Genomic DNA, 144,179 nt, shown 5'->3' on the forward strand with positions numbered 1-144,179 from the left:
ACCCGCAGAAAATTACCAGTGACCTTGTACTCAATTTGCCGACCTCGGAAGGATGACAGGCTGAGTCAACGCTCCTGGTGTTAATTCAGCGATCAACCGGGATTCAAACCCAGGATCCTATGATCCCAAGCTGGCACCCTAACCGCTAAGCCAACACCAGGCTTCATATCATGATGTATATTGAAAGATATACATCTACTTGACCTCTGATTTTAATAGCACTCATTCCATTTGCTTGTTACAATGTTGCTTGTTTGTAAATACATAGATGCTAACTAGCCTTGTGATTCAAATAAATTAATTATCCAAGCTTGTGTTTTTCATAAGCAGATGACGTTTTATGGACTTCATGTTTGAATGCAGTAACCTCACTTTACCTGCCGGGGTCCATAATGTCACACGAGTAGCTGTCATTTACCGATACTCCATGGATCCAATATCCTGTTTATCAGTTTACATTGGACACAAGATGAAACAGCCTCTTTCGCATAACACAAGCATATTAGGAGAGAGCCACAACAGATCTGTCTGAGCCACAACAGCCACAAAATCACCAAAACAGACTCTTATCAGGACTGCCTTCAATTGGTAATATGTCATTAGAGGGTTTTTGGCTTTTGTCAACCCAAACATTGGGTGACTGGGATATTTTCACTGTTTTAAGTTTATTCTATTACTCAAATCCTGAGTATTTTTTAATGAAATATTCAATGGGTCATTATTTGTAAGGAACTGATATTGTATTTGACACCAGTAAAAAAACAATTAAGCTGACGGAAGTGAAAGATCTGCCAGCAACCCTCTTATGGTTAAACTGCCAAAATCTAGGCTCTCTGCTCACCTTCACTCCTTCATTCCCCTTTTCTCCCGTCTCTGGAACAAACTCCCCCACTCCCTGCAATCCCACTCCCCCCTCCAGGTCTTTAAATCAGCTGTTCACCACCATCTCTTATCTTCCCCCATCCAAAACCTTGATCTTTTCTACCCCCGCTAATTCACCCCAGATACACTTTTTTTGAAATTCCAACTTCTTTCCTGGAAGTCCTTGCAGTGTCCATATGTTTTATACCTCTACCCCCCCCCCCCAAGCCCTCTCCCTCCCACAGATCTCTCGATGTCCCTGCTCTCAAATGTTGTGTTTGTGTCCTTCCCCCTCTCTCCCCATCTTGTCTACTGCTCCCCTTATTTTGTGTTTTATGTGTCGGTTTGACTTTTTGTGTGATTAATGTTAGCTCTTTCACGAGCCTCGATCTTGTATACAAAAAAAACAAACAAAGGTGTACACTATGCTGTCCATTATAGGTACAGTGTGAAATACATCACAAGTTTTACACTTTAAACACTTTCGGCTGAAGAGCTTTGGGCCACTTGTACTATATGTAAGGAATTGTCATTTGCTTTATGTTACATGATGTCCAATTTTGTGTTGCTAAAACGACCTGAGTTGATAAATTCACAATAGTTGTCAGAGTTCAAGCCGAAGAGTCGATTCCTGGAAAATTGACCAAGAGTTTGAGTCTGATGTTAATGCAGGTGCCTTCTTCATACTAAAAGATGATATATAGGTACAGTACGTACAGTGGGGTGCAAAAGTATGAGTCCAGCAGGGAATTTATTAAGAGATGTGACAAGTAAACTAGAACGGCACTTGTTAGCGCGCATACCTCCACCAGGCTGAACAAATTGTTTTGTATGCCAGATCTGGATTCGGACCAGAACCAAAATCTAATCGGCTTGTTCTTGTCTCCGAACCAACTCATCCACGTAGTTTAGTCAAAAGTCATCCATAACTTTTTTTTAATATCGTGCTATATATCGCTTTTCGCCCGATCCCTCAATGGTGAAGAATCACTTTAAAAATTGAATCATTCTCGTATCCGAATCCATATTCAGATCTTCACCAAAATTAAATCGATTCGTCCTTGTCAGACACACACAACCTGTCCACCAAGTTTCGTCCAAATCCGTCCATAACTTTTTGAGATATCTTGTTCACAGACAGACAAACAAACAGACACAGATAGACAGGGGTGAAAAAATAACCTCCATCCACCTTCAATGATGGAGGTAAAAATGTGAATCACGGTAATATGAAATCAAAAGCACTTTGAAGGGATTTCCATGAACTCTTAACAACACTTATTATAAAAGAAAACATCAAATCTGTTTTTACGTATAATATATAATTACTCAGTTCCCCTCCCCCCCCCCCCCCCCCCATTTTGCCTTGATAACTGCCTGAATTCCATTTGGGATTGGTTTAATTAGTTTATGGATTATGTTTGAGTCAAGCGTTTCCCAACGGTGTTGTAATGCACTCCAGAGCATAATCAGACTGCTCACGTAATTTTTATCCTTCTTTCAAATGTATTCATCCTGGTGTTGGGCTAGCGGTTGGTTTCAATCGTTTCCCTGGTGTTGGGCTAGCGGTTAGGGTGCCAGCTTAGGATCCTAGAATCCTGGGTTCGAATCCCGGTCGATCGCTGAATTAACGCCAGGGGGGTTGACTCAGCCTGTCATCCTTCCGAGGTCGGCTAATTGAGTACCAGTTCACTGGTAATTCCCTGTTTGTCGTAAAAGGCGACAAAAAGGGTTGGCGGCAGGAAGGGCATCCGGCCGTAAAACATTGCTTCAAAAAGGGGACCGAAAAACAACAACAACCACGGTCCCCGAAAAAGGCCAACCCCCGCTTTGTGGGGAAAAATGGCCTCTAAAGGTGGTTTTTTTTTGGTTTTTTTTCAAATGTATTCACCCTTCATTTCTTCTGTTACGCCAAAGTGTCAGTCACTAATAACTGTAATAAATTATAGAGTATTATATCTTCAATATTATGACAAATTTGTGTTTTAAATCGTGATTTGAGAAAGCTTGGCATTGTTTGAAGTGCACTCATAGTTATACACACCACTGCATGTACATTATGCATGTTTGAACCTTATAGAATAACAAGTACAAAAAGTTTTAATTAAAACAAAAGCCGCGTCGATGTTACACAATGCCTAGATGCAGCTGTGCCTATAACGTCGATGTTATAGGCACAGGACATTCCTATTGATTCGATTACTTGATGTTATTTTTGTGCAAAGTGAAAATATATCTCGGCAATTTCCCGTGTGTGGCGACGAATTTTTAATATATCTCGGCATTTTCCCGTCTGTTATTTCAGGCGGTGTATGACTGACCATGCCGCGATGTAAAAAAAAAAAAATCTTGGCAATTTCCCGTATGTGGCGACACGTGAACGAAGCTATGCTCCTCTCTCCACATTATTGTGACGACGTATAAATTAAATATTTCATCGTGACGATTGTCATCAAATGGACGAATTTTTAATATATCTCGGCATTTTCCCGTCTGTTATTTCGGGCGGTGTATGACTGAGCATGCCGCGAATTAAACAAAATATATATATCTTGGCATTTTCCTGTCTCTTATTTCGGGCGGTGTATGACTGAGCATGCCGCGATTTAAAAAAAATATATGTCAATGGACTTGAAGTTACAGGCCTTTGAGAATTCATTTCGTTCTATAAAGGGCAACTTTCATCGCATTTTCTTCCCGTTTTTTTTCAACCGAGTCTAAAACTATGTTGGCGACTGTGAAAAATGAAATGATATATCGAATTTCATTTGAAAGAAAACCATGTGAGAGGAAGACACCACGGGCCTACAAAACAGGCCTCAAAGCTATGCGAGTTAATAAAATGGTGGATATTTGTTTATATGAAGGCTCTCCCAGAATGGGTGGAGCTATGGCTCCCATAATGGGTGGAGCTTTGAGGTTTTGTCTTCTCTGCAAGAACAACAAGAAGAAGAAGAAGAAGAAGACGTGGTAACAATAACAACAGCAGAGTGCACTCTATGAGCAGCGTCTGCGACGCGGCTAAAAAACGGCTTGGTCAATCTCCACCAAATTTTGCATTCAATCTGGGGGTACCTGTGAGCTGGTCATTGATGCAATTAAAATTTGGCCAAATCCCAAATAAATATGGCCAAATTCCAAATTCTGGCTGAACATCAGGCCTGGCCAGCAACGGTTTGTGAAAGACTTGGGCCAAAACTTCACCAGGCCAACCCCACAGGAATGTGGGAATAATTGGGCCATTAAAGAAGAAGAAAAAGTTGACTGGTTGAACTTTGGCCACTCAGATCCATTGACTGCACAGATCCATGACGTACCCTACTTTGTACTCGAGTCACCTTTAACAGTCACCATTGTGACCTCGATATTCTGTGCAGCTGAATTCAATTTCCTATGTTCAGAAACACTCATTGGGCCCGAATCATACCTGTTTCGTGTAAAATATTTGGACGGAATCTTACTTTCGAGAAACAAACTATCAGCTTTATTTGTGGGATTTGTCTTTGTAGAATGTGACAATTCCCATAATCACACTCTTCCTGCTTTAATGCATGTGTTTAAAATCAATATGGCAACATTTCAGATAATGAGTGTGAAACAAGGAATAATTGTGAAACTTTTGGTCCTCTGCGATTCAGAAGTGCCATCTTGGCCAGGTGCTGCATGGACAAAGTGTTTGATGTGCTCATAAACACTTCCCTGGTTTGATAACATTTGATTTAATTATTGATTAATTGTTAAGGAAGAATTAACAAAGAAGTTCTCATTCTTTCTGCCTTCAACTCTCTGCAAAGGTGTGTCACCCAGGTTAGGTCAGGTCACCCTTAAGACAGATGTAGAGGAATTTTTTTGGTGATACATAGACAAACATACTGTACATACACACACCCAAACACTGTCAATCGAAAAGGCATTCAACACCCTTTTCCAGTTGTGATAATTGCCCAATCACCCATTTGATTGCATCCCAATGGTTATAAACAAAGCCATTTTTATCCCGTCCCCCTGCACAGCAGGAGACGGGATTTTGTAATCACTTTTGTGTCTGTCTGTCTGTGTGTGTATGCGTGTGTGTGTGTGTGTGTGTGTGTGTATGTGTGTGTGTGTGTGTGTGTGTGTGTGTGTGTGTGTGTGTCTGTCCAAGACATAACTTTTTTTTTAAACCATTTGAGCTATTGTCATCAAATTTTCAACAGAGATTTATTATGAGAACATGGAGAAGGCAAATTAATAATTTGGTCAAAGGTCAAAAGGTCAAAGGTCAGCATCACATATAATACATTTTCATCTGATTGACCTGAAATTTGAAGAATTTGCATATTGGGTCACTGAATTGTTTCAACAATCAAAAGCTAGAAGCTGATTGATTTTTTTAATATCAAAAGGTCAAGGTTGCGTAAAACGACCAATTTTTACCTGATTGACCTGAAATTTAAAGAATTTGCACATCGGGTGACTGAATTGGTTCACTAATCCAAAGGTAGGAGTCGATTGTGTTTTTGAGATCAAAAGGTCAAGGGTCAAGGTTGCATAAAATCGCCAGTTTTCATCCAATTGACTTGAAATTTCAAGAATTTGCATATTATGTCACAGAATTGGTTCACCAATCAAAAGCTAGAAGCTGATTATTTTGGGGGATCGAAAGTTCAAAGGTCAAAGCTGCATAAAATTATTAATTTTCATTTTGTATTTTTTACCTCCACCACCAAAGGTGGATGGAGGTTATGTTTTCACCCCTGTCTGTCTATTTGTCCGTTTGTCTGTCTGTTTGTGAACAAAATATCTCAAAAAGTTGGAGACGGATTCGAATGAAATTTGGCAGAGATGCAGCGTATGTCACAAGGACAACATGATTAGATTTTGGTGAAGATCCGGATTGGCATCCGGCTACTAGAATTTTTAAGTGATTCTTCACCATTGGGAGATAGGGCCAAAATCGATACGTAGCAGGATATCTCAAAACGTTATGGACGGATTTGGAGGAAACTTGGTGGACCGGTTGGGTGTCGGACAAGGACGATTCGATTAGATTTTGGTGAAGATCTGAATATGGATTCAGATATGAGAGTTATTTAATTTTTTAAGTGATTCTTCACCATTGAGTGATCAGGCCAAAAACTATACATAGCAAGATATCTCAAAAAGTTATGGACGGATTTGGACGCAGCTTGTTGGACAGGTTGTGTGTGTGACGAGGAAGAATCGATTCAATTTTGGTGAAGATCTGGATCCATCTACTAGAATTTTAAAGTGATTCTTCACCTTGGATGTTGTGTGTGTGTGCTTCCCCTTTTCTCCCCATCTTGTCTTCCGCTCCCTCTTTTTGTGTATTTTGTTTGTCTGGTCGATTTGTTTGTGAAGTTAATGTTAGCTCTTTCACGAGCCTCGATTCAGTATACAAAAAAAATTAAAAAAAAAAAAAAAATTGAGCGATATGGTCAACCAGGTGGAGGTATGCTCTCTGCTGAGTGCCGTTCTAGTTTTAAAACTGTTTTCTTTATTTTGAGCATACAGAAGAAGAAGACGTCTGAATACAAACAGACGCGAGCGGGCCTAGCATTTTCCGATGCTTTCTAGTATTTTTTTTAAACCATTAAAAAAAAAAACAAGGTGGAAATCTCATTGCTCAGTTTCAGACCATGATGCTCCAAAGGGTTGAGTTCCTCCATCAAAACAGACCGCACAATTAGAATCCATCCCCATATCAACTGAAGGGAATGATGATGATATTTCAGAAGCCTGTTCTTGACTTCTGCTGCGTTGTGAGGAAGATTCAATTACCAAAATAGCATGGTTTATATGAATTATCTGTCAAGTCTAAATATTATTATTTCCCCCAGATTATTGATTCGATGCTGTTTTTTAAAGTGAATAATGCCTAGGAGACCACTGATTCATATTTGTAATTGTGCAGTCTGTTTTGGCCAAACAATGGGACAATTGAGATGCCATTACAGGCATGTTTTGCTGTACTCTTCCCAAGTGCCATTTTATAAGTAGCTCTTTAGCTCTTATAGTCAGGTTCACTATGTTTTTTCGTTCAAAATCATGGTAGATTAGCAAACCTATACATTTTTGGAAACGTTATTACATGGAAAATCTGAAAATCAATGTTTACATTTGCCAATTCCGACCAATTCGATTCGACCAATTCGACCATTCGACCAATCGCTTCGATCGACCATTCGACCAATTCGATCGATTCGATTCGATTCGATTCATCGAATTCGATTCGATCGACCATTCGACCAATTCGATTTGCCAATCAATTTGACCGACCTTTGCTTGTGTGGAACGGACTGTGAAAACGATGCGGACTATATTGTCGGATACGACACACAGGACAGTGATGACGAACTCTAAATGGCATATTCTGTAATCGTGTATGTTTGATGCCATTGACTGCCTGTGTATATTTTGTCATTGACTGCCTGTGTAGATGTGAAGTTATACTGACTGCATGTGTATATATGATTTTGCTGACTGCCTGTGTATGTTTGGTGATATGAATTATTGTGACACATTTTGATGTTATTAACTGCCTGTACAAAATGATAACATGTATTTGATTATGCAACTTATCGCGAATATAAAGAGTATTTTGCAATTCAAAACCTTTGATTCGTGTCTTACCATTCCCCATAGCACTAATTTGATACTTTCATTGGATTCCTTGCCCCTGAAAATATAGGTTTAGTATATTTTAAAAAGTTTTTAGGGTAATTAGAGGCAGAAATAGAACAAAATATGTATTTTACAGTGGCCATTTTGAAAATCCAAAATGGCCGCCATACAGGTATCTCTCCAAATGTAAACATTGATTTTTAGTTTCCTTATGCTATAACCTTTCCAAAAATGTATAGGTTTGCTAATCTACCATGATTTTGAACGAAATATAATTTAGTGACATAGTGAACCTGACAATTACAAGAGCCTCGATCTTGTATACGAAAAAAAAGAAAAAAAAGTACACTATGCATTAAGCATACTATATCGACACTGTGTGCATTGTTTAATGTGTGGTCTGCATGAATGGTGAAATTGACGTTTTCATTGGGATTTTGTCATAAACATCTTGCAAGTGAAGCAATTTTCGAATGTACAACCGGGCACTGGGCTTGAAAGGCAATTCAAAAATATATTCGGAGCTGTGAAACGTATATTTTAAGCGTGAAATGCACAAGAATCCTTTGCATGTTTGTTACAAGCTGCATTCATGATGCTGAATTGCCTCCGATGGATGCATATTTCGTGAATTGTTTATGTTGCAAAGCAGAAAGCCATTAGGTCGTTCACTGTGCATTAACAATGACAACTTCTATAGTTCAACCAGAACACCAATTACGCGTACCATATGATCACGACAGCATGATATCTCCACCCCGCTTCCTTCCCAACAACACCTCTCCCACGTGTCTTGTGCTTGAGACTCCTTCAATTGATAACCTAGAGCATTTTGAGTGGGCTTTTCAGCCTTCACATCAAGACTGTTATGCACATGATACATCTCATTGCAATAATTGAAAAAAAAATTTGAAATGATAAAATGGAATAATATGTGATCTTTTTATATAGGGTCTCGGCTCGTGGAAAAGCTAGGACAAAGAACAGACCAGGACATAACATAGCAAAGGAAACAGCAGGAGAAAGGGGAAACGTCAACTGCAGGGAGGAAGGAGAAGGTAGATGGATACGGACAAACAAGGAGTTGGAGGAGTGGTGGGTGGTTTAACGGGTGTGAAAAAGATCATGGTTTCGGATGGGGAATGAGTTGGAGTGGTGAACTCCAACTTGGAGTGGTTATAGTGGTGAACAGCTGTCTTGAAGACATGGAGGAAAGAATGAGATCGAAAGAGTTAGGCAGGTGGTTCCACAGGTGGGAAAAAGAGGCATAAATGAGTGTAGGTGAGCAGTGGTTCTGGATTTAGGCAGTTTCACTTGGTGGGGATAGTTGGTCGACCGATTGTGTCCTGCAGACGTTTGAGGGGAACAGAGCACAGAGAGGGCAGAAGGTGCAAGACTAGAAATGAGGCGGAAGAAGAAAGGGAGACCAGCGACCTGTCGGCGTTGGCGAAGGGATAGGCCCATAAACTCAGCTTCATCGCGAGAGATTCCAAAGATCTTGAAAGCCTTGGTTTCCACAGCATCAATGTGAGCAAGATGTGAAGCAGGGGTGCCGGCCCAGAGGGGAAAGCAGGACTCCATCAAGCTTCGGATGAAAATGTTGTAAGTGGATTGGAGCTAGGGTGTGCCGAAGAAGGACATTGCACAATGGAAGATGCCCGGTTGGCATGTTGGCGTCTGCCTTTGGAGGCCAATTTTGAAATGTGGCTCAGACCAGGAGAAGTCATTGGAGTCGGCCTCGTGTAAAAATTGCCCCTTTCAAAATTGGGTTATGCCAGCCAGCTGGGGGGGGGGGGGGGGGGGGGACTGTGCTGGTAATATTTGGACGTAGGGTCCGACCATGGGTGTCGTGGTATGGCCCGGGCTCCACGGGGGGTATGGTGGAGTGTGGCGTCCCTTGTCCATCGGGGAGCCGCCCGAGTGAGTGTCTCGGGCCGGCAGGGTCCCCGGACCTTGGTGGGGGGAAGACCTCCAGGGGTCCGAGGTGGTTTCTCACAGGCACCTGGTATGGTATATCATGAGGACCACTTGGGGGAGGTGTTGCGGGTCGTGCTTTGGTGGCGGCACCACGGACGGCCAACAAGGGCCTAATGTGCTGACCGCCAGGGCATGTGGCCTGACAGCCTCTCCTGAGACTCTGGGACAGCCAGCATGTGGTGACCTGCCATGCTGTGCTGGTCAATGGACGTGGGTCGAACCGCATGGACAGGGATGGATTATAGCCCACCGGACAACGATTGAGGCATCAAGATTGCGGCCAGACATTGTCCTCTGTTCAGGTGCAACAAGACAGGTCATCTTAGGGGAATTATCTGTACCTTGGGAAGAGAACATGGAGGAGGTGCACAAGAGGAACAGAGGAAAGTACAGTGAGCTGGAGGCAGAGTGTCGGGAGAAGGGTTGGGCGAGTTTCAGGTCAGCCATTTGAGATGGGGTGTAGAGGGTATATTGGCAATTCCTTTTCTGCATTTCTTGCTCGGCTTGGAGTGTGTGGGACAGAAATAAGGAGGATGTGTGACAGTGTGGCCCAGGTTGCCTTGAAAGGCTCACTTTGGATATGGAGGAAGTTTATAGAGGCACATCGATCGGTGTAGGTTGAGGTTGTGGGTGTTGGTTCATTTCAGCCTAAAGGGGTAGTGACTGAGCATGGAAGAGAACTGGAGATGTGTGTGTGTGTGTGTGCGTTTGTGTTGCAGGAGTGGGTGTCGTTTTGCATGAATGTGTTTTTGTTCGAGTGGTGCATGTTGTAAGGGTAGGTGGTCGGTTGGTCAGGTGGGGGTTTTTTTGGTGTTTGAGTGAGTGGGTGAGGGGCTGTGGATCCTGGGAGTGGAGGCGGTTTTGTTGTTGTCATATGTTCTCACTGGCTATGGGTGGGGGTATGTACACATCCATCCGCATTCATCCAGGAAAGAGAAGAGAGAAAATGCCAACAATAAGGCAGAGAGAGAGAGAGAGAGAGAGAGAGAGAGAGAGAGAGAGAAAGAGAAAGAGAAAGAGAAAGAGAAAGAGAAAGAGAAAGAAAAAGAAAAAGAGACAGAGACAAACAATGGACGGCAGGTGAGGTTGAGGGGTAGGAGAGAATGAGAAGAATGAGATCGAAGAGAATGTGGAAGTTTGTTCTGTATTGCATGGGATTAAACCGGAAGGCGGATATAAAGGAGGTGGGGCATACGGCTTGGCAGAGGAAGCTGGGCCTACGCTGGGCGCTTGTGGCTTTCCCGGCTGCGCAATAAACGACTGATGGTGCACTCAAACTGCCTTCCCAGCCTGATACATTACATGGCGACGAAGGTGGGATGTAAGCCTTCGGCATCGATATGATGGCCCAAATAGGTCACCGATGGAACCATGAACTCGCACTTGTCTCTCCGCAGGCGTAGTCTAGAGTCGGAAATAATACGTAGCACACGTTCGAGGTTGTCCAGATGATGAAGCTCTGAGCGGCCAGTGACTAGGATGTCGTCTTGGTAAACAACAACGTGTGGTTCAGCAGCGAACAGGCTGTCCATACAGCGTTGGTAGATTCCTGGTGCCGATTTGACACCAAAACTCAGGCGGTTGTATCTGTAGAGCCCCCGATGCGTGTTGATGGTGAGATATTCTTTGGAATCCTCATCCAGAACGACTTGTAGGTAGGCCGATCTCATGTCGAGCTTGGTAAAGGACTGTCCTCCACCCAGTTTTGCGTATAAGTCATCGATCCTTTGTGTGGGATATTTGTCCAAGGTGGAACATTTGTTGATTGACATTTTGTAATCCCCACAAAGGTGTATCGACCTGTCTGCCTTCACAACAGGAACAACTGGAGCAGCCCAATTTGAGTACTGAACTGACTCAATGATACCTAACTTTTCCAGTCTGGCTAATTCTGCGCTAACGTTTTCTTGCAATGCGAGAGGGACGGGGCGTGCTTTGCAGAAAATTGGCTTCACATCTTTCTCAACGTTGAGCTTGGCAGTGAAGCCCTTCAATGTCCCGAGTTCATCCTTGAAGATGTCCGGGTATCTCCCCGAGGAGGTGCTGCAGTAGTACAGTTGCTGGCTTGGAAGCCTGTAGTTGGTGGATGTGTTCCCAATTGAGTTTGACAACATTGAGCCAGTTTCGCCTGAGAAGTGTGGGTCCATCCCCAGGGACGACCAAGAGTTGTAATTGGTGAGTGTTGTTTCCGTAGGTTACTGTGACATCACACGACCCGTGGGCTTGTATTGACTCACCAGTATACGTGGTGAGTTGGATGGGGGACCAATGGAGGCTGGGATGTTCGAAATTCCCCCACAGGTTACGGAAAGCTGCTTCGCTCATGAGTGAGACGGCAGCACCTGTGTCTAAATCCATTTCCACATACCTTAGAATATATGCCAATGTATACATATACACAAAGAATATATATTAGGGGGTGCTTACCTTAATTCGTTGTGTAGGGGTGCTTAACTTAATTCTTTGTGTATATATCTACTATAACCAGTATTGGAGTAGACTGTCTGCCAGACTTTGTGTGGAGAAGGTCATACGACTGAACTCTGTGGCTAGGGCTGTCTCCATCAGTCACATCTTCTTGGTTAGGCTCTGAATCAAGGAGGTGGGTTTTGCATTCCTCTCTCCTTGCCCTCCGTTTTCGAGACAAGCACGCAGAGGCGATATGACCCACCTTGTGGCAGTAGTTGCAAGCAGCATTCTTGAAACGGCACGTAGTGGGAGAATGCTCCCCATTGCAGCGGAAATATTTTCCAGCACCAGCTGCCAAGCAGTTTCCAGGTGTTTTGGCGTCGGATTTTCGGGTCGGATGTTGTCCCACCCTCGGTTGACCCTCGGTTGACCCTCGGTTGACAGACCCTCGGTTGACAGATGACAGGTCAGCACGAGGCTGGTAAGTGATGGAGCGTGCAATATCTGCAGCATTTTTGTCTCCACACTCCATTGCGATAGCAATGTCCTTTGCACTGGAAAATGTCAGAGTCCGTTCAGCAAGTAGGCGTCGGCGAATTCGATCTTGCTCCACTCCCACTACGAGCAAGTCCCTTAGCATGTCGTCGAATGTAGCACCAAACTGGCAATGCTGGGCAAGGTGTTTCAGGTGAGCTATGAATGCCGAAATGGACTGCGTTGAGGTTTGGCGACACATGTAAAAATTGAATCGACTCACAATGACTGAGGGTGTAGGTTCGCAGTGCTCCTTCATTGCTGCCACAAGCTCGGCGTGTGTTAAATCCATCGTGGTCCTGGGCATGGCGAGATTCTTCAGAATAGTAAATGTCTCGCTGCCACATACCGACATCAGGATTGCTTTCTTCCTGGCATCATCCTCAATGCCGTTAGCTTGGTAGTAATACTGTAGATGCTCAATGTATGCCTCCCAGCTTCCTTCGCGCAGGTTGAACTCGTCAATCCGGCCGTAGGACATGGTGCTCAAGTAGCGTATGCCGTGAAATAACGAGTTGGTAGGCCAACAGCTAACTGCAATAGCTCAGCTTGCTTTGCACGCGCTCACCAGCATCGCATCCTCGTCGCCATGTAAAGTCCATCAAAGGCTACCTCAGAGGTCTTACCGCCTCGGATCATACGCTGGTCACTTTCACTCTCGGCTTATGATTACGATATTACGTACAGACCTGGCTCCACAATTTCAAATGCAGATGCCATGAGTCGCCTACCACTTCCGGACACAGTGTTTGACCCCCCTGTATCTGGCAGCGTGATATCTCTGATGGACTTTTTGAATGACAACCCAATTGATGCCAACCAGATACGGACCTACACCAGGCGTGACCCACTTCTTTCCAAGGTCATTCGTGCTACTGGGCATGGGTGGGGCCTTCTACGCGATGCTGACCCTGAATTGAATTCTTACAAGGTCAGGCAAAATGAACTAAGTGTCGAGAATGGCTGCTTGCTGTAGGGATGCCGAGTGGTCATTCCCCCAAACCTGCGCACAAAGATTTTGGACCAGCTTCACGATTGTCATCCAGGCATTGTAAGAATGAAATCGCTGGCACGGAACTATGTCTGGTGGCCTCACCTCGACTCTGACATCGAACAGTGTGTGAAACATTGTTATCCATGCCAAAGCAGTCGAAACGCCCCTGCTAAGGCACCATTACACCCCTGGGAATGGCCCACTGAACCATGGCAGATGATTCAGCTTGACTATGCTGGACCCATCGAAGGCCGTATGATCCTTGTTACGGACGCTCACACTAAATGGATCGACACCTATGTAACACATACAGCAACCTCACATGCTACCATAGAGAGGCTGCGCCAGTGCTTTGCCACTCATGGTTTGCCACGCTTGATAGTCACTGGCAATGGAACCTGTTTCTCAAGTTCTGAATTCACTGAATTCGCCCGCCTGAATGGTATCATTCACAAGTTTGTGAGCCCACACCATCAAGTTTCAAATGGACTATCTGAAAGCTCTGTGAGTTTTGTCAAGTCTGGTCTACGTAAGATACCCGGCGGAAGCCTTCAGACCAGACTGTCACGTGTGCTTTTCGCTCACCACATCACTCCCCACACAACGACAGGGGTGACACCAGCTGAGCTGCTGATGAAACGACGTTTGCGTACACGACTGGATTGTCTAAGACCAGACGTGGTGTCGGTTGTGCATCAAAATCAGTGGAAACAGAGACTTCACCATGACAAACATGCTGTACAGCGCTCTATAAAGGTCGGGGACCCGGTGTTTGTGAGAAACTTTGGTCGCGGAATGGTTTGGTTACCAGGGCGGGTTCACAAAAATGAGGGACCGTCGTCCTACATTATCAAACTAGAGGACAATCGAGTCGTCCGGAGGCACCTTGATCATGTCCGGTATCGGTCCTGTGATCCTGTCATTTTCACAAATGATATCTCGCCACTTCCTGAACCTGTGACCAGCGACATTGTTGCCGCAGATAGTACTGCACCACTCCCTGAGGCTGAACCCCATAACGCTGTTGCAGCACCACCAGTGGAGCCGTGTGGCGGCTTTGCACCACTCCCTGAGGCTGAACCCCATAATGCTGTTGCAGCACCACCAGTGGAGCCGTGTGGCGGCTTTGCACCCCGACGATAATCCAGAGTTCGAAAGGCGCCTCCTCGCCTTGACTTGTAGCTAATATTCTTGTATGCATTTTGCATTCGATTTTCAATTTCAATTCAATTTTCGCATTCAATTTTGCATTTGCAATTTCGCAATTTTGTATGTCTGTATTTTTGTATGCATTGGTATGCTTTTCACTGTTATTTTCACATTGGTATTTTCACTGCTAATGCGAGGGGGGGAGATGTTATGTATTACATGGGATTAAACCGGAAGGCGGATATAAAGGAGGCGGGGCATACGGCTTGGCACAGGAAGCTGGGCCTACGCTGGGCGCTTGTGGTTGTCCCGGCTGCGCAATAAACGACCGATGGTGCACTCAAACTGCCTTCCCAGCCTGATACATTACAAAGTTGGTTCCGCAGGTCAAAGAGGAACAAGGTAAAGGTGAGGTAAAGGTTGACACATCTTCCTCCCATCCCGACTCCAGCCTTTCTGTCATCCAAGTTTGATTTCCTTATGATGTACTCATTATACAGATTGAACAAGTAAGGGGAGAAGAATGAACCCCCATGTAACCCCTTTTCCTATTCCATACCATCCTTTCTCTCCATACTCAGTTCTTACTGAAGATTATCGTTTCGTGTACAGGCTTCCTATCATACATATCAGGTTCTCAAACATCCCCAATTCCCTCAGTATAATGCACATCAATTCATAATCAACACAATTGAAAACTTTGCTATAATTATATATTATTGATTGATTATAATCTATAAAACAGAGATGCCCAACACAACCCTCTTATTTCCTGATTTCAGTATTTCCTCCCTCTTTCTCTCTCTCTCCCTCTCCCCTTCTCCTTCTCCTTCTCCTTCTCCTTCTCTCTCTCTCTCCTTCTCTCTCTCTCGATCCCTTCCTTTCCTGTCTGTTTATCCCCTTTCCAGTTGAATCCAACTGTTGCCCCACTAACCCACCTTCAATTTAACATTGCTCTTTCATGATCCTCACTCTTCGAGAAAAAAATGCACACATAATCTTTAAATGAATCCAGCTCTCAACCTGCATGGGCATGTCTTTTTTCCTACAATGCAAAACAGGATTTCCTTTAACACCACAATGTATAAAAAAGCAGGGCAATTGGAATTGTGAGTCCTTTATACTTACGGTGCCATTTTATACAATGTAGCGCTTCCACCTGTGATGTATCACACTTGTTCTGGCTGTAAGGAATTGCACACTATTACATATGATATGTACCAACATTTGTTATGTGTTTTGACAGCGATATTATATTCAAAATAAAAACAGTTGTTACCAAGAAAGAGCAATCATAGATTACAGATCCCGTCAGGATGTGATTGTGTGGTGTATTTTGTGTGGTGTTTATTAGCTGCTGTGGTTGTGTGGTTTATTGAAAACGTGGATTTATGTTCAATGCAATAGGGCTGAGTTGTTAGGGTGACGTCATCGATTTAATTGACCGATGACGTCATCGATTTAATTTGCCCATACAATTTTTATTTTGTACATTTTGTACATCCCATACAATTTTGTACATTTTTTATGCTCAAGAAATTTCAAACTGATCGGATCAAGCGTTCTACTTGTCTAATGATGGGGGAGTACTTAACAATGAGCCATGTTTCAATTTTTTCCATTAAGTGGTTTCGGAGATATGGAGGTGCAATTTTTTATCGGTTTTTCCAAGATGGCACCCGTACACGTAACCTATGACGTCATCATTATCAATAAAAATTCTACAGGAGGAGGCACTCATGTGGTGAAAATTTGTTGGCAATCGGACCAACGGTTGCAGAGAAAAGCATACTCACATTCTGTGCGGAATGACAGACAGACAGACAGACAGACAATCGGACCCAAATGCAATGGCGAGGGTAATTATTCGATCATGAACCAGAATCTATACAGAGCATCGGTCGATGCTGCCGAAGCAGTTTCTATGGCTCGGGTTACATTCCTGGATGGGTCGCCACTCCAACACAGGAAGTCAGGGCAGGAATTAGTCATTTTTTCATGTTGCCGGTAACAGCTCGTCTACTCCATGCGAAGGACACCGTGAGATCTTTAACGTCCACCAACTGCTACACATGTTTACACGTGAATTGTAAGATTTACCAACAACTTGGAAAAAAACCTGTTGTTGCTTCCTTAGTTCATTCTTGGAAATTATCCTGACGAGTTATTTATAAATGGCTCAAACGATGTTTTCAACGGCTTGAGAATATGCCAATGTAAACTTGATGTAATGTTCACAACAGGAGCACCAGGATGGAAATTTTAACTAAGCACAGGTGAAAGTTTCTTCCAAAAGACAAATAGTTCTAATTCTTAAAATCTTTCAAAACCTTTAAAAGTCCCCAAAAAAAAAACCAAAAAAAAAAACTTGCATTCCATTTAAAGTAATAACTTAATATTAGACTCCCCATAATAACTTAATTGTGTGTTTTTCAGGTTGGTTTGAAAGTAGCAAGATAAAAATATGGAACATCGACAGAAAATAAAACACAAAGAGAAGAAAAGGAACATGAAGAAAAGAAAACAAAGTATAGAGGTGGAAGGTGTAGAGGAGTTGGAAGTAGTAGCAGGGACGATACAAGGAGTAGAGGATACAGAACGTGTAGAAGAAACTGAATGTGCAGAAGTAACAGAGAATGAGAGGAAGAAAGTGGAACCTGTTATTTCGGTGGGTCAGACGAGCCCAAGGTTGGCCACAGACTAAAACACATGTCAAATATGTCAGAGAGGAGAGGAGATGGCTGGACCCGATCAAAAATTGACTGAACAAGGCTATCCTGCATTGCATTGTGCTATTGCCAATAGAAGAGATGATGCGTCACAATGCTTTGAATTATTAAATTTAAAAAATAGAATTCAAAATGAAAGATTTCCTTCTAACCGGTCCAAGGTGTTATGCAAAGTGCATAAACAAAGAGGCTTTTCCATATGTAGGGCCATCTACAAGTGGTATGGGACACACAGTGAAAAGACGAAGTAGTTCAGCAGAAGCAAATCTAAGGTTTAAGAAAGAGTGTTTTATCTGTGGTAAAGCGAAAGATAAAAAGGGGAGTTCGAAGTTGCTTTTAGTTGCCTTATTTGGCAAACCGAAAGGTATCTGTGAAAAGGCCAAGGAACTCATGGATGAAGAAATGTTGCATAAAATCCAAGGGCATGGTGAAAAATGTATTGACGTGAGAGCGAACAATTTTAGGTTTCATCACAGCTGTTTATCCAAATACTTGGTTCGTACAGGTAATCAAACACTATCATCACCCAAAGGAAGATAGAGTCCATACAAAAACGCATTCAGAAAGTTAATTGATTGCACAGAAGAGCCACTGATTAATGATAACAGTGTGTTGTACTTGTCCACCCTCCACGACAAATACAGATATTTCCTTCAAGAGAAGGCAATAGAAAAGGCAGGTGCCTAGGCCGACAGATCCGTCAGCTTGAAGAAAAGGTTATCGTCATGCTATCAGACAGAAACGGGTTGTCGCATTCATGTTGTGCCACAGAAAGGAACATCGAGCCTGATATACTCAACAGAAATTAACATTGGCACCTTGCTGAAAGAAGTTGACAGACTAAAACAGAGTCTTGATGAATCGGACTTTTTTTTAAGAAAGTGAAGATGAATATGAAAAGAACTATCACGATCATGACTTCTACTTGCGACAATCCTCCTACAATTCTGCAAGCTCAGTTGCTTCGCCAAGGTCAGGAAGAAAAGGATGAAAGACTGGAGGAAAAACTTCAGATAAAAAGAGGCAAGCGACACCGAAGAGCTCGAGCTGACCCTGAAGAAGATGAAGAATTGAACGAGCTTGCTAGGATGGAAATCTCCGACGGAGAAGCTTGACATCGAATCGTTGAGGAGTTCTACAACCACACAGCTTGGTTACTGACAGATATGGGGCGAGAGTTTGGAGAAGACGGTAAAGTAAAGTTGTGCTGCTGTTGCTGCAATCCAAACACCCAAACATGTCGGAATTGCTCTCACAGTTCTGAAAGAAACAAGACATAAGGATGATCACAAAGCTAAATCGATATTAAAATTGTAGAAGTTATTCTGACGCCCATAGATATGCAGTGCATTCAGAAAGTATTTAGACCCCTTCACTTTTTCACATTTTGTTATGTTGCAGCCTTATGCTGAAATCGTTTAAATTCATGTTTTACCTCATCAATCTACACTCAATACCCTATAATGACAAAGACAAAACAGAATTTTAGAAAGTTTTGCAAATTTATTAAAAAGAAAAAACTGAAATATCACATTGACATAAGTATTCATACCCTTTGCTATGACACTTGAAATTTAGCTCAGGTGCCTCGCATTTCTCCTGATCATCTTTGAGATGTTTCTACACCTGGATTGGAGTCCACCTGTGGTAAATTCAATTGATTGGACATGATTTGGAAAGGCAGACACCTGTCTATATAAGGTCTCACAGCTGACAATGCATATCAGAGCAAAAACCAAGCCATGAGGTCGAAGGAACTACCTGCAGAGCTCAGAGACAGGATTGTGTCGAGGCACAGATCTGGGGAAGCCTACAAAAAATTTTCTGCTGCATTGAAGGTTCCCAAGAGCACAGTGGCCTCCATAATTCTTAAATGGAAGAAGTTTGGAATAACCAGGACTCTTCCTAGAGCTGGCCGCCCGGCCAAACTGAGAAATCGGGGGAGAAGGGCCTTGGTAAGAGAGGTGACCAAGAACCCGATGGTCACTCTGGCTGAGCTCCAGAGATCCTGTGTGGAGATGGGAGAAACTTCCAGAACGACAACCATCACTGCAACACTCCACTGATCTGGGCTTTATGGCAGAGTGGCCAGACGGAAGCCGCTCCTCAGTGAAAGACACAGGAAAGCCCGCTTGGAGTTTTCAAGAAAGCACCTAAAGGACTCTCAGACTGTGCGAAACAAGATTCTGTTGTCTGATGAAACCAAGATTGAACTGTCTGGCTTCTGTCTGGCCACTCTGCCATAAAGCCCAGATCTGCCATAAACCTTTGACCTTTTGACCTTGAGTTGACATTTGACCTTTTTACCTCAAAAATAGTTGGTTTCCCAATTCAGTGAGGCACTGCAATTTTAATATAATTTTCAAGTCAATCAGATGAAAATTGACAGTTTTTCAGATAAAAATTGATGATGTTGGAAGTTTGACCTCGAGTTGACCTTTGACCTTTTGACCTCAAAAATAGTTGGTTTACCAATTTAGTGACTATAGTGACAATGCTCTTTAATTTTCAATTCAACCGGATGAAAAATGGCGATTTTAGAAATTCGACCTCCAGATGACCCTTTGACCTCCAGAAGATTTTGACCTTTGACCTCAAAATCAATAGGCTTCTCAATTGTGACGACCTATACAACTTGGTGAAGTTTCATGACGATCGGTTTAGAATTGTGACCTGTAGGCGAGTGACAAACAGACAACAACAAACACAACCGACCAATATACTTGAAAAATCTTCGATTTGGCAAGAAATAAACGGTAATAATATTGAGCTTATGCATTTTATGGTACATGTTTATAAACTGAAAATAGGGTACTTTAGCAAGTTGGGCGGCAAAGCTGACCTCGGGATTCTAAAAGTAGAATATCGAAAAAGGAATAAAACAGAGGCCTGCAAAGTGTAGGCTTTCGAGACCACCTTGCTTTCAGATGTGGTCTGTAGCACCGAGAGTAAATAGCTGCTATCTGAGTGTTGCATCTTCATTCTGGTGCTGGGCCAGGTTTTGGCTTGACGGTTAACGTGGCTGCCTTAAGATCTCAGGGTGTTGAGTTTGAGCCCCTGTGGTGCCATTAAATAACACAAGGTGGGTTGACTCAGCTTTTCATCCTCCGTCAAAATGAGTACCGGCTTGCTGGAAACGGGGAACTGCATAAGATGCACAGCGGTGCTTCAAGCAATGACGCAACCAGCAGACACAATCTGCATACAAAAACAAAAAATCGCACTCATGTCCAAATCAAGTGGTTGGTTCAGTTTGGCATTTGTAAATATGAAATAGGCAAAGCCTCGAAATGAACGAAACCCTTTAGAATGACCCTTTAGAACACCCTCGAAGTACCCTTTAGAACCCTTAGAATTAAAGATAGTGGGTTCGAAAGGTTCTTATTCTTCATTTTTGATGGACGGATGGAAGAAAGGACATAGCCAAATATTGACGCGACTTCACCGCCTCGTAATTCTGGAGCTATTTTTACGGCGTAGCCCATAGGGCAAAGCCGTCTAGAACCGTGTTTGAACGTCATGTATGTATGTATGTATGTATGTCCCCTCAAACATATACCAATCAGAGCTGAGGATCTGGTCACATGACAGGGTGATGTGATTACGTCTGATGTCATTACGGCGGTATGGCGGCTGACTCTCCAAACACCGCCATTTTGATTTATATTCCGTTCATGCCAAACATATCGTCGAACCTGTCATATATCACAATCGCCATGCTCTACCTTTACGTTTTTCATTCTGTGTGAAACACAAACAAACCGATTGTTAAAATAACCATCAAATATCGAAAGCATCGGAGTTACGTCTCTTCCAACAAAACGGTACATACCCAACCCTTGTGGGGTATAATCTAGATTACAGTAGATCTTCCCTCAGTTCTGCAAGTAAAACTTACCTCACGGATGTCTGGATTCCTCCAAATTTCTTTGTTTAATGTTATAAACAGCATTAGCGACTGTTTAAAAAGCTAATCATGTGTGTTTGTGGTTTATACTATTTTACAAGCCCGGCTACGCCGCTGTTAGACTCTCGGTCTTATTCTTTAGTGAACAGTAAGTCAAGGGGTTAATAGTTCTCGGGAACTCTCAGATATGCGAAGAAAAACAAATTAATTTTTATTTTGTTTTCTTTGCAGGAAACACTGATTCATTTGAAATAGATAAAATGAAGATCGACACTGCATGGGCCAAAAAAACCCACCATTTTGCAATACAGACATCCTGATATTCAAGTTCACCCCTGACTTTTTTTTTTTTAAATAAACATATTTGTAAGCGTTAGTGGAAGTGCAGAATCCCACATTCATTGATGAGAGTTAATGGGGCTTTTCCTGGCTTCCATTATTGTGAACAAATGCACTTAGGATCAGATGCATTAATTAATAATGCACAAGTGTACATTATAGTATTGATTGTTTATTACCAAACTGTTCTTTGCACATTCGGTGGTTTCTCTGTAACGAATAAGGAAATTGTGATACTTTGTGGTTACATTTGTTTTGAGATAATTGGAAGCAGTTTTCACTTGTGCCATTCAATATTTTATTGCATTTGATTCGTGAAGTCAATTCCTTCTTTGGGCTCTAAGGAGTCTAAAGAATGAGCATGTGCATGTGTGCTCTTTGAAAAGGAATCAAACTAGTGGTTTCATCAAACATTGTTCTGAAAACTGAAAGATTATACGTGCTCACAGAGGCGAATCATATTACGAACATCACTGTTACTTTACTTACATGGCATGGTGCACTATATGTTCATGTGGAATATTTTAAAGTCCGACGTGAACACCCAGTCTTGCATCATTTGGACACAAGCCTTAATGAACACCATAAAATCATTGTTTACAGGATTTAAACAATTTGTGATATTGGGTCAAATGACCTGGGACAAGAAGAAACATGTACCATCGATTTGCAAAATGCACAAAATAAAGGAGAGACTATCCAGATGAGATTGGAGAGCTCCAATTGAAACCAAATGAGGCTTTGATAAAACAATATGGAGAGAGAAAAGGTAAGCGTATGAAAACAAATTGGACAGTCACAAAATGTCTTCAGGGGCATGGAGGTAAAAATGTGCAGAAGAGAGCTTAGTTATGTAATGGGAAGGAAATGCAGCAAGGCTACTGTGTGACCTCACGCTGTTGCTATGGTGACTAATGCATTTCTTCTGCTCTGACTGTGCTCAGAACAACCAAGATTCTGCCCATGCAAGTAGCCGGAGAGCCGTGCCTTCAGAGGCCATGCACTGTATGCTCTTTGAATACTCCTCTGCCCCCACCTCTCCCCTCCACCCACTTCTGCTCAACCTGCTCTCCATGCCACCACCCCCACTCCAAAACTCATTTCTTCCACTGTGCTTGAGACTAGGCTTATGTGTTGCTGCCTACACCACTTTAGCTTTGGTATCGGCATATACACATTTTCACGTGCTATTTATGAATCCATCACCAAATATTTTCCTCTCTTGCATGTTTCTTTTCAAAAATCCTTTGAGTAGCTAGTCTGTATGGCTGGTGACAGCTCAAACAAAAATTAAGGATAAATGAATGGTTTGTGTTTTGGAGTGTTCCACTGAAATGATGAATGGGGGATCATATCTCCAAAGTGAGAGCACTCAACCTCCACATGAAGGCAGTTAACCCCTTGCTTCCACGATAATGCTTGCGCCATATACCTGTATTGTGCCAACAGTTGCTCCACTTACCTATGCATTCCGCAGTAAGCAATCGAATAACTCTAGGGTAACATACTTTCCTGATGCTTCACATTCAGGGAATTGAATCATTATGCACACTGACATCCTGAAGATGAGATGTTAAACCAGCTAGGATTCGTATCTAGACCTTAATTTATTCTACAATATCTTCTGAAAAGAGTAGGCTATTGTGTGCTATTACCTTTTCCAAATTATAAATTCCTGCCCTGGTTGAAGTCTTCTTCAGCAGCACCTTGGAATAGAGATCTACAATGTAAATAGTTTACTACAGAGTCATGTGTGCTTGATGCCCACAGAGGTGGATATAATGCATTACTTGAAACAACAAACTAAAAGACCTAACTGTTTGCAAACTATACAGTGTGTTCCAAAAAGACCTGGACAAATTTGGTTGTTCATATATTTAGTAGCACAAATGATACAACGATACTCTTTATTTGATAGGATACAGAAACTCATAAGGTTTTCTTTACCTTCAGATCTGGTGGTCTAATGTAAAAGAAAATGGCGACTCCACAGGAGAAATCTCAGTGCATCGAATGGTTCATCGAGACGAGATCCGACACACAAGTTCAGCGTAATTTCTATACATGGTATGGAAGGAATCTGCCATTGCGGACGAGTATCAGAGAGTGGTACAAGAGATGTAAGGAGCCTGGTAGTTGTCAGAAACAGAAGATTACCGGTCGACCAGGCACAAGTGCAGCAGACGTGAACAAGTGCGTGAATCATTTCAACAAAGTCCCAGAAAATCAATCCGACGAGCATCCAGAGAACTGGGACTACCAACCAGCACTGCATACAGGATTTGCATAAAAGACTGAAGCTTTATGTCGAAAAGGTGCAGATTCTGCAGGAACTCAAACCAAATGAAGGACCCAAATGCAAGGCGTTTGCCTTGGATGACAAAGATTACCTGAAAAATGTCATGGTCATGCTTTTATGTATTGGGGAAGGCTTTCCGGCACAATATGAAGATCTGGGGCTCTGAAACCCCACCCCCCCCCCCCCCCGTGGTCATTGAGCACATACGCAACAGTACAAAGGTGAATGTGTTGTGTGGCCTTCTCCATGGCTGCTTGGTGGGCCCGTTTTTCTTTGCGGAGGATATAGTGACATCAACAATTTGCATGAACATGTTGGAAGGATTCACCTTCCGATAGATTGAAGACCTGCAACTCGATATCATTTTTCAACACTGTGTGTGTGTGTTGTACCGTCCACCAAACAGTGATGACTCCATCTACATCTCGCTGTCTGATAATATGGACCAACTTCTATCTACTCATCCCAACTCTCTCTTCCTCATATGTGGTGATTTCAACTGTCATCATGCCAGTTGGCTGGGTGTGGGTACCTCTCTCACCAGCCATGGCTCCTCAGCAAAGGACTTCTGCGACTCACTGGGACTGACACAATCTGTCAATTTCCCGACCCGGATCTCAGTCAACGGAACATCTTCTCTTCTGGACTTGGTTATGACTAACTTCCCTGAAAATGTCTGCTGCTCTTCTTCTGCTCCAATCGGATCATCTGATCATGTCCTTGTTAAAGTGGACATCTCTCTGACCATCCTCAGGGAGCCTGCTCAGCGTCGACGAGTCTGGCATTTCACTCAGGCCAACTGGCACGGTCTTCAAGCAGCCATCAATCATCTGGACTGGTCTCCCATCTCTACCACCTCTGACATCAACTCATCCTGGGAATTCTTCCAAAGTAAAATGCTCTCTCTCATGCACAGATTTATCCCATCTCGTCTTCAGTTGTCATACCCTTCCTCCCGTCCATGGTACACGGAATCTTGTGGTGAGGCTGTTAGCCAGAAACAACTTGCCTTCGTCTCCTGGAAAGCAAATCCAACGGAAGGAAATCTCATTTCTTTTCACAAAGCCCGAAACAAGTGTGTGTCCACCCTCAGGAGAGCCAGGAAACAATATCTCTCCGTTCTCAAGACCGAACTCTCTTATCTGTCTCCCTCTTCCAAATCCTGGTGGCGTCTGGTCAAATCCGTTTCTGGTGTTTGTTCCCCCTCCATCCCCTCCCTTACCTCAAACGGCTACACAGCTGACTCCGCACGTGAAAAAGCTGAATGCCTCAACTCTGTGTTTGCCTCGAAATCTTGTGTCCCAAACCCATCCCTCTCTGTACCCACCATACCAAGTTGTACCCTGCTGCTCCTGGACTCCGTGTCCTTTCCTCCTGACAAGGTGGAAAAGTTTCTGTCAACCCTCGACTCTGATTCTGAAACTGGACCCGACGGCATCAGCCCACGGGTCCTAAAATCCTGCTCTGCTGCTCTATCTCACCCTCTGTCTGTTCTCTTCACCCTCTCTTTTGCTCAAGGTCAACTGCCATCTGCTTGGAAATCAGCCAACATCACCGCTTTGCACAAAAAAGGTGCAAAAACAGATCCTAGCAACTACAGACCAATCAGCCTTCTCCCAATTATCAGCAAAGTCATGGAATCCATCATTGCTTCGGATATGAAATCTTTCCTCTTCTCCAATGGCTTGATCTCTGATCATCAATTTGGTTTCAGACCAGGTCACTCTACTTTGAACATGCTGCTTCTGCTGTCTCAACAATGGATGGAGGTCCTCAATGCCAAACAGGAAATTAGAGCTGTCTCCCTCGACATATCACGTGCCTTCGACACGGTCTGGCACCCCGCTCTGCTCACCAAACTCTCCTCCTTTGGTATCCATGGAAATCTCCACGCATGGCTGGCGGACTTCCTCTCTAGTCGTCGTCAACGTGTGGCCCTGAATGGGTTTCTCTCATCTCCTCTTCCTGTTCAGGCTGGAGTTCCCCAAGGCAGTGTTCTGGGCCCCGTGCTTTTTCTGGTCTTCATCAATGATCTCTCTGACTCTCTTGAAAATCCTCTCTATCTCTTTGCTGATGACTCCACTCTCTGCCGCTCCATTCCGCTTCCCTCAGATCGGCAGTCTGCAGCCTCCTCACTCTCTGAAGACTTGGACAAAATCACAGACTGGTCAAACAAGTGGAACATGTCTTTCAATCCTGACAAATCTCACACTCTTACTATGTCTCTCCGAAAAGATCGACTGGACAACCCTCCCATCTACTTTCTCAACAATCCTCTCCAAGAAGTTCTGTCGCTCAAGCTTTTGGGTCTCACTATCTGCCATGATCTTTCTTGGGAAAACCACATTTCCAAGCTGGCCTCCAAAGCCAGTCGCCGACTGGACATCCTTCGTCGTGCGAAGTCCTTCCTCGGCACACCTGAGCTCCTCACCACATACAAGGCTTTCATCCGCAGCTCAATGGAATACTGTTCTCCCCTATGGGCCGGTGCTCCTGCCTCACCCCTAGCTCGGCTTCACGCTGTTGAAACCAAAGCTTTCAGAATTATTGGAATCTCCCGCGATGAAGCTATCTCTGAGGGCCTTTCACTCACTCACCGCAGGCAGGTAGGTGGTCTTTCTGTCTTCTACCGACACCTCTCCGGCCTTGCACCCCCAGCTCTCTCTGTGCTCTGTCCCCCAAATATTCCTACAGGTCGCACAAGATCTGCCAGCAACCCTCTGATGGTTAAACTGCCAAAATCTCGGTTCTCTGCTCACCTTCACTCTTTCATTCCTCTTTTCTCCCGCCTCTGGAACAAACTCCCTCACTCCCTTCAATCCCACTCCTCCCTCCAGGTCTTTAAAACAGCTGTTCACCACCATCTCTTATCTTCCCCCATCCAAAACCTTGATCTTTTCTACCCCCGCTAATTCACCCCAGATCCACCTTGTTTGAAATTCCAACTTCTTTCCTGGAAGTCCTGGCAGTGTCCATATGTTTTATACCTCTCCCACCGCCCCCTTCCCATGCCCCCCCCCCCAAAGCCCTCGCCCTCTCTCAGATCTCTCGATGTCTCCATGTCTCTCGGTCCCTGCTCTCAAATGTTGTGTTTGTGTCCTTCCCCCTCTCTCTCCATCTTGTCTACCGCTCCCGATGTTTTATGTGTCGGTTTGTCTTTCTGTGTGATTAATGTTCGCTCTTTCACGAGCCTCGATCTTGTATACAAAAAAAAAAAAAAAAAGAAACAGGACGACGCTCCCCCTCATTGGGTCTTAGTCGTTCGAGCTGTCCTGAATGAATATTTTCCATGTCGTTGGATTAGCCGAGACAGAAAAACCACCTGGCCCCCACGATCACCAGACATAACCCCACCCCCCTTGATTTTTTTTCTGCTGGGGTGTGTCAAAGAAGTTGACTACTACACCAAGGTGGCACACTTGCAGGATCTTCGTTCTGGGATCACAGCTGCATGCGTACTCATGGACACAAACATGATGAGCTCAACATGGCAAGAAATCGTGGACCGCCTTGATGTCCTTCCTGCAAGCAACAAATGGAGCTCTCAGTGAAGTGAATTGATGGTGTGCACAAAACATTATGAGTCTCTGTATCATATAAACCAAAGGATATTGTTATATAGTTTGTGTTTCTATATATATTAACAACCAAAGTTGACCAGGTCGCACGGTCTAAAAGCGGCCATCAATCATCTAGATTGGTCTCCCATCTCTACTACCTCTGACAACAACTCATCCCTGGGAATTCTTCCAAAGTAAATTTATCTCTCTCTCATGCACAGATTAATCCCATCTCGTCTTCAGTTGTCATACCCTTCCTCCCGTCCATGGTACATGGAATCTTGTGGTGAGGCAGTTGCCCTGAAACAACTTGCCTTCGCCTCCTGGAAGACAAATCCAATGGAAGCCAATCTCATTTCATTTCACAAAGCTCGGAACAAGTGTGTGTCTAACCCGAGGAGAGCCAGGAAACACTATCTCTATAATTTCAATACTGAACTCTCAAACCTGTCTCCCTCTTCCAAATCCTGGTGGTGTCTGGTCAAATCTGTTTCTGGTGTTTGTTCCCCCTTCGTCCCCTCCCTTACCTCAAATGGCTACACAGCTGACTCAGAACGTGAAAAAGCTGAATTCCTCAACTCTGTGTTTGCATCAAAATCTTGTGTCCCAAACCCACCTCTCTCTGTACCCACCTCTCCCTGACAAGGTGGAGAAGTTTCTGTCAAATGTCAACTTTGATACTGCAACTGGACCAGACGGCATCAGCCCATGGGTCCAAAAATCCTGCTCTGCCGCTCTTTCACACCCTCTCTCTGTTCTCTACACCCTCTCTTTTGCTCAAGGTCATCTGCCATCAGCTTGGAAATCAGCCCACATTACCGCTTTACACAAAAAAAACAGATCCGTGCAACTACAGACCAATCAGCCTGCTCCCAATTATCAGTAAAGTCATGGAATCCATCATTGCTTCGGATATCAAATCCTTCCTCTTCTCCTTCCCTTCCTTCAAGGGTATTTTGGGTCTTCAGGGTCTTTGTGATCTTCAGGGTGCTTTGGGTCTTCGGGGTATTTTGGGTCTTTGTAGTCTTCGGGGCCATTTGGGTCTACAGAGTGTTTGGATCCTCAGGGCCTTTAAGGATCTTTTGGGCGTTTTGGGTGTTTTGAGTCTTCATGGTATTTTGGGTCTTCGAGGTGTTTTGGGTCTTCGGGATGTTTGGAGTTTTCCGGTCCATTTGGGTCGACAGAGTCTTTTGGATCCTCAGGGCTTTTAAGGGTGTTTTGGGTCTTCAGGGTCTTTTACGGGTGTTTTGGGTGTTTTGGGTCTTCAGCGTATTTTGGGTCATCAGGGTCTTTTGGGTCTTTAAGTGTGCTTTGGGTCTTCAGGGTCTTTTTGAGCCTCGGGGCCTTCAAGGGTATTTTGGGTTTTTGGGGTGTTTTGGGTCTTCGGGGTCTTCGGGTTCTTTGGGGTCTTTTGGTTTTTAAGGGTATTTTGGGTCTTCGGGGGTCTTTGTGGTCTTAAGGGGGACTTAAAAGGTCATCAAAGGTCTGAGGGGTCTCAGCAGTCTAAACGTAATTAAGCGGGTGTTAATTTTATTTGAAGAAAAAGAAGACATTTTGGTCGCATATAAACATACATACAAACCCACATAACGACATAACCACATACGTTTGCTCTATTACAATAAGATTAAGATATGTTCAAGTCAGGAGACGACGATGGTTCACGAGCGAGACGATGGTTCACGGGCGAGCGGTATTCAATGACAAAGGACGGACTATAACCGAAACAGGCCCGGACTGGGGGGTCGGGGGCCCACGTGGCAGGTGTCGGCCCCCGACATGCGGTGTACATGCCTATTTACAAAGGGCCCCAATGCGCTGCGTACGCAGGCGTTTAAGAGCCAGCTGTAAGTAAGTGTGTGGTGCTGGCCTGGAAATGTCAAAACGAAGGTTACTGACCTTGAAATGAGATAGAAAATAATGTATAATCAGTTATGAGGTTAGTTAGCTACACAATACCGACAATTCGGTTCGATTCCGACAACTTTGAAAATTTGACCTTTGTGACCTTCAAAGGTCAAAGGTCGAAGATTCTGAAATTTGTTAGAAAACTTGTATTTCATGATGTATGTGATAATATAAAAACATGTATGACATGTCACCCTATCAGGAAGCAAACAATGTAATAAAACCATCAAAAATCGACTTTTCTAAATTTCGTGACCTTGTGACCTTGACCTTGGGGCAAAAATGAAAAATCGAGCTCCGTGGGGCTAGACACATGACATTGGTCTAACCAAATATCGAAACCCCTGTCAGATTCCACTAACTCCCTCGGAGAAGATGTAGCCTGAACTCGATAACCCCTAAAAAGACATCTTTTCCGGGCGTGGCTCCGCCCACAATGGGCGCAATACGCCCACTCTAGGCAGGACACAACTAGATCATGATATCAACCTCCCACCCAAGTTTCAACAAGATCGGATGATATCATCGGGTAGTTATGCTGCGGACAGACAGACAAACAGACAGACAGACACACACCCATGACGAATATAGTGGTCACTGTTTGATAACTCGTGAACCAATATATAGATTATGAAAAGGATACTACTGAAACGATGCACTACTATATTAAGAAATCTGGGGTTAATTTGTCTGAAACGGCCCACAGGTGAGGCATGAAGCCGGTTGTGACCATGAAGCCGGTCACAGGTTGTGACCACAGTGTGGTCATTCTTGTATATTTATATGAGCCACAGACTTATTGATTAAGCTCATACCGCTATACTGTCTACTTTTCTTATTTAAAAAATATTGGTTCACGAGTTATCAAACAGAGTGACCACTATATTCGTCATGGGTGTGTGTCTGTCTGTGTGTCTGTCTGTCCGCAGCATAACTACCCGATGATATCATCCGAACTTGATGAAACTTGGGTGGAAGGTTGATATCATGATCTAGTTGTGTCCTGCCTAGAGTGGGCGTATTGCGCCAATTGTGGGCGGAGCCACGCTCGAAAAAGATCTTTTCAGGGGGTAATCGATTTCAAGCGACATCTTCTCCGAGGGGTTTGGTTGAATCTGACAGGGGTTTCGATATTTGGTTCGGCCAATGGCATGTGTCTAGCCCCACGGAGCTGGATTTTTTATTTATTTATTTATTTATTTATTATTATTTATTATTATTATTTTTTCATTTCATTTTTTTCACCGAATTTTCGGTATTGTGTAGCTAACTAACCTCATAACTGATTATACATTATTTTCTATCTCATTTCAAGGTCAGTAACCTTCGTTTTGACATTTCCGGGGCCTGGCCTGTCCGGGCCTGTTTCGGTTATAGTCCGTCCTTTGTCATTGAATACCGCTCGCTCGTGAACCATCGTCGTCTCCTGACTTGTACAAGTTAAACGTGACACATTTACAAAATGCTAGGAAAGAAGATTCTCACAGTTTCCATCAGATCAGGATTTCCCCTTTTCTTGAGTGAATCTTAAAACCCATTATTACAATCTATCAGATTTCACTTGTTCCTCGACCGATTTGTATTAAATAATAAAATTGCATTTCATCCTGGTTATTCAAGTTAAGGCATCACAATTTAAATCAACAATAATCTCCTTGGAAATTTGCCTTAACGAGAAATCTCAGCTCTCTTCTTATTTTCCTCTTCCACAACGTTTTATGTTTTACGTATTATGTAGCTATGGATAATCCATAATTAAGTCCATGTTTTCAACATTTAAATACTCCGTTGTGATTGTAGGTGGAACATTTATTTATTTATTTTGAAAGCTTGTTTATTGTCATTCATAACACTTTTTTACTTTCCTTTCAGATTGATCCATTATTGCTGAGAGTTTAACCGTTGATCAAACATTTTGAATTTCTGCTCGGTATGTCGTTTGGCAGTCTGAAATTGCAATATAATAATGGTGTCAGCAAGAAATGACATGCCACTTTGGATCCAAAAATGATTGCAACTGTCACCAGAAACATGTATCAACTGGTTCAGTCGAGGACGTAAGAATATCAGGAAGACACATTGACTGTTTAATATACCACAGTGAGATCATCAGAAAACATTGACTGTTCAATATTGAATATTGAAAGAAATTGACTGTTGAATTGATCATCAGAAAAGAAAAAAAGACAAGTACAGATACATTCAAAGTACATCGCCAACATGCCAAATAAATAAATATCTTCCAGTGCGGAGGAAGAGGTGTACAATAATTGATTGATTAATTGCATAATTAAAATCAATGCATAGTAATCATAAAATATTTCTTAATCAATTGGTTAATAGCATACCTAAACCACCAGTACTTCATCCGAAGCTGTAACCTTTTGGAATTTAATGAAATGACTCATTAATCGAAACAATTAAATAATTAATTAATTGATTAATCAATAAATAATTAATCGATTAATTGATTAATCAATAAATCAAAAATAGCCTTTGCAGCCAAATCACTTGGCCATTGTCATGTCCAAATATCAGCTTCCTAACTCACAAGGTGCCTGAGATAATGCTGCCCAGAAGAGAAAGGAAATGTATAAGTACTTAATTAATCGATAAGCAACTAATCAATTAATTGATTAATCACAAAAAAATACTGCTTTTCCCAAAGTGCGTGCTCACTATTGCGCTGAAATTTCAGCTAACTAGCTCAAACGATGGATTTAAGATTGACCATCCAGGAGTTCTGATTTAAGATTGATCATTTAGGAGTCCTGATTTAAGATTGGTCATCCAGGAGTCCTGATTTAAGATTGACCATCCAGGAGTCCTGATTTAAGATTGACCTTCCAGGAGTTCTGATTTAAGATTGACCATCCAGGAATCCTGATTTAAGATTGGTCATTTAGGAGTCCTGATTTAAGATTGGTCATCCAGGAGTCCTGATTTAAGATTGGTCATCCAGGAGTCCTGATTTAAGATTGACCATCCAGGAATCCTGATTTAAGATTGACCATCCAGGAGTCCTGATTTAAGATTGACCATCCAGGAGTTCTGATTTAAGATTGACCATCCAGGAGTCCTGATTTAAGATTGGTCATCCAGGAGTCCTGATTTAAGATTGACCATCCAGGAGTTCTGATTTAAGATTGGTCATTTAGGAGTCCTGATTTAAGATTGACCATCCAGGAATCCTGATTTAAGATTGACCATCCAGGAGTCCTGATTTAAGATTGGTCATCCAGGAGTCCTGATTTAAGATTGACCATCCAGGAGTCCTGATTTAAAATTGGTCATCCAGGAGTCCTGATTTAAGATTGACCATACAGGAGTCCTGATTTAAGATTGACCATACAGGAGTCCTGATTTAAGATTGGTCATCCAGGAGTCCTGATTTAAGATTGACCATACAGGAGTCCTGATTTAAGATTGGTCATCCAGGAGTCCTGATTTAAGATTGGTCATCCAGGAGTCCTGATTTAAGATTGACCATACAGGAGTCCTGATTTAAGATTGGTCATCCAGGAGCCCTGATTTAAAATTGGTCATCCAGGAGTCCTGATTTAAGATTGACCATACAGGAGTCCTGATTTAAGATTGACCATACAGGAGTCCTGATTTAAGATTGGTCATCCAGGAGTCCTGATTTAAGATTGACCATACAGGAGTCCTGATTTAAGATTGGTCATCCAGGAGTCCTGATTTAAGATTGACCATACAGGAGTCCTGATTTAAGATTGACCATACAGGAGTCCTGATTTAAGATTGACCATACAGGAGTCCTGATTTAAGATTGACCATCCAGGAGTTCTTTTTTTTTCATCTTTTTTTTTGTATACTGAATCGAGGCTCGTGAAAGAGCTAACATTTATTTCACAAACAAATCAACCAGACAAACAAAATATACAAAAAGAGGGAGCGGAAGACAAGATGGGGAGAGAAGGGGAAGCACACAACCACAGCATTTGAGAGCAGGGAGAAGTGTGGGAGGGAGAGGGCTTGGGGGCAGGAGGCGTGGGAAGGGGAGGGGGGGGGGGGGGGGGGGAGGTATAAAACACAAGGGGACCGAAATTAGCGGGGGTAGAAAAGATCAAGGTTTTGGATGGGGGAGGATAAGAGATGGTGGTGAACAGCTGTTTTAAAGACCTGAAGGGTGGAGTGGGATTGAAGAGAGTGAGGGAGTTTGTTCCAGAGGCGGGAGAAAAGAGGAATGAAGGAGTGAAGGTGAGCAGAATGTCTTGATTTTGGCAGTTTAACCATAAGAGGGTTGCAGGCAGATCTTGTGCGACCTGTAGGAATATTTGGTCGACAGAGCCCAGAGAGGGCTGGGGGGCAAGGCCAGAGAGGTTCAACCATGAGGAGAGGCAAGGCCAAGGCTGGGAGGGCAACTTCAACTGAAAACAAATACTTCAGCTAAAAACATAAATTTCAACCAAAAACATAAACTTCAACCAAAAACAAAAACTTAAACTAAAAACATAAATTTCAACTAAAAACAAAAACTTCAACTGAAGGCATAAACATCAACTAAAAAATATAAACTTCAACCAGAGACATGAACTTCAACTAAAAACATAAATTTCAACCAAAAACATGAATTTCAACCAAAAACATGAATTTCAACCAAAAACATAAATTTCAACCAAAAACATGAATTTCAACTAAAAACAAATTTCAACTAAAAACATAAATTTCAACCAAAAACATGAATTTCAACTAAAAACATAAATTTCAACCAAAAACATCAATTTCAACCAAAAACATGAATTTCAACCAAAAACATAAATTTCAACCAAAAACATGAAGTTCAACTTTTTTTTTTTTTTTTTTTTTTTTTTTTGTATACAAGATCGAGGCTCGTGAAAGAGCGAACATTAATCACACAGAAAGACAAACCGACACATAAAACATATAACATCGGGAGCGGTAGACAAGATGGGGAGAGAGGGGGAAGGACACAAACACAACATTTGAGAGCAGGGACCGAGAGACATGGAGACATCGAGAGATCTGAGAAAGGGTGAGGGCTTTGGGGGGGGGGGGCATGGGAAGGGGGCGGTGGGAGAGGTATAAAACATATGGACACTGCCAGGACTTCCAGGAAAGAAGTTGGAATTTCAAACAAGGTGGATCTGTGGTGAATTAGCGGGGGTAGAAAAGATCAAGGTTTTGGATGGGGGAAGATAAGAGATGGTGGTGAACAGCTGTTTTAAAGACCTGGAGGGGGGAGTGGGATTGAAGGGAGTGAGGGAGTTTGTTCCAGAGGCGGGAGAAAAGAGGAATGAAAGAGTGAAGGTGAGCAGAGAGCCGAGATTTCGGCAGTTTAACCATCAGAGGGTTGCTGGCAGATCTTGTGCGACCTGTAGGAATATTTGGGGGACAGAGCACAGAGAGAGCTGGGGGTGCAAGGCCGGAGAGGAGTCGGTAGAAGACAGAAAGACCACCTACCTGCCTGCAGTGAGTGAGTGAAAGGCCCTCAGAGATAGCTTCATCGTGGGAGATTCCAATAATTCTGAAAGCTTTGGTTTCAACAGCGTGAAGCCGAGCTAGGTGTGAGGCAGGAGCACCGGCAAAAAAAGGGGAGAACAGTATTCCATTGAGCTGCGGATGAAAGCCTTGTATGTGGTGAGGAGCTCAGGTGTGCCGAGGAAGGACTTCGCACGACGGAGGATGCCCAGTCGGCGACTGGCTTTGGAGGCCAGCTTGGAAATGTGGTTTTCCCAAGAAAGATCATGGCAGATAGTGAGACCCAAAATCTTGAGCGGCAGAACTTCTTGGAGAGGATTGTTGAGAAAGTAGATGGGAGGGTTGTCCAGTCGATCTTTTCGGAGAGACATAGTAAGAGTTTGAGATTTGTCAGGATTGAAAGACATGTTCACTTGTTTGACCAGTCTGTGATTTTGTCCAGGTCTTCAGAGAGTGAGGAGGCAGCAGACTGCCGATCTGAGGGAAGAGGAATGGAGCGGCAGAGAGTGGAGTCATCAGCAAAGAGATAGAGAGGATTTTCGAGAGAGTCAGAGAGATCATTGATGAAGACCAGAAAAAGCACGGGGCCCAGAACACTGCCTTGGGGAACTCCAGCCTGAACAGGAAGAGGAGATGAGAGAAACCCATTCAGGGCCACACGTTGACGACGACTAGAGAGGAAGTCCGCCAGCCATGCGTGGAGATTTCCATGGATACCAAAGGAGGAGAGTTTGGTGAGCAGAGCGGGGTGCCAGACCGTGTCGAAGGCACGTGATATGTCGAGGGAGACAGCTCTAATTTCCTGTTTGGCATTGAGGACCTCCATCCATTGTTGAGACAGCAGAAGCAGCATGTCCAGAGTAGAGTGACCTGGTCTGAAACCAAATTGATGATCAGAGATCAAGCCATTGGAGAAGCGGAACGATTTCATATCCGAAGCAATGATGGATTCCATGACTTTGCTGATAATTGGGAGAAGGCTGATTGGTCTGTAGTTGCTAGGATCTGTTTTTGCACCTTTTTTGTGCAAAGCGGTGATGTTGGCTGATTCTGATTTAAGATTGGTCATTTAGGAGTCCTGATTTAAGATTGGTCATCCAGGAGTCCTGATTTAAGATTGACCACCTAGGAGTCCTGATTTAAGATTGACCATCCAGGAGTCCTGATTTAAGATTGACCATCCAGGAGTCCTGATTTAAGATTGGTCATCCAGGAGTCCTGATTTAAGATTGGTCATTTAGGAGTCTTGATTTAAGATTGGTCATCCAGGAGTCCTGATTTAAGATTGGTCATTTAGGAGTCCTGATTTAAGATTGGTCATCCCAGAGTCCTGATTTAAGATTGACCATCCAGGAGTCCTGATTTAAGATTGGTCATCCAGGAGTCCTGATTTAAGATTGACCATCCAGGAGTTCTGATTTAGAATTGGTCATTTAGGAGTCCTGATTGAAGATTGACCACCCAGGAGTTCTGATTTAAGATTGACCATCCAGGAGTCCTGATTTAAGATTAGTCATCCAGGAGTCCTGATTTAAGATTGACCACCTAGGAGTCCTGATTTAAGATTGACCATCCAGGAGTTCTGATTTAAGACTGGTCATTTAGGAGTCCTGATTTAAGATTGGTCATCCAGGAGTCCTGATTTAAGATTGACCATCCAGGAGTCCTGATTTAAGATTGGTCATCCAGGAGTCCTGATTTAAGATTGGTCATTTAGGAGTCTTGATTTAAGATTGACCATCCAGGAGTTCTGATTTAAGATTGGTCATCCAGGAGTCCTGATTTAAGATTGGTCATCCAGGAGTCCTGATTTAAGATTGACCATCCAGGAGTCCTGATTTAAGATTGGTCATCCAGGAGTCCTGATTTAAGATTGGTCATTTAGGAGTCTTGATTTAAGATTGGTCATCCAGGAGTCCTGATTTAAGATTGGTCATTTAGGAGTCCTGATTTAAGATTGGTCATCCCAGAGTCCTGATTTAAGATTGACCATCCAGGAGTCCTGATTTAAGATTGGTCATCCAGGAGTCCTGATTTAAGATTGGTCATCCAGGAGTCCTGATTTAAGATTGGTCATCCAGGAGTCCTGATTTAAGAGTGGTCATCCAGGAGTCCTGATTTTAGATTGGTCATCCAGGAGTCGTGATTTAAGATTGGTCATCCAGGAGTCCTGATTTAAGATTGGTCATTTAGGAGTCCTGATTTAAGATTGACCATCCAGGAGTCCTGATTTAAGATTGGTCATCCAGGAGTCCTGATTTAAGATTGACCATCCAGGCATCCTGATTTAAGATTGGTCATCCAGGAGTCCTGATTTAAGATTGACCATCGAGGAGTCCTGATTTAAGATTGACCATCAAGGAGTCCTGATTTAAGATAGACCATCCAGGAATCCTGATTTAAGATTGACCATCTAGGAGTCCTGATTTAAGATTGACCATCGAGGAGTCCTGATTTAAGATTGACCATCCAGGAGTCCTGATTTAAGATTGGTCATCCAGGAGTCCTGATTTAAGATTGACCATCCAGGAGTCCTGATTTAAGATTGGTCATCCAGGAGTCCTGATTTAAGATTGGTCATCCAGGAGTCCTGATTTAAGATTGACCATCCAGGAGTCCTGATTTAAGATTGACCATCCAGGAGACCTGATTTAAGATTGACCATCCAGGAGTCCTGATTTAAGATTGACCATCCAGGAGTCCTGATTTAAGATTGACCATCCAGGAGTCTTGATTTAAGATTGACCATCCAGGAGTCCTGATTTAAGATTGACCATCGAGGAGTCCTGATTTAATATTGGTCATCCAGGAGTCCTGATTTAAGATTGACCATCCAGGAGTCCTGATTTAAGATTGACCATCCAGGAGTCTTGATTTAAGATTGACCATCCAGGAGTCCTGATTTAAGATTGGTCATCCAGGAGTCCTGATTTAAGATTGACCATCCAGGAGTCCTGATTTAAGATTGACCATCCAGGAGTCCTGATTTAAGATTGACCATACAGGAGTCCTGATTTAAGATTGACCATCCAGGAGTCCTGATTTAAGATTGACCATCCAGCAGTTCTGATTTAATATTGGTCATCCAGGAGTCCTGATTTAAGATTGGTCATTTAGGAGTCCTGATTTAAGATTGACCATCCAGGAGTCCTGATTTAATATTGGTCATCCAGGAGTCCTGATTTAAGATTGGTCATTTAGGAGTCCTGATTTAAGATTGGTCATCCAGGAGTCCTGATTTAAGATTGACCACCTAGGAGTCCTGATTTAAGATTGGTTATCCAGGAGTCCTGATTTAAGATTGAACACCTAGGAGTCCTGATTTAAGATTGACCATCTAGGAGTCCTGATTTAAGATTGACCATACAGGAGTCCTGATTTTCGATTGGTCATCCAGGAGTCCTGATTTAAGATTAACCATCCAGGAGTCCTGATTTAAGATTGGTCATCCAGGAGTCCTGATTTAAGATTGACCATCCAGGAGTCCTGATTTAAGATTGACCATCCAGGAGACCTGATTTAAGATTGACCATCCAGGAGTCCTGATTTAAGATTGACCATCCAGGAGTCCTGATTTAATATTGGTCATCCAGGAGTCCTGATTTAAGATTGACCATCCAGGAGTCCTGATTTAAGATTGACCATCCAGGAGTCCTGATTTAAGATTGACCATCCAGGAGTCTTGATTTAAGATTGACCATCCAGGAGTCCTGATTTAAGATTGGTCATCCAGGAGTCCTGATTTAAGATTGACCATCCAGGAGTCCTGATTTAAGATTGGTCATCCAGGAGTCCTGATTTAAGATTGACCATCCAGGAGTCCTGATTTAAGATTGACCATCCAGGAGTCCTGATTTAAGATTGACCATCCAGGAGTCCTGATTTAAGATTGACCATCCAGGAGTCCTGATTTAAGATTGACCATCTAGGAGTCCTGATTTAATATTGGTCATCCAGAAGTCCTGATTTAAGATTGACCATCCAGGAGTCCTGATTTAAGATTGACCATCCAGGAGTCCTGATTTAATATTGGTTATCCAGGAGTCCTGATTTAAGATTGACCATCCAGGAGTCCTGATTTAAGATTGACCATCCAGGAGTCCTGATTTAAGATTGGTCATCCAGGAGTCCTGATTTAAGATTGGTCATCCAGGAGTCCTGATTAAAGATTGGTCATCCAGGAGTCCTGATTTAAGATTGACCATCCAGGAGTCCTGATTTAATATTGGTCATCCAGGAGTCCTGATTTAAGATTGACCATCCAGGAGTCCTGATTTAAGATTGAACATGCAGGAGTCCTGATTTAATATTGGTCATCCAGGAGTCCTGATTTAAGATTGACCATCCAGGAGTCCTGATTTAAGATTGACCATCCAGGAGTCCTGATTTAAGATTGGTGATCTAGGAGTCCTGATTTAAGATTGGTCATCCTGGAGTCATGATTTAAGATTGACCATCCAGGAGTCCTCATTTAATATTGGTCATCCAGGAGTCCTGATTTAAGATTGACCATCCAGGAGTCCTGATTTAAGATTGGTCATCTAGGAGTCCTGATTTAAGATTGGTCATCCTGGAGTCATGATTTAAGATTGACCATCCAGGAGTCCTGATTTAAGATTGACCATCCAGGAGTCCTGATTTAAGATTGACCATCCAGGAGTCCTGATTTAAGATTGACCATCCAGGAGTCCTGATTTAAGATTGACCATCCAGGAGTCCTGATTTAATCCCGAGCGATTTATTTTTTGTGGAGATGCGCTAAAGAAGGAATGTGTGCCAGCAAACCCGCTAATTGTGATGCATTAGAAAGTTATATCTGCAATGTTTTGGTCGATTTCCCAGAAGAGTTTTTCTGTAAGGTGTTTCGTGAAAAACGTTATAGAACAATTGAAAAATGTGTTGAAATACAAGAGCTTATGTTGAAATTTGATATTCACAAATTAAAACGGCAATAAATGGCTTTTCAGGAAAAAAAAAAAAAATACACGTTTTATTTACATTAACATGTCAACTGGTATTTATATTTGAGTTTTTTTTTTTCAAGGAAATTATCTGTGTATATACAGACTTGGCATTTAATATGGAATTTTTTTTTTGGGGGGTGAACTTACTTTTCAAGATGACTTAAAACCAAAAGTTCATTGGAATTATGTTGAAATTATTCTAGATTTTGTTAATGTGACCTTTAAAAGAAACAAAAACCACATTTGACATTTCGAAACAAATAAATTGATCCTTGAAAGTGATGTAAACTGATATCGAACTCAATTCACGGACAGTACTGTGTTAAACTTCTGTGCGTTTTCCAGAAGTATCTCTTTATTTTGCACATTAGCCAAAATTTTTTTTAACAAAAACAAAAGTTAAATTACGACTGGGATTACGGACAATAAAATTACAGTTCAGTACTTCGTGTAACCTCCACGAGCATACAGGAGAGCACGTACACATTGAGGCATGCTGTTCACGAGATTTGCCAAGGTTTGGACAGGAATTGTCACCATGCAGTGACAATAGCCTGCTGCCGTTCACGCACAGAGGTCGGCTGCTGGTCCAAGTGGTCGATTTGATGCGTTAATTCTGCCCACAAGTTCTCGATCGGATTCATATCCGGGGACATGGCAGGCCACTCCATTTGCTCTACACCACGGTTAGCAAGAAAGTGTTGGATCATGTGAGCACGCTGAGGCCGTGCATTGTCATCTTGGAAGACAAAGTTTCCTCAAAAGGCTGCACGAGCAAATGGAAGCAATGTTTCTTCCAGAATGGTCCTGTACTTGAACTGGTTCAGGATTCCATTCAGAACAACCAGGTGGGTTTTTCCCCCTGCATGAAAAGCAGCCCAAACGGTCACCCCACCACCTCCAGCTTGGACACTTGGCACTATACAATCTTTGTTGTAGGCTTCATGCACTTGTCTGCACACTCGGACGCGTCTATCTTGACGATAGACCAAAAATCTAGACTCGTCACGAAAGATCACGTGATTCCAGTGTCCTGGCTGCCATTGACGGTGCTCTCTGGCCCACTGCAATCGGCGCTGGCGGTGTTGTCTGGTCAGGCGTGGCTTTCTCAAGGGACGCCTGGCACGATAGCCTGCTTGAACCAGTCGTTGGTTGACTAGCCTTCTGGATACAGGCACATTTGTCAGTTGCTGCCACTCAGCCCTAAGCCGATTAGCTGACTTGGTACGGCCATTGCGGACTAACCAGTGCAGCTGGCGATCATCCCTCCTTGTGGTTCTGCGGGGATGTCCTGGCCTCTGTATTCGAGTAGGGACACCCCTCTGAGCATTTCCTTTTCAGGATCTTTGACACCTGACCATACTTTGATAGTGATGCCATACTGCCGGGCAATAGCACGCTGTTTCATGCCGTAATTTCGTAAAGCCACCACTCCATGACAAACAGCATTGTCGAGTTGACGGACCATCTCCAGAGGAAGCGGCAATAACTTTTGGAGACGTGCAGCAGTTGTTTTCCACTAATACAGAACGCAACAGCCCTTGTATACCCGACTGTGAAGTCAATCATCAAATGCACCTGTCCGTACATTTTGACAAGCCACCTGTGATATAATCCTGTTGTTGACTTCTTGCTGCGACAGACAATCAGTGACATGGTTCTTTTAACAAAGAAATCACCGAAGTGTAAAAGAAACTCACCAGATTGATATACTGAGTTAAGAAAGTAAACCCATCAAGAAAAAAAAAATATTCCACATTAAATGCCAAGTCTGTATATGTATATATATATATATATATATAATATATATATACATATATAGGACCTGACCCTGTGTAACTCCAGCACAGATAATTTTCGGATAAAATAATTTTCAGACATATGCGCACCTACATATACAGGTGATTTCCTTGTGGGCTGGGGGAGGGGGGGATTTTTTTATGCCCTTGACCTGACAGGCTTCACACACACCGACACACACACCGACACACACACCGACACACACACCGACACACACATCGACACACACACACACACACACACACACACTGTTTGTCATAGTTTCTTATTTGGACGTGTTCTCAAAAGCACTACTCATTTTCTTCTGCTTTTACCAATGTTTTTGGGGTTATGTATGTATCGGCAAAGCATCGGCCATTGTTTTCTGTTACCTTGACAAGACAATAATTACCTGCCCTGGCTGTCTCTGGGATCTTTTTACACCAACTTAATACTTTCTAGGAGGAAGAAACCAAACCAACTCCTTCCTATCTCGTTAAATATTTTATCTAATTCACAACTGAATACACTATCGATCATTATTGAGGAATGAGGGGTTTTAATCCATCACATAATTTCGTTTCGGCAGCTATTTTATATAAGGCAGGGAAAGTTGGCTGGTTTATTTAGTCAGTCAATCTAGTTAATTAGGCTCGTTAATCGAGTTGGCAGGTTATTCTGCTAGCAATTCAGAGATCAAAGACCCACTGTAACTACCAATCAAATAAGAGATTCTCTGTAATCACCAATCAAATAAGAGATCCTCTGTAATCACCAATCAAATAAGAGATCCTCTGTTACCACCAATCAAATAAGAGATCCTCTGTAATCACCAATCAAATAAGAGATCCTCTGTAATCACCAATCAAATAAGAGATCCTCTGTAATCACCAATCAAATAAGAGATCCTCTGTAATCACCAATCAAATAAGAGATCCTCTGTAATCACCAATCAAATAAGAGATCCTCTGTAACTACCAATCAAATAAGAGATCCTCTATAACCACCAATCAAATATGTTCATGAGATACAGAATTAACTAGACTAGTGAGGTACCCATGCTACGCACGGGTGGGAAGCCATAGGCAAACAGACAATGCAGAAACGGTGAATGCTAAAGCACGAAACCAATAAATTTCACATTCCTGTAGCACCTTCAGTCGCAAGTCAGACATGGACAGCAAGTTCGTGAAGGACTTCCATTAAAAACGTACCCGTTCGCAAACAAACAGGTACGTGTGTTCCATTCCCAGTCAATGGCGAATCTGCATATGGCGATCCGCGAATTTCACGTTTAGAACATAAAACCGTCACTGCATTTCGTCATTCACTTGATTCATTCGTCATTCACTCTGCAGCCTCCTCACTCTATGAAGACCTGGACAAAATCACAGACTGGTCAAACAAGTGGAACATGTCTTTCAATCCTGACAAATCTCACACTCTTGCTATGTCTCTCCGAAAAGATCGACTGGACAACCCTCCCATCTACTTTCTCAACAATCCCCTCCAAGAAGTTCTGTCGCACAAGCTTTTGGGTCTCACTATCTGCCATGATCTTTCTTGGAAAAACCACATTTCCAAGCTGGCCTCCAAAGCCAGTCGCCGACTGGGCATCCTCCGTCGTGCGAAGGCCTTCCTTGGCACACCTGAGCTCCTCACCACATACAAGGCTTTCATCCGCAGCTCAATGGAATACTGTTCTCCCCTATGGGCCGGTGCTCCTGCCTCACACCTAGCTCGGCTTCACGCTGTTGAAACCAAAGCTTTAAGAATCATTGGAATCTCCCGCGATGAAGCTATCTCCGAGGGCCTTTCACTCCCTCACCACAGGCAGGTTGGTGGTCTTTCTGTCTTCTACCCACTCCTCTCCGGCCTTGCTCCCCCAGCTCTCTCTGTGCTCTGTGCCCCAAATATTCCTACAGGTCGCACAAGATCTGCCAGCAACCCTCTGATGGTTAAACTGCCGAAATCTCGGCTCTCTGCTCACCTTCACTCTTTCATTCCTCTTTTCTCCCGCCTCTGGAACAAACTTCCACACTCCCTTCAATCCCACTCCTCCCTCCAGGTCTTTAAAACAGCTGTTCACCACCATCTCTTATCTTCCCCCATCCAAAACCTTGATCTTTTCTACTCCCGCTAGTTCACCCCAGATCCACCTTGTTTGAAATTCCAACTTCTTTCCTGGAAGTCCTGGCAGTGTCCATATGTTTTATACCTCTCCCACCCCCCTTCCCATGCCCCCCCCCCAAAGCCCTCTCCCTCCCACAGATCTCTCGATGTCTCCATGTCTCTCGGTCCCTGCTCTCAAATGTTGTGTTTGTGTCCTTCCCCCTCTCTCCCCATCTTGTCTACCGCTCCCGATGTTATATGTTTCATGTGTCGGTTTGTCTTTCTGTGTGATTAATGTTCGCTCTTTCACCAGCCTCGATCTTGTGTACAAAAAAAAACAAAAAAACTCGATATCTCTTTTTTCATCCCAAACAGCATAACTCCAATCACAAATTAAATAACATTAATATAAAAAAAATAAACTTTTAACAACATTCGTGACATCAACAAATATTTAAATCTTGATGTGAAGTTCCGTACGGTTGGGTGAATACAATTACAAATTCAAAATCGTAATTGTATTCACTCAATTCCAATCATCCATTGATACTTTAACAAAATGAGTAACACGATTAAAGTTTAACGATTTAATATTACGATTGAATGACGGTTGTATTGGGATGTTATCAAACCGGTGCATTGCCGTCATCTGTCCACTTCCGCATTCGCGGCAGGTTCATAATTCTCATCAAAATCTAAACAGTATTTGTAGAATTTCAATAAAAGTCACATCACTGTTCATATCGGTAAATAGTATTCCATCGTGTTTGGAAAAACTGGAAAATTGGAAAACTTGGAAAAACAATATAGCCTATTTTACTCCCATGGGTCCCAGGAATACCCACCCAAAATATCGTTGCGATCGGTTCAGCCGTTTTTGCGGTACCTTCGAACGGACAGACGGACATTTGGTGAATTATTATAGTAAGATGGTATTCATAGAATACTTACCCTGTGCAGTCAACTTGGTGCGAGCCAACTTCTGTTTTTGATGGTTTCTTTTGATTTGATCCAATATGGCTTCCAGACCACATGAACGATGACATCATAAATTGGTATTCTCTAATATAATCGTTGCGTAGATCACGCTCAAGAAATTTCAAACTTATCAGACTAAGTGTTGTCCCTGTCGAATTATGACATCATAACGGAGGCAACAATGACATCATTATCAACACATCTTATTCTCCATGGGGAGTACTTGACAATGATCCATGTTTCAATTTTTTCCCCCATTGAGCGGTTTGGGAGATATAGAGGTGCAACTTTTTCCCAAGATGGCGTTCTTCTAACACAAGAGATTTGTCCATAATCGCAATCTATATAATAATAGCGTAAGGACTCGACTTTGTTATCCCTTTTACGCCGCACCCAGTGACCCGATGCCCACAGCACTAATGGATTTACGATCTACGAACCGCGCTCTTTGTTTATCACGTACAAGCCATACTCGAAAAATCTGAATTAGCCGACGTTGGGGCCAAAAAGCATCCGATTAATGGCCGATACGACGCCATCTTACGACGCCATCGTATTGACGTCTGCTGGGTGAAGGCGAAGCAAGCCCTCCGCTGATTGGACAGTCGAAGGCAACAGCAAGCCGTCCACTGAGTGGACAATCCAGAGCATGCATTTGTGCCGGTGTCGTCGATCGCGGTGTACGCTAACCTCATCAGGTGGGTTTACCATAATTTCTTCCATATACTGTGATTACAACGAAGTGAAACCGATGAGCAGCCAATCAGTATCATATAAAGCAATAAATACCAAGGCTTCAGCTTCTGAAAGCTTAAAACAAAGTTTACTTCGCCGAGTGACGAAACGTATGCGTAGGCCTAGGCCCTACCTATCCAGTTGTTGTGTTTCCGTTATGAGGTCATGATCAGCCCCCCCCCCCCCCCCCTTTCATTTCACCAACTCCTGCATCTGCCACCGTTCATGATTATCAAAGTAGGCTTTACCCTGTTCACGATAAGGTAGAAATCAGTGAGTTGTATACGAAGAGATAAAAGGATGGCATTGACTTCGAGACGGTACGTGATATTTTCAAAAGTATATCGTAGCGTTGTCATTTAAGTAGATTGCAATAAATACGTTGTTCATATACGCACTCTTCATTCTCATCTTTCTTCATAACTCTTACTCGGACAAGCAAATCCCCTATGCCATCCATAATGGTACACTCTATCCATACACAACATCCTCCCTTCCGTGGATGTTCCACGGGTTTCGGCTAGTTAAACAATATTCACCTTCCAAGAGTGATTGTGACATCGGCTTTGGTGAAATTTCTTCCACTTTTTGGACAAAAGAATCTCGGACCCAAAATGAATGACGAGTCGATGTTAAAGATAATTTCAAAAAGGTATTCCATTTTGTGCCAGTATCTGGTAAGTAACACTCGGAGACAACATGTACACCAAGTTACTCTGTCGATTGAAACCTCGTGATGATTGTTACCTGCGCCACCGAAGGTGGATGGAGGTTATGTTTTCACCCCTGTCTGTCTGTTTGTCTGTGAACAAGATATCTCAAAAAGTTGTGGACGGATTCGGACGAAACTTGGTGGACAGATTGGGTGTGTGACAAGGACGAAACGATTCGGTTTTGGAGAAGATTCGAATATGGATTCAGATACGAGAATTATTTAATTACTAATTGATTCTTCACCATTGAGAGATTGGGCTAAAACCGATACATAGCACGATATCTCAAAAGGTTATCGACGAATTCGGACGAAACTTGGTGGACATGTTGGGTGTCTGACAAGGACAAATAGATTCGATTTTGGTGAAGATTCGAATATGGATTCGGATACGAGAATTATTTAATTATTAAGTGATTCTTCACCATTGAGAGATCGGGTGAAAAGCGATATATAAAATGATATTTAAAAAAGTTATGGACGAGTTATGAATAAACTTGTCGGATGAGATGGATAGGTGACAAGAACAAGACGATTAGATTTTGGTTCAGGTCTGGATCCATATCCAGCCTTTCAGTGAGATAGAAACCATAAACTGTTCACCAGGTGGAGGTATGCGCTCTACCGAATGTCGTTCTAGTTTCCTTTGTGACAAACGAACAATCGTTATGATCAAGAAGGGATGTACAGACAAAGTTAAACTATTTAATTTACTGAGCAGGTATAAGTGCATGTAACACAGATATATACATGATTGCTCTGGGGGCCATGAATTGTTCCTTCCATGTCTTTATAATGACAGGTTACTTGCAACCAAATGATTTATGTCTTGGTGTGCGGAAATTACACTTGAAGGATTTTTACACATCTCTTTGTTAAACGTTATTCAATTCACACACACCGTGTCTTCTTCATTCTCATTAGCCTGTCTCCCACTGGGTGTTGTAAATCGTGTGTGTGTGTGTGTGTGTGTGTGTGTGTGTGTGTGTGTGTGTGTGTGTGTGTGTGTGTGTGTGTGTGTGTGTGTGTCCGTGCCGTAACTTTTTTACTACCTGAGTTTTGTCATCAAATTTTCACCAAAGCTTTATGATGATAATATGGAGAAGACAAATTAATAATTTTGTCAAAAGGTCAGTGTCACCTAAAATTATCAATTTTCATCCAATTGACCTGAAATTTCAATTCACCATTTGGATTTGGTCATTAAATTTTCAACAAAGCTTTATGATGATAATATGGAGAAGACAAAATAATAATTTGGTCAAAAAGTCAAAGGTCAACATCGCATAACATCACCAATTTTCATCCAATTGACCTGAAATTTTAATAATTTGCATATTGGGACACTGAATTTGCTCACCAATCAAAAACTAGAAGCCAATCGTTTTGTTTTTTTGGATCAAATGGTCAAAAGTCATGGCTGCATAAAATCGTCAAGTTTCATTTTGTATTTTTTGTATAAATTTTTTAATTTATGTCTTTTTTGTATTTTGTATTTATTTTGTATTTTTGTTTAAAAAAAATGAAGTCATGCTTGGCATTACGGGAAAAGAAAAAGTCGTCTGAATATAAACAGATGTGGACAGGCTTTGCATTTCCAGGTGCTTTCTCGTTTATTTTTGAAAGCTAACAATTTTCTCTAATCCATCCTTATGCACTTGCTTGTTTGCAGAGACATAAAGCAGTTATAGTGACATTTTTAGAATGTGTTAATGGTATTACACAATTCAATCTTTCTGATATTGTAGGTTTCTTTAGAACCAGTTTAAACGTCATTACTTGGGTTTCAAAGATCATTAAGCTGTGTTTCTTGTCTCAGTGCCACAATTATATCACGATTCAAAATTAACACCAAGTTCCACCTGCTGTCATTGCTGCACACTGCAAATTAAAACCTCTGTAATATACATCCCCGAATAACTATGATGTATTATTTGGCTGTATATCATAGTGTACTATTTGTGATTTGCATCATGAAACTACCGTAACCTGAATCTCAAACGCAACTCGTATAAATGACTCATTCACAAAGAGGTTTGTGGAGATGCAATTTCAAAAAAAGTAATTTTACTATACAGCACATAAAATGTAAAAACATAGTTGGGGAGAGATCTCCACTGACCATTACCATGGGCTACACACAAGCGTCGTGCGCAACAGTCACATCGATTTCATAGTTTGGAAATTCATTGCAACCACCTGTCCAACAAAGTAGTTAGCTGCCTCTAGACGAGGCCTGATCGAGTCTCGTTGATAAATGCAGTTTATGAATTGACTAGCAAAGGTACCCGTCAGTGATAGGGGTTCGTAGATGTCTCACCTGAAATGAGTAATTTATTTTGGAGTGTGTATTGGTAGAAACGGGAATTCAGTGTAAATATTCAATGAGCATATGTCGCAATGGGTGCAGCTGGTAACCTCAACAACCTCGTTCCATTCTACCAGCTAACATTTCCAATCCATGCTTGTTGTATCTCCGGAGGACTGCTCAGGAATTAAGGTGATATTATTAAAGATGAGCTGGGAAACAGGTTTAGGCATGTTTTGGGCCTACCGCCTGATGGAAGATCACCAAAGTTCTTTCCATTCCAATTGACCACCACCAGGCACCTATCCCTCTCCACATCATTTCTTCAGCTCCCGACCTTCCTGCCCCCCCCCCCCCCCTCTCTATACTACCCATAGCTTTGCTTTCAGCTATTTCCCACAGCATTTCATTCTGGTTTCCCATTCGATGATCCATAGATCAGTAGTTTCAGTTTCACTTTTCAACATCAGTTTCGCTTCGAGATATCAGTTTAGATTAGTCATTGCAACTTGTGATGCGACGCGAATAGTGTAAGGAAAAGGCCGTCAAAAACGATTTTTGTAGGAAATTTTTTCAAATTATCTAAGGGGTCTAAATAAAGTGTTTTTAGGGTCATAAAGGTGACGAAAGTGTTTAAACAATCAAGGCTCTGAAAAGGGCGTAATTGGGTCTAAAGGTGTCTAAGGACGAAACAAAAGAGCAAAAGGGGTCCAAATTGTTCAAATGGTCTTAAATTGTCCAAAGGGTCTTAAATTGTCCAAAGCGCCTTGAAAAGTCAATAGGTCTGAAAAGTGTCGAAGAAAGTGTATATATATATATATATCAGAGGCGTTTCCAGGGGGGGTGCAGGGGGTGCGCACCCCCCCCCCTTCGATCAGGGAGGAGGGTGCAGGGGGTGCACACCCCCACCCCCCTCTTCAATGGAACGGCATGGATGTGCTGGAGGCATACTCTATGATTGACGACAAGAAGGACGCGCTCACTCAACTACGGTCAAATGCAGAATCTGAATTCTCTCTGCAGAAACTGAATTCTTTCAGTGGTTCTATCACGCCAAGGCCATGATAGAATCTGTAGGAGGTGATGTCACAATGCCGAGAGTTGTAAAACGACAAATCCATCGTCCAAACACTGCCGCCAATACTCCCTTGCTCTTCTACCTCAGAAACATGTGGCATTCCATTTCTCGACCACCTCAGCCAGGAAATGGACACCCGATTCTGTGCTGAAAATCGGGAAGGTAGTGATCTGTTTCTGCTGATGCCATCTGCAATAAGCGCCGATACCTGCGACATTCCAGCCCTACATCAGAAGCTATTGCATTGGAAAAACGACATGGAACATCCCGCAGGACTGATAAATGAGCTTAGAGACTGGCAGATGTTTTGGAGAAGGAAGCCCAACAACACGCTTCCAAGCACATTCATGGATTGTTTCTGCGCAGTAGATGGAGACGAATTTCCATCCATCCATGTCCTACTCCATATTGGATGCACCCTCCCTGTCGGCTCCTGTGAGGCCGAACACTCATTTTCTTGCCTGCGTCGTCTGAAGACCTACCGAAGAAATTCCATGGGAGAAAGTCGGATGGCATCTCTGGCCCTCATGAACATACACCATGACTTCACCCTATCCCCACATGATGTGTGTGACATTTTCATTCAGAAACACAAGCGCCGTCTATTCCAAAATAGCATAATTTACGATTAATAAAATAATTCACATTCCGCTGTACTATCTGATCTCTTTAGTGGGGAGAACCCCCTGCCTTGAGCTTCCAAACCTCGGCGCATGGCGGTGCCGGGCTTTGACCAGCACCTATTAAACTACTCTATACACCTTAACATGGCGTGCGTTTAGAAACATGGGAATTCTTCTGGATTCTTTGTAGTTAATTAGCCTAATTAACTCAGGAGATCATACCATTCATTTCGCGAGAACTACACACATCAGAAATTCCATATCAGAAAGCTCCAGTAGAACTACACACAAAAAAGCCGCACGCACACAACACACACACACACACACACACACACACACACACACACACACACACACACACACACACACACACACACACACACACACTTCATCAATTTATAGCTGAAGGAACAGCTGGGCAAGTCGTTTCACCAGTTCCTCTATCTGACCATTCGTCATCGCGAATCTGTTGAACTGTTGGACCAGGGAAGAACGCAAGGAACTCCAGAAACTTCCAAGAACGCACGAAATGCCGTTTCTGACGATCAATTAAAAAAATTTAATTTTAGATTTAAAATTTTTTAAAAGTATATACAGACTTGGCATTTAATATGGAATATTTTTATTGTGGGGGTGAACTTACTTGTCAAGATGTCTTAGAACCAAAAGTTCATTGGAATTATGTTGAAATTATTCTAGATTTTGTTAATGTGACCTTGAAAAGAAACAAAAACCACATTTGACATTTCGAAACAAATAAATTGATCCTGGAAAGTGATGTAAACTGATATCGAACTCAATTCACGGACAGTACTGTGTTAAACTTCTGTACGTTTTCCAGAAGTATCTCTTTATTTTGCACATTAGCCAAAAAAAATTTCAACAAAAACAAAAGTTAAATTACGACTGGGATTACGGACAGTAAAGTTACAGTTCAGTACTTCGTGTAACACCCACGAGCATTCAGGAGAGCACGTACACGTTGAGGCATGCTATTCACGAGATTTGCCAAGGTTTGGGCAGGAATCGCTTGCCATGCAGTGACAATAACCTGCTGCAATTCACGCACAGAGGTCGGCTGCTGGTGCAAGTGGTCGATTTGACACGTTAATTCTGCCCACAAGTTCTCTATCGGATTCATATCCGGGGACATGGCAGGCCACTCCATATGCTCTACACCACGGTCAGCAAGAAAGTGTTGGATCATGCGAGCACGATGAGGCCGTGCATTGGCATCTTGGAAGACAAAGTTTCCTCGAAAGGCTGCACGAGCAAATGGAAGCAATGTTTCTTCTAGAATGGCCCTGTACTTGAGCTGGTTCAGGTTTCCATTCAGAACAACCAGGTCAGTTTTGCCCCCTGCATGAAAAGCAGCCCAAACGGTCACCCCACCACCTCCAGCTTCGACTGTTGGCACTATACAATCTTTGTTGTAGGCTTCATGCACTTGTCTGCGTGCACTCGGACGTGGCCATCTTGACGACAGACCAGAAATCTAGACGCGGCACTGAAGATCACGTGATTCCAGTGTCCTGGCTGCCATTGACGGTGCTCTCTGGCCCACTGCAATCGGCGCTGGCGGTGTTGTCTGGTCAGGCGTGGCTTTCTCAGGGGACGCCTGGCACGATAGCCTGCTTGAACCAGTCGTTGGTTGACTAGCCTTCTGGATACAGGCACATTTGTCAGTTGCTGCCACTCAGCCCTAAGCCGATTAGCTGACTTGGTACGGCCATTGCGGACTAACCGGTGCAGCTGGCGATCATCCCTCCTTGTGGTTCTGCGGGGACGTCCTGGCCTCGGTATTGGAGTAGGGACACCCCTCTGAGCATTTCATTTCAGGATCTTTGACCCCTGACCTTGAGTGATGCCATACTGCCGAGCAATAGCACGCTGTTTCATGCCGTAATTTCGTAAAGCCACCACTCCATGACAAACAGCATTGTCGAGTTGATGGACCATCTCCAGAGGAAGCGGCAATAACTTTTGGAGACGTGCAGCAGTTGTTTTCCATTAATACAGAACGCAACAACCCTTGTATACCCGACTGTGAAGTCAATCATCAAAGGCACCTGTCCGTACATTTTGCCACACCACCTGTGATATAATCCTGTTGTTGACTTCTTGCTGCGACAGACAATCAGTGACATGGTTCTTTTAACAAATAAATCACCGAAGTGTAAAAGAAACTCACCAGATTGATATACTGATTTTTTTTTTTTTTTTTTTTTTTTGTATACAAGGTCGAGGCTCGTGAAAGAGCGAACATTAATCACACAGAAAGACAAACCGACACATAAAACATATAACATAGGGAGCGGTAGACAAGATGGGGAGAGAGGGGGAAGGACACAAACACAACATTTGAGAGCAGGGACCGAGAGACATGGAGACATCGAGAGATCTGAGAGAGGGCGAGGGCTTGGGGGGGGGGGCGTGGGAAGGGGGCGGTGGGAGAGGTATGAAACATATGGACACTGCCAGGACTTCCAGGAAAGAAGTTGGAATTTCAAACAAGGTGGATCTGGGGTGAATTAGCGGGGGTAGAAAAGATCAAGGTTTTGGATGGGGGAAGATAAGAGATGGTGGTGAACAGCTGTTTTAAAGACCTGGAGGGAGGAGTGGGATTGAAGGGAGTGAGGGAGTTTGTTCCAGAGGCGGGAGAAAAGAGGAATGAAAGAGTGAAGGTGAGCAGAGAGCCGAGATTTCGGCAGTTTAACCATCAGAGGGTTGCTGGCAGATCTTGTGCGACCTGTAGGAATATTTGGGGGACAGAGCACAGAGAGAGCTGGGGGTGCAAGGCCGGAGAGGAGTCGGTAGAAGACAGAAAGACCACCTACCTGCCTGCGGTGAGTGAGTGAAAGGCCCTCAGAGATAGCTTCATCGCGGGAGATTCCAATAATTCTGAAAGCTTTGGTTTCAACAGCGTGAAGCCGAGCTAGGTGTGAGGCAGGAGCACCGGCCCATAGGGGAGAACAGTATTCCATTGAGCTGCGGATGAAAGCCTTGTATGTGGTGAGGAGCTCAGGTGTGCCGAGGAAGGACTTCGCACGACGGAGGATGCCCAGTCGGCGACTGGCTTTGGAGGCCAGCTTGGAAATGTGGTTTTCCCAAGAAAGATCATGGCAGATAGTGAGACCCAAAATCTTGAGCGACAGAACTTCTTGGAGAGGATTGTTGAGAAAGTAGATGGGAGGGTTGTCCAGTCGATCTTTTCGGAGAGACATAGTAAGAGTGTGAGATTTGTCAGGATTGAAAGACATGTTCCACTTGTTTGACCAGTCTGTGATTTTGTCCAGGTCTTCAGAGAGTGAGGAGGCAGCAGACTGCCGATCTGAGGGAAGAGGAATGGAGCGGCAGAGAGTGGAGTCATCAGCAAAGAGATAGAGAGGATTTTCGAGAGAGTCAGAGAGATCATTGATGAAGACCAGAAAAAGCACGGGGCCCAGAACACTGCCTTGGGGAACTCTAGCCTGAACAGGAAGAGGAGATGAGAGAAACCCATTCAGGGCCACACGTTGACGACGACTAGAGAGGAAGTCCGCCAGCCATGCGTGGAGATTTCCATGGATACCAAAGGAGGAGAGTTTGGTGAGCAGAGCGGGGTGCCAGACCGTGTCGAAGGCACGTGATATGTCGAGGGAGACAGCTCTAATTTCCTGTTTGGCATTGAGGACCTCCATCCATTGTTGAGACAGCAGAAGCAGCATGTCCAGAGTAGAGTGACCTGGTCTGAAACCAAATTGATGATCAGAGATCAAGCCATTGGAGAAGAGGAAAGATTTCATATCCGAAGCAATGATGGATTCCATGACTTTGCTGATAATTGGGAGAAGGCTGATTGGTCTGTAGTTGCTAGGATCTGTTTTTGCACCTTTTTTGTGCAAAGCGGTGATGTTGGCTGATTTCCAAGCAGATGGCAGTTGACCTTGAGCAAAAGAGAGGGTGAAGAGAACAGAGAGAGGGTGAGATAGAGCAGCAGAGCAGGATTTTAGGACCCGTGGGCTGATGCCGTCGGGTCCAGTTGCAGAATCAGAGTCGAGGGTTGACAGAAACTTTTCCACCTTGTCAGGAGGAAAGGACACGGAGTCCAGGAGCAGCAGGGTACGACTGGGTATGGTGGGTACAGAGAGGGATGGGTTTGGGACACAAGATTTAGAGGCAAACACAGAGTTGAGGCATTCAGCTTTTTCACGTGCGGAGTCAGCTGTGTAGCCGTTTGAGGTAAGGGAGGGGATGGAGGGGGAACAAACACCAGAAACGGATTTGACCAGACGCCACCAGGATTTGGAAGAGGGAGACAGATAAGAGAGTTCGGTCTTGAGAACGGAGAGATATTGTTTCCTGGCTCTCCTGAGGGTGGACACACACTTGTTTCGGGCTTTGTGAAAGGAAATGAGATTTCCTTCCGTTGGATTTGCTTTCCAGGAGACGAAGGCAAGTTGTTTCTGGGCAACAGCCTCACCACAAGATTCCGTGTACCATGGACGGGAGGAAGGGTATGACAACTGAAGACGAGATGGGATAAATCTGTGCATGAGAGAGAGCAATTTACTTTGGAAGAATTCCCAGGATGAGTTGATGTCAGAGGTGGTAGAGATGGGAGACCAGTCCAGATGATTGATGGCTGCTTGAAGACCGTGCCAGTTGGCCTGAGTGAAATGCCAGACTCGTCGACGCTGAGCAGGCTCCCTGAGGATGGTCAGAGAGATGTCCACTTTAACAAGGACATGATCAGATGATCCGATCGGAGCAGAAGAAGAGCAGCAGACATTTTCAGGGAAGTTAGTCATAACCAAGTCCAGAAGAGAAGATGTTCCGTTGACTGAGATCCGGGTCGGGAAATTGACAGATTGTGTCAGTCCCAGTGAGTCGCAGAAGTCCTTTGCTGAGGAGCCATGGCTGGTGAGAGAGGTACCCACACCCAGCCAACTGGCATGATGACAGTTGAAATCACCACATATGAGGAAGAGAGAGTTGGGATGAGTAGATAGAAGTTGGTCCATATCATCAGACAGCGAGATGTAGATAACTTGTATTCCCATATATATATATGTAGATAGATGAGTTAAGAAAATAAACCCAAGTCAAGAAAAAATATATATATTCCATATTAAATGCCAAGTCTGTATATATATATATATATATATATATATATATATATATATATATATATATATATATATATATATATATATATATATATATATATATATTATATATATATATATATATTGTTGTGGATATGAGGATTGTGTTTTTTTATTGTGTTTTTATTACTATTGCTTTATTCTGGACCCTCCTTACTCCAGTTATGTAAAAAGGTCAAAGGGCATTCCCGTAGTTAGTTCCATAAAGCATACATAAAGGACACTATAATATCCCTGTTCAGTAGTTTATTTCCTTATTCTGTGTATTAGGTTAAGGCTTTGTCTTCCATTAAAATGACACTCCATTGCACCAAGTGAAATAAGATAGAGTCCCTTCATTCCCCATTCCCACTCCCAAAACTTCCATTGCCAAGCCTCAATTTCCAGCTACATCCCCTCCAAGTCTCCATTGCCAACTGCACTGGGCAGTTTGCCAGTTTGTTACAGCTGCGGGTTGTTTTCGCCCCAAAACCGCCATTAAACATGTGCTCAGCTCGGGGAAGAAGGGCGTGCCCGCCCATCGTCATCAAGGGTGGCGTCAGAGGGCCTGTGCCCACCAATCAAGGCCGAAGCGAGCCCACTGAGGGGCGTGTCCTAAAGGCCGGCGGCTTGATCGCCGGAGGCGTTATAAAAGCGCGCGCGCAAGAAGCAACGGCGTGTGGTTGTCGATGGTGAGGAGTTGTTGGAGAGTGAGATCGTCCAGGGAAGCACAAAGCCTGCTATTCGTCGCCTTGCTCGCCAAAGTTGGACCAAGCAAAGGAGTTAAGCAAGAAGCCTGGAGAAAGCACGCGACGTCCACACAGCAACACAGCCACAGCCACAACAACAGCAGCTTCAGATACAGCAGCTTGGGGCCTGGACGGCAGTTTGGAGCAGGGCCGCGAAGGAACGGCGGCTGCCCAACGTGCCGATCGTGCTGCAGGACCCGTTGGACCTCCCTCTCCCTCCAGCCATCCACCTCCTGCCATTCCTATCATCATCCCCCGTGTAAGTGTGTTAGTAGTCTGTCTTTTGTCTTGTCCCTGGGAATAAGTTAAGCCTGTTAAATAAGCTAGTATTTTCACTGTGTCTCTAATATCTTCTGTAAATTATTTTCTTATCCTTCCTTCTTCCTTGGTTTCTTTCAATCCTGTACATAGTAATAAATTTAGTAGTATTTTCAACCTTTTGTTTCGTCCTCTTCTTCTTCTTCACAACCGTGTCGCTTTTGTCTTTTCCATATTGAATATCTGTGGCGCGATCCGGCCAACGTTCGGGAATTGGGTTAGTCGGGGTAACTGTACGTCCGCTGGGCCATCCGCTCGGCAAACACAACATCTTATCCTCGGTCCGTAACAATATATATATATAATATATATATACTAGCTTGGCTCGGCTCGCTTCGCTCGCCTCACCGAGCGTCGTTGCTGAGGAACGGGCTTATTTTAGCTGAGGATAATGACTGCACCTGAGTTGCTGTGTTGTCATGATTTACACCAATCAGAATACAAACAATTATTTTGCACAAATGTATTTGTTGTGTTTGTGATATTACATTTTTATAGGCAATTTAGGTTGAAGATTTAGGTTGAATGTTTTTTTTCAAGAAAGAACCCCTCAGCACATACATAGGGGAGGGGTAGGTGCAGACTGGAAGTTTGGGACGATTACACCTCACCACCACATAATTTAAAACACCTCACCACCACATAATTTAAAACACCTCACCACCACATAATTTGAAACACCTCACCCCCACCTAATTTAAATACCTCATCACCAAGTAATTTAAAACACGTCACCACCACGTAATTCAAAAAACCTCACCACCACATCATTCAAAACACCTCACCACCATGTAATTCAAAACACCTCACCCCCACGTCATTCAAAACACCTCACCACCACGTAATTCAAAACCCCTCACGACCACATAATTCAAAACACCTCACCACCACATAATTAAAAACACCTCATCCACATGTAATTCAAAACAGCTCATCACCACATAATTCAAAACGCCTCACGACCACGTAATTCAAAACACCTAACCACCACATAATTAAAAACACCTCATCCCCACGTAATTTAAAACATCTCACCCCCACCTAATTCAAAACCCTCACGACCACGTAATTCAAAACACCTCACCACCACATAATTAAAAACACCTCAATACCAAGTAATTCAAAACACCTCACCACCACGTAATTTAAAACACCTCACCACCAACTAATTCAAAACACCTCACCACCACATAATTAAACACACCTCACCACCAAGTAATTCAAAACACCTCACCAGTCAACACCACTTAATTCAAAATACCTCACCACCATTTAATTCAAAACACCTCACCACCACGTAATTCAAAACACCTCACCACCACATAATTCAAAACACCTCACCACCACATAATTCAAAACACCTCACCACCACGTAATTCAAAACACCTCACCACCACGTGATTTAAAAACACCTCACCACCACGTAATTCAAAAACACCTCACTACCACGTGATTTAAAAACACCTCACCACCACGTGATTCAAAACCACCACCACGTTATTAAAAACACTTCACAACCACGGAAACAAAAGTTTCAGGGAGTAGTTCAGTGACAACACAGATACTGCCCAGATATGTAGATATATAAATCGATGACTGAGTGTGCCTGAGTTGCTGTTTTGTCATGGTGGACACCAATCATAACACAAACAATTATTTTGCATAAATGTTTTTGTCATATACGTGATATTACATTTCATAAACAATTGAAGTTGAATACTTAAGTTGAAAAAATTAATCTTTTTCAAAAAAATTTGCAAAAAAAGTTGTTTTTTCAAAAAATTTCAAAACACAAACCCTTAAAGGCATATACACGGGAGAAATAGGTTCATACCAGAAGTTCCGTACGATTTTACAAATGTTTGAGGTAGTAATTCAGTGACAAGACAAGACAGACACTGCACAGATATACGTATTTATAGATACTAGGGCATGCCCGTACTATATATAAGCTAGGACGTGCCCGTACGTGGGTGCCCGTTCCTTGCCAAAAAAAAAAAAAAAAAAAAATTTGTGTAGGGGTGTGTGTGTGTAAACATCCTAGGGCGTGCCCGTACGTGGGTGCAAAAAATCATGCGTGCAAACAACAACAACAAAAAAAAACTTTGAAACCACGTGGCAGTAACGACCACAGAACCCCCCCCTCTATTTACATGAATGGTTTGGTCCATTCGCAACGACCACAGAACCCCCCCCTCTATTTACATGCAATGGTTTGGTCCATTCGCAACGCCAAAGCGAACGGCGAACGGCTAAATCGCCATAGCTCGGTAAGTACTTGTCCGATTAATTTCAAACCTTGAAAAGGCACATCCTCGGGTCCCCAGCAATATACCTGGCAAGTTTCAAGTATATCGGACCGGTAGTTGTCGAGAAATCGTTGTCGCATACATACACACACACATACACACAGAGATTACTGGAATTATAGATAGATGCTGTGTATATATACAGTCGCGTGAAAAAGTAAGTACACCCCATGAAAAGTTTGGACTTTTTCAACATATTTCAACATACAGCTATTTGATCTTCATCTATCTATAATTCCAGCAATCTCTGTGTGTATGTTTGTATGTTTGTATGTTTGTATGTTTGTATGTATGTTTGTCTGTGACCGCTGTTTCTCGACAACTACCGGTCCGATATACTTGAAACTTGCCAGGTATATTGCTGGGGACCCGAGGATGTGCCTTTTCAAGGTTTTAAATTAATCGCAGAAGTAGTTACCGAGCTATGTCCAAAAAACGATTCAACCAATCAGAGAGCAGCGAGCTATCACGTGTGCCGAACGTGGCGAACAGACTCTGCCTCGGATGGCACATTTGAGAGCGTATTCATTTATTTCCCGTCGGCAAACTATGTTGGCGTTAAACTATGTTTTAAAACTAATTAAAACTAATTTGCGATTCTTTCGCTTTGCGATGCGATTTGCGATTGCGATAAACTCGCTCGGGCGTTAAACTATGTTTTAAAACTAATTAAAACTAATTTGCGATTCTTTCGCTTTCCTGCGCATTTGTGCACGCGATGGCGATTTCTTTTATTCTTTACCAAACTCCGCAACCGCAAGCCGTTAGCTTTGGACCAAACCATTTCATGTAAATAGAGGGGGGGGGGTTGTCACCGTACTCGCAAGCCGTTCGCTTTGGACCAAACCATTTCATGTAAATAGAGGGGGGGGATTGTCACCGTACTCGCAAGCCGTTCGCTTTGGACCAAACCATTTCATGTAAAGAGAGGGGGGGGATTGTCACCGTACTCGCAAGCCGTTCGCTTTGGACCAAACCATTGCATGTAAATAGAGGGGGGGGGATATACTTTTAGATATATATATAGTACGGGCATGCCCTAGTTTCAACAATATTGATAGATAAAGGTGATATAATATAACAAATATCATGAAACATTTACATTTTGTAGTCCATTGTATAATTTAAATAAACATAAATGCAAATTTCGCATGTGGAAAAAGTAAGTACACCCCTACATTTATCACTACTTCAAATACCTAAAATTAGAATCAGGTGCACCAGCTCAGGTGCAAATGATTAGAACATCGTTAGAGAGGATCTTGGAGAAACCTGTCTTATTTAAACCTCAGACATTTAGTTTGGTTTGCTCTTTTTGTTGTTGAAGTGTGCGGTGTCACCATTCCTAGATCAAAAGAGCTCTCTGAGGCCTTCAGAAAGAAGGTTATAGATGCCTATGAGTCTGGGAAGGGATTTAAAAAGATCTCCAAACAATTTGAAATCGATCATTCGACTGTCCGGAAGATCATCTACAAGTGGAGAAGATTCCAAATAACTGCCAACTTGTTCAGGCCAGGCCGTCCCAGGAAGTTCAGCCCGAGAGCAGACCGCAAGATGCTGAAAGAAGTCTCTAAGAACCCCAGAATGTCATCACGGGACCTACAGGTAGCTCTTGCCACTGTTGATGTCAAAGTGCACGAGTCTACCATTAGAAAGAGGCTGCACAAATTTGTTCTACATGGGAGGTGTGCCAGGAGGAAACCTTTGCTGTCCAGAAAAAACATCAGGGCAAGACTAAAGTTTGCCAATGAACATCTAGGCAAAGACCAGAACTTCTGGAACAATGTGCTCTGGACAGATGAGTCAAAGGTAGAGCTATTTGGCCACAGTACCAGAAGACATGTTTGGCGAAAACCACAGACAGCATTTGACCACAAGAACCTGATACCAACTATAAAGCATGGTGGTGGAAATATTATGGTTTGGGGCAGCTTTGCTGCATCAGGGCCTGGGCAGCTCACCATCATAGAATCCACTATGAATTATTCATGGTACCAGAGGGTGCTTGAGGATAATGTGAGGACATCTGTCGGAAAGTTGAAGCTCAACCGAAGGTGGACCTTGCAACATGACAATGACCCTAAACATACCAGTAAATCTACCAAGGAATGGCTGAAAAGAAAGAAATGGAGGGTTCTGGAATGGCCAAGTCAAAGCCTGGATCTAAATCCCATCGAGATGTTGTGGGGGGATTTGAAACGAGTTGTGCATGCAAGAAACCCCTCAAACATCGCACAGCTGAAAGAATTCTGCAAGGAGGAGTGGGCAAAAATTTCTCCCAGTCGATGTCAGAGACTGGTAGACAGTTATAAGAAACCTACATGAGGTTGTTTCTGCCAAAGGGGCAATACCACCTATTAGAGCCAAGGGTGTACTTACTTTTTCCACATGTGAAATTTGCATTCATGTTTATTTAAATTATACAATGGACTACAAAATGTAAATGTTTCATGATATTTGTTATATTATATCACCTTTATCTGTCAATGTTATTGAAATGAAGATCAAATAGCTGTATGTTGAAATATGTTGAAAAAGTCAAAACTTTACATGGGGTGTACTTACTTTTTCACGTGACTGTATAAGATAGATAAAATATGTTGACATAAATCGATTAGCGTGGATCGGGATGCTGTGCTTGCCTCACTATACATCGCTGCAGAGGCACAAGTTTGTTTTAACTTAGGATAATGACTATATCCTAGCAACTACAGACCAATCAGCCTTCTCCCAATTATCAGCAAAGTCATGGAATCCATCATTGCTTCGGAAATGAAATCTTTCCTCTTCTCCAATGGCTTGATCTCTGATCATCAATTTGGTTTCAGACCAGGTCACTCTACTCTGGACATGCTGCTTCTGCTGTCTCAACAATGGATGGAGGTCCTCAATGCCAAACAGGAAATTAGAGCTGTCTCCCTCGACATATCACGTGCCTTCGATACGGTCTGGCACCCCGCTCTGCTCACCAAACTCTCCTCCTTTGGTATCCATGGAAATCTCCACGCATGGCTGGCGGACTTCCTCTCTCGTCGTAGTCAACGTGTGGCCCTGAATGGGTTTCTCTCATCTCCTCCTCCTGTTCAGGCTGGAGTTCCCCAAGGCAGTGTTCTGGGCCCTGTGCTTTTTCTGGTCTTCATCAATGATCTCTCTGACTCTCTTGAAAATCCTCTCTATCTCTTTGCTGATGACTCCACTCTCTGCCGCTCCATTCCTCATCCCTCAGATCGGCAGTCTGCAGCCTCCTCACTCTCTGCAGACCTGGACAAAATCACAGACTGGGCAAACAAGTGGAACATGTCTTTCAATCCTGACAAATCTCACACTCTTACGATGTCTCTCCGAAAAGACCGACTGGACAACCCTCCCATCTACTTTCTGAATAATCCTCTCCAAGAAGTTCTGTCACTCAAGCTTTTGGGTCTCACTATCTGCCATGATCTTTCTTGGGAAAACCACATTTCCAAGCTGGCCTCCAAAGCCAGTCGCCGACTGGGCATCCTCCGTCGTGCGAAGTCCTTCCTTGGCACACCTGAGCTCCTCACCACATACAAGGCTTTCATCCACAGCTCAATGGAATACTGCTCTCCCCTCTGGGCTGGTGCTCCTGCCTCACACCTAGCTCGTCTTCACGCTGTTGAAACCAAAGCGTTCAGAATCATTGGAATCTCCCGCGATGACGCTATCTCCGAGGGCCTTTCACTTACTCACCGCAGGCAGGTTGGTGGTCTTTCCGTCTTCTACCGACTCCTCTCCGGCCTTGCTCCCCCAGCTCTCTCTGGGCTCTGTCCCCCAAATATTCCTGCAGGTCGCACAAGATCTGCCTGCAACCCTCTTATGGTTAAACTGCCAAAATCAAGACTCTCTGCTCACCTTCACTCCTTCATTCCTCTTTTCTCCCGCCTCTGGAACAAACTCCCTCACTCTCTTCAATCCCACTCCTCCCTCCAGGTCTTTAAAACGGCTGTTCACCACCATCTCTTATCTTCCCCAATCCAAAACCTTGATCTTTTCTACCCCCGCTAATTTCACCCCAAAATCCACTTTTTTGAGGTGACTTTTGTCTTCTTTCCTGGAAGTCCTTGGTGTCCTTGCGTTTTATACCTATCCTGCCTCCCCCCAGGCCCTCTGCCTCCCACACATCTCCCAATGTCCCTGCCCTCAAATGTTGTGTTTGTGTGCTTCCTCCCCTTCTCTCCCCATCTTGTCAACCACTCCCATTTTTATATACTTTGTTTACTTGTTTGTTTGATTTGCTGGTTTGATAAATGTTAGCTCTTTCACGAACCTCGACTCTGTATACAAAAAAAAAAAAAAAAAAAATGAGTTGTTGTGTTGTCATGATTTAAGCCAATGATAATGCAAACATTTCTTCTGCTCAAATTTATTTGTAATATCTGTGATGTTACATCAACATCTTTATAAGCAATTTAAGTTCAAGATAGTGATAACACTTCACTGTAAACAATACAACATGTCGCAGTTCTTGGAAGGTGAAGCAACTGCTTGATAGCGAAACGAATATTGTCAGGGTGGCCAACGCGTGATGATACTACATACAGTTGACCATGTGTGAAGACCGGTTGTTCTAGCCACAAGCACACCCTAGACAAACTCTGCCCCTGACTCTTGTTTATGGTCATGGCAAAGGCAATTCTCACTGGGAACTGACGTCGTTGCCAATGGAATGGGAAAATCCCATCTGTAGGTTGAAGAGTGATGCGAGGGATAAACACACTGCGACCTGCATTGTCACCATTAGCAATAATAGCCTTTAGGAGGCGGCCACAGATAACTTCTTTCATGATTAACCGTGTCCCATTGCAGAGTCCTTGCTTCGGGTTGAGGTTGCGGAGCAAGATTAAAGGCATGCCATCCTTGAGTGAGAGTTGATGAGGTGGCATTCCAGCAATGTTAAGGGAATTGAGATATTCAGTTGGGAAACGTGTGGCATCGTCATCATTTACTGTCTTGTCTGCACTTTGACAAAGTGTTGGTGTTCCAGGAAATGTATCTGGCATGACCTCGTTGATGGTATCCACCAATGTGTTTTTTGGTGCTAATATTACACGATCTGCCATCCACTTATGATCTGTGTGGTGTCGGTGAAAGTCAGGAAAGACCCAGTCAATGACTTCACTCATGGATCTCTTGATTGTTTCACGTGAGGTGCTGTCAATTTGCATGCACATTTCCTCTGGTATTTCAATGCATGCCTCATTGTTGTAGGGTAGCTGTCCGTTGCCAAGTTGTAGTAGCCAACGATCAAACTCCCTCAATTTTTTATCATGTCCATTCATAAGCACACGCATATTCTCGGTAAGGTGGAATATCTTGAAATGTTGCCACAACACAGAATATTTCAGAGAGGCATTGGCAATCTGGGCACGTGATCCATGTTTAATAACAGGAAGCACCTGTCTAAAGTCTCCAGCAAGAACTATTACTTTTCCCCCAAAAGGTATGTCTTGGTTGGTGATGTCTCGTAATGTACGGTCAAGTGCCTCAAGTAGGTGCCTGTGACTCATTGGAGCCTCGTCCCATACATTAAGGTTTGCTCTACGAATTAGGTCAGCAAGAACACTTTGGTGAGATATAGATAATGTTGTTGAGTCAGTGACCATGATGGGGGCTTTGAACCTGGAATGAAATGTACGTCCACCCAGCAGAAGTGTAGCCGCAATACCACTTGAGGCAACAGCTAGAGAAACACTGATTTTATCACTGTGCAGGGTGCGTGCAGCAGCTAGCAGAGTGTTCAGTGTATAGGTTTTACCTGTCCCACCTCCTGCATTACATCCAGGAAGATAGCCAATGGTTCCTTTTTCTGTAAAGCAACTATAACAGTGTCATATACCTCACGTTGAGAGGGTAGAAGTGCATTTGGGCCATGCAAGCGTTGGTTTACAATGTTTCTCAAAGTTTTAAAATCATAAGCAAGTTCCTCCTGAATAATCATTGGCAGTTGTGGTTGTGCAATATTTCCATTGATTGCTTGCACTGTTGCACGCAAATCATTTGTGACATTTGGCAGATGAAACTCAGAAAGTTGTCTGTCGTGGTGTTGAAGGCGACGCTCAACGTCCAGCAATACCATTGCACGCAGGAGTTGATGATCAGCTTGTTGAGGAACCCGAGGAAGAAAGTCATCCCACCAGTGCATATGGTGATGGTCGAAGAGCATAACTGGGTTAGCAGGGTTTGAAAAGAGTAGGAGGGTCACAAAGAGCTCCCTGATTTGTGGGCACATTTGTGTTGCTTCTGCATCTGTCAATGCAAAATCCCATTCTCTATCATTTTGAAGGAGACCAAGCGTCTCACATGCACTTTGGAAAGTTTCATGGCACTGACCATTAATAGTCCTAAGATAGTCATATGATGTTGCACCTTTGCTGTGATCATGATTCAGTAGCATTCGAAGGTAGTAGACATATCCAGCTAATGGGTGGACATTGAGTACTCTACCGATTGTTTTGAATGCACCCTGGCGTGGAGTCCATGTCTTTGTATTGTTTTTCCAAACAAAATTTTCTGGAAAATCACAATATCTGACCTTGGTGCTGGGATTGATATGGTTGTAATTGAAGAATCCCACCAATTCAGTCGTTTGGCTTTGGTTTGTAGATTGACGCTCATGCCCCTCTTCAAAGTAGACCATTTGGTGGTCAGGAAGGTGTACACGTAAGGCATACACAGTTGGATGGCGCTCACTAATATTGAAACAGAAAAGCCGCCAGCATGCCTCCATAGAGCCAAGGGAACGTAAATCTTGATACCCTTTTATTTCATTCCGTGAGCTTGCAGTCGTTTCTCAATCTGCCTCAGCACATTGCACCTGCACCATAGCTCTGTCATTGCCCTTGTGAACATACTTGAATAGATATTTTGCTGCAAGGGCCGAGCAGCATACTTCACAATTTATGTGAGCCTTATATCTGATGCTGGAGTATGGATTATATGGGATAATCCAGCTGTTGTCCACAGTGCGGCGATTGTGTATGATTTGGCGACCACCTTGCAGTGAAGAGCGGCGACGATATGTGGGGTAGGTATGGTTGTCATCCCATTTTGTAACATTAGAGAATGCTTTGGGATAACCCTTGTCACACACCCCATTTTTCATGCAAGGGGAATTTGGCTTCTCTGGTCCACAAGGTCCATGTACCATGCACTGCAGGATAATGTCCTGGAGGCGTTGTGCTTGAACACGTTGTAAGGAACCCTCTTCAAATGTTGTCGGATCAGAAGGTAGTTCTGCACAAACTAAACTGTCCACATCATCAGCCGAGCACAGTCTGTTAGCTTGCTCGAGAATAATAAGAATGTGAGCATGTGGTAATCCTCTCTTCTGAAATTCCACTACATATTGGTGTGCAACTGCTTTCCCAAAGATGCTGTCCTTTTTTCATCTCATCAAGGTACTCCCTAAGCTTCTCCTTGAAGACTCTTGCCACAATGTCTGGCCTGTCTGAAGCATTTTGTTCAAGGAGAAGAATATCCTTGATTTCTTGCCAGTTAGGATTACATGTAAATGTTATAAACAGATCAGGTTTGTGATACTTTCTTACGATGGCCATCGCATCTTGAAGCCGATGGTGCATGTATCGTGGCCCTCCAGCAAAAGATGGTGGCAAGATGACACGTTTGCCGATGACAGGATTTCCAGGAGTACCAGCAATGTCATGAGCATGGACCATATCACAAAGGTTGTTGTACAGCTCAACACGTAGTGCTTTCTGGTTGTTCTGTAGGTAGTAGAGACGTTGGTTTTCTGCTGTTGCAAATGACATGCAATAGTATTCTTGGAAAAGACGTCTTGATCTGAACAGTGCATCTGATTGGTTCAATCTCTGCTGGATATGGTATGCATAGAACTCTCTTGCAACGATGCGCTTGTTCATAGTTTGTCCTGTTTGTGGGTTGACGTGCTTTAAACCAAGGTGCCAGCCATCTGTACCTCCAGGGAAAAGAAGAACAAAGTGAAGGGGGTCTGCCGAACGATGTGTGTCAGATATTGTGTGCAATCCACCACCCCTCAGCTGCAGTATCAAGTCATGCCGACCAGGTTCATCACCCATTAAAACTGATACTTCCTTGAAACTTCGATTGTGACGTCGCACATGTTCACCTTGGGGCCGACTGTTTTCATTGATTACAAATCGAGCCTGACCAATTTCTGTTGAAGGGATTTCACATACCTGCTTGAAATCATGTATATAAGGGTTGCATTTATGAAGTTCTGTTTGTAGGTCTTGCAGCAGAGTCAACAGCATATTTTGTTGACGAGTGCTTGTGGTTGCGGGAAGTTGAATGTTACCCAGGCGAATGAAGGCCTCCTCTTTGTCATGTTGAGGGTCATGCACATAAATTTGTGCAAAGCGAGGTGTCTCACCTGTATGGTGAAGAAATATATACAGATATAAGTTAAATGTAAATAAAGTGAATAAAGTTTTTCTTGTGAATTATTCACAATGTTCTACTTGTTATTTCTATACTTTTTCAATTTCGAGATTATGCATATGCTTCGACCTAAATCCATTTCTAAGAAGAATGGTGTATGATGCTGTTTATTTAGTGAAACAAATATAATTATATGCAACATTGAGTCATCATGATATCCTGATAAGGGGAGGGGTGGGGGGGGGGGGGGGGGAGAGGAAGGCTGGAGTCATCAGAAGGCACCTGGTAATATTGATATTATACCTGCATTCGCTTGAAGGGGTCCAACAAAGTGATACATCTTGCCCTGGATGATGACACTTGGATTCCAGCCGGTTCTTGTTGGTGGTGATTGGTTGACCTTCAGTGATGTTAAGGCAAGAGCATTGTTCAGTTGCCGAGAAAATTCCCGAAAGAGTCGGGCCTCTGGGGTTGTTCCTTCCCATAGCTGAATGAATCTATCAGGTGGGTATGGAAATGGTTCCAGTTTTATTTTCCCTCCACCACAGCACATGGATTTTGTTTCATGTTTCCAATGCAAAGCATGACAATGGCCACATTCACCTGTTGGGGCACCATCAGGCTTGATAAGTGCACCAATGTTATTTTCCCAAACTTGTTGGGTTCCAAGGAGCACACCTTGTGCATTCCTTGCAAGATTGTTTGCTTCATTACATCTTGTTTTTTTATGTTGCTGCCGGTCATACTGAAGCCTACACTGGTGCTCATCCTCGGTTTCCTCAGCTCGAGCTCTCTGCTTACACTTTCTATCGTGAGGACGCTGTTGTTGCGGTCGGGAAGCATGGTCATCCTCGGTTTCCTCAGCTCGAGCTCTCTGCATACCTTTTCTATTGTGAGGACGCTGTTGTTGCGGTCGGGAAGCATGGTCATCCTCGGTTTCCTCAGCTCGAGCTCTCTGCACACCTTTTCTATTGTGAGGACGCTGTCGTTGCAGTCGGGAAGCATGGTCATCCTCGGTTTCCTCAGCTCGAGCTCTCTGCATACCTTTTCTATTGTGAGGACACTGTCGTTGCAGTCGGGAAGCATGGTCATCCTCGGTTTCCTCAGCTCGAGCTCTCTGCATACCTTTTCTATTGTGAGGACGCTGTCGTTGCAGTCGGGAAGCATGGTCATCCAACGGTTTCCTCAGCTCGAGCTCTCTGCACACCTTTTCTATTGTGAGGATGCTGTTGTTGCGGTCGGGAAGCATGGTCATCCTCGGTTTCCTCAGCTCGAGCTCTCTGCACACCTTTTCTATTGTGAGGACGCTGTTGTTGCGTTCGGGAAGCATGGTCATCCTCGGTTTCCTCAGCTCGAGCTCTCTGCACACCTTTTCTATTGTGAGGACGCTGTCGTTGCAGTCGGGAAGCATGGTCATCCTCGGTTTCCTCAGCTCGAGCTCTCTGCATACCTTTTCTATTGTGAGGACGCTGTCGTTGCAGTCGGGAAGCATGGTCATCCTCGGTTTCCTCAGCTCGAGCTCTCTGCATACCTTTTCTATTGTGAGGACGCTGTCGTTGCAGTCGGGAAGCATGGTCATCCAACGGTTTCCTCAGCTCGAGCTCTCTGCACACCTTTTCTATTGTGAGGATGCTGTTGTTGCGGTCGGGAAGCATGGTCATCCTCGGTTTCCTCAGCTCGAGCTCTCTGCACACCTTTTCTATTGTGAGGATGCTGTTGTTGCGGTCGGGAAGCATGGTCATCCTCGGTTTCCTCAGCTCGAGCTCTCTGCATACCTTTTCTATTGTGAGGACGCTGTTGTTGCAGTCGGGAAGCATGGTCATCCTCGGTTTCCTCAGCTCGAGCTCTCTGCATACCTTTTCTATTGTGAGGACGCTGTCGTTGCAGTCGGGAAGCATGGTCATCCTCGGTTTCCTCAGCTCGAGCTACATGTTTGCATTGGGTGTTTGATGTACTGCGGGAGAGAACTCGCTTTCTTTTCCCGCTCATTTGAGGCATTTTCACTGCAACATAAAAAAAATGTCAATGAGCCGCATCAACGTGGGTTTATAAATAGCGCGCGCTCTTTATCAAACCAGAACAAATACGCGTTTGATATTAATTTATTAATAAAGTATTTCAGTTGCACCTGCACGCCTCATGTGGTTAAAAAGGTACAGGTATGTTTTAACCACAATGCATGTCATTAAATACTTCACCTCACAGCCACGAAATTAAAAACACCTCAACACCACGAAATTTAAATCACCTCACCACCACGGAATTAAAAACACCTCAACACCACGAAATTTAAATCACCTCACCACCACGGAATTAAAAACACCTCAACACCACGAAATTTAAATCACCTCACAGCCATAAAACACGTAATAAAAACACTCCACAGCCACGAAATTAAAAACACCTCACAGCCACGAAATTAAAAACACCTCACCACCACGAAATTTAAATCACCTCACAGCCACGAAATTAAAAACACCTCACTACCACGGATTTAAAAACACCTCAGCCATAAAACACGTAATAAAAAAACCTCACCACCACGAAATTAAAAACACCTCAACACCACGAAATTTAAATCACCTCACAGCCATAAAACACGTAATAAAAACACTCCACAGCCACGAAATTAAAAACACCTCAGCCATAAAACACGTAATAAAAATACCTCATAGCCACGAAATTAAAAACACCTCACCACCACGAAATTTAAATCACCTCACAGCCACGAAATGAAAAACACTTCACAGCCACGAAATTAAAAACACCTCACAGCCACGAAATTAAAAACACCTCACAGCCACGAAATTAAAAACACCTCACAGCCACGAAATTAAAAACACCTCACAGCCACGAAATTAAAAACACCTCACAGCCACGAAATTAAAAACACCTCACAGCCACGAAATTAAAAACACTTCACAGCCACGAAATTAAAAACACCTCACAGCCACGAAATTAAAAACACCTCACAGCCACGAAATTAAAAACACCTCACAGCCACAAAATTAAAAACACCTCACAGCCACGAAATTAAAAACACCTCACAGCCACGAAATTAAAAACACCTCACAGCCACGAAATTAAAAACACCTCACAACCACGAAATTAAAAACACTTCACAGCCACGAAATTAAAAACACTTCACAGCCACGAAATTAAAAACACCTCAACACCACGAAATTAAAAACACTTCACAGCCACGAAATTAAAAACACCTCACCGCCACGAAATTAAAAACACTTCACAGCCACGAAATTAAAAACACCTCAACACCACGAAATTTAAATCGCCTCACAGCCATAAAACACGTAATAAAAACACTCCACAGCCACGAAATTAAAATCACCTCACAGCCATAAAACACGTAATAAAAACACTCCACAGCCACGAAATTAAAATCACCTCACAGCCATAAAACACGTAATAAAAACACTTCACAGCCACGAAATTAAAAACACCTCAACACCACGAAATTTAAATCGCCTCACAGCCATAAAACACGTAATAAAAACACTCCACAGCCACGAAATTAAAATCACCTCACAGCCACGAAATTAAAAACACCTCAACACCACGGAATTAAAAACACCTCAGCCATAAAACACGTAATAAAAATACCTCACCACCACAAAATTAAAAACACCTCAACACCACGAAATTTAAATCACCTCACAGCCATAAAACACATAATAAAAACACTCAACAGCCACGAAATTAAAAACACCTCACCACCACGGAATTAAAAACACCTCAGCCATAAAACACGTAATAAAAATACCTCATAGCCACGAAATGAAAAACACCTCACCACCACGAAATTTAAATCACCTCACAGCCACGAAATTAAAAACACTTCACAGCCACGAAATTAAAAACACCTCACAGCCACGAAATTAAAAACACCTCACAGCCACGAAATTAAAAACACTTCACAGCCACGAAATTAAAAACACCTCACAGCCACGAAATTAAAAACACCTCACAGCCACGAAATTAAAAACACCTCACAGCCACGAAATTAAAAACACTTCACAGCCACGAAATTAAAAACACCTCACAGCCACGAAATTAAAAACACCTCACAGCCACGAAATTTAAATCACCTCACAGCCACGAAATTAAAAACACTTCACAGCCACGAAATTAAAAACACCTCACAGCCACGAAATTAAAAACACCTCACAGCCACGAAATTAAAAACACCTCACAGCCACGAAATTAAAAACACCTCACAGCCACGAAATTAAAAACACCTCACAGCCACGAAATTAAAAACACCTCACAGCCACGAAATTTAAATCACCTCACAGCCACGAAATTAAAAACACTTCACAGCCACGAAATTTAAATCACCTCACAGCCACGAAATTAAAAACACTTCACAGCCACGAAATTAAAAACACCTCACAGCCACGAAATTAAAAACACCTCACAGCCACGAAATTAAAAACACCTCACAGCCACGAAATTAAAAACACCTCACAGCCACGAAATTAAAAACACCTCACAGCCACGAAATTAAAAACACCTCACAGCCACGAAATTAAAAACACCTCACAGCCACGAAATTAAAAACACTTCACAGCCACAAAATTAAAAACACCTCACAGCCACGAAATTAAAAACACCTCACAGCCACGAAATTAAAAACACCTCACAGCCACAAAATTAAAAACACCCCACAGCCACGAAATTAAAAACACCTCACAGCCACGAAATTAAAAACACCTCACAGCCACGAAATTAAAAACACCTCACCACCACGAAATTTAAATCACCTCAACACCACGAAATTAAAAACACCTCAACACCACGAAATTAAAAACACTTCACAGCCACGAAATTAAAAACACCTCACAGCCACGAAATTAAAAACACTTCACAGCCACGAAATTAAAAACACCTCACCACCACGGAATTAAAAACACCTCAGCCATAAAACACGTAATAAAAATACCTCACCACCACAAAATTAAAAACACCTCAACACCACGAAATTTAAATCACCTCAGCCATAAAACACGTAATAAAAACACTCCACACCCACAAAATTTAAAACACCTCACCACCACGAAATTTAAATCACCTCACAGCCATAAAACACGTAATAAAAACACTCCACAGCCACGAAATTAAAATCACCTCACAGCCACGAAATTAAAAACACCTCACCACCACGGAATTAAAAACACCTCAGCCATAAAACACGTAATAAAAATACCTCACCACCACAAAATTAAAAACACCTCAACACCACGAAATTTAAATCACCTCAGCCATAAAACACGTAATAAAAACACTCCACACCCACGAAATTTAAAACACCTCACCACCACGGAATTAAAAACACCTCAGCCATAAAACACGTAATAAAAATACCTCATAGCCACGAAATTAAAAACACCTCACCACCACGAAATTTAAATCACCACACAGCCATAAAACACGCAATAAAAATACCTCACCACCACGAAATTTAAATCACCTCACAGCCACGAAATTAAAAACACTTCACAGCCACGAAATTAAAAACACCTCACAGCCACGAAATTAAAAACACCTCACAGCCACGAAATTAAAAACACCTCACAGCCACGAAATTAAAAACACCTCACAGCCACGAAATTAAAAACACCTCACAGCCACGAAATTAAAAACACTTCACAGCCACGAAATTAAAAACACCTCACAGCCACGAAATTAAAAACACCTCACAGCCACGAAATTAAAAACACCTCACAGCCACGAAATTAAAAACACCTCACAGCCACGAAATTAAAAACACTTCACAGCCACGAAATTAAAAACACCTCACAGCCACGAAATTAAAAACACTTCACAGCCACGAAATTAAAAACACCTCACAGCCACGAAATTAAAAACACCTCACAGCCACGAAATTAAAAACACCTCACAGCCACGAAATTAAAAACACCTCACAGCCACGAAATTAAAAACACCTCACCACCACGAAATTTAAATCACCTCAACACCACGAAATTAAAAACACCTCAACACCACGAAATTAAAAACACTTCACAGCCACGAAATTAAGAACACCTCACAGCCACGAAATTAAAAACACCTCACAGCCACGAAATTAAAAACACTTCACAGCCACGAAATTAAAAACACCTCAACACCACGAAATTTAAATCACCTCACAGCCATAAAACACGTAATAAAAACACTCCACAGCCACGAAATTAAAATCACCTCACAGCCACGAAATTAAAAACACCTCACCACCACGGAATTTAAAACACCTCAGCCATAAAACACGTAATAAAAATACCTCACCACCACAAAATTAAAAACACCTCAACACCACGAAATTTAAATCACCTCAGCCATAAAACACGTAATAAAAACACTCCACACCCACGAAATTAAAAACACCTCACCACCACGGAATTAAAAACACCTCAGCCATAAAACACGTAATAAAAATACCTCATAGCCACGAAATTAAAAACACCTCACCACCACGAAATTTAAATCACCACACAGCCATAAAACACGCAATAAAAATACCTCACCACCACGAAATTTAAATCACCTCACAGCCACGAAATTAAAAACACTTCACAGCCACGAAATTAAAAACACCTCACAGCCACTAAATTAAAAACACCTCACAGCCACGAAATTAAAAACACCTCACAGCCACGAAATTAAAAACACCTCACAGCCACGAAATTAAAAACACCTCACAGCCACGAAATTAAAAACACCTCACAGCCACGAAATTAAAAACACCTCACAGCCACGAAATTAAAAACACCTCACCACCACGAAATTAAAAACACTTCACAGCCACGAAATTAAAAACACCTCACCACCACGAAATTTAAATCACCTCACAGCCACGAAATTAAAAACACTTCACAGCCACGAAATTAAAAACACCTCACAGCCACGAAATTAAAAACACCTCACAGCCACGAAATTAAAAACACCTCACAGCCACGAAATTAAAAACACCTCACCACCACGAAATTTAAATCACCTCACAGCCACGAAATTAAAAACACTTCACAGCCACGAAATTAAAAACACCTCACAGCCACGAAATTAAAAACACCTCACCACCACGAAATTTAAATCACCTCACAGCCACGAAATTAAAAACACTTCACAGCCACGAAATTAAAAACACTTCACAGCCACGAAATTAAAAACACCTCACAGCCACGAAATTAAAAACACCTCACCACCACGAAATTTAAATCACCTCACAGCCATGAAATTAAAAACACTTCACAGCCACGAAATTAAAAACACCTCACAGCCACGAAATTAAAAACACCTCACAGCCACGAAATTAAAAACACCTCACCACCACGAAATTTAAATCACCTCACAGCCACGAAATTAAAAACACTTCACAGCCACGAAATTAAAAACACCTCACAGCCACGAAATTAAAAACACCTCACAGCCACGAAATTAAAAACACCTCACAGCCACGAAATTAAAAACACTTCACAAAAACACCTCACGTCTGGTCAAATCCGTTTCTGGTGTTTGTTCCCCCTCCATCCCCTCCCTTACCTCAAACGGCTACACAGCTGACTCCGCACGTGAAAAAGCTGAATGCCTCAACTCTGTGTTTGCCTCTAAATCTTGTGTCCCAAACCCATCCCTCTCTGTACCCACCATACCCAGTCGTACCCTGCTGCTCCTGGACTCCGTGTCCTTTCCTCCTGACAAGGTGGAAAAGTTTCTGTCAACCCTCGACTCTGATTCTGCAACTGGACCCGACGGCATCAGCCCACGGGTCCTAAAATCCTGCTCTGCTGCTCTATCTCACCCTCTCTCTGTTCTCTTCACCCTCTCTTTTGCTCAAGGTCAACTGCCATCTGCTTGGAAATCAGCCAACATCACCGCTTTGCACAAAAAAGGTGCAAAAACAGATCCTAGCAACTACAGACCAATCAGCCTTCTCCCAATTATCAGCAAAGTCATGGAATCCATCATTGCTTCGGATATGAAATCTTTCCTCTTCTCCAATGGCTTGATCTCTGATCATCAATTTGGTTTCAGACCAGGTCACTCTACTCTGGACATGCTGCTTCTGCTGTCTCAACAATGGATGGAGGTCCTCAATGCCAAACAGGAAATTAGAGCTGTCTCCCTCGACATATCACGTGCCTTCGACACGGTCTGGCACCCCGCTCTGCTCACCAAACTCTCCTCCTTTGGTATCCATGGAAATCTCCACGCATGGCTGGCGGACTTCCTCTCTAGTCGTCGTCAACGTGTGGCCCTGAATGGGTTTCTCTCATCTCCTCTTCCTGTTCAGGCTGGAGTTCCCCAAGGCAGTGTTCTGGGCCCCGTGCTTTTTCTGGTCTTCATCAATGATCTCTCTGACTCTCTCGAAAATCCTCTCTATCTCTTTGCTGATGACTCCACTCTCTGCCGCTCCATTCCTCTTCCCTCAGATCGGCAGTCTGCTGCCTCCTCACTCTCTGAAGACCTGGACAAAATCACAGACTGGTCAAACAAGTGGAACATGTCTTTCAATCCTGACAAATCTCACACTCTTACTATGTCTCTCCGAAAAGATCGACTGGACAACCCTCCCATCTACTTTCTCAACAATCCTCTCCAAGAAGTTCTGTCGCTCAAGATTTTGGGTCTCACTATCTGCCATGATCTTTCTTGGGAAAACCACATTTCCAAGCTGGCCTCCAAAGCCAGTCGCCGACTGGGCATCCTCCGTCGTGCAAAGTCCTTCCTCGGCACACCTGAGCTCCTCACCACATACAAGGCTTTCATCCGCAGCTCAATGGAATACTGTTCTCCCCTATGGGCCGGTGCTCCTGCCTCACACCTAGCTCGGCTTCACGCTGTTGAAACCAAAGCTTTCAGAATTATTGGAATCTCCCGCGATGAAGCTATCTCTGAGGGCCTTTCACTCACTCACCGCAGGCAGGTAGGTGGTCTTTCTGTCTTCTACCGACTCCTCTCTGGCCTTGCACCCCCAGCTCTCTCTGTGCTCTGTCCCCCAAATATTCCTACAGGTCGCACAAGATCTGCCAGCAACCCTCTGATGGTTAAACTGCCGAAATCTCGGCTCTCTGCTCACCTTCACTCTTTCATTCCTCTTTTCTCCCGCCTCTGGAACAAACTCCCTCACTCCCTTCAATCCCACTCCTCCCTCCAGGTCTTTAAAACAGCTGTTCACCACCATCTCTTATCTTCGCCCATCCAAAACCTTGATCTTTTCTACCCCCGCTAATTCACCCCAGATCCACCTTGTTTGAAATTCCAACTTCTTTCCTGGAAGTCCTGGCAGTGTCCATATGTTTTATACCTCTCCCACCGCCCCCTTCCCACGCCCCCCCCCCCCCCAAAGCCCTCGCCCTCTCTCAGATCTCTCGATGTCTCCATGTCTCTCGGTCCCTGCTCTCAAATGTTGTGTTTGTGTCCTTCCCCCTCTCTCCCCATCTTGTCTACCGCTCCCTATGTTATATGTTTTATGTGTCGGTTTGTCTTTCTGTGTGATTAATGTTCGCTCTCTCACGAGCCTCGATCTTGTATACAAAAAAAAAAAAAAAAAAAAAAAAAGGGCCACGAAATTAAAAACACCTCACAGCCACGAAATGAAAAACACCTCACAGCCACGAAATTAAAAACACCTCAACACCACGAAATTTAAATCACCTCACAGCCATAAAACACGTAATAAAAACACTCCACAGCCACGAAATTAAAAACACCTCACCACCATAGAATTAAAAACACCTCAGCCATAAAACACGTAATAAAAATACCTCATAGCCACGAAATTAAAAACACCTCACCACCACGAAATTTAAATCACCACACAGCCATAAAACACACAATAAAAACACCTCACCACCACAAAATTTAAATCACCTCACAGCCACGAAATTAAAAACACTTCACAGCCACGAAATTAAAAACACTTCACAGCCACGAAATTAAAAACACCTCACAGCCACGAAATTAAAAACACCTCACAGCCACGAAATTAGAAACACATCACAGCCACGAAATTAAAAACACCTCACAGCCACGAAATTAAAAACACCTCACAGCCACGAAATTAAAAACACCTCACAGCCACGAAATTAAAAACACCTCACCACCACGAAATTAAAAACACCTCACACCCACGAAATTAAAAACACCTCACAGCCACGAAATTAAAAAAACCTCACAGCCACGAAATTAAAAACACCTCACCACCACGAAATTAAAAACACCTCACAGCCACGAAATTAAAAACACTTCACAGCCACGAAATTAAAAACACCTCACAGCCACGAAATTAAAAAGACGTCACCACCACGAAATTAAAAACACCTCACAGCCACGAAATTAAAAACACCTCACAGCCACAAAATTAAAAAACCTCACCACCACGAAATTAAAAACACCTCACAGCCACGAAATTAAAAACACCTCACAGCCACGAAATTAAAAACACCTCACAGCCACGAAATTAAAAACACCTCACAGCCACGAAATTAAAAACACCTCACAGCCACGAAATTAAAAACACTTCACCACCACGGAATTAAAAACACTTCACCACCACGGAATTAAAAACACCTCAGCCATAAAACACGCAATAAAAACGCCTCACCACCACGAAATGTAAATCACCTCACAGCCACGAAATTAACAACACCTCACCACCACGGAATTAAAAACACCTCAGCCATAAAACACGTAATAAAAATACCTCATAGCCACGAAATTAAAAACACCTCACCACCACGAAATTTAAATCACCACACAGCCATAAAACACGCAATAAAAACACCTCACCACCACGAAATTTTAATCACCTCACCACCACGAAATTTTAATCACCTCACCACCACAAAATTAAAAACACCTCACAGCCATAAAACACCTCACAGCCACGAAATTAAAAACACCTCACCACCACGAAATTTAAATCACCTCACCACCACGAAATTATAAACACCTCACCACCACGAAATTTAAATCACCTCACCACCACGAAATTAAAAACACCTCACCACCACGAAATTTAAATCACCTCACCACCACGAAATTAAAAACACCTCACCACCACGAAATTAAAAACACCTCACCACCACGAAATTTAAATCACCTCACCACCACGAAATTAAAAACACCTCACCACCACGAAATTTAAATCACCTCACCACCACGAAATTTAAAGCACCTCACAGCCATGAAATTGAAAACACCTCACAGCCATAAAACACGTCATAAAAACACTTCACAGCCACGACATTAAAAACACCTCACCACCACGAAATTGAAAACACCTCACCACCACGAAATTGAAAACACCTCACAGCCACAAAATTGAAAACACCTCACAGCCACGAAATTGAAAACACCTCACAGCCATAAAACAAGTAATAAAAACACCTCACAGCCACAAAATTGAAAACACCTCACAGCCACGAAATTGAAAACACTTCACCACCATGAAATAGAAAAAACCTCACAGCCATAAAACAAGTAATAAAAACACCTCACAGCCATCAAACACGTAATAAAAACACCTCACCACCACGAAATTTAAATCACCTCACCACCACGAAATTAAAAACACCTCACCACCACGAAATTAAAAACACCTCACCACCACGAAATTTAAATCACCTCACCACCACGAAATTAAAAACACCTCACCACCACGAAATTTAAATCACCTCACCACCACGAAATTTAAAGCACCTCACAGCCATGAAATTGAAAACACCTCACAGCCATAAAACACGTCATAAAAACACTTCACAGCCACGACATTAAAAACACCTCACCACCACGAAATTGAAAACACCTCACCACCACGAAATTGAAAACACCTCACAGCCACAAAATTGAAAACACCTCACAGCCACGAAATTGAAAACACCTCACAGCCATAAAACAAGTAATAAAAACACCTCACAGCCACAAAATTGAAAACACCTCACAGCCACGAAATTGAAAACACTTCACCACCACGAAATAGAAAAACACCTCACAGCCATAAAACAAGTAATAAAAACACCTCACAGCCATCAAACACGTAATAAAAACACCTCACAGCCATAAAACACGTAATAAAAACACCTCACAGCCACAAAATTGAAAACACCTCACCACCACGAAATTGAAAACACTTCACCACCACGAAATAGAAAAACACCTCACAGCCATAAAACAAGTAATAAAAACACCTCACAGCCACAAAATTGAAAACACCTCACCACCACAAAAATGAAAACACTTCACCACCACGAAATAGAAAATCCTCACAGCCATAAAACACGTAATAAAAACACCTCACAGCCACGAAATTAAAAACACCTCACCACCACGAAATTGAAAACACCTCACCACCACGAAATTAAAAACACCTCACAGCCATAAAACACGTAATAAAAACACCTCACCACCACGAAATTAAAAACACCTCACAGCCATAAAACACGTAATAAAAACACATCACCACCACATAATTCAAAATACCTCACCACCACGTTATTAAAAACACTTCACAACGACGGAAACAAAAGCTTGAGGGAGTCGTTAAGTGACAACACAGACACTGCCCAGATGTGTCGATATATATATATAGATGACTGTACCCGAGTTGCCGTTTTGTCGTGGTTTAACCCAATCATAATTCAAACAATTATTTTGCACAAATGTATTTGTAATATACGTGATATCACATTTTATAAACAATTGAAGTTGAAAAAAAAAAATTTCCCCAAAATAATTCCCCCCCCCCCCCAAAAAAAAGAAATTGGAAAATTTTTCAAAATAAATACCCTTAGGACATACCGACGGGAGAGATATGTGCATTCCAGAAGTTTGGTACGATTTCTCAAAAGTTTGAGAAAGTAGTTCAATGACAACACAGGACAACATAACACAACACAGGACAGGACAGACGCTGCACAGATATATATATAGATATAGAATATATATAGAATAGAATATATAGAATAGAATATATATATAATTTTTGCATGAGTGTGTGTTTTTGTGTGTTGAGTGGTGTATGATGTAAGTGTAGGTGGTTGTTTGGTTGGTGTTCTGTATGTATGTGTGTGTATGGGTGTGTATGTGTGTGTATGAATGATCTGGTGTGTTTTGTTGGTGAGTGGTGAAGGGTATAAAAGTGGGTGATTGAGTGTTCCACCATGTTTGTTTGGTGCTGTGGATTCTGGATGTGGAGGTGTTGTTGTTGTTGTTGTTGTTGTTGTTGTTGTTGTTGTTGTTGTTCACACTGGCTGGGGGTGGGGGTATGTATGCATCCAGATGCAGTTGCTGCATGTGGATGTGTACGTGCCCCTGCTGGCCCACCTTAGCTGACCGTATCAAGGTTGAAGGGCCGAAACGGGATGATGCTGAGGACCTCGACTGAGGACCCGGTCAGTGCGGCACACTTGTGACCAGGTGTGTTTTGAACTTATGTTTGTGCTGGTGCTACCAGTGACTCCCAGGAAAGACTGGGTGGCGACCAGGAATAGGCTGGTGACGCTGGAGAGACAGTATCGGGGGCAGGTGGCCTTGTAAGCCATTTTGCCAAGCTGCATGGTTTGGATTGTGTGGCACCCATAATTTACAGTGTTGTTTAAAAATAGAGAACACCCCAAGGGCTCTCCGAGAGGTGGGGCGGAAGATGGGCCCAAACGGACAGATAAAACGGATAAAGACCCCCATACTGATGTTGACAAACGAGAACGGATTGTGGATGCAAGTCTGGTAAGGTGTCAGTGTGGACGTGAGTTCGGATCCATCAGAGGGTTGAGGATCCACCAGGCCAGGAAAGGGTGTGGGAGTGATCGTGTGGGTGATGTATGTCTATGGGGTGATGGTGTGCATGTGGAGGCAGGGCAGGTTCGAGAGAAGTGTGGGTGTGGACGTGACTTTGAGTCGGTGAGAGGATTTCATATCCATCAGAGCCGAATGGGGTGTGTGCGTAAGGTGGGTGAGGAGGAGGTACAGCAACGCAGTGCCTTTGAAAAGGGGACACGTAAGACGGCCGGGAGAAACAGCCAGGTAGCAAGCCACAGTGTTGTATGTCCTGGGGTTGTACTTCAGCAGGGAAAGGATGTGAGGAGGAGAGAGTGAAATGGCCAGGTATGGGAGAAAGGGAAGAATGGGGAGAATGGATGGAGTGATGTGTGGGGCGCTTCATAGGTTGAAAGGAAGGGTGGAAGATAGATTGAGAAAGATGAATGAGATTGTGTTTGAGTATGCATGTGTCACGTTTGGAGTGAAAGAGTGTGTAGAGAAGGGTGAGAAGGAGGCATGTTTGAGCAGGAGGCAGAGGGAGATCCATGAGTTGAGAATGGAGTTGAGGAGTTTGAATGGAGGAGGGCTGTGGAAGGGGAGAGGAATGGGCTTGAGGTGTTGACGAAGCAGGTGAGGATGAGGTTGGTGAAGTTGAAGAGAGTGGAGAGGATGAGGAGGCGAAGAAAGGACAGGCAGAGGAAGAGAAGGAGGTTCTTTGAGAAGTCTTTTCAGTTTATGAAGGATCTGTTGAAGCCGTCTCGATTTGGTGTACTGAAGGTACCAAAGGAAGAGTTGGAAGGTCACCTGCGTGTCACGTATGCAGACACAAGAAAGAACGAAGTGGTGGAGGACATCGAAGGATTGGTGAGACCGACAGAGCCAGGTGGTCCATTTGATTTGTCAGAGCCAAAGATGTCTGAGATTGAGGCAGTTTTGAGGAAGGCACGGGCGGCATCGGCTCCAGGACCAAGTGGAGTGCCATACAAGGTGTTTAAGAGTTGTGTAGGCATCAGGCAGTATCTGTGGAAGGCTCTGAAGGTGGTATGGAGGCAAGGAGTGGTGCCCAGTCAATGGACTAGGGTGGAAGGAGTTTATATTCCAAAGCAGGAGGAGGCTGTGACACTGGAGCAGTTTAGACCAATATCATTGCTCGATGTAGATGGGAAGCTATTGATGAGTGTCTTTGTGGCACGGCTCTCAGGCTTCATCAGAGAGAATGGTTTTGTGGATGGTCTGTGCAGAAGGCAGGAATACCAGGATCACCAGGATGCATTGAACACTCGGCAATGGTCTGGCAAGTGTTACAGGAGGCAAAGAGGCAAAGGAAGGATGTGGCGGTGGTATGGCTGGATTTGGAGAATGCATGTGGGTCAGTGCCGCATGCCTTGATCAGGTATGCCATGGATTTCTTTTGGGTGCCACGGAGATTTAGGGATTTTTTGATGGCATATTATGATCAGTTTTGGATGCGGTTTGCGACACAGTCCTATGTAACAGAGTGGCAGAAGTTGGAAGTGGGGATCCCGATGGGATGTACCATCTCCCCGATTTTGTTTGTGCTGGTTATGGAGTTGTTGATACGTGCGGTGAGTGGACATGGGAAAGAAGTGGAGCTAGCCCCTGGTCAGAGGTTGCCAGCAATGTTTGCTTTCATGGATGACCTGACAGTTGTCCAACAGTCCGCTGATGCAGCAGTAGAGGTACTGGGACGACTGGAAAGGTTGATGCGGTGGGCAAGAATGGGATTTAAAGCAAGAAAGTCGAGGAGTGTGATAGTGAGACGAGGAGTGGTGGATAACATGCACAGGTTTGAGCTGGGAGGGGAGGTGGTTCCATCATTGGTAGAGGCCCCTGTGAAGAGTTTGGGAAGATGGTATACAGTGGAGCTGAATGATGTGGGAAGAGTGGAGGAGGTCAGAAACAAGCTTTTGAGAGGTTTGAAGAGGATTGATGGATGTGGTTTGCCAGGTAAGTTGAAGGTATGGTGTTTGAAGTTTGGGTTGATGCCACGAGTATTGTGGCCATTGATGATGTATGATATTGCAATTGGGCATGTAGAGAGGATGGAGGTTGTGTTGAGTGGGTTTGTGAGGAGGTGGTTGGGAGTGCCACGCTGTTTGACGAACATTGCCTTTTATGGTCAGGGTGGAAAACTCCAGTTTCCCTTGACATCATTAACCGAGGAGTTTAAGGTGGTGAGGGTGCGGGAGTTCATGATGTTGCGAGATTCAAGTGATGCAGTGGTAAAGAATGCTCTCCCAGAGAAGAAGGGAAGTCGGAAGTGGAATGCAAGAGCAGAGGTGGACGAGATGGAGGAGCGGTTGCAACAGGAGGAGGTCATGGGGATGGTACAGTACGGGAAGCATGGCTTGGGGTGGATGGAGCATGAGCGATGGGGAAAGGCATGTGTGAAAGAGAGGAGGAAGATGGTTGAGAGGGAGTTGAGAAGAAAGGAAGAGGAGGGGAGATATGTGAAAGCAGTCGGTCAGGCACAGCAAGGTGCTTGGACTAAGTGGGAAGGTGTGCGGGTGAGGATATTGAAGTGGCAAGAGATTTGGAGGATGGAGCCAATATTGTTGAATTTCCTGTTGCGGGCAACATATGATGTGCTTCCGTCACCAGTAAACTTGAGATTGTGGGGGTTGTTGCAGGAGGAGAGATGTTATTTGTGTGGAGGTGTGGGAACGGTGCAGCATGCACTGAGTGCATGCTCAGTAGCATTGGCAGCAGGAAGATACAGGTGGCGACATGATCAGGTGCTGGCGGTGGTGGTGCAGATGGTGCAACAAGAGGTGCTGAGATCGAGAGAGAGAAGAGTGGAGAAGGAGACTGATGGGGGAGAGGTGTGGTGTGTCAAAGAGGGCCAAGTGGTAAGAGGTGGAAAGAGGAGGAGGTGGAAAGCAAGAGGGCTGTCAAATGCTTGTGATTTGCAGGTGGTGGCAGACCTAAAGCCACAATTGGTATTCCCAGAGGAGATCTGTGTGACAAAGTTGCGGCCTGACATTGTCATTTGGTCAAGTGCAACAAGACAGGTCATCTTCGGGGAGTTGTCGGTACCTTGGGAAGAGAACATGGAGGAGGTGCACGAGAGGAAGAGAGGAAGAGAGGAAAGTACAGTGAGCTGGAGGCAGAGTGCCGGGAGAAGGGTTGGCGCGTTTCGTGTCAGCCATTTGAGGTGGGGTGTAGAGGGTATATTGGCAATTCCTTTTCTGCATTTCTTGCTAGGCTTGGAGTGTGTGGGACAGAAAGAAGGAGGATGTGTGACAAGGTGGCCCAGGTTGCCTTGAAAGGCTCATTTTGGATATGGAGGAAGTTTATGGAGGCACGTCGAACGGTGTAGGTTGGTTTTGTGTGTGTGTGTGTGTGTGTGTGTGTGTGTGTGTGTGTGTGTGTGTGTGTGTGTGTGTGTGTGTGTTTTTGTTTTGTTTTTTTGTTTTGTTTTTTTGTTACCATTATTACTTCTTATTTTGTGTATATGAGTGAGTGGGTGAGGGTGTGTGTTTTTGCATTAATTAATTTTTGCATGAGTGTGTTTTTGTGTGTTGAGTGGTGTATGATGTAAATGTAGGTGGTTGTTTGGTTGGTGTTCTGTATTTATGTGTGTGTATGGGTGTGTATGTGTGTGTATGAATGATCTGGTGTGTTTTGTTGGTGAGTGGTGAAGGGTATAAAGGTGGGTGATTGAGTGTTCCACCATGTTTGTTTGGTGCTGTGGATTCTGGATGTGGAGGTGTTGTGGTTGTTGTTGTTGTTGTTGTTCGCACTGGCTGGGGGTGGGGGTATGTACGCATCCAGATGCAGTTGCTGCATGTGGATGTGTACGTGCCCCTGCTGGCCCACCTTAGCTGACCGTATCGAGGTTGAAGGGCCGAAATGGGATGATGCTGAGGACCTCGACTGAGGACCCGGTCAGTGCAGCACACTTGTGACCAGGTGTGTTTTGAACTTATATATATATATATATATATATATATATATATATATATATATATATATATATATATATATATATATGTATATATATATATATATGTATATATATATATATATATATATATATATATATATATATATATATATATATATATGTAATATATTGTTGCGGATCTGCCGCCGGCCTTCTCCCGTTACTAAGGGGGGATTAGTCCCCTTGTCTTTGACTGGCCTGGCGGGACCCGGGACCTATGACGTCCTTTCCAGACACCGCGAAATAGGGTATTAGGACTAAAATTCGCTATTACCTAATTACTTGCGCTGCCCTGAAACGAGGAAATAAGCCCCGCACGAACCACGCGTGTTGAGATGTGGAGCGGTGCGTACACGCGATCCATGCCGTTTAGATGGTGAACCCGGTTCTAGCGGTCTTATTCGTGCCACGCTTAGTCAATGGATAAATCACAAAAGTGATCGAATTGGAAAAAGGAAGAACAAGCTTTATTTACACTTTTCAATGATGCCAGAAAAAGGGGACACAGTGCAGCCTTAGACAGTCTTACTTAATACCCAGGACAAACGGGCCCATCTCACACACACACACTCACACGGGGCTTGCAGCTGCAGGATGATGGTCCGCGCGTCCAAGGATGGCTCTCGTGCAGCTCCCTCCGGTCTCCGGCTCGTCCTGTGCAGATGGTAAGAGGAGGAGGCAGGAGCTCTCCGCATGTCATCTTGTACGCACAGGGTTATTACGGGGCAAACGGTAGGGTGTGGGTTCTGGCGGTTAATCACTGGCAGGTTTATCCGCGTCTACTCGCGTGGCTGAAGTAGGCGCTATTCGCCACCGGCGCATCTGGCTGCAGCCGTGTACTCGTATCGCAACGCCTCTTCTTCTTCCCCTCTGGCACGTACGTTATACTGCGAGGTACAGTTCAAAGCCTCAAAGCGAGCGAGTCCTCAAATCCTTCAAAGTCCTCTTGCAAGTCCTTATAGCTCTCTCTTTCCTCTGCGAGTCCTCCTCTGCGGGTCCTCTTCTGCGAGTCCTCCCCAAGGGCTTTGTGCAGCGACTTATATAGGCACGCCCCGCGAACCTTCTCGAACTCACCAGATGCGCCTATTCACGCCCTCTCATGCCATGCCGTTAGAGCCCTGATTGGCTGGTGGCTCTTACCGTCATCGCCTCTGACGCTCTGCCTTGACGCCGCCCGCACCCCGACCCCGCGCTCCTCCTCCTCAGGCCTACCTCGTGTTACTCGACTAGTGGACAGCCAATGCATAACAACTTGATCGAGCAGCCAATGCTTAACAAACTGAGTGGGCAGCCAAATGGGGCGCGGGATGGATTCCGCCCATCGGGATGGAATTGGAGGGTGGACGCAAAATGAACGGGACTTAATCTCATGTCTTTACACAACGCAGATATTAATAGGGGAAATGGCCTCTACTTACACATACTATGACATAACTAATATGACAAGTGGGCCTACGTATTGCTCGTGGAGCTAACTATGAGGGGCAAACCTTTAGCCTTTAATAATCAATATGTGCAAATCTCAAAACCGTAACACTGCCCCCCTCCTTTGCCAGACTCGTCCCCGAGTCGAACCCACCCAAGTGAGAACGACCGGTTTTGAGAAAGGTTAGGGACTAGTTTTAAAATTACGTGTGACACTTAGATGTGGTTTCCCTCTACATTTAATCTAACACCCTGTATGTGACAGTTTTACAACACTAGATATGTCCCACCTACTGCGTTGTGTAACTAACTAACAGACTCACACACACAGCGAACCGAATTGCGGAATTGATTCTCAAACTAAACATAAAGCCGGTGGGGAGCATGTTATTTACAACACTAACTAATTATTTACATCTCTATAACCCAGGGCCTGTTCTTTTGTGGAAAGAAGTTTGGAGGGGAGAAAACACAGCAATGCACCAATACACCAATACACAAAATGTTCACAAAAATGCACAGTTCACCATTTCAAATGTCATATTAAAATGTCACATTTGCTGCTTGGCTGCTGCTTGGCTGCATCTTCTTGCTTCCTGCTTCGTCTTCGATGTGCCATAATAAAAACTTAAAGGTCTTCTTTCCTGACACACCAGAATATAATGTACAAACCGTGTCCGTTTTTATTTGCCAGCAGGGCCAATCTTATGGTCCATCTGCGTGACATTGATGCCACTTAAAGCCAGTGGTCCGCAGGTGCAAGGTAACGTTTGCAGCAAATGACCGCTCAGCAAAGATGCCAGGCCACAGAATGCGTGGTCCATAAGGTGTATTGGTGCAGCAAAAGGTAGCAGGGGTGCTGCACAAGTGTAGCCAGGCACAGCTGCACAGTTCAAGGTTCCTGCACACTCCCCTCAAAAATGGGTCCATGGGTGGGGAGGAAGACAAAGCACAGTTAGCAGAGGAAAGGGCGCAAGGGTACACCAAACACAAGGTAATGCAACATGAGGGGCGCGGGAGAGCGAGCAGAGAAAGCTCGTCCCTAACCGTTCGTACCCCCCCCCCCCCCATGTCAGCTTACACTACTCTTGCCCCTCCCTGTATTTACACTCCCTTTACAAATTTGTCACCACGTCTTGTCTCCCATATCCCCCTCTAAACCAAATTTTTCTCTTCCAATCCCTCCCAAGAAGGAAGAGATGGAATTACACACAATGTCAAATCACGTCGAGATGCGTCTCACCCACTCAAATAGTTCACAAAAACTGGTGTGGAGTTCCGTCTCCCTTGGTGAGTGGATGTGGATGGTGCGAAGAGACTTCCTCATCCTAACTATACTCTAATAACATTAACTCAGTTACACTACCCGGGATCTTGCCCCGCCAATTCAATTGGCCATTGTTACACGATGTGGTTCTAAAAACCAATTCCCATTGACCCACCCTGTGGTGCCCTCCAAATTTGGGTCTCACTCCCCAATTTTTCACACTGTGCCTTTGCACAATTTTGGGTCTGGGTCGTGTGGCTCCACTAGCAGGTCCAACTACCTGCGCACCTCTGCCACTGAAGTCGCCACCCGAGCTTACCTTGCTCCTTGCGACTACCCTAAATCGGGGAAGGCCCCCCTGGCTCTGTCACCCCTCTGATGCCCTCTCTGGCATTGGGCTACCCAGGTCCTTCTCCTGGATCCTCGGGCCCCACTGAACACTACTCTGACTGGCTCCCAGAGCCTACCTGCGGCCTCACCTGGCCGACAAACTACCAGTGGCGGAGTGCCCCAATAACCATATGCACCAACAAAGCCCACACGCCCAGCCATTCCACAGACTCATGCACCCATCCAAGCACTTCACTGCTACTTCCCGCACCACAGATGTCAATATCCAACAATTTACCTAAACCCTCTACCTGACTTTAAACTACCCTCCCCGGGTACTCGTGAAGAGGTCCATATTCCCCCATTCACTCCTTCGCACCATGCATTCCACACCACTCATTCCACACCACTCATTCCACACACCAAGTTCTCTTGCACACCTCTTGTGCTCACATTCCTTTTTCCATACACTCCAACATAATTCCACTTATCCTCCATACACCACTTATACACTACTACATACACACAACATCATCTAACTAACTACTTCCCTCTAATACTCGTGCTTTGCCGTCTTCCCTTACACTAAGCACACCCTCGTCATTATCATCCTTCTAATCTCTCTACGTCCCCTCTACCTGTACAAATGTCACTACTTAAATCTTGTCCCTACTGTCATTTCTAAATCCCTAACAATATCCTAGCCCGCCCTCGGCTAGTTTTCACTGCCACCCCATAATCTAGAGCTCATGTGCCCCCAATGTGAGGGATGGTAGATCTACCATCCCTCTACACCAGACACCATTCCCCATCACTATCACCCCCCAGTCCTCTGCACTATGAGCCCCCGTCACCCTCTAAAGCCGAGGCGATCCATGAGGGCGCCTGCTCGCCGGTGTAGTGTCTTACCCGGTCGGCGTGGACGATCCGATGGAGGGCTCGTGGCCCCATTTTGATCTTAATGACCACGTCACAAATTTGCGCCAGGATGACCCCTGGGCCTCGCCAGGGTGAGGTGAGTTTGGGACACCTGCCCTTCCGCCTCCGGGGATTGAAGAACCAAATCTTCATCCCCAGAGAATACTGACTCCCCTGGTTCCGGTGGTCGTACCTGCGCTTCATTTTGGCACCTGCCAGCTGAAGCTGGCGGCGTGCGAAGGCATGGACCCTCTCCATGCCTTCCTCCAGGTGACATGCATAGCCCTCCCCCGGCGGTCTATTAGAGGTCTCTGGCACGGGACCGCATAGCAAGTCAGCGGGAGCCCGCAACTCCTGCCCATACATGAGCAACGCTGGACTGCATGCGGTGGCCCCGTGCTGGCTGGTTCAGTAGGCCATTAACAAATACGGGAGATGTTCGTCCCAGTCGGCCTGACAGGTGGTGGTGAACAATGCCAATTGTTGAACCAGGGTTCGGTTGAATCTTTCCACCATCCCGTCAGATTGAGGTCTCAAGGGCATTGTTCGTGTCTTCCTAATTGACAGGAGCTTGCACACATCTTTTAATAATTGGCTTTCAAAATTTCGACCCTGGTCAGTGTGCAGCTCCTCAGGAATCCCATGCCTACATACAAATCCTTCCACGAAGGCCTGTGCCACCACCCCGGCTTATTGGTTGGGGAGGGCATAGGCCTCCAGCCACTTGGTGAAATAGTCCATTACAACGAGGATGTACTTATTACCTTGGTGGGTGCGGGGTAGTGGTCCTAGAATATCCATAGCCACCCGCTCAAGGGGGGCCCCCACCTGGTGTAATTGAAGGGGGGCCTTCATCCTCCGTGCTGGTCCCTTTTTAGCAGTACAGGCGTCGCATCTCCGACACCAGTCCTGTATATCGCGCCCCATATTTACCCAATAGAACCTCCGGCAGACCCGAGATGTAGTCTTTGTCCTGCCCAAATGGCCGCCGGAGCGGGTACCATGCACCTGCTGTAATATGGTGTTTTTGAATTTGTCTGGGACTATCACCAGCCAGGAAGTTCTCTCAGAGGGAATCTCTACCCATTTGCGATACAAGATGTTACCTTTCAATTCCAGGGTTTGCCACTGAGCCCAATATGCCTTTGTTGGCGCCCCGAGGGGGGTGACCTCTTCCCCATTAGGTCTTTTCCCTAATCGAACCCATTCGTACACCGGTCCCAGTGCGGGATCCTCCTGCTGGGCCGTGCTCCAAGCCAAAGTTCCAAATTCTTCATCGGCGGTTAGTGGCAAGATTGGCCCTCTCACCCGGGTTGCACGGACTATGAGGGTAGGGGTGGAGTCTGCCAATTGTTCCCTCTCCTCGTGTCTCGCACAAAATTTACAGTTTTCCCCCAAACAAGGACGTCGAGACAGTGCGTCGGCATTCACATGGGCCTTCCCGGCCCTGTGGGTCACACTAAAATCGTACTAATGCAACCTTTCCAACCACCTTGCAATTTGGCCCTCCGGTTCCTTGAACCGGAGGAGCCATTGCAAGGAGGAATGGTCAGTTCGAACCAGAAATTTCCGCTCGTACAAGTACGAGTGGAAATGGCTCATGGCAGCCAGCATAGCCAATAACTCTTTACGAGTGACGCAATAATTTCGCTCGGGCCTACTCATGGCCCGACTATAATACGCGATCACTCTCTCCACGCCCCCCTGTGTCTGGGACAAAACCGCGCCCAATCCTTCCTGGCTTGCATCCGTGTCCAGGGTAAATGTCCCGTCACTAGTGGGGTAAGTTAGAATGGGTGCGGATGTCAAACACCCCTTCAATGCTAGGAAGGCCTCTTGGCACTCCCTTGTCCAATTAAATCTCGTCCCCTTCTCCATAAGCCGGTGAAGGGGCCGGGCCAACTCTGCAAATTTTGCCACAAAGCGCCGGTAGTAGGAGCAGAGTCCCAAAAATCCTCGCACCTCCTTGATGGTACAAGGTGCGGGCCATTCCTCTACCGCTGTAATTTTGCCTGGGTCTGTTTTTACCCCCTCGCGACCAATGACGTGACCTAGATAGGCCACCTCTCTAGCAAACAAAGTGCACTTACTCGGGCTCAGCTTTAACCCTGCCTGTCTGAGGCACCCAAACACCTGGTCCAAATCAGCTATGGCTTGGGGGAATGTTTTAGCATGCACCAGGACGTCATCCAGGTACACCAAGCATGACTGCCATGGCATGCCGCCCAGTACATGCTCCATCAATCTTTCAAAGGTGGCGGGGGCGTTACACAAACCAAACGGCATCACAGTGAACTGATACAGCCCCTTACCTGTAGAAAATGCTGTTTTCTCCTTCCCTGCCCTATCCATCTCCACCTGCCAATACCCACTCTTGAGGTCCAAGGTTGAGAACCAATTTGAGCCCGCAACGGCATCGAGGGTATCGTCAATTCTTGGCAGGGGATATGAGTCTTTGAGTGTCACGTTGTTCAGTTGGCGATATTCCACGCAGAAACGCGTGGTCCCATCTTTCTTTTTGACCAACACAACAGGTGACATCCAAGGACTTCCCGAGGGCTCAATGATACCTGCATCGAGCATCTTTTCTGCCTGCTCATCAGCCTCCTCCCTCTTGCTCCAAGGGAGCCGTCGGGTGGGCTGACTAATAGGCCGGGCCTCACCGTGTGGATCTGATGTTTCACCAGGCCCGTACGTCCAATATCCTCGGAGGACAAGGAGAAGATATCCAAATGGGTCTCAATTAATTTGTGTAAGGCCTCCCTATGGGTCTCCTCCAACTCTATGCTACTCCGATTTACCATCTCACAAATGGGATCGGGCCAATTCCTACTAGTTCTGAGGGACTGCCTCCTGGGCCGGCTCGGCTGGACGTTCTTGCCCCTCACTGCTGCGACTTCATTAACTGGGGTGCAGCCGGCTATCTTTGTGCCCCGTCCTATAGTGCGTGGTTCTGTACTAATATTAATTACTTGGACGGCCACCACCGGCCCGTCCATTTTTACGAGGGTGCGGCCCATGACTAAACCCGGGATGGACTGCGCTGCCACCGGTTCGACGAGGCCGCAGGACTCCTGCCATGTTGGGTGAGCTAGCCATCGGGCCGGCACTATTGCCTCGGCCCTTGGGGGAATGGTCACGGCCTCAGAAGCCTCCAGCTCTGTCCTTTCGGCCATGCTCACCCCGCCCAAATGGCAGTTCATCAATTCCCACTTGCAGGATATCCCGGCACAAATCGATTTTACAACCGCTGGCAGTCAACAAATCCAACCCGATTAGGCATGGGTCGCACACTTCCGCCACCCAAACTTCTATCTCCCTCTTTACCGACCCCAACTTGAGGGTTACAAAACCACGCCCTATGATGGGGGCCGTTACCCTGGTAGCCAGCTGCAAACTATGATTTTCCAGACGCTGGATTTTATCCCAGCCGTCTGCACTCAAATTAAGGATCACAGGGCTGATGATCGTGGCGCTAGCTCCTGTGTCCACTACGGCGCCTACTCCCACGCCGGCAATTTTGCACCGAATTGTCAAACTACCTGTACCAATTTGGCCACAATAGATGACCTGTCGCGTCAATGAGGGCTCTTCACCATCCCCTACTACCAAACACGGCCCTGCATGCTCGGCACATATTAGTTTCCCGGGCCCTGGCGGGGGGGTGTCTGGGGTCGGCTAGTCCGACCCGTACGAGGCGGAGTTGATGGTCCCGGCTGCCGGGGTCCATCCCAGCACGGGGCTCGACACTCCCACGCACGGTGACCCACCCGGCTACAATTAAAGCACCTCACCTGGTAAGGTGCTTGCCTCCTGAATTCCAAATTGCCCCCCCTGTAGGTCCTAATTGGGGCATTTGTCCGTGGCCTACCGTGCGCCACCTCCGGAGCCACCTGCCATGGTCCAGATCCTGCCAGGCGCTGGTCCACCAGCCTTCGGACCATGTCCTCCAGGTCAGGGCCCCTGTCGGGGGCGGACCCTCTCAGGGACCCGCCACCAGCCATGGGCACCACCTGTCTCACCGCCACTGCGTGGCGCTCGCTCCCCCGGGCCAGGGGCCTCGCTGCTTCCCAACGGGCCGCAGCGTCGGCCGCCTGGCTCAAGGTCCGCGGGCGCCACATGGGGAGCTGTTGCCGAAGCTCTGGGTCCGGGAAGGCCTGGATGAAATGGTCCAGCGCCAAGCTTTCCTGGGAGGTCGCGGCCATGTCTGCGTGTGCTATCCTCACTGCGCGGCGAATGTCATATACCAATTCCCCAATGGTCTCCTGGGGTTTTCTCTTTCGCACCGCGAGCTGAGTTTTAACAAGCTCGCTCTGCTGTTCAACGCCAAATCGATTAATTAGGGCCACACGGAGATCTGGCAGGGTGATAACACCCGGTGGTAAGGCCGTCAGAACCTCGGCCGCCGTGCCGCACAGTGCTCCCAGAAGGTGTACCCCACCTTCATCCGGATTCCAACCGTTGTCCCTACACACATGGTCAAATTGCGCCAGGTATGCCCTCAAATCACTCTTGCCGTCATACGGCGTGAGTGGAACCTTATGGCCGCCCGAAGGCCGTACCCCGTGCGCCGCTCCCTGCGGAATTAATGCGGGGCCGAACCGTTCGGGCCCCCACAGTACACTACTCCCTGGGGGCTCGCGTGCGTCCCCCATCCCTTCAAAGACTACCCCAGCCGGTGTCGATGCTTGGGTCGCCTCGTCGCAACCCGCTACCCATTCCATACTCACACACCCCGGCTCACCAACACCTCTCGCACTCCCCATGGTCGGACATCCCTGCGCACACTCTCTCTCCACGCACTCTGGAACAGTCACACACCTTACCATCAGCCTCTCATGAACGCCCGGGTTTATGCCAACTCCCAAGCTCGTCGAACCTCCCCTCACCGTCGAACCTTTTGTGCTCACACCATACACATTTCCGACATTATCGCCACTCACCTCGGCGCTTCTTCCTCTTCGCTTCTCCTCCACCATCTGCAAACTCTTTATTTGGTTAGTAAGCATGTCATCACGCTGTGAACACAGACTTTGCACAAATTCCATCACCTCCTCCTTTATTTCTTTTTTAGTCTCCTTCCGTCTCTTTTTAATTTCACTCACCCCTTCCTCTACTTCCTCCAACTTTTGTTTCACCTCTTCTATTTCCTGGGCCCCCCCCCCCCACGATTTCTTCTTCTAAGGCCACCCTGGTCGTCTCTATATGGGTCCTAAACTCTCGTTCCCTTGTCCCCAATGTCTCTACCACGTCATCTAACCTCTTTGTCAGCCCTTCATATACCACCTGACACTCCTTCTTCGTCGCTATTATCTCCCTTCTTATTTCCTTTTGTGCTGCTTTCAGCCCCCCTATCACGTCCGTGTTCTTACCCACTTGCTCCCTTAACTCCTGCTGTCCCACCGTCAGCTTCTCTACTTCCCGCATCAATTTCTCTATACCCCCATGTAACCTAGCCGTACTCTTCCTCAACTCCTTCTCCACGCGCTCCTCGCACTGCTTTACCTCGTCGCGTACCAATGCGACCTCTTCGCTCAACCTGCGCCTTATGTCCTCCCCCATCTCTTCTATTTCCCTCTTAGATGCCACCCTCATCTTTTCCAATTCGTTCTTTTGGGCGTCCATTTTGCTTTCCAGCCCGTTTTTCACCTCCTCCAATTGATCCCCCATCTTTTTTATGTCCCGGGTGGATTTGTCCCCCATTTCCTTCAATTGGCCACCCGTTTCTTTCAATTGGCCACCCATTTTGCTTCCCAATTAATTTTTCGCCTTCTCCAATTCCCGGGTGGATTTGTCACTTTGGGCATCCATCTTTTTCTCTTGGATGTCCAATGTCCATTTTCCCATTTAATTTTTTTTTGTCATTTTTTTGGGCACCCATCATTTCTTTCATTTCCCGGGTTTCGTTTTTCATTTCCCTGGTTTCGTTTTTCATTTCCCTTATTTCTTTCATGAATTGCGCCATGAAGGTGCCCATATAGGATTGCATGTCCATAACCCCCACTTGCGCAGTGGGCGCGGCCCTCGTTGCCACGTGCGAGGTGCCGCCATTTTCTTCCCCTGCTACCTCTACTGCTGTACCCTCATTAATGTCCTTCTCCATTTCTCCCAATTCTTCCCCGGGGTCCTGGGTTATTAATTCTTCTCCCTCTACCTCGTCATTTACCCCCACCGGCATTCGACCGCTTTGGCTAGCCATGGCACAAATTTAATTTAGATGTTAATAACTAAATTTCGGTCGCTCGTAATTTTCGAGTGCGTTAAGCGCACTTCGGGTCCCAATCCAAACTACTGACACCAAATGTTGCAGCCAATATGCAAATTTGGTGTCCAAAATTTTGTCTAAAAATTTTTGTCCCAGGTTCCAAATCCCCACTCCTGACTACCAAATGTTGTGGATCTGCCGCCGGCCTTCTCCCCTTACCAAGGGGGGATTAGTCCCCTTGTCTTTGACTGGCCTGGCGGGATCCGGGACATATGACGTCCCTTCCGGACAGTGCGAAATAGGGTATTAGGACTAAAATTCGCTATTACCTAATTACTCGCGCTGCCCTGAAACGAGGAAATAAGCCCCACACGAACCATGCATGTTGAGACATCGAGCAGTACGTACACGCGATCCATGCCGTTTAGATGGTGAACCCGGTTCTAGCAGTCTTATTCGTGCCACACTTAGTCAATGGATAAATCACAAAAGCGATCGAATTGGAAAAAGGAAGAACAAGATTTATTTACACGATACAATGATTCCAGAAAAAGGGGACACAGTGCAGCCTTAGACAGTCTTACTTAATACTCAGGACAAACGGGCCCGTCTCACACACACACACACACACTCACACACTCACACGGGGCTTGCAGCTGCAGGATGATGGTCCACGCGTCCAAGGATGGCTCTCGTGCAGCTCCCTCCGGTCTCCGGCTCGTCCCGTACAGATGGTAAGAGGAGAAGGCAGGAGCTCTCCGCGTGTCATCTTGTACGCACAGGGTTATTACGGGGCGAATGGTAGGGTGTGGGCTCTGGCGGTTAATCACTGGCAGGTTTATCCGCGTCTACTCGCGTGGCTGAAGTAGGCGCTATTCGCCACCGGCGCGTCTGGCTGCAGCCGTGTACTCGTATCGCCAACGCCTCTTCTTCTTCTTCCCCTCTGGCGCATACGTTATACTGCGAGGTACAGTTCAAAGCCTCAAAGCGAGTGAGTCCTCAAATCCTTCAAAGTCCTCTTGCAAGTCCTTATAGCTCTCTCTCTCCTCTGCGAGTCCTCCTCTGCGAGTCCTCTTCTGCGAGTCCTCCCCAAGGGCTTTGTGCAGCGACTTATATAGGCACGCCCCACGAACCTTCTCGAACTCACCAGACACGCCTCTCCACGCCCTCTCATGCCATGCCATTAGAGCCCTGATTGGCTGGTGGATCTTACCATCATCGCCTCTGACGCTTTGCCTTGACGCCGCCGCCACCCCGACCCCGCGCTCCTCCTTCTCAGGCCTACCTCGTGTTACTCGACTAGTGGACAGCCAATGCGTAACAAACTGGATTGAGCAGCCAATGCTTAACAAACTGAGCGGGCAGCCAAATGGGGCGCGGGATGGATTCCGCCCATCGGGATGGAATTGGAGGGTGGACGCAAAATGAACGGGACCTAATCTCATGTCTTTACACAACACAGATATTAATAGGGGAAATGGCCTATACTTACACATACTATGACATAACTAATACCACAAGTGGGCCTACGTGTTGCTCGTGGAACTAACTATGAGGGGCAAACCTTTAGCCTTTAACGATCAATATGTGCAAATCTCAAAACTGTAGCAATATATATATATATATGAAGCATGCAGTGCTACGCGCGTGACTTGTGTTCGGGAATAGTTATTTGACTCAGGAAGCTACGATATGACCAAACAGCTTTTACCAAAGCAAAGCTTTATTAACTTAATAATTCACTTGTTTCAAATACTAATAACTACCATTAACTCAATGTACCAGATAACTCTATCCGCATGGTCCTTCTTGCTCGGCCGATGTCCTGCGCAGCTCCGTACTCGTTCCTTCCGTCAGAGACTCTCCCGGCAAGTGCTGCTGACTCAAAGTATGTTTCCTGTCTTTATGGGCCTTGTCGCGCTAATCCCTTCTCCGCAAATGCCCCGAGGTCATCCACGCTCGCCTCATCGGAGCCGGTTCACTCCCCCCCTGCTGGGAGTCCATTTGGCTCACAATAGGAGGATGCTCTAGCCTGGGGCTGTGACCAGGTGAACGAGAGATTACGTTCGTGCAAATTCCTGACATTCATTTACGAATGGCTCTCTGCTTCGCCCTCCAATTCCAACGATCAATGAGTTACATTTCCACAATTCCCTCATCTTTTTGTTTTTGTTTATATTAACCATTAATCTAAACATCAATATAAGTAAACAATCAATCACTCCAAGTAAACATCAATACAAGTATAAGTAAACAATCAATCACTACAAGTAAACATCAATACAAGTATAAGTAAACAATCAATCACTACAAGTAAACATCAATACAAGTATAAGTAAACAATCAATCACTACAAGTAAACATCAATACAAGTATAAGTAAATAATCAATCACTACAAGTAAATATCAATACAAGTACTCAAACCACAACTTTGGTAATTAAATTCCCTTAGGCATACACCGTCATCCTGCAAGAATCACAAAACATTTCGTTGGTCATTGACTCCTTCCATGTTGTTCAATCTATTGCATTTGCATCACAAATATATTTTCAAAACAACACTTCACCATCACCAAGATACAACAATTTCACTTCATTTTCAAGTTTTGTAAAGCATCTGCACCATCTGGCAAAAACGTTTGCCTCCACACAAATGTTGACTTTGTTTGAAAGGAAGGGCTGATCACTTGTGTTTGAATCCAGGTATGAAACATTTTCTGTCTTCATAACACCTGCACTACTTCGTGTAGGATTTCGCTGTTGTGGTAACAGTGCGGAGTCATAGACTGACCCTGCTCTCCATGTAGCATTCTTGCCACTTTTGCTGTAAACCATAGTAATTCCTGAACAAGGAACGTGCACAGCTGTTGTGAAAAGGCACAGCCATTGGTTTGCAGCTCCATGCTGGCTCCCCGGAAGTTGGTGAAGTAATAACATATGTCCCCGCATTTCGCAGAGGTTGCAGGTAAAATGTCATTGTCCTGCAACTTCTGATGTGATGAATGTTCGAAGCCTTCAAACAAGAGTAAGTGATCGCCTTTCCTTCATATGTTGCAGTGTGATCCAGGCAAATGGTCACATAAATTTCCTTGGTGAAGGTAAGCATCCATCTCCAAGTTATACAGGAAAATGTCTTCATCATTCTTTGAGAAAGAGGGTGTATGCCACGATTAACTTCCTTTTTAGCCACAAATTTTCTTTCTCGAACTTCTTCCCAATTCCGTTAGCACCCCCTTCAAATGTGATCTCGTCTTATCCTTATGCTCAGTCACATCTGAATCTGCTTTCCACACACACTGAATCAGATAGGGTACATCTTACCATGAAATCAGCATAATCATGTATGTCTTCCGACAGTTTCACATTCAACAATTTGTTGTTTTTCCTTAAAACATTCAAAAGTTATATTCATTTATATGTGTCACACAAATAATATTCAATCAGGTATGTATTCTAGCATCCACATCCACATCCACAAATAACAAGAATAGCATCCACAATTGCTTTCAGGTTAATATAGTTCAAAAATTAACTCGTGCAGGTATTTTAGCACTACTCAAAGAAAATAAATTGTATATGATTACAATCACAAACAGGAATATCTAATTCCCAACAAATTAAGCATAATGTACTATTACCATAATCCCTCCCCACTTTTCCTTTTCCTTCCTTTTAAAGATCTTGATCCGTTATCCGTTCTTGCTGTTCCCGTTGTCTGGATTCACCATCCCAAAGATGGAATGCAAGCCAGTCTACCGTTAGATTCTGTCTCTCCCTGGCTTTCAATCTTTGTCCCAATCTTTCCAATCGACTTCGCTCAAATGTACCATCTCTTGGAAACTCCTCAGCATTTCCCTTTGTCCACAAATACCAATTCTCGACCTGCCTTATAGCTTCGGCACCATAACGGTCGTACATATGATATGTACAAGTACCTTTTTGTGGAATCTCTGGTTGTCCTTGTGTATTCTTGCAGGCTCCATTTCCCATTCCGCCTTTTATCAAAGTAGCGTTGGATGTGTTGTAGCTTGTTCCTCTAAAGCTTCACTCGTACCTCCAGGAAGGATCTCTCCACCTGTTCAAACGGTGATTTCCAGAGAATCCCTCTCACCTGTGGCTTTTGCACAATCCAATCTCACAGATCAGTATTTGCAGATGACCCAGAGGGTCAGTATGAAATGGGTGAATCCTCAGGTGTCCGCTCTGTTGAAGGGGAAATCACACAATGGTAACCGCACATATATATCTATATATAAACTCACCACCTTGCTCAATTTTCCAAGGTTGTCTTCACATTGATAATATCTCACAAAGATATCAAAGCTTCTTTCTTGAGACCGCATTTTCATCAATCAAACAATCAATATATTCAATTCAATTTATTCAATTCAATTTATTCAGTTAAATTTATTCAATTAAATTTATTCAATTTAATCAATTCAATTATTCAATTTCAATTAATTTATCAATATTCATCAATAAATCGAATTAATCATTTTGGATGACTCCTTGCATAAGCCCTTTCCCCAATGATGTCAGGACAGGTCCATCTATTGACTGAGATTGAAGATCATCGGTCGTCACCTCTGGTTCATACCTCATGTCAATTGACGAATCACTGTTCTGTCCTAGGGTCATATCTGACATATTTTCCCATTTTGCCTGGTCTCCACAAATTTTCTTTGCAACCACTAAAGGCAACTCATCCTTCATTCGTGAGACAGCCAAAATGGATGGCAGATATTAAAGTTCTTTGGGAAAAATATCTCATCATTTTTTTCTTTTAATAGTACCCAAAATCTCTTGGCAATCTAAATTTCGTAAAACTCCTGAAATGGGACTGTCAAATTCCTTCAATCATGCTAAATTTTGAAACTCCATCACTTGTAATACCCAATTTATCCCATAGGGCTTGAAAGTTCTTTTCTAAGTTCGTGCAATCATTCTGCATTGGAACCCTATGATATCATTCATAATAATCATCATGATTTTATAATCATGGTCATATCATAATCATCTATTTGAAAAACAAACATTTCCTTTATCACCACAGCTATGTGGTATAATCAACAATAAAATAAACTGTACATAGCAAAAGGCTACCTCCTGACCACTTAATCATCTATTTGAAAAACAAACATTTCCTTTATCACCACAGCTATGTGGTATAATCAACAATAAAATAAACTGTACATAGCAAAAGGCTACCTCCTGACCACTTAGTATTCCTATTGACAATAAGTCATAACAATATCAAATAATCATTAAACAATTAAAAGAAAAATCGCTTCTACTGCTCCAGCCGCAGCATTCGTCATTTTGTCTGCTCATTCGCGTGTCCAAAACGAAATAAAGGGAGCTCAACCATTACACGGCGCTTTTAATGGCGCATGCCATAGGAACTCAACGCAATTTCGACTCGGCCAGAAAAACGAGCAAATTTTGCAGGATGTTAACTGGAATTTGTCATGAAAATATATACAAAATACACAAAAATATATACCCACAAAAATAAACAACAAACCCAAACAAACCCAAGGTCGACCATATTACACAATATTACACCATTCCAGGTGACATGAGAAAATCGTCATGATTGCTGAAATGTTCCAGGGTTTATGCACACCTTAAAGAGGTATGCTTTGTGGTGTTGCCCTCTCCCACGTTCAATTAAATTAACCATAAACATTTCTTCCGTTCAACAGAACAAACATTTCCTATATCATGACATGCATGTCTTCAAAAAATACCATTTCAGCATCGTATTGATTGCTGAAATGTTCCAGGGTTTATACACACCTTAAAGAGGTATGCTTTGTGGTGTTGCCCTCTCCCACGTTTAATTAAATTAACCATAAACATTTCTTTCCTCTGGTGTTACGTCATGCGTTATCATCGTGTTGTTGGTTACCTTATTCAAACACACCGTCACTAAGGCTTTCAAGCAGGCCACCACTAAAACAATTGCCAATATAACTACTAAACCCACAAACAAGTCTGCTACTCCTTGTATATATTCATACCTATGACATAATTATATGTCGATGACATTCAACATTATATACCAAACTAACAAGCTTCCTAAAAGGTAAATAAAGAAAATCCCTTAATATGTAACATAAATCAGATTATTTGTCATTATGTCATTATCTTAATTCTACTGTATTCATTTGTAACATCACTTGATTTAATCTTTTAATCTCAGTATTTATGTCGCCATAAAAGTCTTCCTCTTGTGGTTCCACATTTCCTGTAATTATCTCTCAAAATCAACCAACAAGAACAGTACACATTTCCTGTAATTATCTCTCATAATCAACCAACAAGAACAGTACACATTTCCTGTAATTATCTCTCATACTCAACAAACAAGAACAGTACACATTTCCTGTAATTATCTCTCATACTCAACAAACAAGAACAGTACACATTTCCTGTAATTATCTCTCATACTCAACAAACAAGAACAGTACACATTTCCTGGAGTTATCTCTCATAATCACCAAACAAGAACAGTACACATTTCCTGTAATTATCTCTCATAATCAACCAACAAGAACAGTACACCTTTCCTGTAATTATCTCTCATAATCAACAAACAAGAACAGTACACATTTCCTGTAATTATCTCTCATAATCACCAAACAAGAACAGTACACATTTCCTGTAATTATCTCTCATAATCAACCAACAAGAACAGTACACATTTCCTGTAATTATCTCTCATAATCAACCAACAAGAACAGTACACATTTCCTGTAATTATCTCTCATACTCACCAAACAAGAACAGTACACATTTCCTGTAATTATCTCTCATAATCAACCAACAAGAACAGTACACATTTCCTGTAATTATCTCTCATAATCACCAAACAAGAACAGTACACATTTCCTGTAATTATCTCTCATACTCAACAAACAAGAACAGCACACATTTCCTGTAATTATCTCTCATACTCAACAAACAAGAACAGTACACATTTCCTGTAATTATCTCTCATACTCAACAAACAAGAACAGTACACATTTCCTGTAATTATCTCTCATAATCACCAAACAAGAACAGTACACATTTCCTGTAATTATCTCTCATACTCAACAAACAAGAACAGCACACATTTCCTGTAATTATCTCTCATACTCAACAAACAAGAACAGTACACATTTCCTGTAATTATCTCTCATACTCAACAAACAAGAACAGTACACATTTCCTGTAATTATCTCTCATAATCACCAAACAAGAACAGTACACATTTCCTGTAATTATCTCTCATACTCAACAAACAAGAACAGTACACATTTCCTGAAATTATCTCTCATACTCAACAAACAAGAACAGTACACATTTCCTGTAATTATCTCTCATACTCAACAAACAAGAACAGTACACATTTCCTGTAATTATCTCTCATACTCAACAAACAAGAACAGTACACATTTCCTGTAATTATCTCTCATACTCACCAAACAAGAGCAGTACACATTTCCTGTAATTATCTCTCATACTCACCAAACAAGAACAGTACACATTTCCTGTAATTATCTCTCATACTCAACAAACAAGAACAGTACACATTTCCTGTAATTATCTCTCATAATCAACCAACAAGAACAGTACACATTTCCTGTAATTATCTCTCATAATCAACCAACAATAACAGTACACATTTCCTGTAATTATCTCTCATAATCAACAAACAAGAACAGTACACATTTCCTGTAATTATCTCTCATAATCAACCAACAAGAACAGTACACATTTCCTGTAATTATCTCTCATAATCAACAAACAAGAACAGTACACATTTCCTGTAATTATCTCTCATAATCAACCAACAAGAACAGTACACATTTCCTGTAATTATCTCTCATAATCAACCAACAAGAACAGTACACATTTCCTGTAATTATCTCTCATACTCAACAAACAAGAACAGTACACATTTCCTGTAATTATCTCTCATACTCAACAAACAAGAACAGTACACATTTCCTGTAATTATCTCTCATACTCACCAAACAAGAGCAGTACACATTTCCTGTAATTATCTCTCATACTCACCAAACAAGAACAGTACACATTTCCTGTAATTATCTCTCATACTCAACAAACAAGAACAGTACACATTTCCTGTAATTATCTCTCATAATCAACCAACAAGAACAGTACACATTTCCTGTAATTATCTCTCATACTCACCAAACAAGAACAGTACACATTTCCTGTAATTATCTCTCATAATCAACCAACAAGAACAGTACACATTTCCTGTAATTATCTCTCATACTCAACAAACAAGAACAGTACACATTTCCTGTAATTATCTCTCATACTCAACAAACAAGAACAGTACACATTTACTGTAATTATCTCTCATACTCAACAAACAAGAACAGTACACATTTCCTGTAATTATCTCTCATACTCAACAAACAAGAACAGTACACATTTCCTGTAATTATCTCTCATAATCAACCAACAAGAACAGTACACATTTCCTGTAATTATCTCTCATACTCAACGAACAAGAACAGTACACATTTCCTGTAATTATCTCTCATACTCAACAAACAAGAACAGTACACATTTCCTGTAATTATCTCTCATACTCAACAAACAAGAACAGTACACATTTCCTGTAATTATCTCTCAAAATCACCAAACAAGAACAGTACACATTTCCTGTAATTATCTCTCATACTCAACAAACAAGAACAGTACACATTTCCTGTAATTATCTGTCATACTCAACAAACAAGAACAGTACACATTTCCTGTAATTATCTCTCATACTCAACAAACAAGAACAGTACACATTTCCTGTAATTATCTCTCATAATCACCAAACAAGAACAGTACACATTTCCTGGAATTATCTCTCATAATCAACCAACAAGAACAGTACACATTTCCTGTAATTATCTCTCATAATCAACAAACAAGAACAGTCCACATTTCCTGTAATTATCTCTCATAATCACCAAACAAGAACAGTACACATTTCCTGTAATTATCTCTCATAATCAACCAACAAGAACAGTACACATTTCCTGTAATTATCTCTCATACTCAACAAACAAGAACAGTACACATTTCCTGTAATTATCTCTCATAATCACCAAACAAGAACAGTACACATTTCCTGTAATTATCTCTCATACTCAACAAATAAGAACAGTACACATTTCCTGTAATTATCTCTCATAATCACCAAACAAGAATAGTACACATTTCCTGTAATTATCTCTCATACTCAACAAACAAGAACAGTACACATTTCCTGTAATTATCTCTCATACTCAACAAACAAGAACAGTACACATTTCCTGTAATTATCTCTCATAATCAACCTAATTGACTTATATAGGGTTGCCGACATATAATCAACTTATATGTCGTTGGAGGTATTGACTTATATAGGGTTGGTTTTCTAAGGCTTATATCAAAATATTAACTTATATCAAATAAGTCTTTTAAGGTGAAAGCGCGATGACGTCACCACGTCACGCGGCACGAATGCGCGCCTGTGTCGTTGGAGGTATTGACTTCTATAGGGTTGGTTTTCTAAGGCTTATATCAAAATATTAACTTATATCAAATAAGTCTTTTAAGGTGAAAGCGCGATGACGTCACGCGGCCTTGCCTAGATGTAGGGCTGTAGGCCGCACCTCATTTTGTCGAATAAAGTGGTATTCGGGTGGTTCCGGTATTTGGGACCGCAGGGACGGAAAGTGCAGGTATGGGGTGCCAGGCACTCCCCAGCCGGCCCGCTCTGAAGGTTCGGATCGGGACACCGGGATTCATTCCGGTCGCCCGGTCGGCCCGGAGGTGGGGGTGCAGGGCCTGTCACGGAACGTCAAAACAAACTGCCTGCCGGGGCCGCCCAAAAGTCGGGCGTGAGGGGCGCGTCCACTAATGGAACGCCTCTCGCTTCCCAGATCGAGGGCCACGTGGTCAGGAGAACCTCGTCCCTTCTGGTTGCCTTGCCGTACAAACCGTGAGCGCTGGTCAGGGTGTACTTCAAGCTAAGCTTAAGTGTTAAGTTCCTCCTTGCCCTCGCAAGGGAAAGGCTAGGGTCAAGCTCTTCCAAATTTCCAAACACTAGAAATCGGACGTCTCAAATTAATTAATTAATTTGTTAATACATCTCAGTCGCCCGCGACCTCTCTAGCGCGGGTGTCGAACCAGTTCATTTCCGGTGCGGCCGGGCCGAGTATCGACCTGGCCATGGTCGAAGCCGTTGATTCCGCCGTAGCACGCTAACGCGTAGGCTCGCGCGTCCCTGGTCCGCCGGGGCTCCGCGGGTGTCCTACCGTGCCTGGCGCCGCTATTCTCTCAAACTTCCGGGAGTAGGTGCCGGTGCCCGGGGACGGATTTCGCTGTCTAAACATGGTAGCGCTAGGCCAGTGGGACCGCCGGGACCCACGTGCACTCACAAGTTGTTCTGCGCGTGGGCGGCAGTATCAGACCGGGGCGCCCAAACGCTCCCCGGCTAAAGTTCATCCTGAAAGCGCCCACATTGTGCGGACAAACCCCACCAAGTCGAGGGCCACGTGGTCAGGAGAACCTCGTCCCTTCTGGTCACACTTTGCCTATCGACCGGCCTCGAAGACCGAAATTGTGTCAGTTACCGATCCTTTGGGTTCGGAACTATGCCACCCTAAAAAATTTTCTAATTTCCTAATTAGGACATTATGAGGACACATTGTCCTAATAATCCTAATAATCCTAATCCTAATCCTAATGTCCTAATTGTCCTAATGTCCTAATAATCCTAATCAAAAAGTACACATTTCCTAATCCCTGGTGTTGGGCTAGCGGCTAGGGTGCCGGCTTAGGATCCAAGGATCCTGGGTTCGAATCCCGGTCGATCGCTGAATTAACGCCAGGGGGGTTGACTCAGCCTGTCATCCTTCCGAGGTCGGCTAATTGAGTACCAGTTCACTGGTAATTCCCTGTTTGTCGTTAAAGGCGGCAAAAAGGGTTGGCGTCAGGAAGGGCATCCGGCCGTAAAACATTGCTTCAAATAGGGGACCGAAAAACAACAACAACCACGGTTCCCGAAAAAGGCCAACCCCCGCTTTGCGGGGAAAAATGGCCTCTAAAGGTGGTTATTTATATATTATAATCAACCAACAAGAACAGTACACATTGCGGCAAATCCCAAATGACGATTGGCCTGGCTAGCTCAGTCGGTAGAGCATGGGACTCTTAATCCCAGCGGTGCCTCCATATTGTTCGGGAATAGATATTTGACTCAGGAAGCTACGATATGACCAAACAGCTTTTACCAAAGCAAAGCTTTATTAACTTAATAATTCACTTGTTTCAAATACTAATAACTACCATTAACTCAATGTACCAGATAACTCTATCCGCATGGTCCTTCTTGCTCGGCCGATGTCCTGCGCAGCTCCGTACTCGTTCCTTCCGTCAGAGACTCTCCCGGCAAGTGCTGCTGACTCAAAGTATGTTTCCTGTCTTTATGGGCCTTGTCGCGCTAATCCCTTCTCCGCAAATGCCCCGAGGTCATCCACGCTCGCCTCATCGGAGCCGGTTCGCTCCCCCCCTGCTGGGAGTCCATTTGGCTCACAATAGGAGGGTGCTCTAGCCCGGGGCTGTGACCAGGTGAACGAGAGATTACGTTCGTGCAAATTCCTGACATTCATTTACGAATGGCTCTCTGCTTCGCCCTCCAATTCCAACGATCAATGAGTTACATTTCCACAATTGCTACCAAGGAGGAAGCGGCCAACGCGGTAAGTTTATAGTTCTTTATTCCAAAGAGGTCACTGTAGCACTGGCGCGCTCCGGGCTGCGTGCCCGGTGTATATCCTGATGCCACGCCTACCCCTCGGGCGTGGCCGCCGCCCACTTGGTGCGCGGAATGATGTCACCACGCCAGTGGGCTTTCGTGTCCGCCACACGCACCTGGAGGGCCAGTTTGCGGGGCAAACGGATGACCCGGCCGAAGCGCCCTCTGGCGACCGGCGGAGTCCGGGGTGCAGGGATGCCAGGTGGGATGCCCCCGGCTGTACCCGGGATGGGTGCCGGACCGGGGGGCGGCGTGCCTGCGGTGCTGGGCGGTGCCGGAGGTCCGCCCGCAGGGGGGTGGACCCGACGCGGGGGCCGAGCCACCGGCGGTGGGTGGTCCACGTCGAGGTGGGCCGGCTTGAGGCGGTCTATGGAGACCCGGTCAGGAGTGCCGCCGATGTCCAGGGTGAAATGTTTCGCCCGGTCTCCAGCACGCGGAAAGGCCCGTCGTACGGGGGCCGCAGTGGTGTCCGGTGGGCGTCGAGCCGGACGAAGACGTACTCCGCGGTGCGAAGCTCCGGGGCGACGTGTGTAGGAGGGTGCCCGTGGTGCGCCGTCAGCACCGGGGCGAACCTCCGGGCGGTCTCCTGCAGCGCAGAATGCTCCTGCGCCGTGGACCAAGGTGCCGTGGGGTCGGGGAGGAACTCGCCCGGCACCCGCAGCGGTTGTCCAAAAACCAACTCCGCCGCGGATGCGCACAGGTCCTCCTTGGACGCCGTCCGGAGGCCCAGCAGGACCCAGGGGAGCCTGTCGACCCAGCCGCCATCGCGGAGGCTGGCCCGGAGCGCGGCCTTCAACGAGCGGTGGAATCGCTCGCACAGGCCGTTGGCCTGGGGGTGGTAGGTCGTGGTTCGGTGCAGCTGGACCCCGAGCCCCCGCGCGACCGCGGCCCAGAGCTCCGAGGTGAACTGGGGGCCGCGGTCGGACGAGATGTCCGATGGGGCACCGAACCGGGCGACCCAGGTGGCGATGAACGCCTGCGCGACGTCTGCCGCCGTCGTCGCCGCCAAAGGCTCCGGCCACCGGGTGGTGCGGTCAACCATGGTGAGGACATGGGTGAAACCCCGCGAGGGGGGCAAAGGTCCCACCAGGTCCACGTGAACGTGGTCGAACCGACGTTCCGGCACCGTAAACGGGGCCAAGGGGGCCTGGGTGTGTCGGTGCACCTTTGCGCGCTGGCACGCGAGGCACGTCCTGGTCCAGCCGTGGACGGCCTTCCGGAGGCCATGCCAGACAAACTTGGCGGCGACCAACCGCTGGGAGGCCCTCGTGCCCGGGTGGGACAGGCCGTGGATGGCGTCAAAAACCTGGCGCTGCCAGCCTGCGGGCACGATGGGGCGAGGCCGCCTGAGGGAGACGTCGCAAACGAGGGCCGTGCCCGTGCTGTCGAAGGGCACCTCGGTGACGCGGATGCCCGTGACAGCGGTCCGCAGGGCCTGGACCCCGGGGTCGGCGGCCTGGTCCGCTGCCATCCGGGCATAGTCGATGCCAAGGTTGACTGTGTGGGCGACGGCCCGGGAAAGGCAATCGGCCACCGGGTTGTCCTTTCCCGCGACGTGCCGGATGTCCGTCGTGTACTCGGACACGGCCGCGAGGTGATGCTGTTGCCGGGCCGACCACGGCTCAGCGACCTTGCCCATCGCGAAAACCAGCGGCTTGTGGTCGACGAAGGCCGTGAACGCACGGCCCTCGAGCAGATGGCGGAAGTGCCTGACCGCCAGGTGAAGCCCAAGCAACTCGCGGTCGAAGGTGCTGTAACGGCGTTCGGGCGGGCGAAGCTGCTGGCTGAAGAATGCCAGCGGTTGCCAAGCTCCATGCACCCATTGCTCGTACACCGCGCCCACCGCGTAGTCCGAGGCGTCGGAGGTGAGGGCGATCGGTGCATTGAGCGCCGGGTGCGCGAGCATGGTGGCGTTGGCCAAGGCGAGCTTCGCGCCCGAGAACACCGCATCCATCTGCTCGGTCCAGGTAACGTCACCTTTGCCCGGCTTCCCTCGAAGGGCCTCGTGTAAGGGGCACAGGAGCTGGGCGATGCGGGGCAGGAACCGATGGTAAAAGTTTACCATGCCCAGGAACTCCTGGAGCCCCTTGATCATGCGGGGGCGCGGAAACCCCTTCACTGCCTCCACCTTGGCCGGTAGGGGGACGGCCCCGTGCCTGGTGACGCGGTGCCCCAAAAAGTCGATTTCAGCGACACCGAACCGGCACTTGGCGGGGTTCACGATCAGGCCGTGCTGGCCCAGACGTTCGAAGAGCGTGCGGAGATGGTGAAGGTGCTCTTCGCGGGACACGCTGGCGACGAGGATGTCGTCCAGGTATACGTACAAAAAATCCAAGCCGCGCAAGACGCTGTCCATGAGGCGCTGGAACGCCTGAGCCACATTTTTCAAACCGAAGGGCATCCGAAGAAATTCGAAAAGACCGAATGGCGTGATGACAGCCGTCTTCGGGATGTCTTCCGGCCTGACAGGGACCTGATGGTAGCCGCGTACGAGGTCCACCTTTGAAAAGAAGGACACATTCGCCAAGCGGGCGGAAAAGTCCTGAATGTGGGGGACGGGGTAGCGGTCGGGGGTGGTGGCGTCGTTGAGGCGCTGGTAGTCCCCGCACGGTCGCCATCCTTCGCCGGGCTTGGGCACGATGTGGAGCGGGGACGCCCACGCGCTCTCGGAGCGCCGCACGATGCCGAGCCGCTCCAGCGTAGCGAAATCCGCTTTAGCTCGGGCGAGCTTCGTCAGCTTGACGGTCCCCGCCGAGAAGGTTGGCCGCATGAGGTCCGGAAAACCCGCGAGGAGGCGGGCGAATTCGTCCGCTGCCAGAAGCGTACAGATGAACCTGGCCGGAACGGAACCGCTCAGCAAGCCACTCGGCGAGCCGCTCGATGAGCCGCTCTGTGAGCTGCTCAACGAGCAGGGCAGCGCACACGCGAGCGAGCTGAACGTCTCAGCCTGGACAAGCCTTCTGCGCTTTACATCGACTAGTAATCCATTAGCACATAAGAAGTCCGCGCCGAGCAGTGCCATGGGCACTTCGGCCATAACGAACGACCAACGGAAAACCTGCCCTCCGAACCGTGGGGAGAGACAGCGTTTTCTGTACGTGCGTATAGACGTACCATTGGCCGCAAGCAGCGCGGGACCTTGGCCCGCGGTGTGCTTGTCGGACGTACCAGCAGGAACGACACTCACCTGCGCTCCGGTATCGCACAGGTAACGGCGCCCGGACAAGGTGTCCATTATGTACAGCAGGCTGTTGGAATTGCCGATGCTCACCGTTGCCACCGAGCGCCGGCTCGCCCGTTTCCCGACCTGCCGAATGAGCACGGCGGGCGACACTGCCGAGCCTCATGGCCGAACTTGGTGTGGAAGGAACACCAGGCGGGCAGCTGCGGCGTCGGAGGCCGCGGTTTTCTTCGCAGCGGTGGCGGTGGTGGTGGGCGGGGCATGACGGCGGACACGAGGTGCGGTGCATCGGGGAAAGCTTCGGGAGCCTCGGGAGCGGCAACCGCACCAAGACTCGCCTGCGTGTCCAAAGCCGCGTATTATTTGTCGGCCTCAGCAGCGAGCGCACGGGGTTCCATTAACGTGGACCCAGCCAAAGCGAGGTGGACTCGTGCTGGCAGCTGGCGTCGAAACAACGCCCGGAATAGAGCGTTCGGGGTTTCGTCGCCCATGAGCGCCAGCATATGGTCCATACGGACCGACGGTCGCGTGTCCCCGATCTTGGGGAGGTCCAAGAGGCGATCGGCCCGTGCGTCCACCGTAAGGCCGAACGTGGCGAGGAGGAGACGCTTGACCGCCTCGTACTTGCCGTCGGCAGGTGGATCCCTTAGAACCGATACGACGCGGGTGGCCGTGCCGGGCCCGAGGGCGGCGACCACGTGGCAGTACATGGTCTCGTCCACCGTGATGCCTCGAAGTCGGAACTGGGCTTCCGCCTGCAGGAACCAAACTTCGGCTTGTGATTCCCAGAATTCGGGGAGCTTGATGGAGACCGCGTTGGTAGCCATTGTTGCGGCGGTTTCGGGGAGTCAGCGACGGCTGACTCGAATGTCGGAGGTCACCAATGAAGCACGCGGAGCTACGCGCATGACTTGCTACCAAGGAGGAAGCGGCCAACACGGTAAGTTTATAGTTCTTTATTCCAAAGAGGTCACTGTAGCACTGGCGCGCTCCGGGCTGCACACCCGGTGTATATCCTGAGGCCACGCCTACCCTCGGGCGTGGCCGCCGCCCACTTGGTGCGCGGAATGATGTCACCACGCCAGTGGGCTTTCGTGTCCGCCATATATATATATATATATATATATATATATATATATATATATATATATATATATATTGTAACGATTTTGAGAAGTGTAACGGTTTTTTTGAGAAGTGTAACAATAACAATGGTGCAGTAACAATTTTGGAGGAAGTGTAACGAATGTGAAAACGTTACAATGTGAACGTTACAAAAGTATGGTAACACCCTGTTAATGTAAATAATGGTCGCAGCCGTCCTCCTAGTTAATTCCATGAAACTTACACGCAGGTCACGGTATATCTTTTAAATAGTGTATTTCCTTATTCCATGTAGGCTAAATATGTGTTTCCCACTAGATTGACTTTGCATTGTATCAAACAAAATAAGCATAGGCCCTTGCAATTTCCCCAAACATCTCCGCTCTCCAAAGTTCCTTTCAAAAGGGTGGGAGTTGTTTTCAATCCCGCAGGCCGCCATTGCCCATGTGCTAATCTCGGAGAAGAAAGGCGTGTCTCCACCTCGTCATAAGAGGGGAGGAGTGAGCCAGCCCTAACAGCCAATCAGCACCGCGGTGAGCGACCCGGTAGGCGTGCCCTCGGAGCCGGCGGCTTGATTCCGCCCGAGGTGATAAAAGCGACTGTAAGGGACTGCTTTACGAGATGACTTGGGAGATGACCTGGGAGAGGAGCGAAGAGGCGGCACCAAGAAGAGCGGTGAGATGCGAAATGCTCCAAGCCAAAGAGGAGAGGTACTCGCAAAGGAAACCAGCTTTGGAGAGACGCGCTGAAAAGAGGGAGACGGCTCCACCACAAGAAGAGGAGCAGGTGTGCCGAACCAGCGCGTGACGTCTACCGCAGCGGATACGCGACGGAGGGTTTTCCCGCCAAAAAACCGCGAGGAATTGAGAGCTGCTGCCTCCGACCTTGCCTCCCTCTCAAGCAATCCACCTCAAGCCCTACCTGCCTGCAATATCCCCTGTGTAAGTGTGAACGTCCTGTCCTGCTCGTTGTCTTTGGATTAAGTAAATTGAATAGAATAAGCTAACAATGCACTGTGTGACTGCTTTTTCCATCCATTGCTTGTAAATAATTTTGGTCGCTCTTCCTTTTTGCTTGTGTGTGTATAATAAATCTGTTCTTCCTCCGTACTCTGTCTTTTTCTCTTTTCCTTCTCTTTCGGTCGCTTTAGAGATTTCCCGATTGAATATCTGTGGGGCGATCTGGTCAACGTCGGGTGGAATCGGGTTCTAATCGGGGAGTAACTGTTCGGACGCGGTAATACACCACCGCTCGGTCAATATAACATCTAAAACCGCGTCTGTAACAATTGGTTGTCAGGAGTTGGATTCGGACCTGGGACTAAATTTGTTAGGCCCAAATTTTGGAACACCAATTGTACTATTAGAGTAACAATTGGTGTCGAGGATGGAGATTGGACCCGAAATCGGACCCGAAGCGCGCTTAACGAGCTCAAAATTACAAGCTGCCGAAATTTATTTTGTTTTATAAAACCCGAATTTTGAGATCGCGCCATGGACAATCAAGGCGATCGGATGTCGGTGGGAGAGATAGACAGGGTGGAATCGACCCAGGACCTCGGGGAAATGTATGTGGAGGAAAGGGAGGAGGAGAAAAATGGCAATGTGGTTGCGGAGGTTTCAGACGCACAAAATGGCGCTCTCGCGCACGTGGTTGAGGCGGTCGCGGAACCAATGAGCGCGGCCCAAATACAAGCCTTCATGGCCCAATTCATGGTGGAAATGCAGAAAAAAAACGACAGTATGGAACAAATGGAAAGCAGAATGATGGGGGCCCTTATGGGGCAAATGGGGGTAATGGGGAACCGGATGGATGCTCAGGGTGAGCGATTGGAGGGCCAAATGGGGGTAATGGGGAACCGGATGGATGCTCAGGGTGAGCGATTGGAGGGCCAAATGGGGGTAATGGGAAACCAAATGGGGGTAATGAGGGACGAAGCGAGGGGTACCGTTGAGGGGTTAGACAACGGGATAAAGGAGGTAAAGAATGGGTTAACGGGGGTGGAAAACAGAATGGCTGCCCAGGAGAATCAGTTAGAGGGGGTGAAAAATGGGTTAATGGGGTTAGAAAATAGGATGGAGGAAAAATTGCGGGAAATAGGGGAACAATCTGCCAGGGAAATCAAACAAATGGGAGAGCAGATAGAGGAGGTGAAAATCTGGGTAGAAACCAAACTGGATGCTCAGAGGGATGAATTGGGACAGATGAGGGTGGCATCTACAAAAGAGATGGAGGAAATACGACGAGGGGTAAGTGAGGAGGTTTCGGGGCTACGCGAGGAGGTAAAGCGAGGTGAGAAGCGTATGGAGAAAGAAGTGAGGAGTAATACGGCTAAGTTACAAGGGGGAATAGAAGATCTGACGGAGGAGGTGGAACAGCTGACGGAGGGATAAAAAGAACTAGTGGAGCAGGTTCAAAAGAACACTGCGGTACTAGGAGGGTTGAAGGCGACACAAAAAGAAATTAAAAACGAATTAATAGCGACACAGAAGCAATGTCAGATGGTACGTGAGGAACTGACAATGAGGGTGGACGAGGTGACAGAGATAATGGAGACAAAGGACCGGCAGGTGAGGAAGCACATAGAGACGGTCACGGTAGCCTTAGAGGACGAACTTGAGGAGACGCACCGAGAAATAAAAGAGGTTAAACAAAAATTAGAGGAAGTGGAAGAAGAGGTGAGTGAAATTAAGAAGGGACGGACAGAAACTAAGAGAGAAATCCAGGAGGAGGTGATGGAATATGTGCAAGGTCGGTGCTCAACTCATAATGTGATGCTCACTAACCAAATAAAGAGTTTGCAGGTGGCAAAGGAGGTGCGGAGACGAGGTACGGAGGTGAGTGGCAATGTATATGATGTGAGGAAAGCTTCAATCGGCTTGGGGATTGGTTTGGATCCGGGTGTTCGTGAAAGGCCGTTGGTGAAGTGTGTGACAGGTCAGGTGTGCGAAAAAAGAGGTGTGCGAGAATGTCCGACCATGGGGTGTGTGAGGAAAAAGTGCACGCCGAGGAGTGAGTGTGCCGTCAGGAGTGAGTTGGTCGAAGCGCGTGTGCGAGGGAGCACAGGGAAGCGCGGTGTGGTGAGTGTTACGGAGGAAGTAACGAAAAGTGTGCGCAAGAGTATGCGCGAGAAAGGTGTGTAACGGACGGGTGCATGGGGAAAGCGCATGCTGTCAAGAGTAAGGGAGAATGCACGCCTGTGGTGAGTGTTACAGAGGGTGTAACGGGAGAATGTGCGGAAGAGTGTGCGCGAGAAAGGTGTGTAACGGACGGGTGCATGAGGAAAGAGTGCGCTGTCGAGAGTAAGGGTGAGTGCGCTGTCAAGAATGGAGGTGAGAGTAGTGAGAGTGACAAGGAGCGTGAGTTGGTTGTGACAGGTGAGCGAGGATGTACACCTGGAATGGAAGGATGCACACCTGGAATGGTAGAGCGTGAGTTGGTTGTGACAGGTGAGCGAGGATGTACACCTGGAATGGAAGGATGCACACCTGGAATGGTAGAGCGTGAGTGGGAATGCACGCTGGAATTGGTAGTGAGGCACGTGGTTGGGTGTGCGAGTGAGAGCACACCTGTGATTGTCACAGAGGAGGTGACCGAGGAAGGGGCGCGAAGAGGTGTGTTGGTGAGGTGTGCGAGCGACGAATGTGTGCCAAGGTGTTCGGTGGTCAGGTGTGTGACCAAGGCTGGGAGTGGAATGAGTGTACCTGGGTGTGTAAGGAAAGGTACGAGGAGCATGGGAACGGCTGCATGTATGAGCAAGAAAGGGGTAGCGTATGCATGTAAGCATCCAGGTGAAGCATCGACGGTAACCAGGTTAGAGGTTAGAACAACTTATAGCCGAATCGGGCCCTCGGTGCGCGTCGGGCAGCTTCGCGTGCCGCGAGGACCAGCGGGGATCCGAACCACGGCGGTTTGGAAAGAACCGCCGTACGCGATCCACGCTGTGCCTCGCTTGGAACGGCCGCGTCCGGGCTCCACTAGGCGGAGCGGGCAGCTGGATAGGAAGGGTCGTCATGGCGACCACGTTTTGTTGAGACGTGCCGGCAGGTCGAGATCGGGACATTGGATGGCTCCACGCCGAGGTGGTGCGTGGGATCTCGGCCCGGGTAAGCCCCCGTCCCTGCCACGAATGCGGGACGTATCCAGCCGCTGGCACAAAAGAACCCGCGTTCATTGCTCGGCTGTACGAAGCCGGGCTGTAGATGTGAATTGGCGCACCGAGAGGACCTAATAAGTAGACGGGTGATCGTGATGATGGTAGTGATTTGATACGAAATTTATAATAGTGGGTAGAATTGGCAGTAAATGGAAAATTTTTGAATTGGTTGGAATTTGGACGAGCAAAATTTATAGTGAGAGACCCCCGATGTGGTGGGATGGCAAATCCACCATCCCTCACAAATGGGGGCAAATGCGCTATAGTTTATGGGGTGTATGGCAGTGAAAACTAGCCCGGGTGGGTTAGGATATTGTTAGGGATCTAGCGAAGATGACATTAGGTAACGTTAAGATTAGTTAGTGACTGATACCTGTAGTGGGGACGCAGGTAGATTAGTGTGGATTATAATGACGTGGGAGCGCAATAGTTTAAAGGGACGACTGGGAAGCGCAAGTTTCAGAGGGGAGTAGTTAGCTGAGATGATGCCGTGTGTTTGAAGATTGAACAGGTGAGAATGGAACAGGTGTGATTGCACAGGTGTGCAACTGAACAGGTGTGTGGAGCAGTGTATGAGGGAGTAGTGGTGATTGCGTGTTGTGTTGACCAAATGGTCCAGGAAGAAAGGAGGGTGCAGGTGGCACCAGGTGTGAGGGCACAGGTGTGCAACAACAGGTGTATGTGGCTGTGTGGAATAAATGGTAGTGTGGATTATCTGGAGTATTGGAATGGATGGTCGTGGAGTGAGAATGGTGGAAATTGTGGAGTGGAGTGGATGGTGCGAAGGTGTGAATGGGGGAAGAGTGGACCCCCATCACGGATACCCGGGGCGGGTAGTGTAAGTGTTAGGTAGAGGGTACAGTAAATTGTGGTTGGATATTGGCATCTGTGGTGCGGGTGACAGAATGGTATTTGAATGGGTGCATTAGTGTTGTGGAAATGGCTGGGCGTGTAGCCTGTTAGTGTGTGTAGTTGTTTGGGCGCTCCACCACTGTAAGGATGTCGGCCAGGTGAGGCCGCAGGCGGGCTCTGGGAGCCGGTAGTAGTTGTTGTGGATGGGGCCCGAGGATCCGGAGGACGGACCCGGGTAGCCCAGTGCCAGAGGGCACCGAGTGGGGTGACAGAGCCAGGAGGGGCCTGCCCCAGTTAGATAGGTTAGGGTGAGGAGCTAGGTAAGCTCGGGTGGCAACTACAGTGGTGGAGGTGTGCAGGTGGGTAGACCTGTTGGGAGAGCTAGATGTCGCAGCCCAGAAATTGTGCGAGAGCACCGGGAGATGAATCGGGGGAGTGAGACCCCAAATTGAGAAGCACCACAGTTTGGTCAATGGGAATTGGTTTTTAGAACCCATAGTGTAAGTTGGCCAATGGATTGGCAGGGAGAGACCCCGGGTAGTGTAAAGTGTGTTAAAGTCATTTAGAGGATAGTTAGGATGAAGAATCTCCTCGCACCATCTGCATCCACTCACCTGAGGTGACAGGTACTCCACACCATGCCATGTTTTGATTATTTTTTATGATGCAAATGTTTGGATTGTGAGACGCATCATGACGTGGGTGTGACATTGTGCGTAATTCCATCTCTCCCTCATGAGGATTGATGATGAATTGGTGATGGCAAATTTTGAAGTAGAGGGATTGTGGAGACGAATTTGGTATAGGGGAAATATGGGGAAGACGTGACAGTAGTGACGAATTTGTAAATGTGTAGATTTTTGTACATATGGGGTAAGGGCAAGGGTAGGGTAGGTGACAGGGGGGTGACGTACGGTAGGGACGAGCTTTCTCACTTCGCCCTCCGTACGCATTTCGCCTTGCATTGCCTTATTGACGTGTACCCTTGTGACCTTACCCCTCGCTCAATTGTCTTTCTTTTGTCTCCCACATGACCTGTGCGCCATTGGGTGCCGAGGGGAGCGTGCGTGAGGTGGCCATTGTGCGCCCGAGATTCCCAGAACCAGCATGCATTGCGTTGATGTACCACTTTATGGACCGCTGTTCTGCGGCCAAGTACCACTTGATGGACCCCAGGTTCTGGGGCAGGGCACCTCTGTTGGAGACCGGCCATAGTGGCCAGGGAATCTTGCTTGCGGACCTCGGTAAGGTGGCACCTATGCCAAACAGGTGGACCACCCTTAGTTGGCCCCTGAGGCCCTAAATAAAAAACGAACACAAGTTGTGCTTTTTTATATTTCCAAGTAGGCCGCATGAAGCCAGAAGACGTCGGGAAGAACATCGGCCCAGCAGAGAAAGAGAAGACCACCACCAGTTGTTTTGTTGTGTTTATTAAGAACCATGGTGACTGCGCACCGAGTGGTGCTTTTGGTGCTTTGTGGTGCTTTTGGTGCTTTTGGGTGCTTTTGGGTGCTTTGGTGGTATTGGTACTGGTGCATCGATGCAATGCGTGCTGTCTCCTCCCTCCCAACAGGAATTTCTTTTTCTTGTTCCCTAAGAAAGAAAAAAAAAAAAAAACACAGGTCCTGGGTTGCGTTGTAAATAAGAAATCACGTCATTGTAAACAATGCTCCCCACCGTAAATGTATAGTTTGAGAATAATTCCGTAATTCGGTTAGCTGTGGGCTTGAGTCTGTTAGACAGGGTGCAATGCAATAGGGGGACATACTTATTTGTGTTTTAAGATTGTCACACTCAGGGTCAGGTTAATTGTAGAGGGAATTACACCTACGTGTCACACTAAGTTAAAGTTTAGTAGGCCCGAGTACGGGCCTGAAGAAAGGAGGGTGCAGTGTAACGATTTTGAGAAGTGTAACGGTTTTTTTGAGAAGTGTAACAATAACAATGGTGCAGTAACAATTTTGGAGGAAGTGTAACGAATGTGAAAACGTTACAATGTGAACGTTACAAAAGTATGGTAACACCCTGTTAATGTAAATAATGGTCGCAGCCGTCCTCCTAGTTAATTCCATGAAACTTACACGCAGGTCACGGTATATCTTTTAAATAGTGTATTTCCTTATTCCATGTAGGCTAAATATGTGTTTCCCACTAGATTGACTTTGCATTGTATCAAACAAAATAAGCATAGGCCCTTGCAATTTCCCCAAACATCTCCGCTCTCCAAAGTTCCTTTCAAAAGGGTGGGAGTTGTTTTCAATCCCGCAGGCCGCCATTGCCCATGTGCTAATCTCGGAGAAGAAAGGCGTGTCTCCACCTCGTCATAAGAGGGGAGGAGTGAGCCAGCCCTAACAGCCAATCAGCACCGCGGTGAGCGACCCGGTAGGCGTGCCCTCGGAGCCGGCGGCTTGATTCCGCCCGAGGTGATAAAAGCGACTGTAAGGGACTGCTTTACGAGATGACTTGGGAGATGACCTGGGAGAGGAGCGAAGAGGCGGCACCAAGAAGAGCGGTGAGATGCGAAACGCTCCAAGCCAAAGAGGAGAGGTACTCGCAAAGGAAACCAGCTTTGGAGAGACGCGCTGAAAAGAGGGAGACGGCTCCACCACAAGAAGAGGAGCAGGTGTGCCGAACCAGCGCGTGACGTCTACCGCAGCGGATACGCGACGGAGGGTTTTCCCGCCAAAAAACCGCGAGGAATTGAGAGCTGCTGCCTCCGACCTTGCCTCCCTCTCAAGCAATCCACCTCAAGCCCTACCTGCCTGCAATATCCCCTGTGTAAGTGTGAACGTCCTGTCCTGCTCGTTGTCTTGGGATTAAGTAAATTGAATAGAATAAGCTAACAATGCACTGTGTGACTGCTTTTTCCATCCATTGCTTGTAAATAATTTTGGTCGCTCTTCCTTTTTGCTTGTGTGTGTATAATAAATCTGTTCTTCCTCCGTACTCTGTCTTTTTCTCTTTTCCTTCTCTTTCGGTCGCTTTAGAGATTTCCCGATTGAATATCTGTGGGGCGATCTGGTCAACGTCGGGTGGAATCGGGTTCTAATCGGGGAGTAACTGTTCGGACGCGGTAATACACCACCGCTCGGTCAATATAACATCTAAAACCGCGTCTGTAACAATATATATATATATATATATATATATATATATATATATATATATATATATATATATATATCTCTCAAAAGGGTCGAAATGGGTCTGAAAGGGTCTAAAGGGTGTAAAGGGTCTAAGGGGCCTAAAGGTGGAAAGGGTTGCAAAGGGTCTAAAGTAAAGAGCTCTAAGGGGATGATAGGGGTGTAAAGGGTTGAAAGGGGTCTAAGGGGTGTAAATGGTCAAAGGGGTGGAAAGGGTCTGTTGTATCCATTAATCACACGAAACGTACTGCTTGTGAACGTCAACGGTTTAATCACCAATCACCCAGCCTTCGGCTTCAGGCCTCATGCCAAACCGCGTGCCTCTCTCATCTCCGCCCACACTTTCTAACCCAACCGTCGTTTCCGATGACGTCACTCCCATATTCCAAACATATCAATCATAAACATGTGAATTCCAAACATAACAGGGTCTAAAGTGTGTGAAGGAGTGACGCTGTAGTAAAGAAATTACCTCGTGTTCGTAAATACATTAACTCGGGAGTGCAACACAGAAATAACGGGTCAAATGACCTCATCATGGTATGAACCCCTATTCAGGTGTATCGTGGTTAAAAATCTGATGGTCGAAAGTTTTGTTGTGATTAACCTTGGGAGATAAAGCAGTAAGATCCCAAAACAAAGAGCAAAACAACAACTCACCTTGTGAGGATGAGGTAATCCTTGGAGGTTCACACGTTGGCACGTGATGGCTTGGAGATTGCATCACGTGGGTCCTTTTTTTTATAAACTATTTTTTCTACAACCTATTTTTTCACTCTGGAGAGTGATGTTGTTAGATGAGCAGTAAAATTACCTCTATAGGTTGTCTTTGTACTATTTTTGGTTTTTGAATAATTAGCACATTTGAGAGGTCACGTGACTCCTTCTTTGCCGAACTTACTGGTTATGGTAACGTCTTAATTAAGAGTTGTTTCTCACATTTGACAACATATTTTATGATTGGAGCTCACCTATCACTAATTATATCGGTATCCGTGTTGAAATCTCGAGGATTCTTAATCATTAATGATCATTATGTTCATTCTTATGTCTTTCAGACCGTGTTCATTGTTGAAGTTGCAATAAACCGCCAACTGGATTAACAAAGAGAACTGGTCTTATTTATGAACATGGTAGGGTGGATGGAGACGGTCATAAGAAATGCTTCAATGTTTGAAGATCCCTTAATCAAAGTTTTAATGATACTGACGTGGCTCGGGCACCTCACCACATGTGGCTTCAGAGGGATCGGTCATGCAGTGAGCGTTCCATCACCCTTGACCACCATGTTTATGACAAACTCTCTAATACATGGATCAGGAAAGGTTTAAAACCTCAACCATTTGTTAGTGTGACTGTCAAAATCATGCGCGAAGACTACACAGCCCTTGGCTTTGACCTTTCCACTCAGACCATGACTTGTCATGTCCCCGCGATGGCAGACACAGAGTGCCAGAGTTGCACTTGCTGGTATAAAGGTCATCCACTGCCTTGGTTTGCGCAAATCTGACCTCATCCCAGTAACCATGAGAATGCGCACTGCCAACAATGGAGGCATCAATATCCTTGGGGCCACTGTACTCTGCTTGTCGGGCAAAGACAAACAGGGTCAGGCTGTTGAAACTAGGCAAATGACCTATGTCACAGAAAGCTCTGACAAGCTCTTCCTCAGCAGAGAAGCCTGTGTCGCCCTTGACATCATCTCAGATAGCTTCCCCAAGATTGGTGTAGACCTGACAGCACAGCAGTCGGACGCAACAGCAGTCTTACAGGAAGACCCCACTACAGCGTGCCGTTGCCCTCAGCGTCGTCGACCAATCCACATTGGTGAACCCGTCACCTGGTGCCATAGAATGGTTGTCTGTGCAAAGAAGAATGGCCAGCCATGCCGCACCGTTGATTTCCAGGCCCTCAACGCCCATGCTACATGGGAAACGCATCACACGCCATCACCCTTTCATCAGGCTAGATCGGTTCCGAACGGTAAGAAGATGGTCTTTGATGCGTGGAACGGTTACCACAGCGTGCCCATCTGCAAAGAAGACCGGCACCTGACCACCTTCATCACACCCTTGGGTATATACCGCTATAAAACAGCCCCTCAAGGGTATATTGCGTCTGGCGATGGATATACAAGACGTTATGACGAGATTGTGTCTGACATCCCCAATAAGACCAAATGCGTTGATGACGTCTTGCTATGGTCTGACTCGCTGGCAGACAGTTTCTTCCAGGCTGTTCAGTGGCTTGACACCTGTGGACAGAATGGAAACACCCTGAACCCTGACAAGTTTGTGTTTGGCGAAGATATAATGGAATTTGCTGGGTTCGAAATAACTCCCAATAGTGTCCTTCCTTGCAGGAAATACCTATGCACGATCCTCGATTTCCCAACACCCAAGGACATCACAGATGTACGTTCTTGGTTTGGACTTGTCAATCAAGTGTCATACGCTTTCAGTATGGCTGAGAAGATGTTGCCGTTCCGGCAACTACTTAAACCTAGTACACCATTTAAGTGGGATGAGCACCTCCAAGATGCATTTGAAGAGTCGAAAGCTGTCATTGCCAGTGAGATTGAGGAGGGTGTCCAGATATTCGACCCAAGCAAGCCCACGTGCCTCGCTACAGACTGGTCCAAGACTGGCATTGGCTTCTGGCTACTGCAGAAACACTGTACCTGTACCAACATAAAACCCTTCTGTTGTCACACAGGATGGAAAATCACGCTCGTTGGCAGCAGATTCACCCACCCTGCTGAATCACATTATGCACCAGTTGAGGGTGAGGCCCTAGCAGTTGCTGACGTCCTAGACAAGGCCAGATACTTTGTTCTGAGATGTGAAGACCTCATAATCGCTGTTGACCGCAAACCTCTGCTCAGGATCTTTAATGATCGAAGTCTAGAGAATATCTCAAACGCTCGACTTAGGAACTTGAAGGAGAAGACCCTGTGATACAGGTTCCGGATGGTCCATGTGCCGGGGATTAGACATCGCGCCACAGACTGCATCTCACGCCACCCTACTGGAGAGCCTGTGAAACTGACCCTCACTGACGATATGGCGGCCATTGATTCCACACCCATCATCCTGACGCATTCCAAAACCCTCCTGAGTGGCTTACGTAGATCAGCACCAGAACCCCCGACGAGTATGTTTCCACGTCTGCTATGTCCTCCCTCGCCTCACTCAGCCTCAAATCTGTAACATGGGACAGGGTTCGAACCGCAATAGCGAGTGACAATAACATGCAGAGCCTTGTTGACCTTATCGAGTCAGGTATCCCTGAATTCCGTCATGAACTCCCTGGACCCCAACGCGAATACTTCCAATTTCAAGATCGTCTACATACAGTTGATGGTGTCATACTCTACGAGGATCGTTTCCTTATACCACCGTCTCTCAGGGACGAGGTGTTAGCCGCTCTACATGCTGCCCATCAAAGGGTCACCTCTATGACTGCGAGAGCCGAGTCTTCCATCTTCTGGCCTGGCATCGCCCCTGCCATTGCGGCCCTTCATGCTGGGTGCTACCATTGTAATCAGATTGCGCCCTCCAATCCAAGTGCACCACCCACTCCTCTGACACCTCCAGATTATCCATTCCAATGCATGTGTGCAGACTACTTTCACGACAAAGGATGCAACTACTTGGTAGTGGTCGACGGGGTATTCTAACTGGCCAATAGTTGAGAGAGCCTCACATGGTGCAGGTGGACTCATCGCTTGCCTAAGATGTACCTTTGTCACATTTGGTATCCCTGATGAATTAGCTTCCGATGGTGGTCCTGAATTCACAGCTGTCGCTACACGTCAATTCCTCAAGGACTGGGGTGTACATCGACTCTCCTCAGTAGCTTATCCACATAGCAACTGCCGTGCTGAAGTTGGTGTGAAGACTGTGAAGCGTCTTCTCATGGACAATACTAGCCCGAATGGAGGCCTTGATACCGATGCATTCCAATGTGCACTGCTCCAGTATAGAAATACTCCAGACAGAGACACAAAATAGGGGTGTAAGTTTTTACCGTCCACCAAACAGTGATGACTCCATCTACATCTCGCTGTCTGATAATATGGACCAACTTCTATCTACGCATCCCAACTCTCTCTTCCTCATATGTGGTGATTTCAATTGTCACCATGCCAGTTGGCTAGGTGTGGGTACCTCTCTCACCAGCCATGGCTCCTCAGCAAAGGACTTCTGTGACTCACTGGGACTGACACAATCTGTCAATTTCCTGACCCGGATCTCAGTCAACGGAGCATCTTCTCTTCTGGACTTGGTTATGACTAACTTCCCTGAAAATGTCTGCTGCTCTTCTTCTGCTCCAATCGGCTCATCTGATCATGTGCTTGTTAAAGTGGACATCTCTCTGACCATTCTCAGGGAGCCTCCTCAGCGTCGACGGGTCTGGCATTTCACTCAGGCCAACTGGCACGGTCTTCAAGCAGCCACCAATCATCTGGACTGGTCTCCCATCTCTACCACCTCTGACATCAACTCATCCTGGGAATTCTTCCAAAGTAAATTGCTCTCTCTCATGCACAGATTTATCCCATCTCGTCTTCAGTTGTCATACCCTTCCTCCCGTCCATGGTACACGGAATCTTGTGGTGAGGCTGTTGCCGAGAAACAACTTGCCTTCATCTCCTGGAAAGCAAATCCAATGGAAGGAAATCTAATTTCCTTTCACAAAGCCTGAAACAAGTGTGTGTCCACCCTCAGGAGAGCCAGGAAACAATATCTCTCCGTTCTCAAGACCGAACTCTCTTATCTGTCTCCCTCTTCCAAATCCTGGTGGTGTCTGGTCAAATCTGTTTCTGGTGTTTGTGCCCCCTCCATCCCCTCCCTTAACTCAAATGGCTACACAGCTGACTCCGCACGTGAAAAAGCTGAATGCCTCAACTCTGTGTTTGCCTCTAAATCTTGTGTCCCAAACCCATCCCTCTCTGTACCTACCGTACCCAGTCGTACCCAGCTGCTCCTGGACTCTGTGTCCTTTCCTCCTGACAAGGTGGAAAAGTTTCTGTCAACCCTCGACTATGATTCTGCAACTGGACCTGACGGCATCAGCCCACGGGTCCTAAAATCCTGTTCTTCTGCTCTTTCACTCCCTCTCTCTTTTCTCTTCACCCTCTCTTTTGCTCAAGGTCAACTGCCATCTGCTTGGAAATTAGCCAACATCACCGCTTTACACAAAAACGTGCAAAAACAGATCCTAGCAACTACAGACCAATCAGCCTTCTCCCAATTATCAACAAAGTCATGCAATCCATCATTGCTTCGGATATGAAATCTTTCCTCTTCTCCAATGTCTTGATCTCTGATCATCAATTTGGTTTCAGACCAGGTCACTCTACTCTGGACATGCTGCTTCTGCTGTCTCAACAATGGATGGAGGTCCTCAATGCCAAACAGGAAATTAGAGTTGTCTCCCTCGACATATCACGTGCCTTCGATACGGTCTGGCACCCCGCTCTGCTCACCAAACTCTCCTCCTTTGGTATCCATGGAAATCTCCACGCATGGCTGGCGGACTTCCTCTCTAGTCGTAGGCAACGTGTGGCCCTGAATGGTGTTCTCTCATCTCCTCTTCCTGTCCAGGCTGGAGTTCTCCAAGGCAGTGTTCTGGGCCCTGTGCTTTTTCTGGTCTTCATCAATGATCTCTCCGACTCTCTTGAAAATCCTCTCTATCTCTTTGCTGATGACTCCACTCCCTGCCGCTCCATTCCTCATCCCTCAGATCGGCAGTCTGCAGCCTCCTCACTCTCTGCAGACCTGGACAAAATCACTGACTGGGCAAACAAGTGGAACATGTCTTTCAATCCTGACAAATCTCACTCTCTTATGATGTCTCTCCGAAAAGACCGACTGGACAACCCTCCCATCCACTTTCTGACTAATCCTCTCCAAGAAGTTCTGTCACTCAAGCTTTTGGGTCTCACTATCTGCCATGATCTTTCCTGGGAAAATCACATTTCAAATCTGGCCTCCAAAGCCAGTCGCCGACTGGGCATCCTCCGTCGTGCGAAGTCCTTCCTTGGCACACCTGAGCTCCTCAGCACATACAAGGCTTTCATCCGCAGCTCAATGGAATACTGCTCTCCCCTCTGGGCTGGTGCTCCTGCCTCACTTCTAGCTCGTCTTCATGCTGTTGAAATCAAAGCGTTCAGAATCATTGGAATCTCCCGTGATGAAGCTACCTCAATGGGCCTTTCACTTACTCACCGCAGGCAGGATGGTGGTCTTTCTGTCTTCTACCGACTCCTCTCCGGCCTTGCTCCTCCAGCTCTCTCTGGGCTCTGTCCCCCAAATATTCCTGAAGGTCGCACAAGATCTGCCTGCAACCCTCTTATGGTTAAAGTGCCAAAATCAAGACTCTCTGCTCAACTTCACTCTTTCATTCCTCTTTTCTCCCGCCTCTGGAACAAACTCCCCCAATCCCTTCAATCCCACTCCTCCCTCCAGGTCTTTAAAACAGCTGTTCACCACCATCTCTTATCTTCCCCCATCCAAAACCTTGATATTATCTACCCCCGCTAATTTCACCCCAAATCCTCTTTTTTGAAATACCAACTTCTTTCCTGGAAGTCCTTGGTGTCCTTGTGTTTATACCTCTCTCACCCCCCCCCCCCCTTCCCACGCCGCCTCCCCCCAAGCCCTCTCCCTCCCACACATTCCCGATGTCCCTCACAAATGTTGTGTTTATGTGCTTCCCCTTCTCTCCCCATCTTGTCTACCGCTCCCCTTTTTATATACTTTGGTTGTTTGTCTGGTTGATTTGTTTGTGTGATAAATGTTAGCTCTTTCAAGAGCTTCGATTATGTATATTTAAAAAAAAAAATACTCTCTCCAGCGATGTGCATTTTTGGCCGCCCAATTCGGGACTTCATCCCAACACCACCTGGCAGATACAAACCTCATAACACTTGGCATGGGATTCTGGCGGCTCGGGAGGAAGCACTCCACAACCGCCACATGAGAGATGCTGAGCGCTGGTCTGAACATACCAAGAGACTCTTGCCCCTTGTTGTCGGCGACTGTGTTCGCATCCAGAATCAGACCGGGCCACACCCCCTCAAATGGGACAAAACCGGCATCATCATCGAGGTTCGCCAGTTTGACCAATATGTGGTAAGAGTTGACGGTTCAGGAAAGGTTACTCTGCGCAATAGGAAATTCCTGCGAAAGTACATTCCTGTGCTAACACCCCTACCAAGATTGACGATAGATGGTGATATTGGAGTGCAGAGACCAATGGTTCGGCAGAACATCCCACACCCATGCATTGTGCACGCCACAACCCCGGCCAGTCACAAGGAGGCTTGTGGCCCATCCATTACTAGTCCAATGCCACCGCAACATCCCACCATCAACTCTGACACCACTCCACCGCAGACACCTGCTACGTTTCCTGTTGAATCACCCAGGGTCAACCGGAGCCCTCCTGGCTGCCATCAGCTCTTTGATGATGCTACATCCCCATCGATGGCTAAGTCATCGCAGGTAACTCGGCATATCAGTGCAGCGCCTCCAATGTCACCTCCTCAAGTCAGTGGTCCCAAACCCAATACGGTTACCACACGCCCTGCGCTTGACAAACCAGCTGCTGCACCCAGACGGTCCGGCCGAATCACTAGCAAGCCTGCCTGGCACTCTGACTATGACATGTGATTCTGGCATTGACCATTACTGACATTGTGTTTGGTTTCTGGTTCACCAGTTCTTCAATTAGCTTCAAAGTTAGTTACATATATTCTTCATATTTTCAGCCTTTGTCATGACAAAAGACACACACTTCTTTTTTTTCTTTTTTTTTTCTTTTGTACACTGAATCGAGGCTCGTGAAAGAGCGAACATTTATTTCACAAACAAATCAACCAGACAAACAAAATATATGACAAGTAAAGCTACATTCAAAGTACACCGCCCACATGCGAAATAATTAAATATCCTACAGTGCGGCATTGCCGGGGCGCCTCTGGCGCCCGGCAATACCGCAGTGCAGCTCATTGAGGCTGCATTGGGAGTGAGAGGTGTACACTAATTGATTGATTAATTGTATAATTAAAATCAATAAAAGGTTATCACAAAATATTTTCATAATCAATTGGCTAATAGCATAACTAAACCACGAGTGCTTCATCCGAAGATGTATCTTTTAGAAATTTAATTAAATAAGTCATTAATAAAAAATTAAATAATTAATTGATTAATCAATAAATAATTAATCGATGAAATGATTAATCAATAAATCAAAAATATCCTTGATAGCCACATCACTTGGTCACTGTCATGTCCAAATATTAGCTTCCCAGCTATAAAGGTGCCTGAGATATTGGCCAAATAAGAAAGAAAAAAAAAAAAATTAATAATGAAAATAAATAAATAATAATCATAAAAAATTAAATTATTAATCAATTCGGTCACAGAACACATAAACCACCACCATTTCATCAGAATCTGTAACTGCAAAAAAAAAATTTTTTTTAGTAATTCATCAAATAATTAAATAATTAGTCGATTAATTGATTAATTAATAAAACAAAAATAGCCTTTGCAGCCAAATCACCTGGTCATTAGCATGTCCAAATATCAGCTTCCTAACTCAAAAGGTGCCTGAGTTAATGGTCAGAAGAGAAAGGAAATTTGATTAATTAAATAGGTACTTAATTAATCGCTAATAATTAAATAACTCCTCAATTATTTGATTCATCAAAAAACAAAAATACCGTTTTTGACCAAGGACTTGCTCACTATTGTGCCGAAATTTCAGCTTCCTCGCTCAAAGGATGGCTGAGATATCGCCCGGACAAACAAACAAACAAACAAGTACACATACATTCAAAGTACACCGCCCCATGCCAAATAATTAAATATGCTGCAGCGCGGCATTGCCGGGGCGCCTCGGGCGCCCGGCAATACCGCAGTGCAGCTCATAGAGGCTGCATTGGGAGGGAGAGGTGTACACTAATTGATTGATTAATTGTATAATTAAAATCAATGAAAGATTATCACAAAATATTTTCTGAATCAATTGGCTAATAGCATAACTAAACCACTAGTGCTTCATCCGAAGATGTATCTTTTAGAAATTTAATTAAATAAGTCAATAAAAAAAATAATTAATTAATTGATTAATCAATAATTAATCAATTAATCAATAATTAATTAATCGATTAAATGATTGATCAATAAATCAAAAATATCCTTGATAGCCACATCACTTGGTCACTGTTGTGTCCAAATATTAGCTTCCCAGCTCAAAAGGTGCCTGAGATATTGGCCAAATGAGAAAGAAAATAAATAAATGATTAATAATGAAAATAAATAAATAATAATCATTAAAAAATTAAATTATTAATCAATTCGGCCACAGAACACATAAACCACCACCATTTCATCAGAATCTGTAACTTTAAAAAAAAAATTGTTATCATTAACCGAATAATTAAATAATTAATCGATTAATTGATTAATTAATAAATCAAAAATATCCTTTGCAGCCAAATCACCTGGTCATTGGCATGTCCAAATATCAGCTTCCTAACTCAAAAGGTGCCTGAGTTAATAATGGTCAGAAGAGAAATGAAATTTAATTAATTAAATAAGTACTTAATTAAACGCTAATAATTAAATAACTCCTCAATTAATTGATTAATCAAAAAACAAAAAATAACGTTTTTGACAAAGGACTTGCTCACTATTGTGCCGAAATTTCAGCTTCCTAGCTCAAAGGATGGCTGAGATATCGTCCGGACAACCAAGGAAACAAGAAAACAAACAAACAAGAAACCAGAGTGAAAACTGAGTACTCTCTTTCAGCGTGCGTCACTGCCAAGCCCCCTTCGGTGCCCGGCAATGACGATTTGCAATGCCTGGAGGTGGCATAGGAAAGGAGCGGTGTACAACAAACAAACAAGAAAGAAAGAAAGCAAGAAAACAAACAACCAGAGTGAAAACTGAGTACTCTCTTTCAGCGTGCGTCACTGCCGAGCCCCCTTCGGTGCCCAGCAATGACGATTTGCAATGCCTGGAGATGGCATAGGAAAGGAGCGGTGTACAAAAAGAGGGAGCGGAAGACAAGATGGGGAGAGAAGGGGAAGCACACAAACATAGCATTTGAGAGCAGGGAGATGTGTGGGAGGGAGAGGGCTTGAGGGGAGGAGGCGTGGGAAGGGGGGGGGGGGGGGAGGGAAGTATAAAACACAAGGACACCAAGGACTTCCCGGACATAAGTTGGTATTTCAAAAAAGTGGATTTGGGGTGAAATTAGCGGAGGGAGAAAAGATCAAGGTTTTGGATGGGGGAAGATAAGAGATGGTGGTGAACAGCTGTTTTAAAGACCTGGAGGGTGGAGTGGGATTGAAGAGAGTGAGGGAGTTTGTTCCAGAGGCGGGATGAAAGAGGAATGAAGGAGTGAAGGTGAGCAGAGAGTCTTGATTTTGGCAGTTTAACCATAAGAGGGTTGCAGGCAGATCTTGTGCGACCTGTAGGAATATTTGGGAGACAGAGCCCAGAGAGAGCTGGGGGGGGGGGGGGGGGCAAGGCCAAAGAGAAGTCGGAAGAAGACGGAAAGACCACCAACATGCCTGCGGTGAGTGAGTGAAAAGCCCTTGGAATTAGTTTCATTGCAGGAGATTCCAATGATTCTGAACGCTTTGGTTTCAACAGCGTGAAGACGAGCTAGGTGTGAGGCAGGAGCACCAGCCCAGAGGGGAGAGCAGTATTCCATTGAGCTGCAGATGAAAGCCTTGTATGTGGTGAAGAGCTCAGGTGTGCCAAGGAAGGACTTCGCACGACGGAGGATGCCCAGTCGGCGACTGGCTTTGGAGGCCAGATTTGAAATGTAGTTTTCCCAGGAAAGATCATGGCAGATAGTGAGACCCAAAAGCTTGAGTGACAGAACTTCTTGGAGAGGATTATTCAGAAAGTGGATGGGAGGGTTGTCCAGTCGGTCTTTTCGGAGAGACATCGTAAGAGTGTGAGATTTGTCAGGATTGAAAGACATGTTCCACTTGTTTGCCCAGTCTGTGATTTTGTACAGGTCTGCGGAGAGTGAGGCGGCTGCAGACTGCCGATCTGAGGGATGAGGAATGGCGCAACAGAGAGTAGAGTCATCAGCAAAGAGATAGAGAGGATTTTCAAGAGCGTCAGAGAGATCATTGATGAAGACCAGAAAAAGCACAGGGCCCAGAACACTGCCTTGGGGAACTCCAGCCTGAACAGGAAGAGGAGATGAGAGAAACCCATTCAGGGCCACACGTTGACTACGACTAGAGAGGATGTCCGCCAGCCATGTGTGGAGATTTCCATGGATACCAAAGGAGGAGAGTTTGGTGAGCAGAGCGGGGTGCCAGACCGTATCGAAGGCACGTGATATGTCAAGGGAGACAGCTCTAATTTCCTGTTTGGCATTGAGGACCTCCAGCCATTGTTGAGAAAGCAGAAGCAGCGTGTCCAGAGTAGAGTGACCAGGTCTAAAACCAAATTGATGATCAGAGATCAAGCCATTGGAGAAGAGGAAAGATTTCATATCTGAAGCAATGATGGATTCCATGACTTTGCTGATAATTGGGAGAAGGCTGTTTGGTCTGTAGTTGCTAGGATCTGTTTTTGCACCTTTTTTGTGCAAAGCGGTGATGTTGGCTGATTTCCAAGCAGATGGCAGATGACCTTGAGCAAAAGAGAGGGTGAAGAGAACAGAGAGAGGGAGTGAAAGAGCGGAAGAACTGGATTTTAGGACCCGTGGGCTGATGCCGTCAGGTCCAGTTGCAGAATCAGAGTCGAGGGTTGACAGAAACTTTTCCACCTTGTCAGGAGGAAAGGACACAGAGTCCAGGAGCAGCTGGGTACGACTGGGTACGGTGGGTACAGAGAGGGATGGGTTTGGGACACAAGATTTAGAGGCAAACACAGAGTTGAGGCATTCAGCTTTTTCACGTGCGGAGTCAGCCGTGTAGCCGTTTGAGGTGAGGGAGGGGATGGAGGGGGAACAAACACCAGAAACAGATTTGACCAGACGCCACTAGGATTTAGAAGAGGGGGACAGATAAGAGAGTTCGGTCTTGAGAACGGAGAGATATTGTTTCCTGGCTCTCCTGAGGGTGGACACACACTTGTTATACACTTACATTTTCCATGCCAAAGACTTGGGGGGAGATAGAGGATTCTTAATCATTACTGATCATTATGTTCATTCTTATGTCTTTCAGACCATGTTCATTGTTGAAGTTGCAATAAACCGCCAACTGGATTAACAAAGAGAACTGGTCTTATTTAAAATCCGAAAAAAATGGGCTTTTTATAAAGCTTTGTACATGTGGATCGACCCGATGAGATCATGGTGACAGGTGGTAGTTCAGGCGGTTACAAGTTATGAATTGTGAAAAAATAACTGTTTTAAAACCTCTATTTAGGTGCATCACGGTAAAAGATGTCATATTGTAGTGGTTACCTTATTCACATGTCGCAGTTACCTTATTCACTTGTCACGGTTAACTTATCCGCATGTGACACTTACCATTACGATGGGTTTGGTCTAACCCACGCACACGGGCTTTTGGTTGTGTCGTCGTGACGCACGCGCGGCTGTTGGAGCCATGCCCTCCGAAGAGGGTTCTTGGTTTTATATAAGCCGTTACGACTTCCGTTCGCGAGCAGTTGCTGGAGATTTCTGTACAATAAACAACCTTTTGTACCCAACAAAATGGCCTCTTCTTATCGTCTTCGGCAACCGCTAAACTGGTGACCCCATTGCCCCCGAACGTATTCGGGGGCCAAATGAACACGGCAGGATTGCGACCGCAATTTTTTCCACAAGACCTAAACTCGAACTGCCGGAGTTTTAGCAACGACGAGCGGCCATGTGGTCCGCGCATCGCGCTCGGTTCCTCCTCTACGACTATAGGGGCGAACCAGCTCCGGGACCCTCCGAAGGAACGCCGTTATGAGGCGTTGGCGGCATGGCTACTTCGTCGCCTTCGCGCACACAGGCCGAGTACTGCTGCTCGTCGCCTCCGCGCACACAGGCCGGGCACGGCTACTTCGTCGCCTTCGCGCACACAGGCCGAGCACCGCTGCTCGTCGCCTCCGCGCACACAGGCCGAGTACTGCTGCCCGTCGCCTTCGCGCACACAGGCTGAGTACTGCTACTTCGTCGCCTCCGCGCACACAGGCCGAGTACTGCTGCTCGCCACTCCTACTACTGCTCCTACGGCGGATCCCGAGGCTGATGCTCCTGCAACTACAGCTACTACCGCTGCTCATCTCTTGCGCACGCACGGCTGCTTTGTTACCTTCGCGCGCACTGGCACCTCGTTGTCTTCGCACGCACTGCTGCTCGCCACTCCCGCAATTCCTACTGCTGCAACTACAATGGCTACCGCTGCTCAGCACCCGCGGCCCGGCTCTGTTCCACCCACGGCCCGTCTCTGTTCCACCCGCAGCCCGGCTCTGTTCCACCCGCGGCCCGGCTCTGTTCCACCCGCGAACTACGTACACGCCCGTGGCGTGCCTTCCTGGGGGGGCGCATGTAATGGTTACCTTATTCACATGTCGCGGTTACCTTATTCACTTGTCGCGGTTAACTTATCCGCATGTGACGGTTACCATTACGATGGGTTTGGTCTAACCCACGCACACGGGCTTTTGGTTGTGTCGTCGTGACGCACGCGCGGCTGTTGGAGCCATGCCCTCCGAAGAGGGTTCTTGGTTTTATATAAGCCGTTACGACTTCCGTTCGCGAGCAGTTGCTGGAGATTTCTGTACAATAAACAACCTTTTGTACCCAACGAAATGGCCTCTTCTTATCGTCTTCGGCAACCGCTAAAATAGAAAGTTACGTGCTGTAGCGGCTGCCGCTGGGTTTTCACAATCGCCTTGCACCTATCAAGGACGCGGAGCGATCACCATGCCAGGCTCGTCCAGGACGCCCGGGCAGGCTCGCCCTCAACTTGCCAGGCCGCAGCCAGGACGCTGGGCCACGCCCCCTCTCGCCTTTCCTGGGCAAACGCTCCTGGATAATATGTATATATATTGCTGCCCGATAAACGGGCTTTTCAGAGTGCCTGAGTGTTTGGTTTGAATAAAGCAACTCGGATGAATTCCAGCTTTTTGTCGCGTCCATTCTTCCGATCGACGTGGGAGCCCCAGCTCCTTCATTGGTGACCTACCGACATGGACACGGCAGTCGCCCTTAAACTGCCTACCTTCTGGGAGGCTCACGCGGCGGTTTGGTTCGCACAGGCGGATTCCCTGTTCGCCCTGCGAGGCATCACGGCCGACGACACCCGCTTCCACCATGTGGTAGCAGCGCTCGGTTCGGCCACCACGGCCCGCGCCCTGAGCCTCCTCGAGAGCCCGCCAGCCGCTGACAAATACGGCGCGATTAAGAAGCTTCTCCTCGACGCTTTCGTCCTCCCATCGGCGGAATGCGCACAGCGCCTGCTCGACCTGCCCAAGCTCGGCGACACGCGCCCTTCCGAGCGAATGGACTACATGCTTTCACTGCTCGGCGAGCACTCTCCGGCATTCCTGTTCCGGAAGCTGTTCCTACGTCAGCTGCCTAACCCGGTACGCCTCGCCCTGGCCAGCACGACGATCACAGATCCCCGGGCCCTTGCCAGAGAAGCCGACAAGATCTCCGCCGCAGGTCAGCGCATCGCAGCGGCGACATGGGACCCACCGCCGTCCGACGCAACACCCATGGCGCCCGAGCGCCCGGCACGGTCGACGACCGAACTGCCGACGCAATTGGCGGCCGCTACACCGAGCCGACCACCTCCAGCACGACGACCGGGGCCTCCACCTGACCAAGCGTGGTGTTACTATCATGCCAGGTTCGGACAGAAGGCCCGGACGTGCCGACCCCCGTGCACCTTTGGCAGGCCGGGAAACGGCCGGGCCGGCGTTCATTACCAGCCATGAGCGCCGGCCACACGGGCAACTTACTGTTCATCACGGATAAAGCGTCCGGACGGCGCTTCCTGTGCGACACCGGCGCCCAACTGAGCGTCATACCCACCTCTGACCAGGACAGGCAATCCGCGGTTTGCGGCCCCTCCTTGGTTGCGGCCAACGGATCGACCATCCGCACCTTCGGCCCGCGCAACGTCACCCTCTGCTTCGGTGGCCAACGCTTTGCTTGGACGTTTGTAACCGCAAACGTGCCCATGGCTCTGCTAGGCGCCGACTTCCTCTGCGCACACGGACTGCTGGTGGACGTCCAACGGCGTCGTTTAATCAACGCCGAAACCTTCAGCTCCCTGGTATGCACATTGAGCAGCTCCGCGCCGACCGAGCTGGCATGCGCCGTCCCGGCGGCGAACGAGTTTGCTCGCCTGCTCACGGAGTTCCCGGCCCTCACGCGGCCGACGTTTTCGGCCGTCGCAGTACGGCATGGGATCGAGCACCACATACCAACCATGGGCCCGCCGGTCTACGCCAGGGCCCGCCGCCTCGACCCAGCCAAGCTCGCCGTGGCGAAGGCCGAATTCGACGCGTTGGAGCACCTCGGCATCGTGCGGCGCTCCAATAGCGCGTGGGCCTCGCCACTGCACATCGTGCCAAAGCCGGGGGGTGGATGGTGCCCGTGTGGCGACTACCGCCGTCTCAATGACGCTACCACCCCCGACAGGTACCCGATCCCGCATATCCAAGACTTCTCCGCCCGTCTGGCGGGACGGGTCATTTTTTCGAAAATTGATCTCATACGGGGATATCACCAGGTACCTGTCAGGGCGGCCGACGTCCCTAAAACGGCAGTCATCACGCCGTTCGGCTTATTCGAATTCTTGCGGATGCCGTTTGGTCTCAAGAACGCGGCTCAGGCGTTCCAGCGCTTGATGGACGGCGTGCTGCGTGACCTGCCGTTCCTTTTCGTTTACCTGGACGACATCCTCGTCGCCAGCACGTCCCGGGCCGAGCACCTCCTCCACCTCCGAACACTGTTCGGGCGCCTCAGCGAGCATGGCCTCATCGTCAACCCGGCCAAATGCCACTTCGGCACGACGGCCGTTGATTTTTTGGGCCACCACATCACCAAGAACGGGGCCGTGCCGCTGCCAACCAAGGTCGAGGCCATCACCACGTTCCCACGTCCCCGCACCATAAAGGCCCTGCAGGAATTCCTGGGAATGGTGAATTTTTATCACCGCTTCATGCCCCGCGCTGCTCAACTCATGCGGCCCCTCTACGAAGCCCTCCGGGGCAAGCCGGCCAAGCACGACATCGCCTGGTCTGCAGCAATGGATGCGGCCTTCCAAAGCTCAAAGCGGGCCCTCGCCGACGCAACACTGCTCGCTCACCCGGTGCTCAACGCTCCCATCGCCCTCACCACGGATGCCTCCGACTACGCGGTGGGCGCCGTACATGAGCAATGGGTGAACGGGGTTTGGCAGCCACTCGCTTTTTTCAGCCGGCAGCTCCGGCCGAACGAGCTCAAATACAGCACGTTTGACCGGGAGCTCCTCGGTCTACACCTGGCCGTCCGCCATTTCCGCCACCTCCTGGAGGGCCGACCTTTCACGGCGTTCATCGACCACAAGCCGTTGGTTTACGCCATGGCCAAGGTCACGGAGCCGTAGTCGGCCCGCCAACAGCGCCACCTCTCCGCCGTGTCGGAGTTTACCACGGACATCCGGCACGTCGCCGGCAAAAACAACGCCGTGGCCGACTGTCTTTCCCGGGCCAGCGCGAACGCGGTCCACCTGGGCGTGGACTTTGCGCTTATGGCGGTGGACCAAACCACCGACACCACGGTGCAAGCCCTCCGGGCGGCGGACACAGGCCTCCGCCTGGCCGACATCCCCTTCGCGGACACTGTCCTGCTCTGCGACGTCTCCCAAGGCCAGCCTCGCCCCATCGTGCCCGTCACCTGGCAACGCCGCATCTACGCCTCCCTCCACGGCCTTTCCCACCCGGGCCGGAAAGCTTCCCAGAAGCTGGTGTCGGCGCGATTCGTCTGGCACGGCCTTCGTCGGGACGTCCGCGATTGGACCAGCACCTGCACGGCCTGCCAACGGGCCAAGGTCCACCGACACACCCAGGCCCCGCTGGCACCTTTCACCGTGCCCGAACGACGTTTCGACCAAGTCAACGTGGATCTGGTGGGCCCCCTCCCCCCGTCACGGGGGTTCACACACCTGCTCACCATGGTGGACAGGACCACCAGGTGGCCGGAGGCCGTTCCCCTCGTCTCCACCACCACCGCCGACGTGGCGCAGGCTTTCATCGCCACCTGGGTCGCCCGCTTCGGCGCACCGGCGGACATCTCGTCAGACCGCGGACCACAGTTCACCTCCGAGCTGTGGGGCACGGTCGCCCGCAACCTGGGGGTCAAGCTCCACCATACTACGGCCTACCACCCCCAAGCAAACGGGTTGTGCGAGCGATTCCACCGCTCCATGAAGGCCGCGCTCATGGCCGGCCTTCAAGACGGCGGTTGGGCCGACCGGCTGCCGTGGGTCCTTTTGGGCCTCCGCACGGCCCCCAAGGAGGACCTCCAGGCATCCACCGCCGAGCTTGTCTATGGCCAGGCGCTACGCATCCCGGGCGAATTCGTGCCCGACGCTACCAGTCCCTGGTCCGCAGCTCACCAGCGCTCGGACCTCCAGGAGGCCGCCCGACGGTTTGCCCCCGTGCCAACATCCCACCACGGTGACCCCCAGTCCTACGTCCCCCCAGCACTTCGCACAGCGGAGTATGTTTTTGTGCGTCACGACGCACATCGGGGGCCACTCCGGCCGCCGTACGACGGGCCCTTCCGGGTGCTGCAACGGGACGACAAGTCGTTCGTCATCGACATCGGCGGCAGGTCGGACCGGATTGCAGTGGACCGCCTCAAGCCGGCGCACGTGGACGTCGACCACCCACCACGGGTGGCCCTTCCGCCATGGCGAGGCCGCCCCCCGTCCACGGTGCCCCCCACTCGACCGCCCACCACCACACCGGACCCCCTCCCACGACCCGCCAGGGGTCGCTTCGGCCGGGTCATCAGGACCCCCCTCAAATTGACCCTGCTGGTGCAAGTCGATTCTGGGGGGACGTGTGTAGCGGCTACCGCTGGGTTTTCACAATCGCCTTGCACCTATCAAGGACGCGGAGCGATCACCATGCCAGGCTCGTCCAGGACGCCCGGGCAGGCCCGCGCTCAACTTGCCAGGCCTCGGTCGGGACGCCCGGGCAGGCTCGCCCTCAACTTGCCAGGCCGCAACCAGGACGCTGGGCCACGCCCCCTCTCGCCTTTCCTGGGCAAACGCTCCTGGATAATATGTATATATATTGCTGCCCGATAAACGGGCTTTTCAGAGTGCCTGAGTGTTTGGTTTGAATAAAGCAACTCGGATGAATTCCAGCTTTTTGTCGCATCCATTCTTCCGATCGACGTGGGAGCCCCAGCTCCTTCAGTGCCAACTTTCCTTTGGAGCTCAGAGGCGAAGGTTCGCAAACAAACAAACATTTCGCTTTTATATAAATAGGTTATGCAGACAGCTGTGTATTCAATTCACAAACTGGATTTTAACTTTTATTCCATTTTTCGTAGCGGAGATCTACCAGACTTAGTGGTGGAATGGTTAGAGCGTCCACGCCAAGTCTGGCTGTTCAGCGGTTCAAACCCTGGCCGAGTCATACGAAAGACTTTTAAAATAGTTCATGCTGCTTCATTGCTTATGGTTCAGCATTTCAAGGGATGGAGCACGAACAATCCAAAACCATCCATTGGCATCCATGCGAAGGAGTGTGGTGAGGAAAGCGGCGCCATTGTTATGACGTCACTGGTACCCAGAGTATCCCGGGAAGCGATGGCACTTCCCCAATGCTCAGTGACTGTGTTAAGTGTTTGGCTCGTCAGTGTCCATCTGGGTCCGTGTCTGTGTCTGTGTGGCAGGTCCATAACGAGCCTTAGATCTTGCATTAAAAACCAAAATTTTGTTGATATTTACTGTTAAAGCAGCCCTAAAACATCATTCCTTTTCTGTGTTCAATGGCTTTAGAGTTTAGTATGTCAGGGTTCAAACGCCCAACTGTGCCACAATTAATTAAATCATTAGATTATGTTACGACGACACCGACCTCTCCTTTTGCATCTTCAGACAACGATGACCACTCCTTTTGCATCTTTAGATGACGATGACCACTCTTTTTGCATCTTTAGATGACGATGACCACTCTTTGCATCTTTAGATGACGATGACCACTCTTTTTGCATCTTCAGACGACACCGACCACTCCATTTGCATCTTCAGACAACGACGACCACTCCATTTGCATCTTCCGACAACGATGACCACTCCTTTTGCATCTTCAGACGACACCGACCACTCCTTTTGCATCTTCAGACGACACCGACCACTCCTTTTGCATCTTCAGACGACACCGACCACTCCTTTTTTCATCTTCAGACGACACCGACCACTCTTTTTGCATCTTCAGACGACACCGACCACTCTTTTTGCATCTTCAGACGACACCGACCACTCCTTTTGCATCTTCAGACAACGATGACCACTCCTTTTGCATCTTCAGACGACACTGACCACTCCTTTTGCATCTTCAGACGACACCGACCACTCCTTTTGCATCTTCAGACGACACCGACCACTCCTTTTGCATCTTCAGACGACACCACCACCCCTTTTGCATCTTCACACGACGACGACCACTCTTTTTTGCATCTTCACACGACGACGACCACTCTTTTTGCATCTTCAGACGACGATGACCACTCTTTTTGCATCTCCAGATGACGACGAACACTTTTTTGCATCTTCAGACGCATCGGGCTGCCGGAGCAGTTTCAGGCTATTGGACACAATCCGGGACGGGTCGCCACACCGACACAGGATACTCGAATGACTAATTCTTCCCAAAGCATGATTTGAAGAAGAATGTAAGCCTTTCCCAAGCAACCTGGGCATATCTTACGACTGAAATACCAAAAACGTTTAGTTTGCGACAAGAACTTCTGACGATTGTTGTTATAACTGTCATAGCAACACAGGTGAAAATACGTGTCCCTTTGTTTTCGTGAAGCAGTACTTTCAAATGCATCCAGCTTTACTTCCTGATGTGCGTTTTAAAATGTGCTTGTGCTGATGGAAAATCGTGGAAAAGGGGACAGCCCCTTTTAGTTAAATTGAATTTTAAAATCTAAAACCAATCCAGTTTAACCTTAGTAATCCAGTTTAAGTCAAGATCAAGTTTAAGTTTAAGCCAGTTTTAAAACCTTAGTAATCGTACAAAAGGTCATCTTGCTGGATTTTCTTGTGTACATTTATGTGGATGGAAAGTAAAATAATAATGATTTTGTGACATCTTAATTGCTTTGCCATTCCAAAAGAGTCAGGTATATATCCTACATTAAGTGGAAACTGCATGCGGATCGCGCATCCCTTCACGACGTTTCGATCATTTTTGACAAAGTTATGGCACTTTGAACTTTGGTAATTCTGATAATTCTGATGCTCCTTAACTCAGTGCCATTTTAAATTTTAATTTCCTTTAAAAACCAATTTCTCTGCAATAATTGGACCGATTGAGATCAAATTTTCACCATAGGAGGGACTCGGTCTGTAGAATATTTTAATGGTAATTATGACGTCACAGGTCACGTGGTTCGGCCGCCATATTGCTTTTCGTGAAAACACGAAAACCCCTTTTTCTCTACAACGGCTGAACAGATCGAGGCCAAACTTTGCAGGCAGAATCGCATACCCATGACGAACAAAAAATCAGCGAGCTTGATGTCATGCGTCACATGGTTTCAGAGTTGTGACGTTTTAAAGCATGAACCTTTAAAACCGAGCTCCTCCCTCATTTTTGATCCAATCGAGGGGAAACTTCACACTTCTGTTCAGCACGTCAGTCTACTAAAATGTCCTTTTGGAATTTGCGATAGGGCACGTGGTTTGGCAGATATCGTTAATTAAACGAAAATATTTTTAAAAAATGGATATCTCTTGTTTATTCTAGAGTTCTCCTCAAGCCGCACTGCGTGTCCTCAGCCTCGTCTGCGAACGTCAACAGCGCGACACAGCGCGTGCTTTCCGGAGGGGCGGAGCCAAGCTGAGCAACATATAATACACATCGATCATTGATCGTGAACCGAAAAATATAATAAATTACTGATGGTTTCAGAGTTATGACGTTTTTAAGCATGAACCTTTAAAACCGATCCCCTCCCTCATTTTTGATCCAATCGAGGGGAAACTTCAGAAATCTGTTCAGCATGTCAGTCTACTAAAATGACCTTTTGGAATTTGCGATAGGGCACGTGGTTTGGCAGATATCGTTAATTAAACGAAAATATATTTTTTTAAATGCATATCTCTAGAATCGCTAGTACCTCAGACCGTGAGTTGGTAATTATATAATTCACACAGTGCAATACGTGCAGGCCGCTCCACGGAGCGACCTTGCGGGCTTATCATCGAGGCGAGGCGTGACACACATGTGTCTCAGCATACCTCAGATCAAGTTTGAAAACCAGCATCAACCGTGCATAAATTTGCATATTCGATCATTTTTGACAAAGTTATGGCACTTTGAACTTTGGTAGGGGACATGTATTGCAGCGCAATACTCAGAATACTTGTTTACCAACCGATTGCTCTGAAACTCGATACAGCCTTTCTAATCAATGATCCACAGAATCGCTCAGTCTTAGATTTTTCGTTTTCGTATTTTTCTAATTTGGTCATGGGGGCTCCGACGTGTAGGGTTACCCCCTGAAACTCTGAATCCCTACTCGTCCCTTATTTACCAACCGATTGCTCTGAAACCCGATAGAGCCCAATTATGGTCAATTACTCGATGGTCCACAGGATTGCTCCATCTTGGTTTTTTGATTTCGGATCACGAGGGTCTCCCAGGTTAAATTGCCCCAAATCAGCAGAGGTCTGAACTACAACCTCAAGCTGTCAGCCTGCTCGGGGTTATTTTTTTTACAAAAGAGTATTTATGTGTTATTTTCTCAAAGTATTTATGAAACAAGATGAAAATTTGTGAACAAGACACCTGTCGCTTTTCTAAGAGTTACAGGGTCAAAATCATGACTTCTGTTCCAATGGCATCAGGAAACTCACCCACAACTGGGGGGCGAATGGGGAATATTATACTGGTTGGAAACAATCAAAAAGGATGAAGATCTGTACCCAATTGGACTGACAGAATAGCTTAGAGTTTTCACACACTTGTAATTGAGCTGTCGAGTCTGAGTTTGAATCTTGATTCAGCTATAAACTGTCACACTGGTACTTTGCAAGCAGCACTTTGCATCAATCAGTGCACCAGCATCAATCGGATGGGATGTACGTTAAGAAACAGTTCTCCAACAATGATTGCTGGTAGACTTTAAAGATCCATGGTGTATTTTGACCAAGAGTAGGTGGGTTATCATCCAAATTCCAGCCCTAAGCTACAGAGGGCAGGAGTGTTGTCCTACAGAAAGCGCACAGCTGCACCTCGGTTATGATTGATGCGACAAGCTGATCAAATTCATAATTTTCCTGTTTTGATGCATTCGTCAAATAAAGAGTTGCACAGTTTCACTCATTCATGAGGATCTTCATTCATCATTGTGGGAGAGACTTCTTGACTCACGTTTTTTGCAATTATTGCATATCCTGAAACCAATGTAAGAGTTCCCTGATATTAAGTTAACGTAATTGGTAAGGTGTTGACCAAAGGCGAAGGCGACCTGAAGGCTCCTCTTTCACTGGCTTCTTCCACTTGTGTATGGGGAGAGGGTGTGGCGTGCACATCTGCTATCCCCAGATCAATTATTGTTATTGATCTCTTGACGTTAATTTGAGGGTATGATTTCAATCTGTTATTTTAATCACAGGGAAAGATTCAGATATCTTCTACTTTGAAGCAGCAAAAATTATTTGTCACCAATCTGATCCAAACCCTAATTCCAACGTTTCTACTGCAAAGTTTCTGTGCTCCACTCATTCCAGGTTGAAAACCCGGGTTCAAGGTTTATACCCAATACAATTAGAATGATAAATTAATGACAGTTAATGCTCTCATCGATTCAAATCTCCAATACCTGTTTTTATTTTATCTGCTGGATAGATCCAGTGCCCAAAAAGATCCATCAAACGGACAGTCACAGAACCAGCCACAAAATGACATAATTATTTAGAATTTCCAATTCTAAATCTCACTTACATGCTTCGTTAGCTTCCTGAATTTAGCTTGTCCATTAATGAGGGGTTTCCTTAACATAGTGAACCACCTTTAGAAGCCATTTTTTCCCCGCAGAGCAGGGGTTGGCCTTTTTCGGGCACCTTGGTCCCCTTTGTGAAGCAATGTTTTATGGCCGGATGCCCTTCCTGTCGCCAACCCTGTTAGTCCCCTCTTGCGACACACGGAATTACCAGTGAACTAGTACTCAATTTGCCGACCTCAGAAGGATGACAGGCTGAGTCAACCCCCCTGGCGTTAATTCAGTGATCGACCAGGATTCAGAACCCAGGATCCTAGGATCCCAAGCCGGCACCCTAACCACTAAGCCAACACCAGGCTTGGTTTCCTTAACATAATGCTTCCTTTATATTTATCAATTGCATTTGTTTCCACAAACTTGTTTTGTAAAAATGTAGGTGGAGCTTGTTGGTCTTTTCTAGAACATGACATCACTTCCGTACACAGTTGGCATCGTCCTTACACTTGCATTCTTGTGAAAAATGGCATCAAAAACAAAAAGGGACAAAAAAAATAGGAGGAAAAGCAATGTATGGAATTGCCATGAGGGAAAAGGCGGGGTCAATTCCATTGTTTATTTTTGTATATATTGTCACGTCTGAGGCTCCGTAACACAGTATCCATAGTGCCGGGACCTTGAGTCTCGGGATATGGCCAAGCGGTCTTTTATTGCACTGTGTTCAATAAGCTCCCCAAGGATCATTAAAATGAGCAAAAATCGACGGCACATGCACACGAGAAGCAGATGGCACAAACACGTTTTTCTGTCCTGTAAAATAGTTTTTTTGTAAAGAAAAGTCCAGATAAGATAGTAGACAAGATGCTATTATCAACGGTACGAACGAAGCAAATCAAAACAGCCAGAGGTGAATGGGAATACTCAAACGTATATACAACAACAAAGAGTATTCAAAGATTGCAGACCCTCACCGAGGCGTGTTTTAGTTGTTTTTAAGGCTATTGTGTTAAAACAAATATGGCGGCCGAACCACGTGACCGATGACATCTTCGTTTTTTTTTCTCCCTTTTTTTTCATCTTGATCGGATGAAGTTTTGTACCTGTTGAATTATGACATCATAATGGAGGCACCGATGACATCACCATTAACATGTTATTCCCCATGGAGAGTTCTTTACAATGAGCCACGTTTCAATTTTTCCCATAGAGCGGTTTTGGAGGCATAGAGGTGCAAAGTTTTTCGGTTTTTCCAATATGGCGCCCCTACCACATGACCTATGACATCAGAATTGTCATTTAAAATTGTACAGGAGGAGGTGTGGTGAAAATTTCCTGTCAATTGGACCAACAATTGCAGAGAAAATAATGTTTATTCTGTGTGGACAAACAAACAGACAGACAGACAGACAGACAAACAAACAAACAAACGGACTGAAATGCAATACCCTCTTCTCTGGCGAAGGTAATGATGAGAAACAAAGATCAAAACCTAACCCATGCTAGGCACCACATAACACATTTAAGAGTGTAGAATGCAGGCGGACTTCCCTTCGTCTACAATGCGCAGGATGGAAGCAGGACGCAATGCAGCCTAATTTGGAAACCACGTGCGAGATGACAAAGTATAAGTCGGTCCAATCATGAAGTGAATCAGCCTCGAGGAAGACCAGTGACAATCATCCCATTCATTAGGCCTCGTGGCCGCCTTTGTCCTTTTCAAATGAGGCCTCCTGGTCTGCCCTTCATCCTCTCTGCACACTTCTTCTTAACTGCTCCAAGCGAGGTGGCTTTCACAAGCAAATGCTCAGATGAACCAATTGGAACAAGGGAAGAGCAGGAGACATTTTGGGGTGTGGGGGGAGGTTTGGGGTGTGGGGGGACGTTTTGTGTGTGCGGTGCAGGGAAAAGTTTGAG

General features: G+C 45.8%; 1 protein-coding gene across 1 annotated transcript; it reads right to left on the reverse strand.

Annotated features, from left to right (window-relative positions):
* Positions 1-18,529: 18,529 nt before the first annotated feature.
* LOC144893964 (uncharacterized) lies at positions 18,530-68,117 on the reverse strand. Its single transcript, XM_078785218.1, is given in 6 exon segments — positions 18,530-18,537; positions 63,160-64,342; positions 64,345-65,937; positions 65,939-66,936; positions 67,248-67,431; positions 67,548-68,117. Coding segments are annotated over 6 exon segments (4,536 nt in total).
* Between the last annotated feature and the right edge of the window lie 76,062 nt (positions 68,118-144,179).

Source organism: Myxine glutinosa, chromosome 10 (genome assembly GCF_964187855.1).
Source record: "Myxine glutinosa chromosome 10, kmMyxGlut1.1, whole genome shotgun sequence".
NCBI lineage: Eukaryota > Metazoa > Chordata > Myxini > Myxiniformes > Myxinidae > Myxine > Myxine glutinosa.